General features: G+C 33.8%; 3 protein-coding genes across 4 annotated transcripts; 2 read left to right on the top strand and 1 right to left on the bottom strand.

Annotated features, from left to right (window-relative positions):
• The first annotated feature begins 45,408 nt into the window (after positions 1–45,408).
• Positions 45,409–46,775, top strand: PMCH (pro-melanin concentrating hormone). The gene is made up of 3 exons (XM_010990018.2): positions 45,409–45,699; positions 46,047–46,245; positions 46,532–46,775. Exons 1-3 carry the CDS (start codon positions 45,451–45,453, stop codon positions 46,579–46,581), a joined length of 498 nt encoding a protein of 165 aa, XP_010988320.1. The 5' UTR covers positions 45,409–45,450; the 3' UTR covers positions 46,582–46,775.
• Positions 46,776–46,839: 64 nt separating this feature from the next.
• PARPBP (PARP1 binding protein) lies at positions 46,840–99,804 on the bottom strand. Its single transcript, XM_064491656.1, has 11 exons — positions 99,747–99,804; positions 96,001–96,156; positions 87,173–87,406; positions 81,815–81,922; positions 76,393–76,563; positions 74,920–75,074; positions 64,999–65,182; positions 62,326–62,504; positions 60,416–60,497; positions 47,753–47,888; positions 46,840–47,285 (listed from the first exon to the last, which is right to left on the bottom strand). The coding sequence occupies exons 2-11, from the start codon at positions 96,151–96,153 to the stop codon at positions 46,948–46,950; spliced, it is 1,740 nt and encodes a 579-aa protein (XP_064347726.1). The 5' UTR covers positions 96,154–96,156; positions 99,747–99,804; the 3' UTR covers positions 46,840–46,947.
• Positions 99,805–99,908: 104 nt separating this feature from the next.
• NUP37 (nucleoporin 37) lies at positions 99,909–141,236 on the top strand. 2 transcript variants are annotated; one of them, XM_010990015.3, is made up of 10 exons: positions 99,909–99,971; positions 101,200–101,415; positions 109,869–109,993; positions 116,907–116,979; positions 119,660–119,754; positions 134,516–134,606; positions 137,653–137,834; positions 138,327–138,377; positions 140,379–140,472; positions 140,969–141,236. In XM_010990015.3, exons 2-10 carry the CDS (start codon positions 101,260–101,262, stop codon positions 141,080–141,082), a joined length of 981 nt encoding a protein of 326 aa, XP_010988317.3. In that variant the 5' UTR covers positions 99,909–99,971; positions 101,200–101,259; the 3' UTR covers positions 141,083–141,236. The 2 variants fall into 2 exon arrangements, with proteins under 2 accessions (XP_010988317.3, XP_064347725.1); XM_064491655.1 differs by having other exon boundaries at positions 99,913–99,971; positions 101,259–101,415.
• The last annotated feature ends 2,943 nt before the right edge of the window (positions 141,237–144,179 follow it).

Here is a 144,179-nt window from a genome sequence, read left to right as displayed (position 1 = left end):
AGCAGAACAAAAGGAAGAAATATATAAATCCATATTCATAGTTTGATATTAACACTCTTCTCATTTATAAATTGAAAGAAAAGCTGGTGATATTAGAAAAAGATTTGAACAACACTGTGACAAATTTTATTTTCCAAAAATGGCCTCAGCAATATTTACAGCCTCATATGTTCTTGCAGAACCTCATCACATACCCATCAAGAGGTGGAGCCTATTGCCTCTCTTTTTGAAAGCGTAGACAGCATTTGTGACTGCCACTACAAATAGAACATGGCAGAAGTAATAAATGGCAGAAATCAATGAAATAGAAAACAGTCAAACAATAGACAAAAGTCAATAAAAGCAGAAGCCAGTTCTTTGAAAAGTTAAAAAAAAAAAAAAAAACCTTGATAATATTTGCCAAGATTGATCAAAAAAGAAGAGGGAAAAAGAGGTTGGGGTGAAGGTTGGAGAAAGGGTACCTGGAATGAAAGTAGGCACATCACATACAAGTATTTAAAGAGAATAAGAGAATATTATTAACAAAGAAATGCCAATTAATTCAGCAACTTAGGGAAAATGGGCAAATTCCTTGAAAAATATTTTACCAGAACTGGCATAAGAAAATAGGGGAGAAACCCAGAATACCCATTTACCTCTAAAAGATACTGAATTTATAGTTAAAGCCCTTCACAAAAAAATAAAATGCAGGTCTGTATGAATTCATTTGGTAAATTCTACGAAATCTTTCAGGAAGAATAATAGCAATCTAACATAAGATCTTTCACAGCATAGAACGGAAGGAATACTCAGTTCATTGGTGAGACCAGCATAACCCTAATACCAAAACTAGACAAATCTCGCAAAACAAGAAAATTACAGACCCATATCCTTCACGAACATAGTCTCAAAACTCCTTTACAAAAATATTAGTATATCAAATCTTAACATATATATATAAATGATTGTTGAGCATTTAGCTAAGCTACTTTATGGTATTGCTGCCTTGGCATCCATTTTGTTTGGCCAACCTGCCTACAGGGGCCTTAGACTGACACTAGTCCCTTCATGTAAGGGCATGCCCTGGAAAACAGCCCACAGAGCCACAAGAAAGTTTAAGTTCCTCATATGATTTCCCCAGCAGCCCCTGTGATAACAGTTTCCTCTGCCTCCAGGGCCTTCCCCTGTGTTCCCCTTAGATAAGACGCTTGTGGAGCTTATCAAAACCCCACTCTTTTTGGTTTGAATTGACCACTGTGATCGTGGCTTGGGAATCCCAAAGCACTCCACCAATGCACCCTAATAAAGGCATATGCCCTAAGTCCTGCCTCATTCTCTGCCTGCAACCTGCCTTGACCTCCTCATGTGGTCCCTCCTTGCATGCCTTGTACCTCCTCCAGGACCTATAAGCAGTAAACCTCTCTATTCGAATTTCTCTTGTGGCCTTTTGTAGAACTGCATCTCACCATCCAGCACTCTTGTGCTCCACTTAACAAATGTTAACTTAACAAGGTCATAAGAAGGATGATACCTCATGACTAAGTGGGGTTTATCACAGGAATGTAAGGTTGGTTTAGCATTAAAAAATAAATCAATAAAATTCATTACATTACCAGAATAAAATAATTACCTCAATAATTTCCTCCATACAAGTAGAAAAGTATTTGACAAAATTAATATTTTTCTTGATAAAAACTCTCAACAAAATCATGATAGAGAGAAACTCTTTAAATTTTTTCCTTTTTTTCCTATATTTGCATAGTCTCCATATTTTAGCCTTTATACTCCTAAAGTCTATTCTCAACAGAGGAACAAAATTATCTTGTTAAAATACAATTAAAATTACTCTTTTGCCCAAAACACTCTGTGACTCCAAATTTTTCTTTTGCATTTTGCTTGAATTGGAAATATATTAACTTAGTTATGTACATCATATTCTCTAAAGCAAGCACTAAAGAAATACAGAGAAATATAGCAAGCCAACAATTAAAATAGATTACCAAAAAAAAAAAAAAAAGGTAGGAAAAGGAAAAAGGAATAAAATCTGAGGGAGCAAGCAAAAAATATAAAACAAACAAATAATATAAAGGAGACTTAAACGCAACCATCAACAGTTACATTAATGGAAAATGATCCACATGCCAATTAAAAAGACAGTGATTGTTAAGCGGAAAAATAAAAATATTTTTAATAGACCAACTACATGTTCTCTATTAAAAAAGCCACTTTAATAGTAAAACAGAAGCATTTTTACTATAATCAAGAAGAAGTAAAATATGCCTGCTAGCTCTATTATTAATTAACCATTGTTCTGGAAGTTTACCAGTGCAGTTAGGTAAGAAAGCCAATCAAAATGTACACATATCAGAAAAGAGGAAGAAAAACTAGTATTATTTGTAGATAGCATCATTTTCTAGGTATAAAACTCAAAAAAATAATTTGAAAAGCAACTAGGATTTATTAGATAGTAGTAGAGCAGTAATTACAAAATAAATAAACCTCAATATTTTCCTACATTCCAGCAATAATAAATTAGAAAATAAACTGCATTCCTAATAGCAAAACATATATCACCTAAGAGTTAAACTAATGAGAAATGTGCAGAATCTCTGTGAAGAAAACCACAATATTGTTATTGAAGAACATAAAAGAAAACTTGTCTAAATGGAGAACTGTATCATGTTACTGACTAAGAAGACTTAATATTATCAAGATGTCAATTCTTCCCAAATAAATAAATAAACTCAGTGCAATCCCAGTAGGTTCGAGGATTTATTTTTGGAAATGAAACAAATGATTCTCAAGTTCATCTGGAAGAATAATGTATGAAACCAAGTAGGAAATGTTGAAAATTATAGTAATAGGACTTTTTCCTGCTAGAAAATAAAATTTGTTAGTATATAAAATAATAATTAAAATAATCATGGTACTTCCATAAAAACAAGAAACAGTAGAAGAAAATTTGTAGTTTAGAACTGTATCTTCATAAGCATAAGATAAATTTGTTAATAGTGGCATTTTAAATCAGTGAGAAAAATTAATTTGTAAGTGGTGATGGAGTACTTGACTAATAATTGTGGGAGAAATAAGCTAGATTAATACTTCATACTCTATTCAAAACAAATTCCAGACTTATAAGAGATTTAAATAGAAAAAAATGATCTATATCACTGAAGAAATATATATGTGAATATATATATAATCTTGGATGTGGTAAAGAAAATGATACCCGAGGTATATGAGAAAATATTAAACTTGCCATGAAAATGTGTTTTTATTCCGTAAAATAGTACATTGACAATAAAACTAAAACATGCAAATGACTGAGAAAAAATATACCTTTAAGAAAAAAGCCCACATCAATCTTTAGAAAGTTGACAAATTGACAAAGGCACCAAAAGAAAACAAAAATCACTAACAGAACAATAATAGAAAAATTTCGAAAGATATAATCATTTGCCACCTAATAATTAAAAGTGCACCTTAAGGGGTATACCATGTTACAATATCAAATAGGAAAAGTTCTGTATTTGTATTAGTAAGGGTATAGGAAAATAGACTACACTGGTGCAAGAGTATAGATTTGTATGACTTTTTTTGAAAAACAGATTGGAATTTTTAAAATTCTGTAAATATACCACTTAAAGGAGCTAATCCTAACAAAACAATAATGGATTCCTCTAAATGGATATTCACAGTACCTGATTATAAAATGCCAGACCAAAAAATGGCTCTACTCAGTTTTTTCTAAGCAATCAGATCAATGAAACAATGAAAAAGAGAGAGAGAGGAATAACCTTTGGTAAAGCTAGGAGACCTGTAACTTTGAACTATAATGTTTGATAAAGAGCTACCAAAGGTAGGAAAAGTCACAGAGATGCAGGGAAATGCCTAGAGAGACATCTGTAGGGAAGACCTCAAACAAATCAGGCAGAGCACAATTATCAAAGCATGTGGCACAACATGAGGGGCAAAACCACAAGTCTTGTCTGGAACAAAGGGATCAGGATGCCTGGGTCTTTAGAGTAGGCTTCCCCAAACCCCATAGAATAGGCAGAGGAGGTGGGAATGAACAAGGAAACACACATTTTTGAGAGAAGCAATGTGTCATTGAGGAAGGGTAAAGGAAATAGATCTTGAATTATGAGCAGTCCAGAAACTCCTGATTTCTTTGCACTGGATAAAAATGAAGGTTAAAACAGTTCACACACACACACACAAACACACACAAACACACACACACACGCATGCACATACACCGCTGAACCATGAAGAACTTTGCTGTGAACCAAAGAAAGTTACTGCTTGCCTGGAGCACTGCTCCAGTCTCTTCCCTGAAGGAACCTCTGAAAAATAACTGGAAGAATTCACCTCATTCATAAAAGTAATAAGCAAAGGGAACCAGCCAAGTATCTATGCAAAGTTTTTTAAGGACAAGGAAGAAAAATATGGGAAAAGCAAGTGACAGGTGATGAACACACATCAGAAAAATATGGCCACTGCTCAGATAAAAATCATAACCACATATATGGTCATAAATATAAGGCACCTAATGAATCAAAGAGCTCAAAGCAGAGAACTGGAGGAGATGAAACACAAACTGGCAGAGTTAAGAAATAAATAGAAGAAAAAAAAAATCCATCCAAGAAATCAAGGCTACATTAAGCAGCACAAAGAGCCATCACTGAAATCACACTAAATGATAGAAGAGGATTGGGAAAAGCAAGCAAAGTGATAGATATGAATTACAGACAAAAACAAAATCAACACAAAATGAAAAGAAAAAAACAACTTAAGGACGTAATTTTGAAAAACTTAAGACTTACATTTATAACTTGAACTAGCAATTCATAATCTGTGCCCCCACCCTAAAAAAACCCTCATGCAATATGGCCTACACTAAAACATATCCCAGTGATAGCACTGGACTTCAAAGATAAAAAACAGAACAAAAAACTTTGGGCATGCAGGCAAAATGATTAAGTAACCTACATTCCTATTTGTTTCCTCTAAATTTCCTCTCAATTGTAACTGTATAACCACCCAGCTAGACACTGCATCTCCTAACTTTCTTTGCAGTTAGTTAGGGTGGCCTTATGAGTATGTTCTAGACAACTGGATATGCACTCAAGTGAAGTGTGAAAAGTCATCTGAAATGTAAAGAAAAGCTGCTTTCTCTGAATTTGTCACTTTTCCTCTTTTGTAAACTAGTATGTAGATGTGCCAATGTCCCACCTTTATTCTTGAGGGTAAGAATAACGCCCCCAGGGATGGTGGAGCAACAGGACAACATTGTTTGCTGGATGACTGGAGCAGCAGTTGCTCTGATAACTTAGACTAGCCAGATTGGTCGATGACAGAGATACAAAGTTCAACCCTATTTACATCATTGTTATCTTGTACTTTGTTGCAGTATCACATTCATTCCCATACCTAATAAAACAAAATTAGATTGGAATCATACTTCACAATAATATTCAATGCTGAAAGACTGAGATATGATACTTACTGTCTTAGTTTGGGCAGCCAGAACAGAATACTATATACTGTGTGGCTTATAAAGAATGGAAATTTATTTCTCACAGTTCTGAAGGCTGGCAGGTCCAAGATCCAGGTGCTGACAGATTGGGTGTCTGGTAAGGGCCTACTTCATGCTTCATAGTGACTCTGTATGACAGAACAGGTGAGGGAGCTCCCTGGGGACTCTCATTACAGCAGTAATCCCTTTCATGAGAGCTCCACCCTCATGCCATAATCAACTCCCCAAATCCCCACCTTCGAATACCATCACAGTAGGTTTCAACAGATGAATTTTAGAGTGACACAAACAAGAACCAATCAGAAAGTTATCACAGACAATAAAAGAATTTAATAAAATGTCTAGGTTCAAAATTAATATACAAAGTGTTCCACTTACAGCTTTGATAGACATTCTTATATCAAACCAAAACTTCTTACTTAAAGAAAAAGAAAGAACCTAGAAAAGTTGGATAAAATAAACACATTATTTATTTGACAACATGAGAAACTATAAAGGCAGCCAGGACTTGAGAGGTGAAGCTCTCCAAGAGCCAAGAAGTATATTGAGATAAGCCCAAGATTCTGCTCCACTCTTCCTCTGAATGCATTTGCTGATAGAGCCTAGCATCTGAGAATTGAGCAGAAAGGGGTAGCTATGAGGCTAGAAGAGGAACAGAACTTTCTGTAGCCTCATAGGACTGAAAGAAAAAACAAAAACAAAAAAAGGAAATTCAACCAAACAACTAAGACTTGAGAAGCCAAGATCTTCAGAAGGAATGGAAATGTGTTAAGATGAATCCAACATTCAGCAAAGTAATTAACCTCTAGGAGTCTGCTCATTTATAAATAACATGGAGCTGAGACAATAAGAAGCCAAGCAGAAAGCTCCAACCAGAATCCTGTACAGTTTGCTAGGGCTTCCATAACAAAGTACCTCAGACTGAGTGTCTGCAACAACAGAAATTTATTTTCTCATAATGCTGGAGTTTGGAACTCCATGATCAAAGTATTGGCAGAATTGGTTTCTTCTGAGGCCTCTTTGTCTTGTAGATGGCCATTTTCTGCCTGTGCCTTCACATGGTCTTCCCTCTTTGCATGGCTATATCCTAATCTCACCTTCTTATAAGGACACCTATCATATTGGATCAGGACTAAACTTAATGATCTCATTTTAACTTAACTACCTCTGTAAAGGCCTTATCTCCAAATATAGTCACATTCTGAGGTACTGGAGGTTAGGATCTCAACAAATGAATTTACGAAGGATGCAACGTAACCCATAGCACGTCCTAAGAAGAAGAGCAAAACTTTAGGCAGTTTACCAATGCTAGAGAGAAAAAACTGAAACTCAAACCCCATCAAAGAGAAGGAACTCCAGTAAACATGCCAGATATTTAGTTAGGTCCTCTGAAAGATTACATCTTAAGGCCAACTTGGAAGTGGATTAGCCTTCCTATACAATATAATCCATCTTTGAACCAGCTCAATCCTAGAGTGGATTGAAGCAAACTGCCTGTCAGAAGCAACTGCAAAACTTCTCTGGAGGAAGGGACAGTATTCAGACCTGCAAATTATTTCTAAAATTTTTCATGTGGAATTCTTATCATTCAACCAAAAATTACAAAATATAGCAGGAAACAGAAACAAATAGCTAAAACCAAGAGGAAAAGAAACAATAGAAATACCATTGATCCAGAATAACTATTCTAGATGCACTATACCAGATTTCAAAAGGGCCTCAAAGATATCAAATGTATCTTCAAGTTAAATTAACCATCTGTTGAAACATAGCCTAACAATCCTCAAAGAAGACAATAAAATAAAGACACTCAACAAAGTAAACCAGACAATGATAAGTTATTTAACAGAAAATTATAGGGCATGCCAAAGAACAGGAAAAATGTGACCCATAAACAAAAGAAAAATTGTTTAAAAAAACACACATTCAGAAATGACAGAGATGATGGAACTAGCAAACAAGAATGTTAAAATAGTTATTGTAATTGCATTTAAGTATTCAAAGCAAAACACATGCATAGTGAGAAAAGAAACTGTATGAGGTCTAGAGACAATTTCAAAGACAGGAGCAAGCTGGTAAATTGCAAAAAAAAAAAACGATGAAGAAAAGATCTTAAAAGCAACAGGAAGAAAAACATGATGAACAAAGGAACAAAAATAAAAATAACTGAAGATTTATTATCATAAACTATACAAACTAGAAGATAATGAAACATCTTTAAACTACTAAAAGAAAATAAACCTGCCAACACAGAACTCTACATTCAGTAAAAATATCCTTCAAAATAAAGACGAAATAAACATCTTATAATTAAAGACATATAAATGTTGAGAGAATTTATCACCAGAATATCAGTATTAAAAGATGTATTAAACCTTTTCAGAGAGAAGAAACATAATACTAGATGGAAAGTTGGAGCTACACAAAAAAAATGAAGAGTTCATAAACGAGAAAGATATGGATAAATGTAAAACGTCATCTCATTTAAAAAATTTCTTTAAAAGATAACTGTTTAAGGCAAAAATTATAATAAAGTATAGTAGAATTTGTAACATGTGGAAGTAAAGTGTTGATAACAGTAACATAAAAGAGTGCAGGTGAATGGAAGTATACGGTTGTTTCTTACATTATATGTGAAGTGGTATAACATTATTTGAAAGTAGAGTGTTATGAGTTAAAGATGCATGGTTAAACCTGGAGCAACCACTAAGGAAATAAATCAAAGTGATTTTGGTAATAAGCCTATAATGAAATTCCAAAAATACTCAATCCAAAAGAAGGTAGGAATGAGAAAAAAAAAAAGAACAAAGAGAATAGATGGAGCATGTAGAACACAAAAAGCAGGATGGTAGATTCAAATGCAGTAATTTCAGATATCACTCATATGTGGAATCTAAAAAAAAAAGCCAAATGAACTTATTTGCAGACTCACAGACATAGAAAATAAACTTACGGTTACCAGAGGGGAAGGGGGTGGGAAGGGATAAACTGGGAGTTCTAGATTTGCAGATACTAACTACTATATATAAAACAGATAAATAACAAGTTCATAATGTATAGCACAGGGAACTATGTTCAATATCTTGTAGTAACTTACGGTGAAAAGGAATATGAAGATGAATATATGCATGTTCATGTATGACTGAAGCACTGGGCTATACACTGGAAATTAATACAACATTGTAAACTGACTATACTTCAATACAAATATATATATATTTTAAAAAAACCAAATGCAATCATTTCAATATTACATTCGATATTAGTCGTCTAAACATCCCAGGTAAAGACAAAAATTCCCAGATTGAATAAAATGAAAATAGTTTAAACCTCACTCATAACTTTTTTAAAAATTACAAATTTGAGCTGTAATAAGAAGCAATTTTTAACTTTTTAGATTGGCAAAGAAAAAAAAAAAGATTGCTAATACTATCATCATGCAGGTACGGGAAACAACCACTCTCTTAAAATGTTAGTAGGCAAGTTAATTGGTACAATCTTATAAAGATCAACTAGCAACATTTATAAGGATTAGAGATGCATATAATATTTTACCTAGGAATGTTACTTAGAGACATTTATGCTACAGGTAGCCCCATTCATTCATGAAATTATACATATGCAAAATATTAATTGCAGAATTGTTTATAATAAAAAAAAATGATTGGAAGCAAGCTAAATGAACATCAAGAGGATAATGGCTAAACAGAAGTAAAATTTTGAACAAAATACAAATAGATCACTATATATAGCCATCAGCAACAATGAGACGGCTCTACTCAAGTAACTCCACAGAATGTCTCCCTAGTTAATATGTTCCTGACAAAACACCTATTGGGTTTTAATATGCAAACCTCATAGATGTGTGAATCTCCCAATACATTTTCTAGCCAATGTTTACATAGGAACATCTAGTATTTGCTTCAGAAAACACAAAATATTTTTACCAAAATGATGAGCAGGAGAAGCCTCCAGAACTGTGAGACAGTAAATTTTTGTTGTTTAAGTCACCCAGTTTGTGGTACTTTGTTACATCAGCCCTAGCAAACTAACATAGCAAGGGATTACAAGAAAGAGATGAGCTCAGAAAAGAGTTGCCCAATGTGCAAACAGAATTAAAAGTCCAGGAATCTGGGGACTTACAGGGTTAGAGAAAGCAATGGCTTTTATCCAGAATGGTAAAATATACAATTCAGCAACTAATGTTGGTTAAACTTGAGGCAAGGATCATATCAAGGGTATGGCCATCATATTAATTGTTAAATTTGCTGAATGGGTTAAGATGTCCCAGAGCAAGACTGTGACACCTGATCAATCCTTTCAATGATATGAAATGGCTTACAAAAAAAAAAAAAAAAAGAAAGAAAAAAGAGAGAGAGAGAGAGATTTAGAGCATGACCTGAAAAAGGGCTCCATCTGAAAAGTAGAGTGACAGCTCAAAGAATGCTGAGCTCTTCTCACACTCATAACCCAGACTCAAAAGACAGGCATCAAAACCTTCAATAAATTGGCTATTTGGTAAATAACAGCAACAAGAAAGAGGAGGGATGGTGTTTTTATATACAGCATAAGCTTCAAAGGAGATATTTTTATCCAAGTAGCTAAAATGATTATGAAATAAGTTCAGGAGGCAAGCTCTGTTTGTTTGCAGTTGCATACCCAGCACCTAACCTAGAACGCCTAGACTAGTAGCTGCTCAACAAATATTTGCTGATTCCAAGAATAAATAACAAAAACGAAGCCAGAAGAATAAAAGCCTTTTCTTTGCTTGCTCTTCCTGGTCACACAATGTGGAAGGAGGGGGAGAATGGGAAGCCCGCTTGAGAAGTATTCTGAAAAAGAAATAAATCTAGTGATAGTAAAAAGGTGGAGGAAACCTTTATTTGAAAAGTTTGTGTAAGAATATGTAGAGGTTCTTTGACCCTGACAATCATAGGCAATCTTGCCATTAATTTTCATCGCCTCTCTAGTTTACTTCTCCCAGAACTAGTCCAGATCTCTTGTGAAGCCCACAAACTTCCATAATCCCAACCCTTACTTTTCGGCAGAAGATGCTAATTCACTTTTGTTACTGAGAGGATTGAAATTATTCAGTGTAAGTGTTCTCATCGAATCCTGTTGTCATCTCAGCCCTTAAATTGTGAAGATTGGGACTCTCTAGTATCCATACCACAGATGAGGATATCGCTTCATTTTTAAGGCAGCATATCTGAGCTCGTACTTCTCTGCAAAGAGGATATTTTTGCTCCTTACATTCATGTAAAATGTATGTTCTTTTCTGAATTGAAAATTGGTGCTTTGGTTTTGTTACCCTGTGCCTTGCACCTCCCCATCCTCTGCTCCTTCAGACTAAGAATCCTTTCTCAAAATCTTTAAATATTTCCAGATACAGAAAATTCCCCTTTGAGGCCCTGGTTGTTAGATTAAAAGTATCTAAAGTCCATATGAACTACCACTACATATTGCATAGAAAAGGGAACAAAGGCACTAGAACTTAGTTAAAAGCATTCTGCAACTTGAGCCAAAGCTGGGAACAGCATTTTAAGGTTCTTAATCTTTCACCTACTTTGTTTGCAAACAGTCTTATTCACATTCACTTTCTTGATGTGCCCCTTTCTTAGGACATCTCTAATCACATCTCAGTTCTTCTAAAGCCATGAGAGTATTCCTAAAATAGCATTTTCTATAATGTCTTCATGCTAACTATGATATATTCCCCCAGATGTCACCTGATCACATCCACCTCATAGATAGCTAGGTGAAATGAATTTAAGCCTCCAATTCTAGTCTGCAGAAATCCAAAGTACTCCCCAAGATTTCTACAACTTTCCAAGAGTTATGTTCTAATGATCTCTTCTGCTCAGTCCTGCATTATGTCAATTTAGAAATAGAACTCAGTCTTTCTAATAATTCCCTTAGAAAAGCCTCTATTCTCATAAAATATGTTTTACTGAATATATAGGGACCACAGAGAAGGATCATAGCCTGCACCACAGAGCAAACATCTTAAAACTTCATATCAACCATTCCTCTTCTCCAGAGCCTTTTCTAGCAATCCCACAACTAGGGATTCCCCTGTTGGCCCTTAACATACTCAGCATGTAACTTCATATCTTTCCATAAATTACTCTCTATTCTTATTCTTCTCCCTCTCCAGAAAACTCAAACCTTGGAGGTTTCACTTTCCACTCCAAGGTATTTTTCTAGAGAAATACCGTATCTTCCATGAGATGAATTCTGACGCAAGCTGTGTAGATTAGAACCTGTGTTAATTTCTGGAGATAATTTAATAATTAATTCTACTTTTGTTTTCTTGTTTTTTGAATGAGGAAACTGAGGCTTGGATATCCTAAGTGCCTTGCTTACTTTAGCTCTTAGAACAGCATTTACATAAATCACCTGATTCAGAAACATTTTTTTTAATGCTAAATATGAGGTTGCACCTTTGATCTACTGAACCAGGATCTAGTGAACAAGCTTCCAAAATAATTTTTAGGCACACAAAATCACCTCCTTATAACTTAAGGATTAGGGCAAAACAAAAACAACACTAAAGCTGTTACAAATTTAATTAAATCCAAGCTGCCAGAACGACAGTTTGCTTTCATGCAGCACCTGAAAAGACTTTAGACAATTTTGACATAGAACAAAGTAAATACCAGTGTCATTTTGGCGGAAAGAACATCAGACTAGGAGTCAAGGCTAATGGTGTGACCTTGAGCAAGTTACTTAACATCTCTGAACCTCAGGCTCCTAGGGGAAAATACTGCCTTCCCTACTTAACTCCAAGGACTGTTTGAAGGATAAAATGAGATCATGTATGTGAAAACATTTGTGGGAGGAGGGGAAAATAAACAGCTCTCTACAACTGCTAGGTATTATTTCAAAGTCCTGCTTGGGCCTGGAAAATATCAATCTTCTGCATGTTACCAGCGTGCTAGTAAGGGAGCCTGTGGAGTTTTTCAAGAAGACTGCAAGATCCAAGTTAGGCAGCTCATTGCTCAGGCTGAGTAGCCAGAGAGGGGAATTCTTGATTCAGAGCAGCATCTGTTAGTGATTAAGGTTTTAGAGGCATGTGCCTGCACTGAAGGCAATGCTACAGAATTGGTCATAGCAGCAGTCCCAGTTGTAAAACAGATTCCACCCTTAAAGTGGATATGAAAGGTAAACATGAAAGCATTATTCTGCAATCACATGAAACAAAACGATGCTTGTTTAACATCCCCTACAGCCCACGCACAAGCGCGCACGAGGGAAAACAACAGGCAGAGGCTTATGTGAAAGAAAGAGATCCTCAAGCAGCGACCACCACCACCAAACTCAGAAGAGCTCAGCTGTACTCCGTTAATAGCACATTATATTTGCAGAATGGCCTCTTTGGCATTCACTCTCTATGTTCTTCCTTTAAAACTCAAGTTTATTCAAGTTGGATCCTCAGCAAAAAGAAAAAAAAAGAGGGGGAGAAACCTTATCCAAAATTCACCAAGAATTCTGTCTGTGTCAGAGATCTGACTGCAGTTAAAGTCAGCATGTTTATTGTAACTCAGAAGACACAACGGACTTAGAGCAAAAGACCAAAGAGCAGGGCCTGGTGTGAAGAGTGATCGCAGGATTTCTAGGTGCGCCAGATAAGTGAGAAGTTCTGAGGGCAGCTGTGGTGGAAGAAGGGTGGAGGTGGAATGAGATCCCTTGATTTCTATTAGTGTTATTTTGTGAAAGTGTGCATTTTCCATCTATAAAAGGGGATGTATATGTGTCCTCAAGTTGAACTTAAAAAGCCTGGAGAGGGGTCTCTTTAAAAATTCAAAGATAAAGTCAAGACGGGCAGCTTATGGTGGGTCAGAATTTACTGGTCAAGCTATAAATTTCAGTTGAAGTTACATGAATAAGAAATGGGACATCCCACACCAGGGGAGAGTCCTGGTTTTTATGGGGAACACCTAGAACATACCCAGAAAATCAGTGACTCAAATGACCTGGCTGGTTTAAGTTTAATCTTTCTGGAAGCACTTGAAGAGAAAGCAGGGAGAGCTGTACCTACGCCTAAAGCAAGTGACCAATTAGAAAACAGAATAAGAAGCAAAGGCTGACTGTATGATAGGTGGATCTAAGGATGATCTTAGCTCAAGAAAGCTGCTTCAGGAAAGCAGAGCCCTGGGCCTGTGGGCTACGGTCACCACAGCCAAAGAAGGAACAGAGGCCATGAATTATAGCCATTTCTCTTTGGTTAGAAGTTTGTTGGTTGGTGTGTCTGTTTGCTCATTTTCCATCAGAAAATAGTCACCTTGTAAACTAAATTTACCCATAAACCACTTAAATCCATTTTACAGAAACTGCTTTAGGTGATGAAACAGGCTAAAAAAAAAAAAAATGTGGGATGCAGCAGAAAGTTCATTTAACTAGGAATGAAAAGACCTGGGTTCTAGTCTGAGTTCTGCCAGTCACTGGCTGAGGTGGTATTTCAGGTGGGGCATTTAGCCTGTTTATATGTCTTCTGGAAGCCTGCAGTGGGGGGACAGTGGGAGGGGGTCGGGAGAGATGGAAAGATGATCTCCAAGTTTCCTTCCAGCAAAAATACTCTATGATTCCAGTTAGCATATAAAATAATTGAGAAAGTCTGGAAGACTATATACCACAACATTACTAGAATCTACCTCAGGAGAATGGGATTAGGGTAGGGGCATAGAGACAAAACAATTGGAGAACCCTTTCAGTGGGGAAAAAATGAAAAGGGAGAAGAGACTTTTAAGTGAAATATCAAACAAGAAAAATTCCAGTTAGCATATAAAACAATAGAGAAAGTCTGGAAGGCCATATATCAAAGCATTACTAGTAATCAGAGTCTAAGCACAAAGCAGAAGGAGTGAAGGGACTTGGAAGAGCCAAAAGTGTGATTATTTTATTTCTCCTCTCTCCTCTGCCCTTGTTTGAAAAGCCCATGGCAGAGCCACTGGAAGCCACACAATTCCTTCTAATTCCCCTTTGTCTTCTGGGGCCCAACCCTCAATGCCCAGTGATGGGGGAAGGAGACATGGGAGGGAGTTGCCCAGGGAACCTGCTCTGCAGTCTCCTTTGCAATACACCATTTGATTTTCTGGCACAATGTGAAGAAAACTGACTTGGTTCTTGCCCCACACTGGTAGTGCTACTTTCCGTGGAGATTTAGCATCATCACTGTAACTTCTTATATCATCCTGCCTCTCCTCTTTTTCACCATCAGCCTCAGGGTCTACAAGTCTGCCACCCAAGCTGTACAGAAGTCAAAAGAAGGCCATGCAATCAAGCTGTTTTCAGAAGTTTTCCATAATTATGAGAATGACCCCATCAACAGGGTCCTAAAACTCATCATGTATCTCTTTCTGGCAGAAGATCTGGCTGTCTTCCTGTAGCTCATGACCAATGTTGGTTCCAATGGAACTGTCCTTCTGATCTTTGATGAACTATAAATTTTTGGTGTTTCAATGAAGAAAGTACAAACCCTAGATTGATTACTGAGTTGTGTTATGAGGACCAGATAAAGTCAGTTATTGAAGGACCGAAACAACACTCTCTGGCATTCCAAAACAAACAAACAAATGAAACAGAATAAGCACATGGAAATTAAAAACTCAACAGTTACTAAATCACAATTGAAGGGTTATAACACTGCACTTGTATCATGAAGGAATGTGTCCAGTATTCACTTCCAAACTTTTTTAATCTGATGTTTTCTCACCTTCTTTCTCTTTACTCTCCATGGTGGAGCTTTTGCCTGAGCTTCAAAAGGCAAAGAATGAAGATAAACACAAAAATGAAAGATAAAACACACCTCTCTAACTCTTCAAATACCCAAGTATTGGTTTTAAACCAATTTTTCACCATAGTTTTGCCTTTATATGTAATTTAAGGAATTATGATTACCCTACAAAAAATTTTATTTGCGGGTAGGAGTGAAGTAATGGCCATTTAGTTAACTATTACATAATCCCTGGATTATTTTTACCCTCCTCTGACCTCATCTCTCTGGCTCACAATAGGAACAGCTACTCCTGTTATCCTCTCTCTTCTACCTCACTGGTCCAAATAACTTTCAATTCTATTAATAACTCACAGGTGATATTGATAATTCCTGAATCCTAAAATACCATCTGATAAATGAGACTGGAACCTGACAGTTGGCCCACTGAAGTGACCGCCACTCCCTTCCCGCTTCCACTTTGGAAGGGAAAAGCTCCATCATTTGGGAAGGTGGTTTCTGTTTCATTTCCTCTGGACATGAGTTCTGAGCCTGAGTATGAGAAAGGTGCTTCCTACCATCTTCCCCACCTACCTCAAGCTTAACAGACAAGGGTGTGCTTTGCTTAGGAAATTAAATGTCTGTAATTTCTATAAAAAATAATATTAGTGGTTGCCTCTGTGTAAATGGACATGCAAGCAGTTCACTGTAAGTTATTTGAGTGGATATATATTAATAAGTAATAATAGTCAGGTGATTCATATTTAGAAAAAAGCCTAAATATGATTAATAGGGAAAAATTTCTAGATGCTTTTCCCTGATTAAGGAAAAATACCTACAAAGTGAGATTTATGTTCTGCTACATTTTAAAACCACTTAAAATGGCTTCAACATTGTCCCCCTGATAAAAGGTCTTATATTTGGCCCAATTGTTGCCCCCTAGTCACCAAAACTCACTTGCCAGGATCATTGCCTCAGTCAATTTGTACTGTTAACTAAGTGATCTCCCCAAACATCAACACAGGTCTCTGATGTTTTTATGGAATGAAAAAAAAAATACCATAAAAAGATGCAGGAAAATGGTGGAATAAATCTAATAAAATAGGTAAATACGTTGCCAGTCTCTTTGAGCTGATGATGCTTTTATGCCTAGTTTGAAACTTCATTTACCTTTGAAGCCCAAGGGGTAAGACTAAATAAAAAAGAAAAGGTCAGCAATCTGGTCCACACTAACATTAATTCTGAATCCAAGATATCATATGTGGTTGATTAAAGGAGATGTAATATAAAGATATGAATCCCTAAGTTTATCATGTCTAGAACAACAATTAAATACATCTTCTGATAACACTAAAGGAAAAAATTTCATGAAGCCAATGTAGCTGAGCACTGTCCTTATCTAACTTTATTTTCCTTTTTGCAGGGTCACAGAACCCACAGAGGCAGAAACGAATGGGTTTTGTATAACCCTGGCCTTCTCTGAGAGCCTAATTATTTGTTCTCAGAAACTCAAACCACTTCACTATATCTAAGCAGGCCAGAAAGTTTGCAGGTAGAGCTGAGCCAAAGAGTCTGGTTTGGTTCTATGAGCCAAAACACGAGTCGACCCATTTGAGCTGACTAGACACATAGGCAAAAGAAAATACAAAAATTTATATATGTGTGTGTGTGTGTGTACATGTTGGTCTGTGTCATGTTTGTATGAATGGTCACTGGGGCTGACACGGAGTAATGACAGAGTATTTTCACTGGCTTGTCTTTTCCTTGGCTCATCTCGACTGCTGGAGGCAAAGCAGCAGTGCTAGATCCTGACTGCCTTTAATTTGCCTACCTCCTTTCTTGACAAGCAGGAATAGAAATTGCAGTACTCTTTGTTATTTCTGCAGCTGATAAAACTCTTTAAGAGGTGTCCCACCCCTACTATAAGCATCCTTCTTTTGAACCCAAATAGGCTTCCAAGATCCTGTGTAGTATTTGCAGTAAGAGAGAATGTTACTACTCATTTATTCAATAAATACTTGACTTTCCATTTACATTGAACTGTGCTAGGCACTGTGAAAATAAAATAAGCAAATTAAAAAAAAAAAAAACAGAAACAAAGAATAACTCAAAGTTTCAAAATCTAAATGTAGGATAAGAAAATGTTTGTTAATAGTGTAATATTCCCTTTTAAAAAGCACAATACAAATCTCTCTTTCAATATATATAGATGTAGATATAGGTCTAGGCATAGATACAAATATATAGATACAGATGAGAGCTATAGATAAATAGCTCTCCCTGCTACATAAGGGTATTTTTTCTGCATCCCATTTAGAAGTTTTTACACACGGAGGTCTGGCTCTGGACAAAATTGTGAAGTGGGTGGCCTTCACTTGCAGGGCTTCCCAACATTCCTGTAGCTAGCTTTTCTGTCCTTTCAGGGTCCATTTTGCTCATAATTACTCCTGGTTGCCAAGGGTCCTCTATTGTACCTCCTTATTCAACAGTACATTGTGGTCCTTGCAAATTCCCTTTCTTCCCATCTCTACTTTCCAAAGTGTGCAGCTCTCTGAGGATGGCTACTCAGATATACCAATTTTGCTAGATTAAGCATTTACTGGTTTTAAGCATTGGTCTTGGATTGAGTTAGACAACTGTGTGAAATCCTGGCTCAAATTCTTAACGGTATTGTGATCTTGAACAGTGTGCTTAACTTCATGTCCTAGTCTCCTTTTAGGTAAGATTGGATAGAGGGATGGGGGCTACATAGAAAGAATCGCTCAGGGCAGGGTCTGGGGGCTTAGGGCCAATGGAAACATATCTTTTGAGTGGCTTAGACTTTTCGATGCCCTCATTCAGGTCACACATATTTGAAGTTATTTTAAAGCTCCTACTCAAAACCTACAGACACAAATCTGGGATCAGAACTTTTATCACAGTTTAGACAAATTTATCCCTACATTAAACAAGCTTTTCAAAGGCTTTCATAATGAGCTGAAGTTTACAACCCACTCCACTCCCCCAAACTATCACTTTCCAGTCTTACTGCTTTCTTATGCTCTTCAAAGCTGGAAGTTTATTCAAAGCACCTATGACCATTTATCCTCAATATTCTAATTTCTGTCATTTGATGTGTTGAATAGGAAAAAAAATTGTACAAGCACAAAACAGGAAAGAACACCTTTTTTCTAGCAGAAACACAGCTATTTTTCAGATGAGTGACATTATAGAACAAGAATATTTTAGCAAGTACTCTGAATGACATAAATGCTGTACATTTGTTTATAAATCTAACTTTGCCAACTTTATGTTAAATTCAACAGAAAATCTAAAAATGATACACATCCAGAAGTTGGATATGATGTACATAACAAATGTAATACCCATAGAATGTGTTGTAAAGCATCATTCCTTTATAGGTCTTCAGTTTAGTCTGCAGCTTGATAACTTGTTTAGGCCAGCATGCCTGTCTGCTAAGAAGTATACTGATGATGTCGATGTGATTTTCTAATGATTTGAATACTAGTGCAACAGTTGACAATATGTTGCCACAACTGTATAACTTCATAAAAGATTTCGTCTGGAACTTGCCAAAAATTCAGTGTCTGTTTATAACAAGTCAACTATTTTCAGTGAATCCGTCCTTTTTACATCTCTTGCATAAACGGTATGCTATGATCTAAGTTAGTTAATGAGATAGACTAAAACATTTTATATACACTTGCCCAAAACAGGTGGATCAATTACTTTAGTCCCAAGACCTGAGTGTCACTAACTAACATTCACCAGCTCAGGCAGAATTTTGGAATAGCACATACCAGAAGTCAGTTACTCCAATCTGCAACCTGAGGCTGGAATTACACTCATCCTATGCTCAGCACTTCCCTCCACTGTACTACCCCTTTCATGTACTCATGTGGAGCATTGGTTTACATTCCAGGCTCTCCTATTAAACAATATACTTCCTTGAAGACAGACATTGTACCTTATTCATCCTGGTACATTTCTTTACCCTTTCCCTTCTTTCTCTCTACAATGCTTCATACCTGGTAGAAGCTTAAAATTTGTTAAATTAAATTGTTTATCTCCAACCTTCTACAAATTGATTGTACACTTGACCCTTGAACAATAGAGGTTAAGGGTGCCAACCTCCCATGCAGTCAAAAATCCACATGTAACTTTTGACTCCCCAAAACCTAAATACTAATAGCCTACTGTTGATCAGAAGTCTTATCAATAGCATAAATAGTTGATTAACAAATATTTTGTATGTTATATATTATATACTGTATTCTTACAGTAAAATAAGCTAGAATAAAGAAAATATTACTAAGAAAATTGCAAGGAAAATACATTTACAGTACTGTACTGTATTTATTGATGTCCATCTGTTAGTACCTACATCAATATTGTCTTATACAAAACACTGTAGATGTTACACATACTACTAACACTAGACATCAAAGGTAAAAATATAATGTGAAAAAGAAATTCATATTTATTTACAGGTATAACAGTTCATGTATTGATAATGAAGAAGCAGCAATATGATAACTTTATGGTAGTCTAGTGTAATCCATATGATTGCTTTATGGTATCCAAGTCTACACACTAATGAATGAATCATTATAAAATTTTTATGGCATACAGTATTGTAGTCTTATTCATAATATAGTTTTGGAAACATTTTATATTTTTTTAGAAACCATTTATCTGTGATGATAGGCTGATATGCAGTTTTTCCAGTTACGAGAGAGAGGCAAACTATATGGTAATGTAATTCCTTGAAAGCAAAATTATAAAACAGTAAGAAAACTAACACATTATTAATTTTATATTAAATATCACTCACCTTATGCCTATGTAAGGATAGAAAAGTATCTACACATATTTTGTGCATTCATGACATACTTAACTTTTTCTTAATTTTAAAAATATTTCTAAGCTATGAGGTTCATCTGCAAGTTTTTTCAAATTGTTGCAAATTTCCAAAAAATGTTCAATATATTTATTGAAAAAAATTGCATGTGTAAGTGGACTCACACAGTTCAAACCCGTGTTGTTCAAGGGTCAACTGTACTTCAAGAAAAAAAAAACACTCATTAATCTACACCAAGTTCTTGAAATTAAAAGTTTAGAAGGATTCATGGATTCAACAATGAATCTACCTTTAAGTTCATCCTGGTAGAATAGCCTTGGGTAGAAAAGAGAACATGCCACGTAGAACTACATAACTAATTCATCACAAACTGCTATCATTAATTCAAAGGATTTTTTTTTCTTGATATCCAGCTATTGGTGATTGGAAAAGCCCTCTAAAAGGACTGTAAATATAAAGCATTTTCCAAGATAATATGGGTTAAGGAATACTATTCAGAACATCCCCTAGGCCATCAGTCTTCCAAAGAGATAGCTATGCTCTCAAGAAACTGGAACAGTCTGCTCCCTGCTGGTAAGACTCAAGTCAATCACCTAAATTAGAGAAATACCCTAGAAATTGACACTGGGATTAAGGAACTGGAAGGGACCTGAGAAATCACATAATGATTCTAGTCAATACTCTCATTTTACAAATGAGGAATTCAAGTCCCAAACTAGTTATACAACTTGACCAGGTTCAGAAAACTTATCAGAGGCAGAAACATGGGGAACCCAGGGGGCTTGAATTCATAAAAATATTTTTATTGGGCTGAATTTTTAATCCTATTTGACCTGGACACAAATTGATAAAGTAATCTCCAGGATATTTTATATAGGGCAAAAATAATATACTCTGATGAGTTTGATATCACAGAATAACATTCAATCCAGAGTCAAATAAAAGGTTTGCATGTAAACCTATGCATGATAACAGGTATCAGTTCCAGGATTCAGTTCCTCAACTTGTGCTGATTCTGCCCTAAAATATGTCTCTCCAACTTCAACTATTACATACATACAGATTCCAAAATCTTTATTACTAGTCTTTACCTGTCTCTCTCCATCTCTTACAAAACTGAGCTCTGCATTTCCAACTGCTTATTAAAGAACATGCCATCACCTCAAAAGCAATTACCTAAAATAAAACAATTTTTTCTCCCCCTAACCCAACCTGAGCAATTTTCCAGATTTCTCATTTATAAGAATCCTTTGCAACCATTCTCTCTGACACTAAGGTTCCAAATCACACAGTAAAACCGAAAGATGACATCTTAAGTTGTCTGTTACTTCCCACATCAAATAATCTCACAGTTATATTGATTCCTCTTTTTTTCCAATGATGCTTTCTCTTTCCATTTCTCTTTCCACTACTATATGATGGACTTTTATCATATTTTTTAGGCAAGTAAAAAAGTTTTCTAATCAATTGTTCTGTTTTCAAACACTCCCTTTTCCATCTATTCTACCTATTACTATCACCATTATCTTCCTAAAATATTACTTCACCATTTCATTCTCCACTCAAAAAGTTGAAATAACTCCTTGGGATAAAACTCAGAGCCCTTGACTAGCCTTCCAAAATCTGGCTTCAACCTATCTTCCAAGGTATAAATCCCACTATTCTCCTATTTTAACTCTCTCCATATAAGCTGTGAATTTCAAGTCCCTGATGCCTCCTCACATCTGAAATATCCTGCTTACTCTTCTCCAAATCTGTATACTCTTCATAGGCCAACACAAACCTCATATCCGCCATGAATCCTTTGACCATCTCCATCTGGAAATGATTATTTGCTTGTTCAAAACTGACTGTCTCTGATACTTAGTAGGCATTTAACACTCAGATTTATTTCATTTCCTCAGCCATTTGTTTACTCCTTACATACAGGACTCTACAGAGTATTTATTGATTGCCTATTAATAGTTTTGATAAATATTTAGAACCAAAATTTTGAATCCTAAATTATTAAAGAATGTTATGCTCCTATAGTTCCACTGTTAACTGTAATCATTATGGCATTACTATTAGTTTGAAAAATAGTTCTACAGAATCTCCAAATTTTGAAAAGTTAACTAGATATATTTACATTCTAAGAAACAGACTTGCTTCCTGTAGTTCTAAAGTTCAAACATAAAGAAGAAAAGCAGTTAATTATTGATGTCATTAAAGCATATATTTAAATAATACTTTAACAGAAACACAAAAAAGAAACATTTCAAGTTATAACAAATATCACTAACCACAGTTCATCAGCTTGTGATTCATATCAGATTTCATGTGAATTAGTTCAAATTTCATAGTAACATGATTCCACGTAATAGCAGAAATAATCACTTAAAAGGATGGTGAATGCTTAATGTAATCCAACTAAAATGACTAATTAAATATATTCCCATTTAAGAGAACCACTCAGTTTGATAAGAATATGGATACTCTGGGGAATATTTATGCTATTTGCCAACTGGAACCTTCTCAGCTTAGTCACTTCTATTAATGGGGCAAATCCAAATCTCTACCTAAATAAGAAAATGCGTACTTTATTAGATTCTCAGTATCCCTGAGTACTCTAAGGCTCCAAATCTTTCTAAAATCCTTTGAGATTGTGTGCTTCAGAACCTCAGCAGGCCCTGTGATTCTTCGCTCCTCTAGGCTGTCTTCCACATCTGCAGAGCCTGAGGCTTGACCTCATTTTGCTCTGCAGTATTTGTTAAGTGAACAACTATAAACGAGGTAAGATTCTCTATTGAGTACGTTTAGAAATCAACTGAAGTTTTCTAAATTATTTCAGAGTGAATCCCTTTTTTCTATTTGTTTTTGCTCTAAGATGTTTTCATTGTTGATTATAGACTGATCCATAACATCTTTGAGGACAATTTTTTTTTTTCCTATGTTGTATACCCCTGCCTGAAATGTAGTCTCCTGTGCCAGATATAATGAAGCCACTCAGGGAACAGTCATTAAATTGAATTCTTATCCCTGGAACAAATAAATGGTATCCAAGGAGGATAGGGTCTAAATTATTGGGCTCTCTTTGAAGTGGAAAATTTGTTTCAGAAGTCAACTAGGTAAAGAACTACAGTTGTTCTCCTGGGATGACTTTTGAAATGAAAGCTGACCATGAGGGAGATCACTATGACAGGCTTTAACCCTGTTGGATTTAATCACCTATGAAAGATCTTTCCCTGTTGTGCACGTCAGGAGGCTTATAAATTGGATGCAGGCAACTCAATTGCTTTCAAAGTCAGCTCTCTCTGAAAGAATTGGAAAGAATGGTTTCATAATTCCTATAGTAAGAGGAGCTGCCACAGTAAAATAGCAGCAATTGGGGTTAGGTAGGCCCCCTTTCCCATGCAGATTCCCCAGTAAGTGTTTTTGTTTCTTGGTTTTGTTAAAATAAGATCCAAGTTATGGTTTCATAATTTCCCCGTCACTAGCCCTGAAATGAAGTTACTACAGCCCTTAAACTGGAATGACTCCACTAGCTGCATAGCAAACCTTTGTCCAAGATTCAAACCAAACTGAATGTTTGAGGGTTTGGGTTGTTTTGAGTTTTCTAAACTTCAAGCTTAAATTTTCATGAACCTTATTGCACTTCCTGATCTTTTCTGGGAGAGAGAGTGGAAAAACTGACCTCTTTGGTGCCAGTGTTAGAAGCAGCTCTCCAAAGTGTTTTAACTAACTGCATGGAGAGAAGATAGGCCTCGATAGGAATATAGTAAGATGGTCAACTCTGGAGCTAAGTTTTGAAAATTTTCTCAAGGCTTCTCTTACATTCTATTTTCCTAATACCTATCACTTGATCAAAACATTCAGTGGCAAAACTGGAATGCACTGTTTCTAAAAACCATAACATAACGAAAAAAGCAAGCCAGCAATTTTAGTTCAGAATTGAAATAAAATAGCTATTACCTATTCATAACAATCACAACTAAGTTATTAAACAAACATGGCAACATCTCAATGCCATTTTAGAAAAAGAACCGGATAGCAAAGAGAGGGGTACCTAGATTTTAGCCTTTGAACTTGGAAGGCTCATTAAAATCTACAGATCCCTGGGAATAGAGTAGAATTGTATGAGGAAAAGAAGTGCAAGGAGTAAAGGAAGTAGGGGAAATAAGACTTCAAGGCAGAGCCATTTGCTGTGGTCAAGACAATGTAAGCCATGGATCAGACATGCAGTCAAGAACTGTGTCATTCTCAATAACTGTACTTCAGTCTATTCCTTGGGTGGACACCAGCTCAGAGACTAACTCCATCAACGACAGCTTCAGAGTTCCATACTGATGGTCCATGTCAAGAGAGAGTTTCTAGGAAGACTGACCTCCCAAAATCAGGGATGAAAAGGGCAACTGTAACCACATCATCACTAGCACTGTCTCGTTTTTCATCACTGTGATGATAAGTTGCCCACACAGAAATTGATACTGTGGTTAAATACAAAGTCAAATGCATCTGAAGTTGCCATGAACTTTTGCTTAATAAACAATCATCATATTGACCCAGCCAGAGCCTCTCTCTTAGGAAATGTAAAGGGAGTCAATTGCCAGCAAGCCAAATTCAGAATGAGATGCTCCACAAGCCCTGCTTGTGAACATCCTTATCTTGGAAGCACTGGGACTCAGACCTCTTCACATCTCCCAACAGAATCCCCATAACCAAACATAACCTGGATATTTCTCTAAAAAGCTTAACTAGGGAAAGGCTGGTCAGATTCAGATTTTAATCTCCCTCCCATCACCAATATTGAGGAGATAAAACATTCTTTCATTCAAATCTTTGTTAATATTGTCTTGAGCAGTCATAGCTAACTACAAATATTCTCTGAAGAGGAGCATGTCTGAACAAAACTGACCATAAGAGCAATCATCAGGTGTGGGGAGTTCTAGGGTCATGACAAAAGAGAAACTGCTAGTCAAAGACAAAACAGGAATATTGACAATCAAGGAAGTAGATCAAATTATGCATCAGTTCAGGGGGAGAGCAGTCTTAATCTGGAGCTGTGAAATCAGCAAGAATCAGTAACAAGATGGCCAGGGATAAAAATAAACTATGTGAGTTACCAATTTTTTCTTGAAAAGCTATTCCTCCATTAAACCATATCCCCCACATAGGGGTGAGTTTTTTTGTTTACAGTTCATTATTTTTCTATAACAAAGTTTAATACAGAAAATTTACAATACAGAAAAGCACAAAGAAAAATAAATACATGTATTTTAATTACCTATAATCCTACTGCCCCAAAATTTTAACACTTAATACTTTAGTGTATAATCTTTGAGACATACACACACAAATAAATATATACTTGGTGTTTTTAAAAGTTATACTAAAGTAGTTTTTAAACTTTTTTCATTAAATAATATATTAAACACATTTTTTCATGTATATGAATACATATCTGCAACGTCATTCTTAGTGACAACAAAGTATAGCTGTAATATAATTTGTTTAGCCAATGCCCTATTTATGGTCATTTAAACAGTTTCTAATTTTTCAAAACATACTGTGTATGTATCTCTTCACGTATTTTCTGATGATTTCCTTAGAAAGGATTTCTAGATGTGAAATTACCTAGCAAAAGATACATATTTCAGTACAGATTTTCAAATTACCCCCCAGAAATGTTATATCAATATATACTTTCACTAGCAGCATATGAGAGTTCTTATTTATCCACATATTCACCAATCCGAGCTTACTAGTTAATCAATTATCCAATTATCCAAATATCATTGCCAATTTAATAGGAAAACTATAGGAACTTATTAGAGTTTAACTTGCATTTCTTTATTGGTAGGATGGCTTATTTATACAGTTTTGCTGTTATGCTACACAGGAATCAGATTTGAATACTTACAAGGTATGAATATATTCTCTAATTAGTATACCTTTGGGATTATACATAGGTCTTTTTCTGCCATAAGATTATTTCTACCATAAGATTATCTAACCATCTTCTTATGTTTTCTTCAAGTCCTTTTATATTTTGGTTTTTCCCAGTTTAAATATTTATTTATATCTGGACAGCATTTTCCTATAAGGACTAATAGACTTCTAACTTCACTTTTCCCCAGATGGTCAGGCCATTTTCTTAGCACCAGTCATTGAAGCAAATAACTTTTCATCATTGATTTGGTGTAGTCTTTAGTTTATACTAAATTCTAATAAATATCTGGGTATTTTTCTGAGCTTTCCATTAAATTCACTCATCTATCTATTTTTGACTCTGTAGGTACCATACTATTTTAATTATCATAGCTTTTAAATAATAAATTTTATTATCTGGAGGTAAGGCCCTACTCAGAACTCTTTTCTTCAAAATGCTTTTGGGTATCAGTTAAGATAATCATATCTAAGATACTGAGAAATAAAATATAACCTAAGACTTTTACATCTAGCAAAACTGATCTTCAATAAGAGGTACAAATGATTAATAAGATGCAAAAACTCAGGAAACATTGTTCCCATGAGTCCTTTTTGAGGAATCTATAAATGAATTAGCTTCATACGACCAAAGTAACTAGAGATACATCAACATAAGTCTAGTAATGAGCATGAAATACATAGTTATTTATAAAACTAATATTAAATGAGTGTTAAAAAGACAGAGACTGATAATGGTTATATGTTCAGGTAATGGTCAACTCTTGTACAATGCCCAAAAATGGAGTGAGCATATGCAAAAAAAATACACACCTTTTAAAAACTCTTCCCAATAATTACACTGGTAGTGGAAGTATTAGTAGTAAATATTTTGAAATTGTTATATATGTAATTTAAGATAAAATAAATAAATAAATAAATAAATAATTATGAGCTATTCCAATATGCTCTGTGACTTTAATGACTAGGATTTTTAGTGGGTAAAACAAAGGAGATATGGATTAACACAGAAGAGTTAAGTTAAAAATGCCTAGAGCTAAATTTGAACTGGAAGCATCAGTATGAACTCTAATTATTCAACATTCTGTTTTTATTTGGTCTGTCCACTGAAGAAGCTTGGAAAAAATGACCAACGCATTAGCAATGAGCATCTCTGCTACCCAGGTTGTGGTGCTGAAATTCCAATTCTCACTTCAAACTTCTTAAAGAAATGCCAAATTCCAGGTCCAGGGAAAGAACTATACAAAATGTACCTAGAACATTATGTCCTATCAGATAGCAAGGAAGCTATCAAAGACTCAGGAACCCATGTAAAAAGCATTCATTGACCAAAAATGGGACAATCTGAGTTCCAAATTGGATAATAATCTTAATGTATTGAAACACAGCAAATGTCTTAAATCCATGAATTCATATTGATGCCTCAAGAAAAGAAAGTAAATGAACATTTTTGTAGGATGAGAGGGAACCAATTCATTATTTTGAACGCAGTAAATAAAGAAAATAATCATTTATCCCACATTTCTTTTATACTGTACTACTGGGTAACAAAATATTAGATAAGGGGAAGCATCTCTTATAAAGTATTCTAAATAATAAACAAAAGAAATTATAAAATGAGAATATCACCATTTAAGCCCCAATTAATTAAGCATCAACACCTGATAATAACACAAATAATTATGTGCCTCTTGATTAAAAACAAACAAACAAAAAACCTCACGTATACTCTTGCCAAAGGGATCAAACATGAGCCTTACCAAGTGTCTGGATCCTACTACCAATTTTCATGAATAATTGGACAGCAAATAAGTATGTTGAATTTCAGCATGAGTACATAATCAGCAAAATTCTGTCTCTGGGAAACTCTAGACGTCAAATACCTTAGGTTGATCAACAGATAACTGTAAGAAAAAGAAAAAGATAGAGAGGAAACCTGTATATTAAGAGACTTAAAAGACACATCAAGTTTTTAAAAAATAATCCAGAGTAAATTATGTTGTATAGGTGTGTACACTTGAATATTCAAAGTATATAGAAATTCAAAAAACTAGTTACTGTAAAAATAGTAGTAGTGGTTATTTTTAGGGGGTCACTGGGGGTTTGAGATTGAAACTGGACACAAAGGGGCTTGTGAGATGTATGGAAAAGTTCTATTTCTTTGCCTGAGTGGTAGTTATTTTATTTATAACTCAGTAAGCTATACATTTGTGTGGGATTTTTTTCCTGTATTTGTGTATTATTTTACAATAAAATGGCAAAAAACCCCACTAAATATTTGTTATTTGCATATATTTTACTGGTCCAAATATGAATTGCCTTTTTAAAATAAGTACTTAGTAAATGTTGCTGTTGAATTTTAAAATGAGGAAGCTGAACTATACAAGAAATAACTCCAGTTTACATGATGATTTTCTTCATCAAATGGTATTAATCATTAATGCTAGTGTAACGTTATCCTAGATTAATAAGGAAACCACACCATAGACTTCTACTAAAGAAAGAGAAGTCAATATGATTTGTTTCAATCAGACTTATTGAGTGCTTACTATGTGCTTGATTTTTCTTTCCTGAATGAATGATACTTCAGGTCACAGGGAATATTTGACTAGCTATAGTCAAACAAAACTGACTAAAAATACTTCATTATCTGAACCAGTTTTCCCTTTATAAAAGTAGAAAGTGTATTTTCTCGCTTTCCGTATAGCTGCATTTAAGTCACATTCATGAAAGGTGACTCATCAGCAACTTCACTCTTAAAATAGCAGAGCTTTTCCACCTGCCTTCCTTTCACCAACAATAATAGTTGCTAGGCAGTGGGCAGGACTGTAAGCTACCAACACAGTATCCATATTCTTAATGTTCCCTACTGACAGACTTTTAACAGTATTTGGGGTTCCAACTGCATCTAGCTAAAAACTACTTTCTGGCTTCCCTTGCAATAAGGAGTGATTGTGTGAGAGGGAGCCAGACCACCTTGTGGGGCTTTCAACTCACATGTGTGTGCCCTTTACCTTTCCCTACTTCTACCTCCTTCCAGCCAGGAATACAGAAATGATGACTGGAATTGCAACAACTACTATGGGGGCCTGGGGAAGGAATCCAGTACTAAGCATAGATAAGAAGAATGAGGTAACCTAGTTTCTGGTGACATTGTGGAGCCACAATACTGGCCCTGTTCTGATTATTCCCAGACTCCTCTCTGCATAGGAAAACTAAATCCCCCAATGTATTTAAATGCCTCCTTCTATTGTGAATCTCTGTTACTCAGCTAACTATTAACCAATGTGATGATCCCTCTGATTATTATGGGTATCAACAGTGTCCGTGTCCAACAACAAAAAGTATGCACAGATCTACCGCTTTAGAGAAGTCCAAGTGAAGCCGCAAAAACTACAACAAAACAATCCTCAGAGGTGTTAATTACACCTCATATTCCTTCCCATATTAAAGAAGAAGTACTAAGACTGAACAGCATAAGCAAGACTTGACGATTTGAAGGGGAAAATGAAATTTAAATAATTAACAATGATAAAGTGCCAATCTTCATGGTTTATCTTCTAGAACTTTCTATCAAATGTCATTGGCAACATCAGCAACAGCATCAAAAGCATTTATTAGGCATCTGTATAACTGCAAATTATACAGAGTTAAGTAGTGTTTGAATGAATCTGACAGCATGATCTCTGCCTCCTGGGTAACATTCATATATGCACACATCACAACATATGAAGAGCTTCAAAGACACAATGAATGACTGCCATTAACAAGAAAAACATACTTTTGGCAACTTCCAGGACACATCATTTCTTTCCATCATTGGCAAGACCTTGGCTGGAATTCTTTTGGATCAGTTAGTGCTCAGTGATGGCAACTGTGTACTCCCAGAATAACTGTGGCTTTAAACCACAGGGCAACTGACATAATGTTAGCTCTATGTCAGAAATAAGAAAAATACAGAAAACAGCCTGAATATTACTAAATTTCTTGACTGCACTGCACTGAAAATTTTGATGATGTCTGTAGTCCTCAACTATAAATTTCTATGTAGTTTTTTGTGACTGCAATTTGTCAGGATCTAAGAACCTAGTGGGACTGTGCACATTAGTTAATTAATCAGCAGCCATTTAAACAGCTGCTATACACCCAGCACTATGCAGATTATAGTTATTTATGATTGTCTACTTAATGACTATCTCTTCCATTAGAATATAAACTTCATTTGGAAGGGCCTGAGGCTATTTTGTCCACTACTGAATTCCCAGTGCATAGCACAGTGCCTGGCATATATAAGATACACAATAATATGTTGTTGAATAAATAAATGTACAAGGTAATTACAAGTCACAATATTTAATTTCCCTACTAGGGAGACAAAACATAAAATAATATCTTATTATCTAGATTAATCCTCACAGTTCCCACTGTCCAGAGCATGTGTCCAACAGAACTTTTTGCCATGATGAAAATGTTCTATAACTAAACTGTACAAATATGATAGCCACTAGCCATATGTGGCAACCGAGCACTTGAAATGTGGCTAGTGCAACCACACTACATTACCCTGCCTTCATCTTATGCCACATAGCCTCATTTATTTTTTATTGAAATTTCAACTAAGAATTTCGGGAGACTGAAGTACAGAATGGGGAATTCTAATTTATGCCCTTCCAATAAAAAATATCCCTTTTCCCCACTAGTACTGCTCCCAAACTATACACAACTGAATGAAATCCAAGAAAGATGGTTAATAGGTTGTGTGCCTGGGAATTCCACTCTATCAAGTTGTGATTAAAGAAAGGGTAGAAGAGAGTTTAGCCATCTTTAACTATATAGAGAACTAACAGCATTTCAAATACAAAATATTAAAAGTTAAGATTACAAAATCAAACATTTAGAATACAAATAAATCCATGGAAATAATATCTCCATAATAATGTCAGATAGGTAGGCTATATCCCAACTCAAGCAGTGTTGGATGGCTACTGGGACTGTCTGTCACACTGTAGAGCATTTATTCAATTATTCAGTACACACTACTGAGTGCTTACTATGTGTCAAGCACTATTTAAAGCACTAGGGATATAGCAAAGAACAAACTGATAAAATTCCTGTCCTCATGGGATTTACATTTTGGTGGATAGAGACAGCTAATCAACAAAGAAATAAGTAAAATATATAGCATGTCGTGTTTTATGAAGTTCTATGGAGAAAAAGAAAGCACGGAAAAGGGGCAGGATGTAAAGGGGAAGGGCTGGGTAGGGAAGACCTGACTGAAAAGATAACATTTGAGACAAAATTTGGAGATCAAGGAGCAAGCCATCAGATACCTGAGAGAAGAGAGTTTCAGGTATGGAAAGAGCAAGTTCAAGGATTTCCATGTTACAGGAACAGCAAATAGGTTAATGTGCCTGGAGGTGAGTGAGCAGATTTAGGAGTGCAGAAGAAGAGATCAGAAAGTCAGAGAGGGCACTGAATCAAGGAACAGCTTGGAAGCCAATATAAAGACGTTGAATATAATTCTAAGAATAATGGGAAACCTTTGGAGGGTTTTAAATAGACAAGTGAAGTGATCTGACTTGCATTTTCAAAGATCTATTTTGGATGCAATACTGAAGAGACTGTTGAGGGCTAAGGTAGGGTACAGAATGGAACAAAGCTGACAAAATTCCCTGACCTCACCTTACATTCTAAGGATCAGAAGTAAGTTCTTCTCAATCTTACAAAAGACTTTTCTTAATTCAGTTATTTAGCTGTACAATATATACAACTTGTTAAAAGTTGATGTCATGGATACTTGCAACAACAGTAGATAAGCTTGTGCTTCTGATGAAAATTTGTTAAGTATATTCTGCATTGAGCAAGATAATAGGAAGAGGCTGGCTAACTGGTTCTACATACTTAAACGTCTAAAGAGTGGGTGGGTGTTTCCATAATCTGAGCCAGCCAATCCATGTTTCATAAAAAGGTCTTGACTACCAAACAATTATATTACCAAAACAAGGTCAACTTAAAACAAGGTTATAAAGATTCATGATTTCTACTCTGATTTACATTACCCAGAAACCTCTGGTTTTCCTGTTAATATTAATAGCCAACAGAAATCTCACAGCAAGTATTTTAAAATAACAGCAGCAGCAGCAACAGAGAGGCCATACATGAACTGGTTAAGAGAACAGACTCCTGACAGTGTCTGAGCTTGACTCTCACCTCTACCACTTTCTAGATGTGTGATCTTGAGCAAATGTTAGGACTGTTATCAGGATTAAATTAGCTAAGATATGAAATGTGCTTGGGACAAAGCCTGGCACATTGGAAATGCTCAGTAGGCATTGCTTTACAAATGTGATGAGATTTATTGAACACTTACTTTGTTCCAGAAACTATTATGTCCTTACATATCAATTCTTACAACAACATTTTGAAGTAGGTAGTATTGTTATCTGCATTTTGCAGGACAGGAACTAGGCAGAGAGGTTAAGTAACATTGTCACATGCATACAATAAATGGTAAAACTGAGATTCAAAGCTAGACACTCTTGGCTCCACAGCACAGGATCTTAAACTATGCTATTCTGCCTCCCACGTGCTAGAGTTGATCACTTCTATGCCTGTGGTAGGCCAAAATACGGCCCCCTAAATGTATCCATGTCAAATCTCTGTAACCTGTGAACGATACCTATTTGGGAAAAAAACATGTTTGCAGAAGTAACTAAATTAAGGATCTTGAGATCTAGATTATCTAGATTATCCTGGTGGGCTCTAAATGTTATCACATGAATAAGAGAGGGGCAGAGGGATATTAGGGACAGACACACAGAGGACAGATACAGAGGAGAAGACCACATCAGAGCCTTTGGGGGGAGTGTGTCCCTGCCTACAACTTGATTTCAGTCTTCTGGCCTCCAGAACTGTGAGAAGCAAATTTCTCTTGCTTCAAGCTGTCAAGTTGATGGTAATTTGTTACAGCAGCCCTAGGAAATTAATACAATATCCTATCATATTCTAGAATCTATCATATCTTGTACTGGTCTGTTCTCTTAACAGAACAATTATTCATACATTTATCTCTTATTTATTGAAAATCTACTATGTGCCAGACTCTGTTCTTGATACTGGGAGTGAAAAAAACAAAGTCCCTACTTCAGGGACACTGGAGGAAATGGACAATAAACATGTAAGCAGATATTTTTAGAAAATAATAAGCACAGTGAAGAAAATAAAGAGTGAAATGGAATAGGGGATAACTGGGAAGAGAGGTGGTTTAGGCAGTGGGGTCAGGAAGCACTCTCAGAAATTAAGACATTAAGAACCTCATGAGTGGCAGATGCCCACACAAATAACAGAAGGAAGATGCTCCTGATAGAGAGATCAGCAAGGCAAAGATCTTGAGCCAAAAATTATTTTGACATATAAGACAAACATAAACAAGGCCAATAAGTCTGGAGAGTGATGAAAGAGGTAGAGAATGTTAGAAATAAACTTAGCAAGGAAGGCATGGGCCAGGCCATGTAGGGTATTTGCATCAGTTATCTACTGTGATAATAATGCTGTGTAATACACACAACGCTTCATCCTTATAGCTTGTGCTTCTAGGGTCAATTGGGAGTCTGCTAGGCAGCACTGATGACCTCAGCTGGACTTGCTCTAATGTCTGGTGTTTGAATGGATGTCTGCTAAGGATGGCTTCAGCTGTGGCAACTGGGTTTCTGCTCCTTGTGGCCCTGTCTCCAGCAGGTTAGCAGGTGAATGTTCTTATGGTGATGGCAGAGGTTCAAGAGGGAATATTCAATGTGCAAGACTGTTCCATTGATTAAAGCAAGTCACTTGCCTGAGGTCAGAGTCAAGCAGTAGGCAGGTCACCCTGCCCAAGGTAGGAAGATAAAATTAAAAATTACATGGATGGATATAGGAAACAATGAACCACTGAAGCTATCAATGCAAGCTTCTGCAGATATGTAGGGCCTTGATAAACTAACGAATATAAGAAGCAATTATTTCTTAAATAGGATGATAATGTATTACAAATGTTGTAGGAGTTAAGAAAAAGAGAAGGGTCTGGAAGAATATTTTAGATTTAGATGGGTAGAGGAACAAGATGAGAAATTTTAAGGGCATAAGAGAATAAAATGAACAAATTTGTAAAAGCAGAAAGGAGTATCTAAATAGAAAAGACTGGCATGTATATCAACATCAAGATGCTTCTATCTGATCCATTCTCTATCACAAACAGAAGATAATGAAGTCAAACAAATGAATCTCATATTCATCCTACATAATAGAAACCACTGAATTTCAAAACGTTGTGAGAGTCTAGAGTTCTCATTGTAATAATCAGGAATGCCTGAGGGCTTGAGACAGTCATAAGAGTATAAACATTAAGATTCCTAACAAATGCGACAATGAAGATTCAATGCAGATTCACCAAAATGGTGAAGAAGCCTGAAATTATGAATCAATGTGTACAATACAATCATCCTTTTTGGTAACCCGATGTTGAAAGCTATCACCAGATTGTTATTTTGGAAGCATGCAATCATATGACTCCAAAACTGCCAAGAATCAAAACAATATCCAAGAGTCATCTTTGCAAGACAGTTGAAAAATCTGGCCAGAAACATAATCTGAAGCATGTTCATGTAACTCTTGATGTTACTTATATCTTGATTTGTGACATAAAGGTTTTAAGGCAATTCTCAAGATATTATCCTAAGCTCTAAAAATTGGTAATATATAATTGACTAGAACTGGCTATTCATTTGGTTCTTTAAAAAATTTTATTCTGTTTATATGATACTAATGGCAACATATCATCTAGTTATGAGACTCAGGGAAACAGCGAGTTCATTAGCCTTCATAGACAGAGATGAATTCACATTTTTACACAATTAACTAAAATGAAGAAACTGTATGCAAGGCAGGCCCATAATTCAAATACATATTGCAGCAATGTAAGTATTCATATTGATTAACTCACAGTTAGCAGCTGCAACACTGGAACAACACTTGAGGATACCAATGATCCTACTCACCTGATCTCATATTCACTAGGCTAATTCCAGCAAAGCATCACTAACTCTCCCCACATCTCCTACCTGCTATTCCACAAGTCACTGCATTGAGCATAGTGTGAAGAAACCCTACCCACGCCCACTGTCTGAACAAAACTGAAGAGCCTTATGGCCTCCACAATTCAGCTGGGCCTCACATTAGTGAACAATCTCTAAGTATTCCCCATAAGCCTGGGTTCTGGAAGCCTTGAATATCTTCTCTGAACCTTCAAGTTAAAGACAGACTCAAAATGATTCTTCCCAGAAAGAATGGAGACAACTCAGCAATAAGATTCAAACTCTCTCAGAAGTGTAACCTTCTAATTCCACGGCCAAATTTTGTCCTAAATGTCCACCAGGAACTATCCTTTCCTGCCAACTACAGAAACACCACACACACTCTGAGGGGGAGGAGAATGGGGAGAGGGATGGGAAGGGGGAGAACTCCCTTCTAAGGAAATACCAGGACTAACTCTCTTGCCGTACAAGCCCACCCCCCATATACCCTGTTGTCCTTGTTCTCCACCCAGATGTGAGCCAATCTACTCATCTATCTCCCCAACACTCTCATCTCCGAACAGCTCTGTGCTTCCTCTCTCCTCCCTCTCCGATCTTTGTACAATGACTTCTGGGTAATAAACACCCTTATAGCCTTCTCCATTTCATTGATCTTTTTACCACCACACATACTTAAATGTTGGGAACAGGAATAAATGTTTTTATTTCACACTGTCAATAGCATGTAAAACTTTCTGTTATTTCAATCCCACAAATTTAGCAATGCCACTTCTTTCTCTTCATTATGACCATGCTATAATATCTTCCATCTTTATGTAGAAATCTTCCCTTGGCATCACACCCTTTTCTGTCCACTGTCCAATTATTCTGCGTTCCTCAGTGTAAATCGTTGGCATATTGTTTTCATTCACCATCTCTGTTTATTCTCTTCCTATTCTTTCTCAAATCCTCTCCTATTGGGGTTCAGTCTCTACCAGCATCATTGAGACTTCAAGGTCACCAGTTACTACCACATGCCCAAATCAAAGATGAATTCTCCGTTCTCGTCTTTCTCAGCCAGTAGTATTTGGCACAGCTGATCACTGTGCTTTCCTTCATTTATTGAGGCAATCATGTTTTTTCCTCCTTTATTCATTTAATGAATTTGACTTTTTGAAAGTTAAACCACTTTACATTGCTGAAATAAAATTCACCTGGTCATGAAATATGATCTTTTTCATATAACTGGATTATGTTTGATAATATTTTGTTTAGGATTTTTGTATCTATGCTCATGAGAAAGACTGGCCTATAATTTTCCCTTTTTGTAATACCCTTGTCAGGTTTTGGTACGAAGTTTATGCTAGACTCATAAAGAGCTGGTAAATGTATCAAGATTCAGAGAAGCAGAACTACACACACATATATGCAGATATAAATATATTTATACAATTTGTTGTAGGGATTTGATCTTGTGCAATGGTAGAAGCTAATTAAGCAGTCTCCATAAGATTGTTCATCTGACGCTGGAGTCCACAGGGCCTCAGGCAGTTGAGAAGGAAAGATGGATGTAAAGTAGGGAAGAACAAGCATAATCTGGAATCCACAAGCAAGTTGAAACCAAGGACAAACTCCTATCAGGTCTTGCTGCATATGACAAAGATGGTATGTAAAGTGTCTTTATGACAGAACAACACACACACACACACACACACCCCCAGGAGACAGAGAAATGGAATGTGCATTCAGGGGAATTGCAGTCTGCCCCAAACTAACCAGGTGAGCTGACAGATAAGTAATACCGTTATGTGAGCTATAAAATGGTCGCTGCTTCACTTCTGTCTTCCAAATCTCACATAAGAATGTCTCTCATGGCCCACTCCAACTAGAAACATAAAGAGAAAGAAATTTTGGAAAATGGAATTCAGTCTAGCCAGGTTGATGCATTAGAAAGCTAACACAGAAACTGTTTCTACTTATCCTATTTTCTGATAGCGTTTTTGTAAGATTGGTATTATCATTTGGAATAATTTACCAGTAAAGCCATTTAAGCCTAGAGTTTTCTTTGTGACAAAGGGTTGTAATTTATAGATTCAATTTCTTTAATAGATATAGAAATATTTAAATTTTCTATTTCTTCTTGTGCCAGTCTTATGTCTTTTTGCCTACAGCATTTGTCTAGTTCAGGGGTCAGCAAACTATGGCCCTCAGCCTGTCTGTATTTGTAAATAGTTTTACTGGGACACAGGTATACCCAATCATCACATACTGTGTACAGCTGATTTTGTGCTGCAATGGAAGAACTGAATAGATGTGATTGCATGGTGGTCCACAAAACCTAAAATATTTACCATCTGGCTCTTTACAGAAGTTTGCCAATTCTTGATACAGCTCATCTAAATTGTCAAATTTCTTCACAAAAAGTTGTTCATAATATTCATTTACTATCTTTTTAATGTCTATAAGATCTGCAGCAGTGTTCCCTCTTTACATAACTGATGTTAGTAACTTGTGTTTGTCTTTTCTTTCTTGATCAGTCTTGCTACAAGTCATTAATTTATTAATCTTTATCTTTGTTCTTTCACTAATTACTTAAGATGTAAGCTTAAATCATTGATTTTTAAAATCTTTATTTTCTAAAATATGTGTTTTAGAGCTATACATTTCCCTGTAAGTGCCACATTAACTGAATCCAAGTTATGCAGTATTTTCATTATCTTCAGTTCAAAATATCTTATCTCTATTGCGATTGTCTTCTTGAACCACACAATATTCAAAAGTACATTGCTTAGTATTAACACTTACAGTCTTAGCTATTTTTCTGTTATTAATTTTGTTTAATTCCAGCATAATAAGAGAATATACTCTATTATTTCAAACATGAAGTTTGTTGAGACACAGAATAGCCATAGTTTTGAAAATGAAACAAGTTGAGTCATTTACACTCTTCAACATTACTGTAAAACTATAGTAACCAAGATAATGTGGTACTGAGATAAGAAGCAACAATTAGATCAATGAACAATTTAGATGGCCCTAAAATCGGTCTATACTTTTGGTCATCTAATTTTTGATAAAGGCACCAAAGGAACACAATGGGGGAAAGAGAATCTTTTCAACAAATCATGCCTAAACATCATGTTATCCATATGAAAAAAGGAACGTAAGCCCTAACTCACATTCATACCATACACAAAAACTAATTTTACGTGAATCATAGACTTAAATGTAAAAGTTAAAACCATAAAGCCTTAAGAGAAAGTACAGGGCCCTCTGAGAGCAAGCTTGTCAACATCTTGTGATCTTTCTTTAGATGCTATCTTGTTCACACTGTTTGTTTGCAAGATTACTGAAGGGGAAGCTAGGGAAGAGATCTGGTCATCTGTTAATTACTTATTCTACTTCTTTGGAAGAAGAATGGAAAGAACCAATGAGATAGGAAGGAAGGAGGCAGGGCACAGCCATTCAAAGAATGACACAGCAATTAACACCAAGATGGCAGAAGATTCAACTCCCAGCAGGCCTTGAGGCCCAAGATGGTGGGAGATTTGATTTCCAGTAGACCTTGAGCTTCATTATACATTCATTGTAATATATTAGCATGATAAATGACACTCCTACAGGCACCATGACAGTTTCAAGGCTAATTATAAAAGGTCAAAAAGTGGGCAGTGGCCCAATTCCTGGGAATCCCAGCCTCTTCCCTTAAAGTAGTAGAAATAATCCTCCCACTTGTTAGCATATGAAGTTATTAAGCCCATAAAAACTAACAACCCCCACACCTTGTGGATGCTTTCCCTTCTGAGTAAGATGGCTCACATTCTGTCTATGGAGTGTGTAACTACTTTTACTTTAAACTAAGCACCCAATCCCCATACCTCATGGCCTTTCTCTTATCTTCTGAAACAGCCTGCACTCTATAGAGTATGTAACTCTCTGAATAAACCTAACTTTACTCAACTGTAGCTTGCTCTTGATTTCTTTCCTGCATGAAGCCAAGTGGGGCACGTCCCAGGGGCTCAACTGAAACCTGGGACATGGCCATTCTCACCCCACATTCATTTTCCTATATCACCAACATGTAAGGCAAGGTATTCTGTGATCAAAAAATCTGAAAAGTGTGCTAGAGCTAGAGATCAGTAGAGCACGGGGGTGCCTACTTTAAGATTAGTGACAAGACAAAAGGGACCTCCTGCAGAGAGCTCTCTATCAAAGAGCTCCTTCCTGCCAAAAGCTGCTTACAGAAACAGTGATGTCCTCAGAGCAAAAGGTAAGGGTGAGAAGTAGAGGTGGGTAAGTGGTGGCAATTCACTAGGAAGAGGCAAGAGGTAACTTTCTAGGGTGATGGCAATGTCTTATCTTGAAAGAAGTGTGGGTTACATAGGTATATGCATATGTCAAAAGTTAGCAAATGTACACTTATGATTTGTACATTTCATTTTTTGTAAATTTTATCTTAAAAGAAAAAATTCTAAATAGTAAATTCTAGTTAACACGATATGCATGTTGAAGTATTTAGTGAAAAACATACTAATATGTGTAATATATTTTGAAATGCATTAAAAGAATAAGATGATTAACGGAGGGATAGAAAGATGAATAGATAATAAAACAAGTGTAGTAATATATTAATGGTAAAATCTAGGTGGAAGTATTTAAGTTATCCACTGTATAAATTTTAGAAGGAATTCTAAGTTTTCTTTTATCTTTTGATAATATAAGTGAGCAATCTTGGCCAATTAAAATTAGCCAATAAGAAATTCAGGGTTCTCAGTAAAACAATGACCAATCCCTAATCTTACTTGCATTGAATTTACTGGCATCAAATGGCAAAGATATGTTAATTGAAGGAAAGAAAATTTCAACAAAGTCATTTATAAACCTATGATGTTAGTAAGTAGTTCTTCAGAAAATGAAGATAGCATTTGGTATAAACTTTTTGCCTTTCCAAGGTTTTCTGAGGCACCCAAGCCCATCTGGCAATAGTTTTTTCTTCAAAGTTCCTTTCTACCACTTGGGGACACTTAATTTTCAGCATCAATGGAAAAGAAATCTACTATGCTCCATTGCACATCAGAGTAACCAAACTTGAAAAAAAATTATCATTAAAAAAAATTGGCAACTAACTCCATAATTAAATGGTTATGGGCTCATAATGTTCAGAGACTACGACAATTTTAGCAAAATAAAGGAAAACATTAACTAACTTTTCTAAACTGTCAAAATGGTTTGGATTTGGTCCCAATTTGGGTGAGGATTGGCCAAACCAATTCATCTGGTAGAAATTTAAAAGAAAATCCATAATTATTAATATTTATACTTCCAGAACAAGAGCTAAGGAAAAAAGGTTACCACTAACAAGGACTTTTGTAGATTAACTCCAAAGCAGGTTAATACCCTGAGAAACAAACCTGGGCATAGTTAACAACATTAAAAAAATAAAGAAGCTCTAAAAGCAGTGAAGTCAGATGACTTCAGAGTCTTTTATTTATAAATATACTCTCAGGAAATATATGGCTAATTAGATTTAAATAGTCCCCAAGAGAATTAGCAGCTAACTTTGCCCATCTCTGATCAAATACACTTAAAAGAAATTAGAATGTTAAACAGCACCATTTAAGATTTTGAAATACAGACCCATGAGTTTAAAAGGAAGTAATTTAATATACAGTACATACACAGTTTGTGCAAATGGATTCAAATTCCCTTGCAGAGAGAATTTTCCACTAAAAAATGAATTGAGACATCCATTTCCAGCAATATGGCAGACTACTTGCACAGAAAACACCACTCAGTAAAAAAATTCCTTAAAAATGCTAGATGAAAAATCTTTTATAAAGTATGGCTGGACTGGCGGTAAACTCGGGAAAACCATAGAAGGCCAGAAAAGAGAAAGTGCAATATTTCATAGCAGTTAGCAAGAATTAGAGGCTGCATTCACGCTGAGAGATTCTGTGGATTCCTGGTGGCCTAATACCTGGTTTTAATGGCCCACATATGCTGGAACAGAAGACAAAGCTTAGGACCTATGTAAGTGAGAGATCAGACCAGAAACTCCCAAGTAAAGCTGGGAACCCCCATAAAGTACTCTGAAAAAAATGCAGCTAGTAGAAGAAAACATGCCTGTGTTGGGAGTGGCTCTGAGCAGAAGAGGCGGGGGGGGGGGATATATATATATTATCCTGATAATTCCTAATGAGAAAAGAATACTAATTTAGTTTGGTATTTGCACTGATTCTGTGGCCTGAAAAGCCTCAAGAAGAAATTTTGGTTTAAAGTGGCCCTCTATTGGTAGTACTCCAGGTGCCTGGCACAAGAAAACACAGGAATTTCAAAAATTCCTTTGGATACAATTTAATAAATATATGTGCAAAATGAAAATTTGCTAAATACATGAAGAAGATACTATAAGCCAGGAACAACAGAAATAACAAACTGCGGATCAGACAGGCAAAGACAGCAGATACTGAAACAACTAGATACAAATATAAAATAAATGTTTAACATATTTAAAACAATAGAAGAGATTGAAAATATGAATAAAAAAATAGAAAACCATAATCTAAAAAGGAACCAACTAGAACTTATAAAAATAAAAAATATAAGAAGTTAAATTAAAAGCTCAATACATAGGTTAAACAGCAGATTAGATACAAGTAAAAGTACACTGGTGAACTGGAAAACAACTCCAAAGAAATTATTTAAAGTGTAGCACAGAGAAAGAGAAAATAGAAAAGAGAGGTCATAAGATATGGTGGAAAGAGTGAGCAGGAGGTCCAATACATATTTACTGGGAATTCCATAAGGAGAAACAGACAACAGGAGAGAGGCACTATCCAAAGAAATAGTAACTAACACTTTTCCAGAATTCATGAAAAACATCAACCCTCAGATTCAAAAATCTGAGCCAAGATAAATTATAAGAAATCCATTTCCAGACACATCATGTGAAACTGCACAACATGGAAGCCAAAGAGAAGATTTTACAAACAGCCAGATAGAATACAGAGATTATCTATAAAGGAATCATGATTAAAACCAATAGCTGAATTTTCTGTAGTAACAATAAAAATCAAAAGAAATTGAAATAATGATCAAGTACTAAGAGAAAATAATTGTCTACTGAGTAATTTTATAGTCACTGAAACTATTTTTCAAGAATAGCAGAAAACATTTAATTAAAACAAAACTTAGTTCATACTAACAGACTCTCACTAAGCATCTAACTTAGTATACCTCAGAAAGATGTATTTCAGAAAGAAGATAAATGGTTGTCAAAGAAAGATCTCGGATATAAAAGGGAATGGTGAGAACAAAAATAGCAAACTTGTAGGTAAATCTAAACATTAGTTAACTGTACAAAATAATCCCTAATTTGTTTCATTGAAAAATCAAGATAGAACTTAACTCTTTGAAAATAATAGCATACAAATTAGGAATAGTAGTGCCTGAAGTTAAGGATTCTAATGTCTTTACATTATTTAGGAGAAGGACAGAAATACTGATTAAATGTAAATAACTGAAGATGATATTAAAATGTCTAGTATACCCTTTAAAAAAATGAAAAATAGACTAAACTTAAATCAGAAGGCAAGAAGGTGGGAGGAAACATATAAGAACAAATAAAAATCACAAAAGAAGAAAGTAGTACTGAACATTAGTAATTCAGTAAACAGAAAAATGTAAATGGACAAAACTCTCCAAGTAAAAGACAAGGATTGTCAGAATAAAAATTCCAAATTCAGCTGTACATTATTTACAACAGACACATGTAAAACATATAGGTGATAAAAGAAAAGTGATAGTAATAGACACATCATTAAAGCTAGAGAGGGTCATGATACATGGTTTGGTTTATAAGGAAGATGTAACAACTTCCAAGTTGAATGTCCTAATAATGTAAGCTCAAAATAAATAAATAAATCAAAAACTAAAAACTACAAATAGAATTAGATAAGCCCATTACCATAGTAAAAGACTTGCAAATATTTCCCTAAGTAATTGATGGTTTATGCAGACAAAAAACTCAGTAAGACATCTGTTATCTCCATGTCCAGCATTTACTGGAGGTTTTTATTCATTGGAGGTTTTAGTCGGTGTGTATGCACCCACTGACAGACAGACAGACACAAACACACGTGTATAAGACTTGTAAGGAGGAAATAAAATATCATTATTTTATTATTTATATCAACATAGAAAATCACAAAGAATTAATACATTCATAAACTATTGGAATTAAAAGAGTCTAACAAGATTTTTGTATATAAGAGCACTAAACAAAAGCCAATTGCATGCGTACAAACCAGCAATGTTAGAAAAGGTAAATGTTTAAGAGATACCATTTATAGTAACTAAAAATAAGGAGGTTAATTGTAATTAAATTAGAAACAATTAAATTCCTGCAACAAATGAAATGTAAGATTTTTATGGAAAAAACAAAATGTCATTAAGAGATTACAGAAGATCTAAATAAATAAGGAAAAGTACCATGTTTATGAATAAGAAAATAAATTATCTTAAGGGTGTCAATTCCCCTCCAAAATTAACCTATAGAACCAAAGTAATTCCCTTCAAAATCCCATCAAAGTTTCTCACAGAACTTGAAAGGCTGATTTTAAGATTTACCTGGAAAATAAATGGACAAAAATAGCCAAGGAACTGCTGTAGGAAAAAAAAAAAAACTGGTGGGTGAATACGGGGCTGAGAAACCTGACCTACTAGATACCAAAAATTATTTTGAAGTTATAATAATTAAGACTATAGATTTGGCATTAAGATCCTGGAGTTAAGGATTAACTGAAATCCTTAAGGGAAATAGCTCAAAAAGAGACCCACACATATAGAAACCTAATGTACTGCAGAGATGCTACTACAAATTAGTGGGGACAGAATAAGTTATTCAAGAAATATACAAGGACATTTGGAAAAAGTAAAAACGGATCTCTTATATACAAAATTCTAGATGAATTAAAAATTGAAATTTGAAAGTCAAAATATTTAAACTTTTAGAATATATAGAAATATATTAATGATCTCAAGGCTGGGAAGGATTTCTAAATAACATTAAAAATACTACCCATAAAAAGAAAAAAATTTAAACATTAAAATTAAGGAGTTTGGTTCACCAAAAGACACAATAAAGGGGTCCAAAAGACAAGACGTATATGTGAGAAAAAATATTTAAAACACATATAACTAACAAAGAATTAATCTCCAGCATATATAAAGAACTCCCATGAATCAATAAGAAAAAAGCAAACCCAGCAGAAGAATAGGCAAATTTTTCTTTCAAAAGCAATTTACATAAAAGGAAAGATAAACAACTCATAAGCATATGAAAGAACATTCAACCTCTTTGGTAATTAAAGAAACACAAATTAAAAGGACAATAAGATAACTATGAAATGGAGCAATAAGAACTCTCATAACCCTGCAAGAGGGAGGTTAAATTGGTTACTATTATTCTGTAACCATTTTGGCATCATAAAGCTAAATATGCACATATTTCCATGACCCAGCAATTCCATAACTGGAAATAAACCCTAGAAAAACTATGGCACATAGATACTAGACAGTATATACAAGAATGCATTCTCTTATTAAAATCAGAAATTAAAATTAGAAATTAACTCTGGGATGTTTAATTAAAAATCATACAACATACTCATTCAAAATTAATATTTACGGAGCACATAACTATTCTCTTCATGGACTTCTTACTCATTAATTGCTAAATTCATTAATAAGTATCAGTAATATCCTTTTGTGAATAAAGAGATAAAACACACCTGACAGGTCAATTTTATATATAGCATGAATGACTTTTTGTTCATACTAACAGGCATATATACTTTAAACATCATAGACTCTATCAAGCACTTACAGAAAAAAAAATCCTTTCTGAAGATTGTATCAATTTAATCAGGATTAAAAGTATTTAAACTTTTATCCTTATTATCCTGAGTGAAAGAAAAAACTTTAGTTTTAATATTTTACTTAATCAGAAAATATACAGAGGGAAACAGAATGTGGAGAGCCTGATTTCCTGTGGTCTTCCTTAATAACAATCTCTTTCAAGAGACCATAATCTCTTCAACACAAAGCATTCTACCAAGGATCTTAATGAGATTCTGAGAAAATTCACACTAGAAATAAACATGCCACTAAACCCAAAACAAAATAGGTATTAGCAGCTATACAAAAAGTTAGCTTCTATCTGATGAGTCATTTCTAAAATGATGAAAGTCTACGTCTTTCAAGTGCTTTCTATTCAAACTGGAAAATATATAAAGGTAGGAATCATTTACAAAGCAGGTTGACTGAGAAATTTTACTTCATTTTATACATCCTTGTTTTACTCTATGCAAACATCAAACTAAGAATGGCAAAAATGAGTTTCTCTTCCTACATACTAATACTAACTTTTTCTTTGCTTTCTCAAGGCGTCTTACTTTCAGCATCCAAGTCAATAAGTAATTTAGAAGATGACATGGTATTTAAAGCGTTGAGGCTAGGGAAAGCCTTTCAGAAGGAAGATACTGCAGAAAAATCGGTGGTTGTTCCTTCCCTGGAGCAATATAAAAATGATGAGAGCAGTTTTATGAATGATGAGGAGAACAAAGATTCAAAGGTAAGTGGCAATGTGATCTGTCCTTTATTTCAATGGAATTTGAATGATTTTTATGAATCCTTTGAAAGTAAAGTCAATACTTTTTATAAGCAGAACTATGTGAAAATAGCCACAATATGCATTAGAACAATTAATGAAATTTCATACATACCAGGTTGTTCTTTTGTCCTAAAAAACACCTCTTTATCAAAAGGGTTTTTTCCTGAAAACCTTGTATCTAAGGTATTTTTAAAGACTCAAAACAGTGCAGAGCATCTTTGAATTGATCAATAAGAATATTATACAATTGTATGATAGTTCCATTCCCAATAAAACAGCTAAAACACAAATCAACCTTTTCTTTACAGACCACAGGTTCCAAACATAATTTCTTAAATCATGGTCTGCCACTGAATCTGGCTATAAAACCTTATCTTGCACTAAAAGGATCTGTAGCTTTTCCAGCTGAGAATGAAGTTCAAAATACTGAATCAACACAAGAAAAGAGAGAAATTGGGGATGAAGAAAACTCAGCTAAATTTCCTATAGGAAGGAGAGATTTTGACAGTGAGTAGTCTTTTTAAAATTCAATTCTTGTATCTTAATACCATAAAACAGAACTCTGTGTTTAACTGAATTTGGGTCCAATCATAACAAAATCAAACAAGACCATGGTTCAGTTTACACCTGATATTAAGTGACCTCTGCCAAAAATATGAGATTAAAAAGTAATTAATTAGTTATTATAATTTTGATTTACTCAGAATTAGCTATACTAGATCCATTCTTCTATTTCTAATCAATTTTGTGTGATAATGGTAGTTTAAACAATTTTAATTTTTTTTCCCTTCAGTGCTCAGGTGTATGCTGGGAAGAGTCTATCGACCTTGTTGGCAAGTCTGATGATACTTGTTGGTCCACATCACCTTTTCAGAAGAAAAAAAAAATCATTTAATTGCCTGTGGGGGAAAAGCCATTAATGTTACTATGACTTGTATTATTTTAAATGTTTGTTTTAAAAGAAAGTGGTATTAAGATATATCAGTAACCTATATGATATGCTTTATCTGTGCATTAAACTTTGTGAATATTCTGCATAATTATGACTTACTAGTATTTTTTAAACAATGCCTAACATACTAACCTTACATACACTGCAGTCCAAAATAATAAAACACCATAATTTACGCCTTGATCTCTTAAAAATAAAGTAGATGCCTTTTGAATGGTTTTATACATGCATAAATCTAAAGCACATAAAAGACAAATTCATAGTCTAAAAAACTGAGTTAACTTTGTCTGGCCAGTAATCAATTTGTCCTTGGTGGTACACTTGTTGCTTTTTGCTACTCTGACTAGTTTGCCATCCAATTTACTTAGCAAATCTTTTGATGTCTTAGGTATCTTAACATTTTTATGTTGAAGTGGTTCATTTCCATTATCACAGAGAATATTTTCATCATCCAGATCCACCTGTTTCCTTTTTGAGTTTTTATTTCCAGTCTGACTACTTGATTTTCTTGCTACTTCATTTTTACTTTTGTCCAGATGAACATTTCCAGAACTTGCTCCAATTGTTGGTCTTCCAACAGATGAATCTGCACCTTCTGTTATGCAAGATGAAAAGAGGAAAAAAATTATATAATACTTAATACTATTACACATGAGAATTTTACAAAAAACTTTTTAAATAGCTAAAGAATATTCAAAAATTTATGATTTACAATCAAACAATGCTATAAGTTACATGATTAACAAATATAGCTGTATTACTATCACATTTCTTCTCATTTTACCATATCACTTTTTATCCCTACAAAAAATAGAATGCATTTCCTTAAATGCTACAAGTCATTTCTTAAATATACTTACTTAAATCAAATTGTGTCCTATTCCTGTATATAAATTTGTAATTAGATTTAACTTCTTAAAAAAAGTCAGGTCTTCAAAAATATAAACCTTTACATTTCACATTTCATATTTTGTAAAAAAAAAATCTATTTTTTCTTAAGTTAAAATCAATTAGTACACTAAAATTAAATTGTTTTTAAATTGTTCAAATAAGGTCAACTACCAGAAAGGTCATTTTCCATGTGAAGAACACACAAAGCCTTTGATGCTGTATTAACATTATTCCATTTATCCTTGCTTATCATGCAGTCATCTTTGTAAGTACAAGCAAACTGAGATCTAATTAACATTTGCTTCACCTGGTAACAGCAAGAAAGAAGAAAATATGCGATTTAGTCTTCATTTTGATTTATTTTTTCACTTAGATAGCAATATACTCTATAGTAATCAAGGTATCATAAAAAATTCCCTTAAAAATTCCATTATTTCTTGGGAACTTTAAACCCTTGATGTTTCATAGCTTGCAAACTCATTCACTGCTACAACTAGCATTTTTGTCCTGTTCAGTAATACCAGCTTTATGTGTAATTTTGAAAATTTTTGTAACAATTTAGAAAAAACAATTTTGGACTCTTGAGAGGTCTTTGTTACACACTCCTGTGTCTGATCTGCTTTAGAATGTCGATTTTATTATAAATTTAATAGCAATATATATGATATACATAATGTTTATGTATTTCCTTAAAAAAAGTATACATATCCTATGTATCCCTAAAAAACAAAATACAAGTTCTTCATCCTAAAAACAAATTACAAAGCATAACTCTTTTAGGGCAAAAAATAGCATATGAAATTCAAAAAATGAGAGAAATTAAGGAAAGGAGAAATGCAAAGATGAAAAAGAGAAATAAGAGAGGGTAAAGAAAAATAGGAAACTAACAAAACCTGAAAGATAAAACACAATGGTGAATGAAAAGCATTATTTCTTGATTAAAAATTTGAATCTTTAGAAAAAAATGAAATATGATCCAAATATATAATTGTAGGAAGATTTGACCAGGTGATTTAATAGTTGAATATTCAAAGTATACTCTTGTATTTATCTTCAAACATCAGAAATAGGAGAGAACTAGAAAGCTAAATTTAATTCTTAATCACTGAAAAGGATGCCAAGAAAGTACTTTTGGAAATGTATCCTGTAAATATAAAACCAGTGGCTGTTTTAGGGACAGAAATTAATTTCCAAACAAAGTAATCTACACAGATAATACAAATTTCAACAATTACAGTTTGCCCTGTAATGCCATTCAGTTATAATATATTTTGCCAAATAATTAGAAACCACCTCAAATCCTTTTCAGAAATAGAAAGTTTAAATTTCAAATACATGATTAAATAAAGAGGATCTCAATAATTCAAAAAATTTCATGCTTCAAAGTATAACTGCGTTATGCTGAATAACACAAACTATGTATTGATACAGTTCACAAAGACTAAAACAGCATGACTTTATATTATATATTCAGTAATTATATATTGTTATATATCCAGAAAGAAAACTGCATTAACCCACTCATATGTTTGCAAAGATAACAGCAGTAAAATCCACTGACTACAGTTTAGAAGAAGTTAGAGTAGTCTCCAGAGCAGCTGCTTCATAAAAGCAAGTTTTCTCAGGATGACAAGTTCTGTGTCTTTCTGAGTAACTCCCAGAGCACTAAAAATCATGTTTACTTTGAAGATTTAGACAATTAGAATTTATCTTCCATTTAAGCACAAAAATACATAAAATTGAAAAAAAAAGTGAAAATATAAAATATCAAAAACTGTTATTTTAAAAAGTGAAACAGAGTAGGCTCTAAATAATGGATGGATCGACAACCCAATATCCTCATGAATCCACAGGAGTGCAACCACTGTTATATAGTTTCCACCAAAGATGCCCTAAAATATAACTGAAGGTTTTAACTAGTCCTTCCTGGACTTTATTAACTCCATAAGTAGAGAAGTAAAGCAATTGATAAAGCTATTAAAATAAATTTTGTTAATAAAATTATATTACATCATATCATTACTATAGTAACATTATTCAAAAACCTTTATTTCTATCTACAAAACCAGTGCTGTTCACTTTTTTTTACACAAGGTTTCTTTTATTTTACCAGAGTTTTCCCTTATAGAGAATTATAAACTTATTGCTTATAAAGAGTTATGAAGAATATAGTAAGACCATGAAGGAAAATGGATGCTAAATAGCTGGTGAGAATCACTCCTGTACTATCCAGATGGTGATGGCACCGCACCCACAGGTGGCTTGGGGAACTTCAGCCTCCCACTACAAAACCATCAGTACCACCCATAAAACACCCTAAATAAAAATATAATAATTATATTATTTAGTACAGACAATTGATGTTTTCTCAATCTCATGCTTCACATGAATAAAAATTTCTTTAGAAAGTTGTTATTTTTGTTGATTTTAAACATACATCTAAGTAAAAACCTTTCTTTGCTATGTAAATACAGTCGCAAAATAAGTTCAATAGCTCTCCTGACAGCTAGATTTCCTCTCTTCAGGCCCCTTCTCCAACAAAGAGAAACTCTCTAGCCCTTTGTGATAGTAGGGCAGTTACAGAAAACCAGAGTTACAAGACAATGGATTCTTAAAATACTGAAAATAAGTTCTTATGTGAAAGGAAAATAGTTAACCACTTTATTTACCATGAAAAATATTATTTATAAACATATCAAAACATGAGAGAAAACCACAATGTTCTACAGTAATCTTGGAATACTATGTCCAAAACAAATAACTAAGAGTAATCATACTGAGGGTGTTTTTCTCTTTTTATGAAATATTATGTGTGGATTTTTCCCTGTCCTGTATAAAAATCTTTTTTTTAAAATCAATTACCACTTATTAAGTTCCAACTGTGTGACAGACACACAGTATACTAAAGAGATTACTAGGATAGCTTCTATAATCACAAAGATATTCTACTTATAAATTTTGCTGTTGATACACAGCTGAAAGAAATAATAAATAAATTGGATAATAGAAACAAGATTAAAAAAATCTCAGAAGGCTAGAACCATAAGTAGAAAATAATAAGATGAAAATGAATGAGGATAAACAAAGCCCTGTATTTAAGTTCAAAATATCAATTACAGATGTACAGGATGAGAAGAACCTGACTTAAAACAACATATGAAAAAGACCTAGAGATTGTAATTACTCATGAATGTGACTGGAGCCAACAATGTGATGTCCAGCTAAGAAATCAGCACAAAAAGACAATATGATATGATGGAAAAGGCATTAGATTTGCAGTCAAAAGATCTGGCTTCCAATACTGGCCCTTTCACTTCAGTTGATCTTGGGTAAACCTCTAAACATGTCACTTATCCACACATAAATGCAAATACTCACCTTACAGAATTGTAAGGATTAAATGAAGTTAAAAATATGAAAGCTATAAAAACTCTAGACATATATATAGATACTATACAGTTATTAATGTAGTAACTTATAAAGACAGTATTCCTGTAAAGTAAGAAATCTGTTGAATTAGATTTCTCAGGACCAGGCCAACTCTAAAATGATTCTAGGAATGAAGCTCAAAAAATGAACTTATAATTAGCTTCTTCACTTTAGTTATTAAAACAATACAAGTTACACTGGCTTGTATTTATAACTTAAAAGAGATTGCTTCTCCTTTGTTCATAAAAGTTGAATTTTTCTGCACAAGATTAGTGGCTACATAGAATTGAGATTACTTCCTGCTGCAAATCTTCCAAATCTCTCTGTGTATTTGATTTGGAATCACAAATAAGCAAAACAATTCCCTCTTGAAAGTGCTTTTGAAGTACTAAACAACTACGAATAATGTCCAGATTCATACATGGCTGTTAAAATCATTTTAAGTTCAAGTCACATGAGAGAAAAGGATTCAAAAGTTTTCCTTTGTAGAGTGATTTCCCCCCTTTGGAAAGATTTCTATCCACAGTAAAATTGCAATGAACTTCAAATTTGCCAAGAATTGGAAAAGTCACAAGCTCTTTTTAAATTGAAATTATTAGTAGGTTCCCAGTTTGAGGAAAATAGTACTTCACATAAGAAAGCTTGACTCCAGTTAAATTAAGAAAAAAGAGTCAAAATATTGAAAAGTTGCAGAAACTCTCAGTTAGCTTAATATTAATAAGAAAATGAAAGTTCTAAGCGCCCAGTGTACCAATAAATTTTATCAAAAGGTTTGAAAAAAGGAAACTACTCTCAACGTGGCTATTACATATGTAACTAAAAGTAAATATTCAAAGTTTATCTTTTCATTCTTACACTAACATATTTTTCAAAAGAACAGACATTTGCTATCCTTGAATTGAATATGAATTTATAAATATATCAAATGATCTATTTCTTCATCACCGAAATTCTATTTATTTTGCTAAATAGCAGGAAGATTAATATTTTCCACCTAGGTAGTAGCATTATCTTTTTATTACTCTTTATTATAATTACTATGCCTTTATTTACTCTTTGGAAACAGCATAAATTTTGAAGTCTTACACCTGAAAACAATCCTTGCTCTGTTATTTACTAGCTATATGGTCTGAAAAACAATGCCTTCTAAAGTTCAGCAAGGATTAATTAGAATGGGGGATATAAAATGTCTAGTATAACACTTGACACTTACAAGGTATGCAATAAATCTCAAATTCATTACTTCAGCAAAAACGAGTTCAAATTTTAGTTGAGACTAATACAAACATCCTATTTTCATTCTATTGAAAAATGTTGCTCATTCTCTTAAAATCTTTGCTTAATGTCACATTTTCAAAGAGACTTCTACTGATTATTCTCTTTAAAGCAAAAAACACACAAAGGAACACACTCTCCTTCCCACACTCCCCCTCCCCAGCTTTATTTCCCACCATAGCACTGATACACCATATAATATACCGTATAATTCACTTGTTTGTTTTGTTTATTGTCTGTCTCTCCCAACTAAAAGATAAGCTCCATGAACAAAACTTTAGTTTGCCAACTGATGGTCTGCTCTGGCCCTCCTGTGACCCTCCTCTCCCCACAGGACATTGGATATGCCTAGTAGGAGCTTATGACCCCACCCCCCTTTTAGATCCTGTTCCAAGTACCTGGGACCCCAGAATTCCCTGCTCAAACTGCCCTAGGCACTGGGCCAGTGCTGGCCTCTTCCTCTAGGAAGGGCTGACTGTTTATGACAAAGATGATAGGGAGTCGGGTATGTACATTTCTTGGTGGAGTATCCCTAAGAGTATGGAACAGAAACAGGATTGAAGGGACATGGGAGTAGGCAACAGGTTTCCATTTATATTCTTGCATCTTAGTCCCATTAATATTGGGGGAAGATTTGTCCATAAGGGCAGGGGGTCTTGTCTGTTTTGTTTACTGATATACCTACAGTGTCAAGGACAGAGCTTGGTATCCAGGACGCATTTAATAATGTTTGTTGAATGAATTAATTAGTTAAGTAAAATTATAATAGACTCTAAACAGGTGTATATAAGCAGAAGGTATGAGGGAACAGAAATCATAAGTAAACAAAAGCTTTGAGGTAGAAAAAGATGTACAGAATAGATTCTATTCTTTAATAGAGCGTAAAGAAACCATATGATACAGAAATGAGAGAAGTAGACTGGTAAAGAACAGCTAAACCACCCTAAGGACAAAAGCTCTGAAATAGAAAAACATGTACATAGTAAACTCTACTCTGTTCAATAGAGTAAGGAAATCATTTGGTACAGAAACAAGAGAGAGGTTATGCACTGAGAGAAAAGTTAAATCATATTTAAGTATAGAAAACCACATAGCTGAAGTCCTTAAGTCCCATTATATCCACCATTCCTTTCAAGCTCTTAACTATTCCCCCTTTCCCAGGTTCTCTTGCACATATCCGTACAATAAGCCCTACAAAAAATAACTATTCCTTAAAACCACATGTGGCTTTAACCTTGCCCTACATTACTTGTTCATATAGTTTGTACAACTACCCAATGTACAGTCTCTTGATACTAGTAAGGCAATCTAATACTTTCATCAGGTTGTTTGTTCAGTCTGAAATGCTCTCTTCCATTCTCACTGCCTATATGAGTCTTATTTATTCTAATCTCTCATAGTCAGAGTGCCATTTCCTCTACTCTATTGTGAGTTTCTAGTTACTGAAACAGTTTAATATGTTAGCCATGTGTAGTTAATTAATTAAAATTAAATAAAATTAAAACTCGAGTTCCTCAGATGCAGTAGCCACATTTCAAGTGCTCAAAAGTACATATGCCTAATACCTACAGTACTGGAAAGCACAAATACAGAATATTTCCACAGAAAGTTCTATTGGAGCGCACTGTTCTAGAACAAAGCTTTACAATCTGTCCTGTGGCACATACATGAAGGGCAGATGGATTTTCAAAGGACTCTGAGACATTTTTAGTCTGCTGGGTACATAATACTGGAATTCATATACAACTTTATATTAGTGAAGGAAACCATTCATCTGTTCCCCATGTCTTTTAACTACTACCTGATGTGAAAGGACCAATTAAGCTTTGGAAAAATTTATAATCATTATATCTTCAAATACTTTTTCTAGCCTATTTTCTCCTCTCATTCCAGGAATCCAATTAGGCATATGGTAGACACTGTCTGTGTCCTACTCATCTCTTTCACTTTTTTATTCTTTATTCTCTCTTTGCTTTAGTTTGGAGATTTTTCTAATGACCAACTTCATGTCCACTTATGATACCTAATGCTATGTCTGGTCAATTATTAAATTCATCTAATAAATTCTTAATTTTAGATAATGTTTTTACATCTAGATAATGTCCTGGAATGCCTGCTTGGTTCTATTTTAAATTTTTGATTCTTTGTTGGAATTTCCCAATTTTTTATCCATTTTGCCTAACTTTTCCTTTAATTACTTTTATACACTGAAAAAAAATTTAATTCCTTATCAGCTGATTCTAGGTCATTTGTGAGTCTGCCTCCATTGTTAGTTTTTTCTCTTGATTAAAGGACAAATCTTCCTGTTTTATCTTATGTCCATTATATTTTAGTTTCAGGCTAGATATTGTGTATAAAGGAGCTACAGAGTTTCTACATGAAATTTGCTATCAAGAAGAGTTTCCCTTGTCTCTGTTAGGCAGACACAGTGAAAGGCTGATAACCTCAATGCAGTCAGGGACTGAGCTGAGTCAAAGCTGGACTGCAGTTGTAACTCATATTTGACTACTGGTTCTTACCTCTTCTTCGAGAATGTCCCTCCCAAGCTTTCAACAGGGAGACTTGTGCATCTCTATTGCCTCTTGACCTGAAAGTCTGGGGGATTCAGTCTGTCTTTTCAAATTGTGCTTTCTGGCTTCTCAACCCACTTTATTTCCAAATGTGGCAAATATGTTGAGAAGCAGACAGCCATCTGTTTGAGGCAGGTCCCACTGCTCAAGTGGAGCCTTGTCTTCTGAGTTACTGCAAGACCAGAGGTGATTTTAGTCTACTGAATTGAGGCTCCTTAGTCTTCCCCACTCAGCTCCAAAATTCAGCATAAGTGCCCTAGGTAAAAATAACTCTGCATTCAGGGCCGCCACAGTTTCCAAATTGTTGCCAGCCCCTCAAGACACTAAAATATTTGTTATTTCCTCTTTCCCTCAGAGAAGCTCCTTTACATGGGCCAACATCAATCCATGGCTCATACCACACAGGAACTATGTTCAATATCTTGTAATACCTTTAATGGAAAAAAATATGAAAATGAATATATGTGTATATGCAAGACTGGATGTTGTACTGTACATCAGAGATTGACACATTATAATTGACTATACTTCAATTAAACAAACAAAGCAAGCTAACATTATAAGTAAAAAAAAAAAAAAAAATCCATAGCTCATAGCCAAAAATGGAAAAACAATCCCAGGAAAGAAAATTCTGTTAGATTGTTCACCTCAGAAAAATTTCACCCTCTCCAGATTTTTAGTTTATTTAAACTGCTTTCTTAGGTCTTTAAAATATATTTCCCCAACTTATCTGCCTTTTGTTATTGTAGCAGAAACGGTATTCACCATGATCTATTACATCTTAGTTAGAAACAGAAACCTCCAGGTCCGTGAGTGATTTCTTAATTCCATTTCCTCCTTATTTTAGAGCATTTTATTTCTTCCTCAGTTACATTTTGAAGGCTGCATATTTTGTTATCCCTTATTTTTCTGCAGCCTGAGAAATAGTGGAGGCAGAAGTAATGTTCAATTGAGGAGACAGGCAATTTCTGGGGTCTGCACTTTCTTCTAAGAGTTTACTATATATTACATGCAGTATAAAAAGGCTCATTCTCTCCACTTAGAAACTGTATTTCATTCAAATGGAAGGGGATCATTTGGATAGTTTCCACAATTCAATATGTAGAACTAGAACCTTCACTGTGTCAATGTGTAAATCCCAGAGTTCATTTTCCACATTTTATTCATATTACTATGCAGTTGCCACTTCTACTATTTCTCTAAAATGAAAGGAGGAGGGAAAAAAAAAGAACACATACACTTACTAGTTTTTCAGCTTTGGAAATATTAGTGATAATTCTCAGTACTCTGTCAACTCACTAGCACAGCAGGTGGGGACTGGGGTTGGATTAACTTGCTATATCATGTTATGCCTTTTCTCTCTGAAATCTTCAGTTTCCTTCCTTGGCCATCATGTTTTGAAGTTTATTATATCCAATTACATTATTTTTGTGTTGTTTGCTCTTGGTGAACATTTTTACACTAGTTTTTATTATTTTATACTCATTTAAGTATCGGGGGAAATTCTACGAGTTGAACTCAATCCACCATTTTTTAAAAATTTTATTTTATTCAGTTATAGTCAGTTTACAATGTTGTGCCAATTTCCAGTGTAGGGCATAATTTTTCAGTTATACATGAACATACGTATATTCATTGTCACATTCTTTTTCACTGTGAGCTACCACAAGATATTGTATATATTTCCCTGTGCTATACTGTATAATCTTGTTTATCTATTCTGTATATGCCTGTCAGTATCTACAAATTCCAAACTCCCAGTCTGTCCCTTCCCACCCCCCTCCTCCCTGGCAACCACATGTTTGTATTCTATGTCTGTGAGTCTGTTTCTGTTTTATGCTTATGTTCATTTGTCTTTTTCTTTTCTTTTCTTTTCGATTCCATGTATGAGCGATCTCATATAGTACTTTTCTTTCTCTTTCTGGCTTCCTTCACTTAGAATGACATTCTCCAGGGACATCCATGTTGCTGCAAATGGTATCATGTTGTCGTTTTTATGGCTGAATAGTATTCCACTGTATAAATATACCACCTCTTCTTTATCCAGTCATCTGTCGATGGACATTTAGGTTGTTTCCGTGTCTTGGCTATTGTAAATAGTGCTGCTATGAACATTGGGGTGCAGGTGTCATCCTGAAGTAGGGTTCCTTCTGGATATATGCCCAGGAGTGGGATTCCTGGGTCATATGGTAAGTCTATTCCTAGTCCTTTGAGGAATCTCCATACTGTTTTCCACAATGGCTGCACCAAACTGCATTCCCACAAGCAGTGTAGGAGGGTTCCCTTTTTGCCATAGCCTCTCCAGCATTTATCATCTGAATCCACCATTTTAATTTGGCTATATTCAGTTTACTAATACCCTAAAGGTTAAACTTGGATATTGAATTTTCTAGCACTATGACCATTAGACTGCCTGGCTGCTTATAAAAGAGTTAGACCCAGCCTTTTTTTCATACTGCCTATTTCCACTGTCCTGACTATGCCATGTTTTAAAGATCTACTATTTTTCAGATCCACTCACTTAAGTTATTAAGTCAGTTAACACTGATGATTATCTTGACATATATACAATATGAAGGAAAACACTAGACTCAGAATAAGGAAAAGGGATGTATATACAACTTTTCAGTTGTGTCTGATACGCAAAATACTTCTAAATCAAGCTGGAAGGAATAAAACTAATTATTTTAGAAGAATATAAGAAGGCAAATTTCTACTTGAAAAATCTTTTAATAAAAAAGTATGAAGGTACTTTTATAAAACGCTTGGAAACTGGGGGTATAGTGGAGAGAAAACATTCTCTAAATGTTCCTATCAAAACTATGAAGGTTCAGGAAGAACCTTCTGATTTTGGCAGAAAATTTATTTGACCATCATAGAAAGTTTCCTAAAAGGCTACAGTAGAAAATAAAACTTGAAGACTTAAAATGAGTTAATGAAAACTTTCTAAAGTTGTGTCATAGGATTTTGTGACCAGAGTAGTGCCTATTTCTATTTATGAACGAGGAAAAGAAAATCTCAGAAAAGTTCATTTGCTCCATATAATAATGACATGGATATTTCACAATCAAGTATCATCTACAATCAAAATTCTAAGTTCTCTAGTATTATCTACCTTTGCCTTTCCTAGACAGTATTTCAAGTATAGATCATATATTCTTTCCATGACTGAAAAAGAATTAAATGCCAAAACAGAAAAAGTATCAGGATTATAAAGTAATAAGCTGCTAAATTACTTTTACATAGTTACTTAGTAGTAAATATTAACATTTTTTGTTATTCTAGCAAGTACTCTACCTGGCTATGATTCAGCTGTATACCTGGCTAAACCAATTATTTTCACACAACTTTCATAAAGAGTACTGTACTATAAAATATAATCATAAACACCAATTCCTTTCTTTCTCTATTGCCATTAAGTTTCAGAGCTATGTAGACTAAGCCAACTTTACTATTAAGTAAAGGAAGCAATGTAATTATAATCTCATTAGTATTCAATCATGGCTTTTCACACTGGCATAAAACATTTCATGGTAGTTATGACATCTTGGATACAGTACTTTCTCAAGGAGTTTGGTCTCCTCATCTGTAAATGAAACTGAATCAGACAATCTCTCTTCTACTTCCCAAAACTTTCCACATTTGTCCACAGATTTTATAGTAATTAGTTGACTCTTCCCAATGTCTAAAAAAACCCTTCACATTCTTCAGATTTTTTTCATTTTGATTTACTTAGTCCTAATAAAATATCCCAATGATCTTTAAATAAAAATATAAAAGCTTGTAAGTATCCATAGCAGGAAAAAAAATTAAATAATTTATGTTACATTTCTGTTTCTAATCAAGTCCAAAGGATAGATATTTTTTAAAAACTCTAATAACTCAACTACAAGTACTTATGTTAATACAATAAAGAATTGAAAATGTCCATCAATAGATGACTGGATAAAGAAGTTGTGGTATATTATATATACAATGAATACTACTCAGCCATAAAAAATAATGCCATTTGCAGCAACATGGATGGACCTGCAGACTGTCATCCTAAGTAAGCCAGAAAGAGAAAGAAAAATACCATATGATATCACTTATATGTGTAATCTAAAAAAAAAAAAGATAAATGAACTTATTTACAAAACAGAAATAGACACACAGACATAGAAAACAAACTTATGGTTACCAGCGGGGAAAGGGGATGGGAAGGGATAAATTGGGAATTTGAGATTTGCAGATACTAACTAATATATAAAAAATAGATAAACAACAAGTTCATAATGTATAGCACAGGGAACTATATTCAATATCTTGTAGTAACTTATGGTGAAAACGAATATGAAAATGCATATACATATGTTCATGTATGACTGAAGCATGATGCTGTACACCAGAAATTAACACAACATTGTAAACTGACCATACTTCAATAAATATATATATATATATATATATATATCTAAATAAAAATAAAAAATAAAGAATTGACAAGTTTTTTTCACAGAAAAATTATATAAAACTCAGTGGTGTATTCCATAGATATTAATTACTAACAGCTACTAATAACCTATAGAAAGATAAAACTTACTAATCTAAATAAACTAAATAGACTGTGGGTGTATAGATGAAGCAGATAACTAAAAGCTTTGCTAGTTGGGACTAAGTTTCTAACTGTGAATATAAAAAGTATACAAACTAGAGTTCTCAAAGTTGTATTAAGATGAATAGTTATTTGATAATTTAAGGATAACTGAATGAATTCCCAACCATAGAAATAGTGTTTGGCACATAGCAAATACTCAATAAATCTATGTTGAATAAATGAATGAGTTAAGATCAAGTGTCTTTTTTGGAGGGTGGGTGTGGAGGGAGGTAATTACGTTTACTTACATATTTACTTTTTTTTAATGGAGGTACTGGGGATTGAACCCATGACCTTGTGCATGCTAAGCGTGTGCTCTACCACTTCAAGCTATACCCTCCCTCTGATCAAGCGTCTTTTTGAAAAATAAGACCAAGAAAATTTTAAATGCTTGATAAACATGTTACTGACTTCTTACAGGCACAAAAGTTTCAACTAAGGACTGGAATACTCAGTTCAAACCAAATGAAAATATAAATAGCTCTAGTCAATAAAAAATGTGAAAGGTTCTTATCTCAATGTACAATCAATATTCTGCCATTATATCTTCAGACAGGAACAAAGTTGAAATTACATAGTCTCTCAAGATTCAATTTAAGGTATTAGAAATGTAAATGAGAAAATCATGCCTTATTTATTTCCCCCCTTATTCACTGAACAGATATTTACTGAACGCTAACCACAGCAGGTGCTTATTCTTTTTCTTCTTTAGGTCCAGGGGATTGAACAAGCCAGAGAAAGATTAGCCAATATCGTATTAAAAGGAAAGTTTCTGTATGTCAACTGCCATAACTTATTTTCCATTTAATTCCTATTGTTCCATGCACAATGTATATTTATAATATCTAGCTCAGCTTTATATATTTATTTCTTCTAAAAGTAAAACAATTTTTATCATTTTCATAATAGTACATTAAATTGTACCTTAATTTTTTTCTCTTGCATTGACTTATGGATGCGTTCTCTTAGGGGTTTCACCGGTGAATTATTCACTTGTGTGGGAGATCTATGCCCAAAAAAAGCAAAAATTTATAAACCAAAGTAGCTTTTGTCTCTCCCCTACCCAAAAGCAGTTATAAAATAAAAAATATTCTAAACAACCGAAGCTAGTTATTTATAATACTATGTAAGAGTGTCAGTATTCCTATACTGAAAGTTCTAAATATTAATAATTTGCTTAATTAATTAGTTCAATCACTAAATATTGAGCTTCTACTATATATAAGGCATTCTATAAGATATTGTGAAGGATAGAAAGTTCATTCATTCATTGGCCCTTAAATTCAGGCATCTTGATCTAAGTAAGTGAAATATGATATCTACATAAATAAAATTCAAAATAAAAAAGGACAGGTGCCATAGCAGGGGAATTCAAAAGAGAAAAACATAGTTTAGAAATAGGAGGGTCAGAGAAGGCATAATAGAGGAGACACTGGTGGTTTTGAAGCCAGACAAACCTGGATTCCTCAATATATTCCTTTTTGGCTTAATAGAGCCAGAGTCATAACCCCTTCAACTCAAAAGACCATTATATAAGAATAAAGGATAGTCTATTCTAAAGACTAGTTTATAACCCTACAGTGACTTACATTCATACACTATATTGTCCTTAATCTTATCATTTCAATGCAGACCATTAAAAATTTACTTTACCATGGACAAGTACTTGTCTGCACAATGCTAAGGTAAATATAAACAATTGAAATATGTTTGGCCACATGATTGAACACAGAAAAAATACCTCTTTAAAATGGATGTGAGAATTAATTTTGTTTAGAAAGTCCTATAAAGACAAAATAACTTTCTTGAAAAAAAACAATTCAATCTGAGAGAAAATTTATATCATTTATATTTCTACCTAAAGAAAACTTTGTTGAACAGAAGGTAAAAGGAGGAAAATACGAAGGTTCATTTTCTTTATAGTCTTTCTGGGATTCCAACACAGGGTATAAATAAATCATTGATAAAATAAATTTTCATTATAAAGGAATTAGAGGACAATACTGAATGATAACGCATTATAAAGTTTCTCTTTAAAGAGAAGAAAAAAGATGGTGAGGCACAGGGGAGAGAGTGCATAAAGAAATGATGGATGGATATGAACAATTTTAGACTAAAATCAGATCTCTAAAAAGTAGCTCAAGCAGAAAATAGAAAAGATCAAACAGAATGATTTTGTAAAAAACCCTCCACAATGTACTAAATACAATTTAAAATTTTTAACTGTTCTATAAATGAATGCTTATTAACTAAATGTATCACCAATTGATGTTAAAACTGGATAGTATCAATAACTTGCACAGAATACCAACAATAATTTCAATGTAAGTTTAGTGTACATGCTCTCTGCTATTCTCAGGCAGAACAGCACAATCCTTGGAGCAGAGACCTTAGGCTGTGGAGAAAGACATCTTTGCTACTTGCTAACTTAGACAGATTACTTAATTTCTCTCAAGTATTTAATTTTTCACATAGGAAATGGGGATACTACTAAAAGAGATTGTTATGAAGGAAAGAATTTAGCAAAGTTCTTGACACAAGTATTTAAGCAAATAAATATATTTCCAAGGCAAAAACACAAGAACAAAAAAAACCAAAAACAAACAAACAAAAAACCAGTCTTACACTCACAAAATACTGTCTTTTTATACATAACTCTCTCACATTCAAATGTTCAATTTCCCTTTAACTAACTTTGTTTTTTCTCTTCATATAATCTCCAAGTTTCGTACCATAGCATGTATTTCTTTTATAACCAATGAGGTGTTTTTTCAAAAATTTCCTTTTTAGAGTGTAGATAACTTTCACATATATATAACTTTCACATTTCTTACCTAAAAAGTGTAAGAATAGAAGTTCCATTATGATGAATTGTATTTTCATCGTCATACAAAAGCTCTGCTTTGTTTTTGGTGGGAGCACTGGCTGCTTCTTCATCCAAAAGAACTAATAAAGTTTTCACAGTATCTCTGCCACAGTATGCTGTGCCATGGTTTATGGCATGAGATTTTGGCTAGAACAAGAAATAATTTCAAGTAAATGAATAATCACCCAAGCTGGGTCAAGAAGCCACTCTTTTCCATTTCATGTGCTATTGGTTCTCCTTCCTTCTCTATTAAATTATAAAAAAATCAGCCATAAGAAGTGGCATGTGAATATTTCTCCCTCAAGTCATCCTAAAATCAATCTCATGAACTTTCAGAAGCACAAAAGAATACAGAAAATAGTACCATCAAAAGCAGACATTAGGTTCTGGTCAAAATAACATTAGGCTTTAAGTCAGAAAATTTAGCTACAGTCTATGTGACTTCAGCACCATGACTTAACCTCTCTGAGTATTTTTTCTCTCTTATATCAGAAGCAGGGTTCTGATGATCTGAATACCAACTCCACAGAGGGCTGTAAAGATCTACTCAAATGTAAAAACAAAAAACTAGTTGGGGGGGGGTGGGAAGGGACAGATTGGGATTTCAAAATGTAGAATAGATAAACAAAATTATACTGCATAGTACAGGGAAATGTATACAAGATCCTGTGGTATCTCACAGCGAAAAAAAATGTGACAATGAATATATGTATGTTCATGTATAACTGAAAAATTGTGCTCTATGCTGGAATTTGATACAACATTGTAAAATGACTATAACTCAATAAAAAAAATGTAAAAAACAAAACAAAACAAAAAAAACTAGTTGGCATTCATTCATTCAGTAATCATTCACAAGTACATACTAAGTCAGGCACTGTGTTTGAAGCTAAGGGTACAAAGGTAAAAGCCAATGCCCCAAGGAACCCATCATCTCTTTGATAAAATACTTAAGTAACCAGTAATTGCACTATAGAGTGCTGAGTGCTATTTTTAAGAGAATGTATACATTATGCAGTGGAAGCACACCAAAGGTCATTATCAAATTACCCTGGGATCAATGATGGCTTCACAGAGGAGAAACACAGGAATAAGAGAGAGCATGGTGTCATTATATTATATGATAATATAAAATTACATATAGATACACATAAGCACAAACTCTGAAGGCATTTCTGGCTAGGTTTGATACCGACTTACCAGTTGTGTGTGCTGTGTAACTCTGGGAAAGTTGCTTAACCTCACTGTGCTATAGTTAAATCACTGGTAAAAAAAGGGTAATGATATCACTTAACCCATAGGGTTGTTGGACATTGTGCTTAAATATCAGAGTTGCCCTGTCTGGGATATCTGTTATAGTTGTACCACTTTCCTCAGCTTTCATCAACATGGTCTTGGTCTCCTTTCTCTACTTCGCTGACTCAGGCTACACTGGAATTTTAACAAATTGCATATCACAATCTGGTGCTTAACATATATTTTTCATTAGTACCAAAGAAGTCTATACTGTTTAATACTAACTTCATTGAGAATTATTGCATCATATTTTTCAAACATTTCTGATTTGGTTGAAAACATAAAATTAAGAACCTGGTGTCTGCATCTTTATTTCCTGTGACAGGAAATGGGAGAGATTGGTGATCTTAATTATCTTTGTTGTGATGGTTCCTGATTTATACTTATAGTAAAACTTGGTTGTCATCTGAGCTAAAGTAGTCATAGGAAGTTTTAACATACATGAAATACTTGGGGCAACAAGCCAGAATCTTCCCATGTCCTGCCTTCAAATTAAAATAAAAACATGCATTGTTATAGAAAATAGCTTAAAATGGTTCCCAAGGGCTGTGGATAAATAAATGAATAATAAAAATTAAACAAGTCTTTCCTTATACACTATCACAATTACACCTAATGAAAAGGGGATTTTTGTTACCCAAATAATTAAATTGTGATAAATGGACTATTAAAACACATACTCCAAAATTCTGTTCTAGAACTAAAAACATGGTAGTCAATTTTATCTAGAATACTATAATTATAACATAGTATAATGTTTGACTATCTATGTAAAAAAAAAAAAGGTAAATTTTCTCAAATATATAGTTGGAAGATTTCTAAGTAGAGGAGAAATTGCTAACATTTGCAGTAGACTGGCAATGGAGGTAGAAAATAAGAGCTCATGTAAATAGAAAAATCTTATTAAAGAAAAATAAACTGCTGAATAGAAACCATTTCTGTTGCTGTTCTATGAAGTGCCTAGTAATTGGGTCATAAACAGGTTCTCATCTCATATCTGAGTAAATGGGAAAATAATTGTTTTATAAGAATAATTATTGAAAAACATGACAAAATTCCCTAATATCCATCAAGAATTATAAATTTCTAGTGCCACAAGGGATAATGAAGATTATCGAATGCACTACTTTAACAAACACAGACAATTTGGCCCAAAAATGTTATGATTTACCCAAGGTGAACATAATCCTATATAATCCTATTAAAAACTTTAATTTTCAACAACATCTTCTAAAAAAGGAAACACATTCTTCTGACTTAAGCAGCAATAGTAAATTATTTCTACAGCAAATAGAAGAGACAATGTTTTGTATAGAAGGATAATGAAAAATAAAAAACTAATTACCCGTGCAGGACTGATGTCAGTGGTACTAACAGCTATATCTCCTTGTTGAGAATTGATAATATGTTTAATCCTCAAATCCAAATCTTGAGCAACTTCCTCTACTGCCTTATAAAAAGGATCCCTGCTGTTCTGACCTTTAATCAGCTGCATCTTTATCACTGAGAGTATTCGACCCCCTGCAATGCTGAAAATAGAAATAAGATCACTTTTATAATAGTATTAGAAATGACAATGTTTATAAGCTTGAAAATATAATTCTCAGAGTTAATCAACACTTTTCAAAGAATATGGCTTTGATCTTCTAAATCAAATAGTAATACATTTAAGAAAAGGATGAGAACCATTTGAAACAAAATTAAAAAGTTTTTCTAAAAGCAAGCTATTAATCATAACACAATAAAGGTGTTAAAAAAATAAATAAATAAAAGCAAGTTATTTCAATAAGGTAAGTTATGTCTTCCTTAATTTGAAAGCTAAAGGCAAATAATTCAGTTATACATGATATATGATAAAAGATTCAGATGCAGTTATATACATGCAATATACTTAAAATATACACCTTTAGGTACAAAATAACACAAACAACTACCTTTCACTGAATACCTAAAACCCTACATAACTTAATCTTAAAACCAATTCAATAAGTACTATCACCCTTAAATTATATGTAAGAAAATTGAGTCTCAAAAAGTTTAAATAGCTTGTCCAAGAGCATACAGTGGGCTAGGAAGGAGGTGATGAGGAAGGAGATTGACCTGAAATACGTGATATTGTATTCTAATATGAGAAAGGTTATTATATGAAAAGGAAACCAAACTATTTAATACTGACCTAAAGCAAACCAGAGACTGGACAAACTATGGCCAATAGACAAGTATTTTAATAAAAACTTGAAATCAATTCTTTCTTTGTACTAAGTCTGAACTTGAATGAATTTGGGTTGCAGTTCCTGCTCTAGAAGGCTGACCTAAAACCAATGTAAGAAATATATAGAATGGAGGATTTTGATCCAAGGAAGATATTAGAGCTGTCTAACAATAAAAGAGGGCTCCTTTTTGAAATTAGGAGATTGCCATCCCTAGAGGTATCCCTGGAAAGGCTGCATAGTACCTAAGGAAGTGGTGTGGTCAGGCTGTGGAGTCAGACTGCCTGCGCACACATCACAGCTCCCCCACTTTCCATCTTGAGTATGCTATTTAACCTCTCTGTGACTTTTATAGTAGCATAAAGGAAATTATGAATAGTTTTCATCCTCACTGCCTTATTGCCAGGCTTCATGTTTTATAGAAGAAGCCAGGTTCCCTAATAACACTGGAAATATGACTGTTCACATTTACATAACTTGTCCAAATAGTGAAGGAAAGTTAGATGAAAACTGCAGAGAGACAATGTATGATTGTGCAATTGACCAATATCTTCCAAATTTGCCTGATCATCAGAGTCATATTCAGCATTTGCTTAAAATATCAACTCCAGATCCCATTCTATTAAATCACAATCTCCAGAGAAGGGTACTGAATAGTTACATTCGTTTTAAATGTTCCACAGGTGATTCTTATGACTAGACAAGCTTGAGAAACATTTCATGAAAAAATTAGTTCCTAGAGAAAGGAACCATATTTCACTAATCTTCATAGTAACAGTTTATACTTGACACACAGAAGAAATAATTGATATGTTTGTTGAATAAAGGACCACCATCACATGCGACAATCAGAAGTTTTTACTTATAAGACAAAAGATTTATACTTTACTATTATTCATATTATTATTGCTTGCAATATAAAAAAGCACTTACAGAGTTTCAACTTACACTATGGCAGACTAAGTTACTCTGGGGAAACATTCCACTGAGCTTGGCAGGAATAGGGGGAAATCTCTAAGTACCACCCGATCCCTCCCCTAAAAAGTGACAAACAAAAGTTGGAGTGGAAAGTTGGAAGCTCTGAGTGGTAAGCAAGGAGGATGAATGGGATTTTCCTGAGGACAAAAATCTCTAATAGCACTGTGATCAGGATACAAAGCCCTGAGTGGGAAAGAGATTCACAATGATTCTGAACCTTCCAAAGGGGAAGAAGCTAGTATGGCTTTTATTGGATTTGTCCTATGCATTTTATATTTCTGAAGCTTTCTGAAAAACATTTTCTATTTGGTTACAGTGTAAAGACAGAATTACTTTTTTTCCCCAATCGATCTGTGACCAGCAACACTGTTAAACCCTACCATCAATTTTAATAATTTGCCTTTAGATTCTTGGCGTTTTCTACACATATAATCATATTATTATCAAACAGAGTTTTATTTCTTCCTTCCTAATTGTTATATCTCCTATTTATTTTTCTTGCCTTACTACACTGAACTGGACATCCAATATTACGCTGAAAAGAAATAAGAGCAGAAACTCTTGTCTAGTTCTAAATCTTAAATGATTAAAACATTTCACCACTAAGTAGGTTTTCATAGGAACCTTTTATCAAGTTAAAGCCCTTATTCTCAGTTCACTTTACACTGAAAGGATAGTAGCGCTGTAGGGTGACTATGTTGTCCCAACAGACACCTCACATTGGGCAGTCTCTGGGCTTTGTCCCCTGCCCCTTCAGACTTCAGTGGCTATAAGAACAGACCCTTGAAATCACCAAATTTAGCAAGTACTCTCAAAATAAAAGCTTCCCTTCTTGACTTCTCTCTCTGGCTTTCTTCCTTCCCCTACTTTTTGGCCTGTATTTTCATTACATTCACCTCCTCATTAATGCATTTAAGAAGTATTTTAAAAATATGTTATCCACTAATATTAATTATTTTCAATGGAAGGGTCAATCAAAGGACCTATTCTGCCATACATCTGTAACCAGAACTCTGAACAGACCCTAAGAAATATTTTATATAAATAGGCACTCCCTTTTCCAACTGGTTTTTTTTTTCTTAATTTTCAATTAAAAGTACAGAAAGTAATTGGATGAAATGTAGCCAAAAGGAAAACATAGTTAACACTATGTGCTTTTTCTGGGAAGTAATCTCTAATGGGAGAGTTTTGGAAAAGAGTCAAAAGGATAATCAAATATGAAAAAGCGTCATAATGTCAGTTACAAGAACCAAAAAAAAAGAAAAAGAAAGCTTTCAATAATATTAGGTAAAAGTCATCTTTGCACTCTTTTCTCATTCCTTCTACAAAAACAAATATTCTAAATTTTAAACATATAATCCCCTGAATGAATTCTATTTAGGAAAAATTTATAAGATTTATCTTTCAGATACTTGCCAAGCTTAGCATTTTGACCTTTAACAAAATATGGCAAACACCAGTGCTATATGACTAGTCTATTGCTATACATTCACTATAAGAGCCAACCATCAGCTCTTCAAATATCTGCTCAGCAACAAAGTGGCATAATTCAAATTCTTGCCTCTAGAGCCTAGAAACTCCTGAATTTTTAACCTGAATGATGCCAAGACATTTGTGCTAGGCACTAGAAATACAAAATGAATAAAGTATTTCTTTTTAAGAGGTCACAATTGATCACTTGTGATATACAAATGACACTGAACGAGATACTAATGACACAGAGGGAATTTAAGTGGGGAGGTAGGGAAGAAGAGGGTATTCAGGAAAGCATCCCAGAAGATACATTATGACTACTCTGGATAAACATTAATAGAAGAATTTATGTGAGAAAGAGGTAAACTGACGCTCCTAACTACTAAATGCATCACATTAAAGCCCTAGGGCAGAAAAAGAAAAATGAAGCTAGTGAGGAGAAACACAATTAAATCCCCAAGCCTGTATCAAAACATAATGACTGAAAGAATAATAAGCAATAATGTAAATAATTGGTAATATTTTAATGTAATCATTGACTATCTTTACTATATAGAATAATTTGGCTTTTGCCTACCATCTTTAAGAATTTGATAACTATTTGCTAAAATAAATTACATCTTTAAAAATTAAATGTAACTAAAGGTGCTACAAGAAATACATTGAAAACACTTCTGAAATTTTTTATGAGAAAAATGTAACATTAGAATTCTGGACTGGATAATTTCAACCAGATTTAACATTCTATAAATGTGTAATATTTAGCTCAATAAATATAAGTCAGGTGTGCACTAAAAAGTTGTGTAGTAAACTGGAAATACAGGGTTTTAAACGTCTGAACAACAAGGAGCTAATTTATGTATTCTGAAACCTCTAATTTAAGATGTTTTTCAGGTGAAAGTATAGTATTTTATGGTGGCACCTACTGGCAAAGTGTAGAAATGCAGCCAAATAATAGCTAAGATGGCATGATGAAAAGCTGGCAGTGGGGAGGTATGATTTTAATTCCTTCCCTGTCTGTCTATCCCCTATCCTTCCCTGGACTCAAAGATTAGTGATTCCCTACCACCCTATTATAAGACTTACACTTAGCTCCAGAAGTTACATACATTTTTATTTCTGAGTTTTAATGTTGAGAGAGACAGAGGCCACACTGAGATACAAGTAGGAGGTAGAGAGTACAGAATTTGTACATAATACTGAGGTTTCTGGAGTTTTACCCTGTACCTAATATGGAATCATTGAAGAGTTTTCATTATTGGAAGTAACATCTGCTGTTTTAGAAAGACCACTGGCAGCAGTGAGGACAACAAGATGGGGCAACTCAAGATTGGAGGCAAAATGAGTAACTCAGAGATAAGTAAAAAGCTCTAGGCAAGAAAGGATCAAAGTCTGAAAACAGACTTTCTATAAAGAATCGAAAAAGGTAGTAGCTGTAGGAATAGAGATGAGAAGAATATAAAAAGTGTTGAGTAAGAAGAACCGATGGATCTTGGTGACTGAAGGGATAGAGAAAGGGGGGAAAAGAAGTTTAAGATATGTTCCACATTTCTGCTTGGGTGGTTGGAGGGAGAATGGCTTCATCAAGCTGGGTTCTTTAGGAGGATAAGCAGGGAAAGATGAAGATTTAGTTTGGGAGATGCTAAGTTTGAGTTTCCTTTGAGGTAACAACTTATAGGTAGTTAAAAGATATATTTTTAAAATTCAGGAAAGGGTTTGAATTTCACCGAATTAAGGATTTAGAATTTGCATATATGCTGTCAGAGAGGTAGATGGAAAATAAGAAAATGAGGGAGATTTCAGGGTACTCAGAGTAGGGAATAATAAGTTATGGGGAAAAGACTTCTAAGAGAGAAAATGATCAAATTTGAGGACTCAAAAGAGACCAGAGACTACTGCCAACTAGAAGATCATAAATTGATCTTTGGCAGTATAGCTTCAGTGGAGTGGAAAATTGAATGAATGTGAGTCAGTTAAATACAGACAAAGAAGTAAATACTGAGTGCCTACTCTGTGCCAGAAACTGTGCTAGGGCTAGGCAATATTAGTGAAGAATACCAAGAAAGCCCTCACAGAGTTAACAGCCTCATGAGAAATTGATATTAAATAATTACAAATTGGGAAGTAGAATAAAAGACAGCATTTTTTCAAGAATTTCAACTATAAAAGGAAGAAGGAACTGACAAAAACAGAGAAGATGATTTGCTGTTTTTTCTTATAATCTTTATAGACTGAGGCTAAAGGACTAGTAGAAATTGAAATTATATAACAAAACAAATAACCAATGAAACGTTGTCCCAGTAGGTTACCCACATTATATCACTATTGGAAATATCCTCCCTTCTCCTTCATTTCACCTCCATTCTCCATGTCTGGGTAACTCCTTCAAGTTCATCCTTCAAGATTAAGCTCAACTCTAACAACCATCCAGGTGAACACTCCTGACACTCTTATCCTTGGCTCCCATAAACTAGGTCAATTGTCCTTTCCTCTGTACATCCTTCTATTATTGCATAAGTAGGATATATCTTTTTGGTTTTTAATAACTTTCCTTTTTAAAATCATGAAATGAATATATACTTAATATATGTAAAACTCCCCATAAAGAAGAAAATAAAGACTGCTCAGATGGACTATTTAGACACCCATTTGCACAGCCCACTATTTAAACTCCCACTTCTTCAGTATCTTCCCTAGAAAATAGAGTAATTACTTATCACGATCAAATAGGATATTCAAAGCAACTGGCTGCTAAGTTGAAGAATTGAAGTCTATTTTCTCACCCTGGATGCCTCTAAAATGTATGTCTGTCCTGTAATACAGAAGTGTACGTACAAATACACTTCTACCTGGCTGACAACTTAGACTAACCAGAAATTCCTCCAAAAAGAAGTATCATTATAACAAATTACATTGGACTGAATACATGCATTTATATCTGCTCCCTCATAAAGCCCCACTAAAATGATAAAAAGGCAAGGGTTTAAAATCATAAAGAAAAAGAGAATGGGAGAGGAGACAATAGCCAATGAGAGCAGGGACATATCATGAAAGTACAGAAAGATAAAAAGCAGATGGGCAAGTGATAAACTGACTACCCAGAACAGAGAAAGCTATAACCTAAGCAAATGCTAAAAGAAACACCAATAAGAAGCAACCTCAGAAACTCTCAGAAATTGAAGGCAATCCTGTAGGCTAGAAGGTGAAGGTGGGGTTGCAAATAAGAAAGGTGGTTGACAGTCTATATAAAAAACACAGAGACCTCTACATCTCCTCTCTTATTCTTAGCAGTCAGGCTAGTGCACTTCTCTCACCTCAGCATGGAAAGCAGGATTACTCTGAAGAAACTAAGCCAGAGAGGCCCCAGACCTAGAGGCACCAGGGACTGAAAACAGAGGGACTGAATAAAAGTCTACATGTTGAACGGTGAGACTCAGCATCAACTTACCGTCCTCAAATCCCAGAATACTGCTAGCCAGACTTACAGTTTTCAGAAAGAGACTAAAGGATGCCTCTGTGGAAATTGTTGGGCAAGTCCCAAAGAAAAGACCTGTAGTTACTCACATTTGGAGAATCCCCAACAAAAGCACCAACTGGCTACCGTAGTATAATGAAGTCCATTGTACAGAGCTGCGAATCAGCTTTATAGGGCCTCATTGTTAAATACTAAGGAACAGCCAGAATCACCATACATTTTAGGAACACCTCTAACATGACAAAGGGCAAAAACAAAAAGAAAAATACTCAAATTAGGTGAAACAAAGACCATCCAATAAGCAGATAAAAATAATCTTAGAAAGTAAATAATCTTAGAGAGATAAATGAAACATGACATAAGATCATATACAATCAAATGTGAGAATAAAGATGTTTACCTACCATTTACTTTTTCTCAGAAAACTACTTGAGCAATATAAGGGGTTTAACCAACTAAAAATGGAATCATGAGATCCAGGAAACAAGGCAGAGGCAAAGAAAATTCACAAGGTACAGAAGCTTCATGGTTGCCATTCTGAAACAGGCATAGTAGGCAAAAGTACAGATTGAATGAGGAAGATAGACAACTCTCCAGAAGGAATGCCTTCAAAGGCAAAAAACCAGAACTGACAGATGACCTAATAAAAACAAGAAATTGTATAGTTTTGTTGACAACTTTGATAAAGAATTGATGATAAATATATAGGAAGCAAAGCAAAAGAAAAAAGTAGATAATCAATAACTCTAGAAAAAAAACAAAGCGTTGTACAAGAAAGAAAGTCTAATCACAGTATATAATATAGCTAAACAACAAGGTCCTACTGTACAGCACAGGGAACTATATTTAATATCTTATAATAAACTATAATGGAAAAGAATCTGAAAAAGAATATATATATGTATACATACATATAACTGAATAACTCTGCAGTATACCAGAAACATAACATTGCAAATCAATGATACATCAGTTAAAAAAAAAGATGCTCCATATCACTAACTATTAGAGAAATGCAAATCAAAACCACAATGAGACATCACCTCACATCTGTCAGAATGGCTATCGTCAAAAATACCACAAATAACAAATGTTGGAGAAGACAGGAAAAAAAGGGAATTCTTGTACACTGTTGGTGGAAATGTAAATTGGTGCAGTCACTATGGAAAACAGTATGGAGGTTCCTTTAAAAACTAAAAATAGAACTACCATTTGACTCAGAAATTCCACTCTTGGGTATCCATCTGGAAAAATAAAAACACTGATTTGAAAAGACACGTATGTTCCATTGTTTATAGCAGCATTGTTTAAAACAGCCAAGACATGGGAACAATCTACCCAACAACAGATGATTGGATTAAGATGTGAGGTCTATATATATATAAAATAATGGAATATAATAATATAATGGAATATTACTCAGGGATAAAAAATGAAATAATGCCATTTGCAGCAATATGGATGGACATAGAGAATATTATGAAGTTATTAGTGAAGTAAGTCAGAAAGAGAAAGACAAACACTATGATATCACTTATATGTGGAATCTAAAAAATAATACAAATGAATGTATATACAAAACAGAAACAGATTCAGATACAGAAAACTTATGGTTACCAAAAACAGGGAAGGGACAAATTAGGGGTATGGGGTTAACAGATACAAACTACTATATGTAAAATAGATAAGCAACAAGGATTTACTGTATAGCACAGGGAGTTATACCCAATATCTTATAATAAACTATAACAAAATATGTGCAAAAACACCAAACCACTATGCTGTACACCTGAAACTAACACAATATTGTACATCAACTATACTGCAATAAAAATGAAATTTAGCTGCATAAAAATTTAGCTACATAAAAATTTCTTTTAAGTAAGATATAGAAACAAATACAAAAAAATTAAAAGTTAACTCCTTTGAGTTTTTACTGTCAGTGTGTAGTACTATTTGACTTTAACAAAATATACCTAGACTGCTTTGCTAAAAATAAAATATTTTTAAAAATTAATTATCTGCTATCTCAGAAGATATGGCCAGGTAATATATTAATTGGAAGTTCATAAGAAGTCACTGATACTGACTGTAAGTCATATTCAAACCCTCTTTCAAATTCACTTTGTTTTAATCTATATCTATATATGAAGATAGATGGAAACAATTCAGAATAAAATCCTGAAAAAAATTCTTCCTGGAATCTCAAAGTGGAAAGAAGTTTTATAGAGTGACACATAGTGACTAACAGAATGGGTCCCAGGGTCAGAATTGAATTCAGATCTCAACTCTGCTACTTAATATCAATGTGACTAAGGTAAGTTACTTAGTCCCAATGCTTCAGTTTCTTCCACCCTAAATTGGGTTATCTATCTAGCACATATAATGTAAGGTTGTTGTAATGATCAGATATAATCCCCATATAGAGCTTAGTATAATGTTGGACATGTAGTAAGTGTTTGATAAATGCCAACTATTTTTATTAGTACTATGCTATGGCATACCAGCCAAATTGACAGTAATCTACCGTGTTTGGCTAGCATATACAACCCACTTTTGCGCCCCACAAACTAATCTAAAAATAACTCACCAACCAATATATTATAAATGAGAGTCTATCATATTTTAAAAAAATCTCTTATTTTCAATATCATTTAAAAAGGAATTCCAGATGAATCAAAGATTTACACATAAGAAAATGAAAAAAAAAACTAGTAGAAAACAGAATATAGAATTCATCACATTTTTATCAATTTCCTTACTCATTCTTGATATGGGTTTCCTTTATTGCTAAATTGAAAGTTTAAAAAAATTATTCAGTCATTTCCAATCCTCAAAAACCTATTTCTTCTGGAAAAAAGATGAATGGTAATCCCTCTTCTCTAGCCAAATTTAATCTAAACATGCCATTTGACCTTGGCAAAAATTTTAGGATCACAGATAGGCAGAAATTTAGGTTGGGGGAGGTCATGTTATCATAATTTATTCACATAGATGTCTGTTTCTTCTCCCTAGTTAGGTCTGATGCTTGGTCATTTCAATAACTCTTATATGCAAATCTACCTCTATTTCTGTGAAGTTTTAAAGACAGATTAGTAACACCCATTTGTAATTTATGAAAAGTCATTACCTTGGATTTGGTATTTCTCCAAGAATCTCATCTAATTTGTCAATGAAATTAATAAAATGAGACAATCCTTTTATATGTGTCCTTAAAGGATCAGATGGTGATGGTGCATATCCTTTCCCTCCAAGCTCTAATGTTCTAATAAATGATGTGGCCACCTGTGAATTAAAACAAATAATTTAGTCATGTTTAATGATTTAACAAGTTAAAACTACATATTTTATGAAGCTAGGTACATTTACATATTTCTAGGTACACAGGTAAAGTGAAGCACTTTTTAGACTCATACCATACTTTCATTCAGAAGTAAATAATCAAAAAAACAGGTGCTATGGAGAATTCATGCCAGTAAGGGTGATGGCAATGCAGGTGGAGACTGAGGAGCCAACTTACGGACAAATTAAGGGCATAAGAATATGTTCATAAGAGTATATCACTGTCTATAAAGAATTAGTTGGTAAATATATTCTTAAACATAGATTGACTATTAGCTATTGGAATTGTTACATGGAACAAAGGGATTTTTCAGTGTCAATCATGTTGATTTATTTAAGGTTGGGCAATTAATTTAACTTTTCCAAACCTTAGCTTCTTTATTTGTAAAATAAAGATTTAGACTAGATAATTACTAAGTCCCAGGTAGCTTTTCCCATGTAGCTTTCTCTTTTTTTGGAGCGAGGTGTGGGGAGGGAGGTCATTAGGTTTATTTGTTTTTTAATAGAGGTACTGGGGATTGAATCCAGGGCCTCCTACATGCTAAGCATGTGCTCTACCACTGAGCTATACACCCCTCTCCATGTAGCTTTCACATCTTAGAATTAATTATTTGATCACGTGTAGTTCAAAACACCTTGTCTTTACAGTAATAAAAATACATTTATACGTAAGACTATCTCCATCAAAGATAAAATGTTCTAAAGCTGTATTTTTCAAAGTATATCCTAAGAAAGAAAAAAAAATCTATATAAAATTTCAATAATCTGGGGAAAGTTTCATGGTTAAATAACTTAGGAAACAAAAGATTAAATAACAAGGTTAACTTAAGCAGATTTCTTTATGGCAGGACTTCTCAGAGTTTTTGACATATAAACATGTATTATGTATATCCAATAAGGGTATATACAATTTCTAACTTTTTGCCCTTGGAAACATTTACTCAAAGAGGAACTTTTGGAAACGTTTATTTAAAGAGGAACTTTTGCCTCTGGAAATATTTATTCAAGGAGAATTTAACAGGGCTAGCACTCTACAGAACATATGTTGGAAAACACCACTTTAGAGAAGTTCTCCCTTATCAACTTTGAAGGATATGGTAAAAAATAAAAATACTATGGGTCCTCAAATATAGAGGCAGAACACATATTTGCAATTTAGAGTTTGTTGTTTTATCACAGTTACAAGAACTCTATATTAGGGTACATGGCTCTACTGTTCAAAGAGTTTTTAAAAAGTCTTAAAAATGTAACATGTCCATACCAAAAAGATAGACATCTGTTTCTCTCGAGCAGCATGTTTCAAAGCAGTGAAGGCTTCTCTTCCAAGTCCTCTATCAGGAATATTGAGAATATGAGCCAGAGCCAAGTCATTCTTTGAATTCACCAGCAAGTTTAAGTAGGAGTAGATAATTTTCTTTGCTAGTAACCGCACCTGTATAATAAAATATTATTTTCTTTATTGAAGATGTTCTAAATACAAAGATCATCTCTTTTTTATATGCAGTAAAAATATTTATGACTATTCAATAACAATATCTTACTCAGCTCTTTGGGAGCAGAGAATTGCCACATAAACCAAAAGTTGGAGTTAAACAATTAACATTTCCTTGCTCATGAAACCAAGTTGCCACCTATGATACTCTATGAACAAATAACAACCTATCATAATAGTTGGAAGATGTCTCTTAGAAAATATGTAAAAGATACAGTCCAAATTATTAAGGAAGTCTTGAGTTTTCATACATCTTAAGAGAACTTTTAAAGACAACATGCTTTTGGATTACTTTAATTTCATGTGGAAAAAAAATTCTTGAAATATGGGAGGCAGTCAGGGTCAATTTAAAAAACCTCAATGGACAGGAAAATGTAACCTTAAATACGGACTCAAAATACAATTTAAGTGAAATTTATTAAAAGAAAGAGTTTAAATATTAACTATGAAACTTTTCTTTCTTATATATTAAAGAGAGTAAATGTGACCTTTGCAGGGAGGCTCTCTGATTTTCCAAAATAAAGTAGTGTCAGCTGAAAAAAAATGCACAATGTGAGAGTTGTGAGTTAAGTGTTATTTGGGTCAAAATAAAAACTATAGCTGGGAAGAAAGCCTCTCAGATAGCTCTGAGGCACTGCTTCGAAGAGGTAGGGTGGGAGGTCAGTATTACATGTGATTTTAGTAAAGTGGGATATGTGCACGCCAGCACACATTTTGGCAGAAGGTTGCTGCTAGTCACGAGGAGCAGATGTCTCCGTTAATGTTTTTAGTGCTTTCCGAGATATGAGAAGATACAAGAAACTGCGCTCATAAAATCTCTTGAAAATATCTAACTCTGTGAAGGCCTGTTCTGTCAGTTTTTCCCAGAGAACAGAGTGCCTCATTTCTGATCTCCACCCTGAACTCCATGGAGGGTGGGTTGAAGGTCAGTGACTGCAGTGGTTCGTGATTTCATTCATATAGAACCAAATGGCAAGTATCAACTTTTTCTTGGCAGTGGCAATTCACATATTCCCTTTCTTATCACCCTGTTATAACTGCATATCTGCCAGTTATAATTCTCTGCACAAGTCTTAATACTTTCTGATACTTTGTTTATTTTCTTAATCTTTCTACTATTTTATGTGTTCTGTGAGAGCAAATGATGTATCCTTAGAGCCTAAAAGAATGACTGGCATTATAGCAGGTAATCAATACATTTTTGTTAACAGGTTCTCAATCAGTTTTCGTTCAATGACAAATGAAAGAAAAATTAATATATGCCCTTTTAGATATTTCAAAATTGAAACTACTGATAAAAACTTATCTGGGACCAAATAAGTACTTATATATTTTTATCATATTGCCTTAAAAACAGAAGTACTAGGATACAACTAAATTAAAATTATCTTTAAGATTTGTCCTAAATCTTATAAAATAAGGTATAACACAGTTTTCTGCTCATATTTCAAGTGTCTTTTTATCTTTACTTTCACAGTAAATCACAATACTTAATGAATCTATAATACAAAGGTTTCCATTTTAACTTCACAGTGCAACAGTCTGTCTAAAAACATATGAATTTCTTCTTTATCCCTTTGAAATTCGGGAAGGGTAACACAATTTGCCAAAAATCAAAGCAGAGAAAAGTGACATTCACAATGGAATCAGAAACTTCTTTACATTTTCTATATTTAATCTCATGCAATCTCTGTTTTCACTGTATTTCTGCTGTTCAAAAATAATGAGAGTTTATCAATATGTGTATGTCTAATTCTTATTACGTACAAAATCTGGACTTAAACTCCCATATCTACAACTTGCTCTTTAAGGCTAGCAAATTCTATTCTTCTGATCTGCGATTCTAGACAAACATCAGGGAAAAACATCTTGGAGTCCTCACAGTTAGAGTGTTTCTTTTAACTCATGGCTACAATTGGAAATCTATCCCTATCATTATGGTCAGATAACATGGCAGTTATGGTTTCCCTGCTCTTGTATTTGCAAGTGGGTTTTAAAGAGGCTCTCTGGAAAAGCATTCCACATAAATATAGTTATGATGTCCAGAAGCAAGGGCCTAAATAGAAAAATCCACAAAATTGAAGCTTTTACCAAGATACCAAAAATAAAGATATTGTTCTGTTTATTTGTTTAATAAACTGATTCTATACATACCACAAAGTATTTGCAATGTTTGTTCAGAAGTTGAACAATTTTATTTAAGCTTTCTGATAATTTCAAGTTAATAATTACTGAAATGCAGATATTCCATCTCAATTTGAAGAAAGTCAGTTTTTCTATATTGAGAAGATTAATGATTTATACAGGTATTTTTTTGCTTTCTTGGTCAACACATAAATTCTTAGCTATAATGAATCAAAAAAAGTTGGATTAGAACTAATATATCCGTAGAATTTTTTATTTAACTGATTATTTTCTTTCAGGGCCTTTATTCTATTTCCCCTTCATTACCTTAGAATTTCTAAAGCAGTAGTTTAGTACCTTAGGGAAAATTAAATGAAGTAAAATTTAAAAAATAAGGAAACAAAAATATCGTTTCTCTAATTCATTCCGTTCATCTACTTGAGGAACTGGTGTGGCATTAGTAAGCACATTTGGTGATCAAAATATATTTTTGCAAGACTGCTGCCCCAAAAGTCACTCTGGAATTTTAATAGAAATATACTGCCTTCCAAAAATGCTTTGTAAAAAGAAAAATTAGAAGTCTGAAAGTAATTGAAAAATGGTTGACAGGATGGCTATTACTTTAATAGTCCTCATAAAATTTAACCCATCAGTTAAATGGTAGATAAAATTCTCTTAGAAAATATAATCCAAGAAGGCAAAAGATAAATAGTAGAGGATTAATGCAAAGAAACTCATTGTTTTTCAAATGAGAAAACTATAAGCTTACAATGAAGACCCTTCAGTTTCTATATACTATAATCTTCTTTCATGGATATCCCTTTAAGATAGTATTTTATATCTATAAGCCAAGACTCTAAAAGCTTAGGCCATTTTACGTGTACCAAATTAGTTCATTCTTCTTAAATAAAAGGCACAATAACAATTGTTTCCTCCTTGTAGAGCCTAGAAGACAGATCAAAGAGAAGTGATTTATAAGTGATCTTGATGTATGAATGTACTCCTTTAAGCACCACTGAGAAAAAACAATTTGGTAAACACTTTGTCAAGGTAGGATGAAAAAACAAGGGGAGTGAATGCAAAAAAATTAATTTCTAGCAGGAGAAAATAGTTACAAATCACTACAAGAAAACTATGCCTGGGCAGGAAACAATTGAAGGTGGGCTTAGAATATTTTCTTGCACCAGAAAAGAGGGACGTGCTCAAAAGTCTAATAGGGCATATAAAAAAAACACAGAAGCCAGCTTGAAGGGGACCCCTATATTTTAGCATCAAAGATTTATGACTAATTGATTTTAAAACTTTGAATAAATAAAAATCCGTAAGTACACAGTAACATATACACATATAAAAAAGAAAAATAGAATAAAATTATCTAATTTGCTTCCTATAGTACAAGTAACTATTACACCAACTACTAAACTGGTAATTAAAGAGAAAGAATTACATAGTGACCCTACCATTTTTAGAGAACTGTACTTCATACCAGTTGATAAGATACAGCTCTTCTTTACTGAGAAGGAACATGTAAAGGCATGACAGAGTTAAAAGACTCACCATTCTGCAAACTCTAAAGAAAAACTGACTCAGACAAGGATCATCAATGCATGCATAAAACCATTTGGTGAAAGGTTGGAAAACAGGGTATTAACAGTGTCAGAGTATCACAGATCTCTTCTGACAGCAAAAGGAAAACTACATCTTTATACTGGAGAGACCCGGCAATTGAGGAGAACTTGGGTTTGTGTCTTCTGATGTGACACAAAATGAAACAGTCAGCATCAGTGTGAAGTATTTGTTAGGAAATGTTAAACCTCAATCTAAACAAGCTTTTAGATGTAACTTCCATTTTATCGTAAATAGAGGAACAAGTTAAATAATACCAGTAGGAACTCATCAGATGACAAGAAGGAAAAAAAAAAGACTTGTGGGGAATACTTCTAGATTAAAAGAATCTAAAGAGACATAAAACCCATTATGGGGACAAATGGAGAGATCTGAATAGGGAAGATAGCGAATGATACTAGGGAATATTTAAGTTTTCTTATACATGATATAATGACATTGCAGTTATGCCCTTACTCTCAGGAAATGATATGCTGAAGAATCTTAGGGATTAAATGTCATGATGTCAGCAACTTAACTTTCAAATAGGACAAAAATCACTTCTAGGCCTTGTGGCTGAGATCAAGTGGAGTACCAAATAGGACAGAAAAAATATTAGATTTTTCTAATATATAGAAGATATAAAGCACATTATTAAGCCTAGGAAGTAGGTAGATAGCTATTTATTTTGGAGCAGTGATAAAATATATTTTTAAAAGTGCTACCTGCATAGCATGGGACTTATGGGAGAATCTGCCTTAGCAACGTTTCCTGAAAAATGAGGGTGATTCATCAAGCGTGGTAACTTATTGGAGCATTTGGATTTGGAAGTTAGCATATTCTAGACCTTTTATATACCACATTTTTAGATATCATTTTTCTAATAATCTTAAACTTTCATCTTATCAATGGTAGTTTTATTAAGAAACTTTCATAAACACAAATTCCATGATTAGTGAAGGATTATTACAACTAATTAGGTACCTAGCATAATGTTCAGCAGAAGGTAAATTATATTAGAATAAATCTGTACTACTTTTCTTGTGGTTTGTTTGCACAACAAATCCTGTTGTTAGAACTTGAGATGCATTAGTTATTCTACTCCAGAGTGCAGAACAGATTTTTCTGTTGTACGTATCTTTCTAAAAATCAACCATTTAAAATGCTAACTGTGAAGTTTACCAAATAGAAAACCTGTACCTTCAAGTACTTTTCTGATACCTGGAATGATAACCTATTTTTGCACAGCGCCTGTTACCATGGCCAAAACCATGAATAAACTGATTATTATCATGTGCCTGCCAGTTTTCAATGTATTACTCCTTGTAAACATAGTTTTATTTAAACAAATTAAAAAATTTTAAAAAGAGAAAAAAAAAACAGCAACTGTAATGTACAATCAATTCATAGTGATTTGAAGAGGATCATATCCTGTTTTAATTTACTCATAATTTATCCATACCTTTTCATTATCCTGGTTGTGTTTACTCATTGGTGATGTTGGTACACAGAAATCAGTTTCATCATCTACTGCATATTGTCTGCCACACAGAAAATCCCGTAGTTGACTCTGTAAGTAATATAGGATAACAAAATATTATGCCAACTGTAAAAAAGTATTTCACACTTAGCTTTAGTTAGTGCCTCTGACGTTCCAGTGTACAGCGTATTACGTGACCTCTGTCAGCAGTGCATAATACACATAGAATTAAACTTCCTATCAATCTCTTTCCAGTACACATGAATTCAGTTTTACACATTTAGAGTTAAGAGATAATGTTGGAAATTTCATCTGAGCCTTTTATTTTTATGGAAGAAAATTAAAGACAAAGAAGTCTTACCTAATGCCCACAATAAATGCTTCATTTTGTCATATATATATACGTAAATCTATTGTTCTAAGTGGCATAATATTTCAAATAAAATGAGATTTCATGAAAAAATAATTTATAGAGATATTTGCTTTCAGCCTGCCATACTACTCAACATTTCCATATTATTTCATTTATTTTAAGGGATCTAAGATCATATAGGTATGTATAAACACACACACACACATATGCACACACATACACCATCCTGATAAGTAAATCTGAGAAAAAGATACAAACTGAATTAACAGCCCAAGAGATAATGCAAAGTTACAACTGAAGTAAGTCATCAGTATATACTTCTTAAAAAGAAATAGTGTTTGCCACAATTCTATTGATGTGATAAGCTAGTACTCATAAAGAGTTAATCATGAGAGGAAAAGAAAGCAAAACTAGAAAGCCTAGGATTTTGTTGTTCATAACATATATAATTTTTCAATCTCAAAATTCAAGATCACCAAAAAAAGAATTCACTATTCAACAAATTTTGAATAAAGGTAGTCCTCACATTTGCAGTTCTTATGTTTTCAGAAGAGATGTTAAAAGCAAAGATTTATTTTTCCATAAACACAAATGTTATTTTTTTAAATGAGAGAATATTAACTTCTGGTTAAAAACCATTTTCATATTTAATTACATGTAAAATGCATTATTCTAGATCAGTTCAGTGGGTCTCCAAGTATGGTCCAAGGACTCCTGAGGTCCTTAAGACCCATTTAGGGAATCTGGGAAGTCCTCCCTTTTCCAACTATATATCAATGTGACCCGAATTTTCTTGATATACTTCAGTCAAAACAACATATCAAACAGAAGCATACATGAGAATCCAGCTATTTTCTATCACATATGACACTAAAGGCATTTGTAAAAATGTAAAATAATGTCACTATTCTCATAATTTTTTTTATTTTTAGAAAATTAAGTTATTCTTTGTTATTTCTATTAAAATGTAATACATTTATTATCAATATTTTAATAAGTGATAAACATACACATTTCTCAATTTTATTTAATATGGCAAATATCAATAGATATAACTCACATGAACAAAATCTCCTTTTAGTCCTAAATAATTTTTAAGAGTGTAAGGAGGTTTCCAGACCTAAAAATTGGACAAGCACCTCATTTAATATAGCAGAAAATTTTCTGAGGTAAGCATAAAAATCGCAATACATTTGCTGTGACATACTATTAATTTTAGATTTGTACCTTTACTGATTTGACACGTTGCTATTCATTGTATTTTTATCCTCTTATTAATTTGGAAGATGTACTATTTTTTCCCACTATGTTCCACTAGTGGTTACCTTCACTTTCCCTGTTTTCAATCAGACTCATATTTCTCTATTCTTATTTAAAAGTGATAACACTTGCTACTTACCCCTAACAAACTACAAAGTTTAGCAGTTCTGATTCTAAACTAGTATCAGAATCTCCCTTAGTATAAGCCTTCCATTTTAGCACACATATTCCCAGTCCATCCTTATCATTTTAACTATACATATACTCTCCAAGTTTTAATGCACACTACCATCTTCCCCTAGATAGATATCTGTTCAAGTTTATCTGTTTAATTATTATTGTCTTTGGAAAGGTAAATGCTTCACAAGAGGTATGATGATGACATTCTGTAAATTTTTCCATGTCCTCACAAATCCTTGCTTTAATTTGGCTGATAGATGATATCTTGGTTGAGGATGAGATTCTTAGGTCCCTGTCCTCTTCTTTCAGGACATGCTATTTAATGTTCTGTTCTTTTTAAATAACTTGTTCTTTCTGCAGGAAATTAATTTTATCTTTATCCTTAAGAGTTCAGGAATTTTACCAGGATATGTCTAGGTATGTCTTTTCTCATCAATTCAGCATGAAACTTCATAAACACTCTTAACCAGGAGACTCAGGAAAATACTTATTATAACAAATGTAGTTGTAACATATTTATTTAATCATGGCCTCTTTAGCATCTATTCTTTTTTCTCCTTCTGGGACTCCTATCATTTATATGTTAAATCCCCTAGATCTAGATGTAACCTCCAAGTTTCTTAACTTTTCCTTCATTACTTCTTTTTTTTTTCTATGCTTTAAATATTTATTGTACTTGACTTTCAGCTTACTAATTTGAGTTCGAATTCATCTGTTACATTGGGAAATTTTTTCTTTCTTCTTTAAGACCTAGAAAGTCTTTTGTAGGTGTATCCTTAAAAATCCTTGAGTACTTCCTATTTTTATGGATTTCAGTTCTTATCATTCCCCTCTAGCAGCTCTACTTTGTTGGGCATGTGTGTTCTCAGCTGACTCGTCTTTCTCTGGCTATTGGGACTCCTTAGGTTGTTGTTGCTTCTCTTCATTGGCTCCTTGGGGCTGAGTCGACTGCTGAGGTACATTAAGTGATGATAGTTCCACAAGTAATAGAAGATAAAATAGTCTCCACTCCTTATGGAGAAGCAGTGGAGAAAGAAACAAGCAGCCAGTCACCTGCTTAGGCTGAGGAAAAGTCTTCTTGTGGTCTCTCAAGCCTCACCAACAGTAACACCATCAATTCAGCTGCTTCCTGGCTTCTTGAGAGTCAGGAAACCCTCACACACTCACAAGGCATTTGTTGACCTTCCCCAGAAAGTCCCCAGACCTCTAGGGCTGCTAAGCTCTTCTCAGGATCTACCATTTCTGCTTCTTAGCCCAGGTCTCTGATTTGTCCTCCAGATAATCACTCAGTTCATGAGAAAGCAATCTTCACACTAATTCTCCCCACTTAGACTCCAGTTAGAATCCAAGGCCTTCTATGCCCCCAGATGTCCATGGCCCCTGCATCCACATTCTCAGGAGAGCACTTAGAAAAGTAGGAAATAAAGGGGAAAGGGGCATTGTTAAAATTACCATGTTCCCAAAACTTCCCTGTGTTATCTTTATCTTGATTTCTCATAATTCTTGCCTTATTTAGGCTACAACAAATTAGAAATAAAAAATCTTTATCAGGATAATGAAATTTCAGGACCCTGAAACTCAGATATGTTTAGAACCATCTGATATGCATCTTTAAAGATTTTTTTAGCATAAATTAGGGTTATACTTAGTGCATTTTTGAGAAATCGAAATCCATCTAGGGATATTTTCTGGCTCACTTTTTCCTCATTGGAAATTTCCTTTGAATATCATAAGTATCAGAGATCAAGTTGTTAGTATTCTAAGGTTTAAATGCAGAAAATCTACTTCATATACTACCATCTCAGCAGCTCATTCATTCCTGATGTTATGCAGAGGAGACATTGATATTTGGAGACAGAATTCCTTCAAATTTAGGCCCTTATGTACATCACACTATAAGTTGATTCACTTAAATAAGAGACTTATTAGAGGACTTAGAGGCAAAATATAAAATGAAAACAAAGACCTCAGGCAGATAATACACTCACTGGCTTATCAGCACTTGTTTGTTGTTTCTACAACCTACTACTTATGTTTTATTAAGCTCTCTAAATTAACTTTGTGAAAAGTAGTTAAAAATCATCTCTACAAGAAAGCAAATAAAATATAACTAGGGAAGAATAAAAAAAAACTGTCTTCACTCACAAGTATCCTTATCATAGTATGAGTGTACATGTGTGGGTATGCATTTACACATGTGTGCATGTGTTTCGATCAAGTTAGAACAGGGCAAAGGTTTCCATGACGCCTCAATGAGGCAAAGACAACAAATCGCCAGCCAATATCCATTTTCCCCTTCTTCCTTCGTATCAGAGCTTTCTTTTTTCTTCTGGCATGTTACTACCCAGAATAAAGACTATATTCCCTATCCTTGCTAGCATCTTAGTGTGGCCATGTGACTAAATTTTGGTTAATGAGGTGGAAGCAAAAGTGCTATATCTCTTTAAAAGGAAAGGAGAGTGCTGTGCTCTTACTACTTCCTGCTGAAAGGAATGCTGATATAATGTCTGGAGCTCTAACAGCTATCTTAGACCACAAATGATCTTGAGAGTAGAGGTCAAGAACTAAGATGGGAGAGCAAAATGACAGAAAAATCCTAGGTATCTGATAACTGCAAAGCTATCATATCAGTCCTAGATCCTTACCTTTAGATATCATTTATAAAATAATGAAATAAACTTCCATTTTCTTACACAATTGTTATTGTGGAGGTTTCTATTATAAGCAGCCAAAATACTATTCCCAAGTATAGACAGAAATATTTATAGAATATTTTAATACCTTAGGAAATACAGTAAACATTTTCTTCTAATTATGGCTACAATTATTTTTTTATTACCACTATTTAATTACCACTTTAGTGGCACTTGGTAAATGTTAAGATAACGAAAAATATTTTCAACACTTTAAAACAAACTAGATACGTTCAAATATATTCTGAAACAGTCAACTATAATGTAGACAAAACTTCAAGGAATGCTATTCCATTAATTTTAAAGTTTATACTCCATTAAAAAAAAAGGCAATGAAAATGTCTGCAAAAAAGGTATAGTGTTATTACCTCATGTATATTGCATTCAAACTATCCTCACAAAATAATACCCCATCTTAGTAAAATAATATTATTACTCCAAAGAAAGAGTCAGAGCAATCATTTATATAACATACACAAAATTAAAAGATGCACATTAAACCAAGAAAGTAAAATAAAAAACAATCCTGGACATAATTCAAAAAGAAATTATGCATTTGGGACTGATTTCTTTGTTAAATCTTTTTTTGATCTAATAAGTAGCTGTCCTTATATTTCAACCAAATAATAATACAAATTCAACAAAATTTACCACCGAAATATTTCTTTCAAGTAATGACTAGCTTTCAGGTAGCTAAATTTTCCATTTTTAACATGATCCAAAAAGCAAAAGCCTTATCAAGTTACTATAAATGTTGATATCATAGTTTAAAATAAAAATAATTCCAGCCGAATTTTAATTTGATTAAGATAGAATTGTTTAAAAAATACTTACAGGAGCTATATTGGCATAATTTTCATAATTAGAAGTCAAAATGCCACATTTTTTATAAACATCGATCAGATCTAACATGTTACTATTCTTCAAGAAATCATCATAAATCCTCCTAATGTCCTCATAATGGTCAATCACTTCCATATTTTCAACTGGTAAGTTCAATTTCTCATGTAACAAATATTTCCAGGTCAATAAGACATCGCTGAGAGAGACTGTAAATTCTCCACTGTGCTGAAAGAGAGAATACCACAAATAAGATAAAGTTGGGTGCAAGATATTCATTAACTTATAATCAAGATGGAAAGTACAAATTGAATTGTCATAGAAAAGTCTACATTGAACTCCTGTGGGTTATAAAAGAACATCCAAGTAATTTTAAAACCAGATATAAAAGAAAAAGATTTTGATGATTTTATAAAATATGAACAACTGTGACAAGTTTGCACATGACAAAATTAGCAAATATATAGTCATCTTTCCTGAAGTTCATTAAATTTCTCCTACCCAAAGTGGGGTAGGAGCTATACATAAGTGCTACTGATTGGCGAAGCATTTGATTCTGTTAATATTGTTCCTTTCAGTTCTTTTTGCTAATGTATTTTTAATCTCTTATTTAAAACTGTCAATGCCATATTGAACTACTATATACCAAATTATTCCAAGTGTTAACTCTTAAAGCATGATCATAAAAATTTTTAAAAATTATGTTTCATTTCATTACTATTCCTAGGAAAGCAAAATATCAGTGCTAAAATTTGGGGTCTGAGAAGAATTTTGAACTTCCCTGCTCATTAACACACTAAACTATAACAAGTGCTAAAAAGCCACAGTCAGGTTTCTTTCTATAAGTTGTTAGATGTTACTAATAAGGCAAAATTGTTCTTTTTTTCGTCTTCTTCAACTTCTACATGATAAATTATCCCAGTTGGACACGTTGAAGACTTTTTAATTGACTGTATTTTATTCCATTTAATATTCCAGACATTAATAATGGTGCGCTCCAAAACATGCCAGACCTAATTCAGTGAAAAAATTCTAACTACTCTTTCCAATGCAGCATGAGTAACAAATATTTTTAAGTATCCATACATGGTTTTGAGAAATGTATTTTGTTGTCTTCATTCACAGTTAAGGCCTATTAATATGTTAGTAGTTTCTGCTAATACCAATGTCTTTCCATCAATAGCATTTAAAAATGGGTGGGTATTCAAATAGTACTATAATTCACTGGAACTAAATTGTAACATCATCTTTAGCCAATGATGAATAATAGAAAGAAATCAAACAGAGCCAAATAATATATTATTTATACTACATATCTGACTCTCAAATCTATATTTTTATATCTTTTATAAAAAGTCAGTCACATTTTCTAGTTATTATCCAAATTTAAGACAAGGTGTCTTTACACCGCCGTAAAATATTTAACTATTCATCTATATAGTGGCAGCCAAGAAAATTATCTTTATTGTCCTTAGAGTAGGTGCCTGTTACAGCATAATTAAGAAAACTAATTATATTTCATGAAACAAGTTCCACGAACAACAACAAAAAATCAGTAACTATCAAATGTTGGATCCATAAGCCAAATGTAAGACAGACTTGCAATTTCTCAGCATTGCATCAAAATTGTATACTTTACTTCCAAATCCCACAAAGGTTATATACCATAAAATCTCCAAATGGTATTCAAGTCAAATAAATTCAGTTATTTAGAGTTTCAAAACTAAATTGTTTTCTCTCAAAAATTCCTAAAAACTATTTTGGCATATAACATTGTGTTAAAAATAAATTAAGATTTTTACCTAATGTAAATGTACAAATCTCATTCTATTGACTATAACTAGTTAAAGTAAAACTATGCATGTTCTTGATCTTGTGAGAAAAGGTTTTGACTAGATTAACAGTGTTTATACTGGGATTGTAAAAACATTTTAAATCCAAATAAAAATGCACTCCAGATATCAGTTTTCATGATCAGGTGCCCACCATGACAGCATATTCTATTATTCAAACCAGTAACAACTGATTGAGAGAATCTGTGGTCAAATCAGAAAATGTTTTGCTAGGAAAACATGCCAGCTGGCTAATATCTGAAGGAAGTTCAAAATGTTCAATGCTTTAGTTCTCTGATGGCTATAAGAAGGATTCTATCTCACAGAATAAAATGAGAAAAAGTGAGAGTTACACATTTTCAGAGCACTCGTACTTTGTATATTTTACTGAAGTTATTTTTATAATTACTCAAAATTTTAAATAAATTTTACATTTTTAACTAATGAGAATTTTTACTGTTAGCAAAAGAGAAAAGATAACTGGTTTACTTAAGAGCGTTAATTGTCTGTGTGTGGGTAAGATACTGAAAGCCCTCTAAGTCAGCTTCCTTGGTTATGAAGTGAGATTGTACAGATTAAATAACACCTGATAAATGGTAGATAATAAAAAATGTCAATTTCCTTTCTTATTGAAAATAAAATAATTGTTAGTTTGTTGGGGGAGGGGTGGTAGATAAATGTAATACAATTTTAAAAACTGTTTCTTCTTATTTGTTATGTCACTGTTGGGTCTTTTTCAAATCAACCACAGGTGCTGTGATTGCTGTCCATGAAGTTATAAAATTAATACCTTTGTTTCATCCAATGGAACATTTGTAATGTTCTTAAAGCTATTTAAGGTGAGAAATAGCTTTAGTAATGTAATTGCCAGACAGATTAAAACTATGAAGCCAATTCCAAAGAAAGAGAAGGCTAAAATTTTATTTGCAATGTAGTAATAGAGTTATACGTATTTTCCATATAATGAAGTCAGTAATCCTCAATGAATCTATAATAGATTTACTCTTTAGCAGCATAAAACTGCTAGAGAGGTGTCATATAATTTAAGCTAAAATATCTTCCCCCTCAGAAAACATGCCAAAAACCTAAAACTCAAAGGTTATTTTAATGTATCATTTATTTTTCCCCACTAAAGCAGTTAAGAAAACAAACATACCAATAGACAGAATACAAACTCTACCAGGTATTCAAAGGTTTTATCGTAGTCAAATTCAGTTGTAAGGACTATACTTTAGGGACTTATGTTCTCAAACTTCAGAGAATTAAAAGTCTAAATAAAGCTTAAACAGGGTGGAAAGTATAGGTGAGGGATACACATAACCAATTCCACATTTTTACTATCTGATACTTTCAAATGCATCTGCAGGCATGTGTATGATGTTTCATATTGCTGAGGGACTTGGAAGTCTGAGCACAGATGGGATGCCTGAGCTAACTCTGTATATGGAGAGTTAAAGTAAAACTGAACCACAACCCACCATCTCCACTGCACACATGCACACACATACGTGAACTGAGAAAAGTTCAGTTCCAATTCACCTCTCCTTTCCTCTTCCACCCAGAGTCTCAATTCTCATACTGAATTAAGTGAATTAACAAGTAGGAAGAGACCCTTAGTGAATGCTACGTAGACAAATCCTGAAGAAAAAGTGACTTGGATTGAATTATTTCAATATGTCAAATTTTTTACAACGAGAACTAAATTTTCTGCAGGGTATATTTCATTTTGCTTGTGGATGTATTTATTTTTTAATTATTCATAAACAAACAATAGGAAGTGCTTTGAACATGGTCTGTTTGATACCAGAACAATAGCCCTCAATCACTATATAATAATGATTCTTAATTTCTTCACTTTCTCTCTCTCTTTATTTTCCAGTGCATGGCCACCAAGGTTTAACCTTCAGCTAGCCCACTCCATTTATACAATATTCTTAGACTCTATTACTTACCTTAGTACCATTTCTTCAGATTACTAAAGAAGGACAGATTTGCTTTAAAAAATGCTGAGGCAGTAAAATTGGCAAAACTTGGAAATGAATTTCAAAGGGGAGCAAAGGAAAGTGATTCTGTGATGACTCGGGTGTCTAGCTCCAGTGACTAAGTGAATAATGGAAGGTAAGGTAGGTAAGTTGATGGAGCAAACAATATGGTCTACTTTTAAAAACTGATGTGAAGACAGTAATGGGACATCAAGGTAAAATATCCAGTGTCAGCGGACGGGTCTGGCATATAAATACTGATGAAACAACGTAAGGGAAGCATATCCAGTGAAAGTGGGTAAAATGGCGCACACTGGAAGACACTAACAAATTGTATAACAAAGAGAGTATCTAAAATACATATAGAACTCTTTTAAAGAGTAAGAAAGAGACAAAAACAAGTCAACAGTAAAATAATCATAGGATATGAATAGACAGTTTAAGAAAAGGATACCTAAATGATCAGATAAGAATTTTAAAGTGCTTAAATGCTCTAGTTACCAGAAGAATTAAAGTGAAATACCACTTTTTCTCCATTCTAATAGTTTGATAACATCTAATATGGAGAGAGATAAGAAAATGATACTCTCCTACACAGTCGACATAAATGTCAATTCTAACAGCCAAGCTGAAGAGCAGTATGGAAGTATCAAGTCAAATTACAGATGTATCTACTATATGACCCATTGAGTATGGGGGCCTAGAGAACATCTCATTTAGTGCACAGACATCTCGTTTCAGGGCCCAACTGCTTGTAATACAAAAAAAACTTCAATAAAACTCCAAGGTCCATCAAAGAATAAAATCTACCAGTTATACAAAGGTTGACTGTTAAAAATGAATAAATCTGATCAAGTCTTCTGTCTATCAGTACCTGAAGAAGTCCTGAAAACAATGTTGGATGATAAAAACTAGATGCAGAAAGAACGTATACCATCTCCTATAATTTTAAAATAGCACATTAACAGGGCAATTTGCCCAACTGGATAAACAGAGAAACTCCTCCTGGTATAAAATATCTAAAATTATGGGAGGAAATAGGAAAACTTTTTTAAAGCATGACTGGATTGTCCATAAGAGAAGGGAAGTTACAAATGATCGAAAGCGATGAAAAAATGACAAAGGGGTAAGCGAATGGCAGGGTCTGTGCTTCCTTGGTGTCTACCATTCCCTGGCACTTAAGAACCTGTTTTTTATGAACTCTGAGCACATAATTTAGGAGACAAAATTGACCAAAAGAAGATGGGAAGCTGGATCAGAGACCCTCCCTGCCCACTATGCCATATAAAGCTAAAAGCCCCTAAAGGTGAACACTCTTAGTGTGTCCACTAGTAAAAAAAAATCTGCCTAGCAGAGGGTGATGGTAGAAACACTTGCTGGTGAAGAGATTTCTGAATAGTCTCAGCATTGTGCTTACCTCTCTGGGTAATCTTCTCTTAAATTTTTGCCTAATAATTAGTTTCTGCTGAGGTAAGGGACACTAGTCATCCACCTCAGCAGAAAATTGGAGGTTTATCCCCTGGACAGGGTAAAATAGTCCATGAATTGAAGAGTGCAGTTAAGAAAAAGAGTATCCAAATGAAAACCATAGGAGTCACTTGACAGTTTACTGAATTTTGACACTCCTTTCAGGCATCAACACATTGGCAGTTCAACTTTACACCATTCACGCAGGAAGAAAGACGACTTCTAAAGAAACTATTCCAAAATGGATATCTATAGATATCAACATCAAATGTTCCCCAACCAAATGACCCAGTACGATCAGGTTGCCAAGCCCTAACCCTGCACACAGAACTTCCAATAAGCATTTGGGTACTCCACTTAAATATAGGCGAATGGTCAAAGATCACCATGAAGGAAATCTCTAATTGGAAGAAAGGAAATCCTTCCCAAATAAAACTAACAAAAACAAGGAACTTAGAGGAAAAAGATTATGCAAGAAGAAAACCTCAACAAAATATTATTAATAGTCTCAAAGGGGAAAATATTAGATGCTGGAAGCAAGAGCAGCATGATATTTTTAAAAGATAGAGAACAAAAAAGAGCTCAGGTAAAAAAGAGGATGACAGCAGAAAATCCAATAATTATTTCACTATTAAACTAAAAAAATACTAAATATTGGTTGAAAGAAAAGTAAAACAAGGTGAATCTATAAATAAACTGATACATCCACACAATGGAATATCATTCACTGCTAAAAAGAAATGAGCTATCAATCCATGAAAAGATATAGATGAACCTTAAATGCATATTACTAAATAAAAGAAGCCAATAAGAAAAGGCTATATACTATATTCCAACTACATGGCATTCTGAAAAAGGCAAAACTATGGTGACAGTAAAAATATCAGTGGTTGCCAGGGGTTGGGCAGAGGGAAGGATGAATAGGTGGAGTACAGAGGATTTTTAGGGGCAGTGAAAACATTCTATACAATACTATAATGGTGGATATATGTTATTACACATTTGTCAAAACCCACAGAATATACAATACCAAGAGGTAAAGACTCAGGATGTCTGCTACTTTCTATCAAATGGTTCAAACAGAATAATAATGGTAATATGCATATATGTATATGTGTATTTGTACAATATATACATGTATATACTTATATTTTATATACACTTATAAAATACTAAAAGAATAATGCTGCAAATGTGGCAAAATGTTAATAACTGATGAGTATAAGTGAAGGGCATACAGGAGTTCAGCATATTATTCTTGTCATTTTTCTAGAGGTTTAACATTTTTTCAAAATAAAAAGTCAAAATTGCTACTTCCTTTTTTTTTTAACATACCTATGTGAGACTGATTTTTAACAATTATTATAATTAAAAACAAGGAACAAATGGGACTTGTAACCACCACCGCCACTGCCTTTCAGCTACAATGGCCCATCTGCATTTTCTCAAACTCTATCCGCAGCCTCTGGCCAATCCGCAGTCTCCTGCCACAGGACCTCTGCATATGCTATTCCTCCATCTTCATCCTGTCCCTCAACTCTTTTGACTAATTTTAAGCCCTCTCTTACCTTTAAGGATTAGCTTTCTCTCTCTCACCAGATCAACTCCCTGGTGTCATAGCATCAAATACCTCTTCTTCTCACACCAATAATTTTACATTTATTTGTATTACCCTCTATATAATGTCTGTCTCGCCTACTAGGCAATAAGTGTCACAAAGGGAAGAGCCATGTCAAGCTTTGTTCATCATTTTAACCCCAACACTTATCACAATGCTAGGCACATAGCTGAAGCTGAACAAAAGAAAAAAAGAAATCTGTGGAAAGGAGGTAGAGAGGGAAGAAATTAACATTTATATAAATAGCTGAACAATTGTATTAGCCTCCTTGCTGTTCCTTAAACATGCCAGGCATATTTGTACTTCAAGGCCCTTGCATCTGCCATTCCTTTTGCCTGGTAGTCCCCTCCCACAAAAAATCCCATGACTTCTCCTTTCCTCCCCTCTTGCAAATCTTTGTTCAAATGGCTACTTCTTGATAAGGCCAACCCTATTTCAAATTGCAAGAACTCCTCCACCCCAAACTCTGTACACTCGTTAGTTGCATCTCTGCTTTATTTTTTTCCCTGCAGCACTTATTATTATCTAAAATACTAAATATCTTATTTATTAGAGTATTATCTGTCTCTCCTCATTAGAAGGTTAATTCCATAAAGCAGGGATTTCCTTCAGTGCTGTATTTCTAATGTTTAGAATAATGTCTAGCACATAGTAAAAATTCAATAAATATGTTTGAAATAACTGCCTACCTAAGATAGAATTTTGTCAAAGTTTTTCTATGTTCAAAATTTATCCTAATACACATTATTTTAAATATGCAAAACAACCAACTATCCATGCATAAGAAAAACTTTCTTTTACATTAAGATTATATAATTCCTAATTTTAAAGTCTTAAATCATTCTTCCTTTTTCAAAATGATGGTCCTATTCACTATTTTTTCTTCAATGGCTTTATGTGCCAACATGAGAAATGTTCAAATCTGTCAATGTCTAATTTGGGGGGGGGAGGGGTGTTTACTGGTATATGCAGTTTAAAAGTCTGGTAATTGACATATGGGATTAAAATAATTCATTAGAATGTCATTTCACTACCTAGCCCAACAAACCCACCGAAACTATTCCAACCCTCAAAAGTAGTTTTCTCTTACCATCTCAAACCATCTCTTTACCATCTTCAAAACATCAAGATTTTAATCTCCCTGGATGCTTCTTCGGAACTAACTTTCTTCTTCTTATATCTTCTCTTTAAATCCTCCCATGCAAAGACTTCCCTCCTTTAAGACTAGCATGTAAAATCCAAGAAGCCTTTCCTTACCACGCCAGCCTACACTCACACTTGTCTCATCTGAACACGTCTAATCCTTTAGGTAGAGCTTATTCCAAACATTAATTTGGCCCAAGCTAAATATGTAAGAATCACTTCAGATTAAAAAAAGGTTAAATGGTTAAAAAAGGACAATTTCCAGAGTCTCAGTGCAGATTAGGAGAATCAGGTTCTGAGACTGGGGCTGAGGAGCCAGGATTTTTTAAAAGCCCTCCTGAATGATTCTGATTTGCAGGTTGGCTTAGGAATAATTATACCATACAGTCTGAAATTAGTCATATAATACTTGGATTATATTTTAATAAACATTATTTATGTATGCCTTCTAGAATCTTATTTAGAGAAGTCTTATAAAATAATTTTCAACCATAATAATCATAATAGTTGCATGTTTACCTTAAGATTTTAAATTAAACATTAAATGTGCATGTCCTACGTTAAATTATACATATAAAGGCCTTATTTTGAAACAAATTATTTCAAATTCAATTGTAATATTTTGACACAGATATCCAGAGGCATTTGTGAAAACAGCATATTGCTATTATCATAGGAGGGTGTATATTGCAAAGAAATTAATGTAATTAAGCTTATTCAAATGGGCAAAAACCAAAATACACTTTAAAAAAAAAGTTAACCTAAATACAGTCTACTAACCTGTTTGTTGTTCTCTGCCATGGAAAGCTGCAATGCCAAGAGCATGGAGTCTGCACCACACACAGTAGTCCTCTCAGAGTTACAAAGAGTATGCCAATTCCTTCTGAACTCTCTAATCATATCCATAACAGACTTCTGGTTAAGCACAGCCATCCTCTTAAAGCAGGACAGAATACAATGTTAAAAAGACTTATTTTAATTGGAAATTGATATTTAACATATGTAAGGAAGCAGGGTTTGAGAAAAATAAGTAGTGAACAAGAAGTCATTTCATATTTACTAAGACTGCTTTTAATTAAATTTAGGAAAACAGAATAGAATTTCTGCCCAATCATACTTTCCTCTCCTTTATTTTTAAGCCAAATCTTTTGAAATAGCAAAATCTAACCTTCAATGTGAAAATTCATACAAAACAGATAAACACAAATTTTGCAAACTTGTAATAACAGACACAAATATAGCTAATTAAAGCTGTATTTTAAAAATATTTATTTTGAGATAGATAGCAATATCTGCGGTAGATTGAAAAAAAAAAAAAAAGTCAGTTTCCTCCCATCCCTATATTTTTCCAAAAAGGATGGTCTATTTTCCACCCCTTTGAATCTGGGTCAGCCATGTGACTTGATTTGACCAATAGAATGTGGCAAAAATGCCATCATGGGAGTTCCAAGCTTAGAGCTTCTAGAAGGCCAGTGCAGAAAAGAGTTAATACAGCAAGCCTGACTACTATCCTTCGAAATGCACACTTACAGGGTTGACCCTTGATTGGCATCTGGGAACTCAGATTTCAGGAGGGTTTCCAGTAAGAATGTCTCACTGTGCCTAAACTATTTGTACAAACAATGTAGTTTACTCTGAATACACTCTTTCCTTTTGAATCTGGAGTTTGGGGACATAGAGGATACCTACATGTTCAGCCACCAGTAAAAACCCTGGGCGCGGAATCTGTAAAGAGCTTCCCTGACAGACAACATTTCATATGTGTTGTCATAATTTGTTGCTGGAAGAATCAAGCACATCCTGTGAGACTCCACTAAGAAGAGACTTACGGAAGCTTGTGCCTGATCTCCCCTGGACTTCTCCCCATGTACCTTCTTCCTTTGCTGATTTTGCTTGGTATCTTCTTGCTATAATAAATTATAGCCATGAGTACAACTATATGCTGAGTCCTCTTAGCAAATTACCCAACCTCAGGTGGTCTTGGGGGCCTTCACACAAGGCCTTGTAATTTTAGCTCTTACTCTCTTGCTTCTCTCAGAATGATGTATGAAGAGGTCCAAGTTAGCCCGCTGGAGAGGCCATATGGAGGAGAACCAAGGCACTCCAGCTGACAACCAGTACCAACCCACAGACATGTGAATGAGGCCATCTTAGATTATCTAGCTCCAATCAACCTGCCAGATGAAATACAACAACATAAGTGATCCTAGGCAAGACCAGCAGAACCACCTAGCTGAGTCCAGTTTAAACTGCTGATCCACAGATTCATAAATAAACAAAATGATTATTGTTTTAAAGCCACTTAATTTTGGAGTGGTTTGTTACACAGCAATAGACAACCAGTATAATAACAAGCTAATATTTAGAAGCTTTCCTGGTACCAGACACTTTTCAAACGCTTGGTATTTATTACCTTATTCAATCTTCACAAGAGTTTATGAAGAAAGTCTATTATCCTCATTTTACATCTGAAGAAAAGTATGCCATGTGTCATTCAGCTAGCAAATGACCAAATAGACCTAAGTCCAAGATGCCTAACTCCAAAAGCTATGCTCTTCAATCACTACATTACATAAGTTCTCCTGACAGACAAAAGCCTTTCAAAATAATTGGATGTAGTTTCAATGTTTATATATCCAAATCGATATGAGGCAGCCAATTCCTTTCTCTGAGTTTATAGACATGATTACTAAAGTTTTTTCCCCTACTTTCTGTTAAGTACCCTAGTCTCCAACATATTCATGTGCCATTATCTTATTTTGGGTATTTTACTTTACACATCCCATTTACTTACTCCTGTAATATTTTTTTCCTTTTTTTTTAATGTGTTATAAACAGAATTCCAGTTGTTTACCAGGTATCTTGGGTTTGTATGATCAAAAAAAATGGGCATTTGCCATTTACAAAAAAATAATTTATAGACATAATCAGTGGTGCAATTTAAAAGTACAGGAAGAAGACTATAAGTTAAAATATCTACAAAAAATACAAATCCTACTAAACAGCTAAAAGTTATATTTATCTTCAAAGTATCACCCTCATCACTTAAAAGAAAAAAAAAGTGACAAAGTAAAGCTTCAGTGATATGATCAGTTTGCCTGAAATAAATCTTTTGTAGTAAACTATTTACTGGTATTTTTTAAAGATACTATGACTGTTCTGAATCCTGGCTCCACCACTTACAAGCTGTGAGAGCTTCCCTAAGTTATGTCACCTCTCCCTGCATCAGCTTGCTTGTACTGAAAATGAAATAATAGTCCTATCCCACAGGGTTTTTTAAAAAGTAAATGACATAAATATAAGTTAAGCTTTTAGAACAACGCCTTGTATATATAAAATTCAGCAGTCATCCAGATGTCAGCCCACTTTTTGGAAAGGGTCAAATGGTAATCATTTGAGGCATACAGGCCATACACTCTGTTTCAACTACTCAATTTGACCTTGCAGTGTGAAAATAGCCACAGACAATACATAAACAAATAAGCGTAGTTGTGCTTCAGCAAAACTTTACAGAAAAGGAAATCTGACTTTCATATAATTTTCATATGTCACAAAATATTATTCTTCTTTTGATTTTTTTTTTCCCAACCATCCAAACATGTAAAATCCGTGCTTAGCTCAGGAACTGGCTACACAAAGACAGGAAGTGCCGCCAGTTTGCCAACCCTGGTCTAGTCTCAACTCTTCCAGTAGCTGGCTGGCTGTGTGAGCCCAGGCAACAAGCTTTACACCTGACTGCCTAGGTAGAGGTTTAACACCTTGCAGCCAGTTATGAGAAGTCAATGAAACAATGAAAATGCAAGCATTCTGAACGTCAGGCTGCACTATACAAAAACAGAAGTAGACGGCGGCAGCGATAATAAAACACTTGTTTTTGAAAAACTGGATTCCAGGCTGCACTGTAGCAAAAATTGTAAGATGGGAAAATGTCACTGGGGAGGCAGTAAAATGGTTAAAATAACTACAGACCAGGGTCTACATCCAGGGTCCCCATTTATTGGTTATGTCCTTCAGTATTTAAAATACCTGATGAACATAAATTTCTTCATCTGTAAAACGGGGAAGATATCTCCTATTTCATAAACTTACCAGACGTTACTGAGACAAGTAAATAATCCCCTTAGTGCCGGGCACTTAGTAGATGCTCCAAAAACATGTCAGTCGTTACTGCTCATTGTCAGAAAGCAGGTCCTGAAACAGTTCCTTGGGAGGATATAATACGGAGAGGTCGAGAGCTGCGGGATTGGAATCTATATACGTCTCGGGACTGGAACCCTGGCTTCTTGCTTAACTAATGACTCTAAGTAGGGCTCTGTGGGCCTTCGGCTTCCAGTCTTCAGATGACCCCTCAGGAACTTCCAGCTCCAACCAGCACTGGGTCCTATGAACTCTGTTCAACACCCTCAGTCCAAAACAGGCTCCAAAGCAAAGACACTGCACAAATACGGCGCTTTGCTGTCACCGAAAAACCTTCACAGCGTTCCAATTAAAGTGCGACAGGCGCGCGAGGAAGAGGCGACACTCACCTGGCTCGGGGAAGACCCGGTAGTTGCGGCCTTGTCTGAAGAAAGGTCCAGCCAGGCTGCAGTGCAGCAGCTGTTCGAGTGGTCGCGGGTTTATGTTTTAAATCTCGCGGGAGAGCCCGGGAGCCAATCGCCGCTCCCGCCCTCTGACCCGGAAGCAGAGCCGGCGCGCGCACCGCCCCGCAAGTAGCCACCATCTCCTCTCTGGCGGCTTCCAGGCGTCCTCTGGTGCGTATCGCGCGTGAGCCCGAGGGGGAGCTCCGCTATGCTGCTGGCTGCCCCGCACCCCCCCATCCCTGGGAGTTCCTCCTCTCCCCCAACCATTTCCACCCCTGTCCCCGCTGACCTCGGGTTCGGGGAGGTGATAGCAGGGTCTTGCGGGACTTGCCTCGCACTGGGAGAGGCGTCCGGGCTCTTTGCAGGGTCTTCTCTTATTTCCTCCCTCCTTTGCTCTAGTAATTTTAAAGGGGCAAGTCCAGCCCACCGTGTACAGTGAGACCCTGAGAATGTAATTAGACTGGGCACTACTTTAATGAGCAATTAGGGACCGAGTTTCCTGATATAAGATCTTTTGCATTTCCCACACCGATATCGTATTGCTTATCACCCTTAACAAATGTCCAGTCTTTGATGCCTACTCATAAGGTTACTAGTTTATAGACTTTCCGAAGTGGAACATTTCATATGATTCTGAGCAAATATTCATCAGGTGTTTGATGTGTTTGTTATGGAGCCCAGCTGTTTTCAGGACAACTCCTGCCGTCCAGTTAAAAAGAAAACAAAAACAAAAACAAAAACCTCTTTAAAATCCATAAGCCTCATCTGGGAGTGCTACTTCCAGACTGCACTCCAGGCCATGAAAGGTTGAAGTTTCGTGCCTGGTTTTATGAATATTATTTTTATATTACATTCTGGCACTCCTTTTTCCAGACTGTATATTTTGTATCTACTTAGAACTATAGCACTTTTCACATTGAATCATAAATAACCCTGGATGGTGAGCTCCTTCAGGAGTCTGGTTTTCTATTTTCTAGCACTGGTGTCCAACATGTAGTAGTCTTTCTGGCTCCTCATATGAGCTTGGCAAGCTAATGTCTCAGTTTCTTCCTCTGTAAAATGGGGCCCATAGGTTATATCTCCCACTTAGGTTTATGCAAGTATTAGGTGTGATAATATCGGTAAAATACCTAACATGATGCCAGCAAATAGTGCTCCATAAATGTTAACTTATTAATTTTTATGAATGTATTATTAATGTGATTACATCTTTAAGTACTTGCTATATCTTTTAAACAAAATTTTTTGGTAACTTACTCTGCAAGTATCACTCAAAAAGTAAGTACTGTTTTTTTTTTTTTGACCTTCCTGTTGCCACATCCTTATTTTGATTCATTTGTTGGAAATAGCTAACATTTTGACAGGTTTTATCTAACTGTGTCTGTGCTGTAATCCACAGTTTCGTGACCTTGACCAATAGAAGTCTATTTTTACAACTGCACAAGTTTTACCATACAGGATGAAGCAAGATGCCACAAGAAATGCTGCCTACACTGTGGATTGTGAAGATTATGTGCATGTGGTACAATTTAATCCCTTTGAGAGTGGGGATTCAGGAAACCTAATTGCATATGGTGGCAATAATTTTGTGGTCATTGGCACATGTACTTTTCAGGTTAGTATAGAAAACTGCAGTGAATTACAGTGAAGATATTTCACTAATAAGAAAACTTACACAAACTTTGGTAAAGTTTGGCTAAACTTTGAAAGTATATTGAATTTGAATGTTAAAAAAGTGATATGAAGAACTGCAGGGAAACACATTCCCAGTGATAACAGATGCCTGAGATTTGTGCAAACATTAAATAGGTAGTTAAAAAGAAAAATACAGTTGACCTTTGAACAATATGGGTTTAAACTTCGTGATCCACTTATACACAGGTGTTTTTTTCCAATAGAAAGTACTAGGCTACACTGTTGGTGGGAATGTAATTTGGTGCAGCCACTATGGAAAACAGTATGGAGATTCCTTACAAAACTAAAATTATGGTTACCATATGATCCAGCAATCCCACTCCTTGGCATCTATCTGGAGTAAACTAATTTGAAAAGATACATGCACCCCACTGTTAACAGGCGCACTATTTACAATAGCCAAGACATGGAAACAACCTAAATGTTCATCAGCAGATGATTGGAAAAAGAAGTTGTGGTATATATATACAATGAAACACTACTCAATCATTAAAAAAAAAGGATTAACAAATGCCATTTGCAGCAACATGAGTGGATCTAGAGATTATCATACTAAGTGAAATAAGTCAGAGAAAGAGAAATATCATGTATCACTTGTACATGGAATCTAAAAAATGATACAAATGAACTTACTTACAAAACAGAGACAGACTCACAGACATAGAAGACAAACTTATAGTTATCAAAGCAGAAAAGGCAGAGGGAAGGATAACAGGAGTTTGGGATTAACAGATATAAAATACTATATGAAAAATAGGTAACAAGGTCCTACTATATAGCACAGAACTATATTCAATATCTTATAATAACTTATAGTGAAAAAGAATATGAAAAGGATTATATATATGTATAACTGAATCACTATGCTGTACACCAGAAACTAACACAACATTGTAAATCAGCTATACTTCAATAAAAAAAAATTTCCAATCCAGGTGTAACTGAAATTCTGCAGTTCCTCATCTGTGAATTTAACCAACAGCAGATCATATGGTCCTTAGTCCTGTAGTATGTATATATTGAGAAAAATCTATGTATAGGTGAATCCACACAGTTCAAACCCATGTTGTTCAAGGATCAACCATACTTAACACGGTTTTGTGAGAATGTTGTGAGTTGGTACATATACAGTTCCAAGAAGGAATCTGACACGTTTAATACATATGTATGTTTTAGCCGTCATTGGATTTGGTCGTTGGTGACACTCAGGCACAGCCTCATATTTAATCACCAAAGTAAGATTGCTTTGTGGTAAGCATGCTCTGTTTTCTCACCAGAAAGCTAATTCTACATGTAAGAGAGACTTTGAGCAATGAGAGGTCACCTCAAGAATCTCTGGTTAATCTTTGGTTATCAGAATATTATTCATGGAAGAGTATTTCTCAAATTAAGGTTAATCAGTGGGGTAATTTGGCAGTGACCAATTTTCAAAGATTTAAAATAACTTTATCGTCAAAAGTGATAATTATAAACATTGTAAATATTATTTCCTCTTTTACTCAGGAGGCAGTTAAGTATCTTACAGTATTTTGACATTGTAGATGCAGTTTAACACTTTACAGTGCAATAAATGTGTTAGGTTATACACAGACTGTGTGCATATTTACCCTAAGGAGGAAGTACAAATTAAAAACTTCATTTTATTGATGTCTGAGTAGAATACAAGAGCTGTTACATTATCCCACATGTCTCTTAAGGTTGGGGTAGGAGTTTCTAGCTTTTAGACTAAATATGACCCTCAGCCAGATTTTAGCTGGACTACCAGGTTAGAATCATAAAAAGTCACATGGTTAAGAGAAATTATACAACGGTCTTGAAAAAAACTGAAGGGAAAACATTTTTCTAATGCTGGCTACTAAAGGATAAAGCAGTCCCCTGGAGGTGAAGTTGATATTTTACTTCATTACTTTTTAAATTAATAGTCGTGAGCATAGAATTGTATTCAAAAGTACTGAAAAAATATCCTTCATCTCTCATTTATGTCAGCTAAGAAATGTTGAGGGAGAAAGTCAAGAAGGGAGAAAAAATCAGGAAAAAAGAAAGGCAGAGGTGATGGGTGGCAGAGAAAATGGGAGCAAAGAGGGGAAAATGACAAAAATGAGAAAAAAAGAACTAGCAAAAAATATTGGTATTTCTCTGTTAAGATTTGTGGTCATATGCTTGTCCCTGTTGATCCTCAGTCCTGTGAGATTGGCAGTGTAGCTCTTACCCCCTAATTATCTAAGGAAAGAATTGGATTTTTATTAATTTAGCAAGGAATGAACATAAATTATATTTATACCAGGTACTGGAGTTACAGTTAAACAACTGTCCCTGTCTTCATGGAGTTTCCATTCTACTTCAAAGAAGTTCAGGGATTTATCTGACTAGTAACTGAAAAAACAATATCTAGACCCCATTTTCAAACCCCTGTTCTTTTCCTTCTATGCTGCTATTCAGGTAGGTTGAAACCAGAGTACAAACAGTTCTGGAAGAGAATCGAGTTTCAGTAATTTGCCCTTGGGGATTCAGATTTCTTCTTTTGAGTTATTTTTTTTTTTATCTAATTAAGCACTATTAAATGTTGTTCCTATTCTTTCATGCTAGGACCTTCAAGTCTATAGCACTCAACTTCTTACCCTGAGAGAAAACTACGTAAATGTGAATTGAATTGAAAGATTTCCACATTCCTATCAGAAAGGCAATCCTCATTCTAAGACTGTTAGGAAAACACTGCTGATACAGTGAATTTTAATTTCAACAAAGCATTTTTTAGAATTTCATGGTATTCTTTTCAATATCATGTTGGAAATTTAAGCCAAATGATAGTACTATTGATTGGTGTCATGTATTTGTGGAATACTCATTAAATGCAGATAGGTGCTGGGAACTGATGATACATACTTTAAAAAAGCAAGGACGCTGCCTTCAAGGAAATGTAAGGCCTTTATATGCTTTAAATATAAAGCAATGCAATAAGATAACTGCTGTAAAAGCCCTGCATGTGAAGGAATGAAGCGTGAAAGGAACCATGGAAGTTTCTAAGTCTATTCAAAGGGCCATTGATAATGAATTGCAGCCTCAACTGGGACTTGGATAAGAACACTTAACTTAGGCAAGCACATTGAATTTATATAGGACGTGAAGCCGAGAAGGATATCTAATTCTGTGCGTGACAGACTTCATTTAATAGATTTTTATTGAGCATCTGTTGTATGCCAGACTCCAAATATCATTTAATAGATTAGATTAATGGGCCAAAAGTTGAAAAAGTAAAATTAAAGATGAATATGAAGTCTTAAAATGCTAGACTGCTAGAAGGCAGAGTCATGACTTAGAGTTTCAGTCACCTGGATGTTCACCATGAAGCAGTGTAATGATTAAACTGCCAAAGGAAGTTAATTCAATTCTGTCCAGTAGAAATGCAGTGTGAGGCACAAATATAAATTTAAATGTTGTAGTACCCACATTTTAAAAAGTAAAAAGCAGGTGAGATTAATTTTAATAATATATTTTTTACCCAGCACATCCAAAATTTTTATGTGTAACCGATATAAAAATTATTGAGATACTTTATATTCTTTATATACTAAGTCTTTGAAATCTGGTGTAGATTTTTCACTTTATAAAGTGTACATATTTCAGCTTGAGCTAGCCACATTTCAAGTGCTTACTAGCCCCATGTGGCTAGTAACCACTATGCTGGACAGCACAGCTCTGTATTCTCCTCTGTCAATTGACAATAATGTTTAATGTTTACTCAGTTCTTAGCAGTATATTATGATTCAAAGGAGGTAATGTATTTGAAGACAAGTTTCAGAGTGATAATAAAGTATTTTAAACTGTCAAGTGAAAGAAGGATTTGATTCAGAATGGTAAATATTTCTTGTGTTGTTTGTCAATTCTGTTTGAGTGGAGTTGTTGCTTATAATGCTTTAAGACTGATGCTTGAAATTGCTTCTTTGAATGTGTTCACCTAGGGGAGATCAGCTATGGCCAGATATTTGCCATCAATCAGTGAGTTAGACTTAGTCTGTATGGTTCCAGAGAGCAGAATTTGGAGCAATCAGTAGAATTTACACAGCTTTTGGTTTAATGTTAAGGAGAACTCTTCTAATAATTAGAACTCCCCCCCAAAATTGTATAAGCTCCCCCAAGAAGTAGGTAGTTCCCTGTCACTGGAAAATGTTCATAGAAAGATTGTGCAGACTCTTTTTTACAATGTTCTGCTAGAGATTTAAGCATTAGTTGAAAGAATTAAACTTGGTAAACTTTGCAATTTCATCCAGCTAAAATTCTGCATTTGGCCTTAAGTGGGTGTGGTGGGAGGGCCTGCCAATTTCAAATCCTTAGAATAGCCCTTTCATCAACCTGGCCTTGCCCCAACCTCAAATATGCTGGAGCCTTGTATAATGATTTGTATTATAGCAAGTTTTCCATAGTGTCTTAATTTCCTGCCTATACAATACTGCATACACCCCAAACTAAACACAAAATTGCATTCATCTCTGCCTATACCCGCCCCCCCCCCCCCCCACACACACACCCTGGCCTTTTAGTTGGCTCAATGGCAAACATTGCTGCCAGGAAAAAAGTTTTCACTGGTAATACATAAAGCCCAGGCTGTACAGTCCCTGGGATTTCTTTAGCCCCACGACCACCCAATGACTCCGTATACACTTTGGACAACAAATTATAGGACCTAATTGTCAATACTGTTGTTACAGTAGCAAAATAATGTTTGTTTTGATGGTAAAAACTTCATTTTTAGGAGATAGATTTGTCAAGTGTGGAAAAATAAATGTAACCTAAACTATGAAGTCAGCTATGATTAGTCTTCTAACACTTTAAAATTACTTAGTGGTTGCTCTTTGGCATATCTGGCTGTTAGCTATACCGTTATTATACAGACAAATTATGAGGTAATAAATTTTGACAGTGTTTTTCTTTCCTTGATAAATGCATTTGTGTTTCCTTTTTTCTGCTAACTCTGAGTTCAGCTGGAATTTAAAGTTATTTTCCAGGAGTATCTGAATTATGTAGAGAAAGATATATGTAATATATTTGTGAAATGCTTTGCTGGGATTCTAAAGGCTATCTTGGAAAATTAACACATCCACTAGGATTCAATTAAACTACATATTACAAAACTTTGCATTTAGATTCAGGATGAATGAAATTCTTAGACCAGTCCTTCAGATAATTCCTATCTGTATAGACATATGTATTCTATTAAATATCAATTTTAATCTGCTCTGGATATTTTCACTGATATTTTATAGTATTATAAACTTTTGTAAAGGATAACTATTGTCACTTAACACAGAAGATTCCTCCGGCAAATTTGTCATGAAAAATTTTGCTGTAGTCTCTAGGCTCATTTACGGTTTTGATTTAAATAGCAAAACGATGATTGATTTATTTTAAAATTATATTTTAAGCTTTAAAATGTTTTAAACTATGTACTATGCGTATAAGATGTAAAGAATAATAATAGTAGATCCACGTATACCTACTACCTAGCTTAAAAGGAATATTAGCAATTCCTTTGAAGCCTACTGGGTGTTCTTTCCTTACTGCCTCTTCTGTCTGAAATTCTGTTTTTCTTCATTGAGTTATCATATGTGTAGGTGTTGCAAATCACTTCAAAGTTCATTTATCTTCATTGTAGTATGGTGTTTTATAATATGAATATACTACAATTACTCTATTTATATATTGGATGTTTGGGTTAATTTTAGTTCTTTACTATTGAAAACATTGCCAGTATTCGTATTCTTAAGGCTTCTGTTTGTATTTTATTACCTCCTTTCACCTTTTTCCTTCCTTATATTTTGGAAGTTTTACATGCTATTTCTCTTTTTTAATGTTTACCGAATACATTTTAATATGCATACTTAATTAGAGTTAAAATTAACACCTTTAACTTCTTTATGAACAAAGCAAGGACCTTTGACACTTGAATTGTTATCATCCCCTCCAGACTTACTATTGTTGTATTTTATTTCTCTATTTTTCTTTTTATTGAAACTCACAAATTCATTGTTGCTTTATGTGGCTAGTATTTGTTTAGATTTACCCACATGTTTGCCTTTGATTTTTTACTTGCTGTTCCTTACATTCAAGCCAGCTTTTTTGGGGTCATTTTTCTTTAACTAAAAGCACATCCTTTACTACAAGAAAAATAAACTTCTTCTGTAAAGGACTAGATAGTAAATATTTTCAGATTTGCCAGCCATTTAAGGTGTCTGTTGCAAATTCTTTGTTTTTTACAACTCTTTAAAAATATAAAAATGATTCTCAGTTTGTGGACCATCCCAAACCAGGCCATAGACCAGATTTGGCCCTTTAGCCATGGTTTGCCAGCCCCTGCTTTAGGAGATCCTTTAGTGAGCCTTTATTAATGCCAGCCCTTGGTTTTTGTTTTTATGAAAATACTTTTAATACAGCTTCATTCCTGAGAAATAGTTTTGTTGTGTCTACAATTTTACAGTTTTTCCTGTAATTTTGAAGATATTCCACTGTCTTTCTGCATTCATTTCTGCTAAGAAATTGATGATTGTTCTAATTATTATTCTTTGATAGGAAACCTATCTTTTCTTTCTGACTCCTGTTGTTAAGACAACTACCCCTGCCCCTCTCCCCTTTGCTCCCTCTCTTCTCCTTACTCCCCCCCTCTCCAAATATATGTGTGTGTACTTATATGTACATGCACATGTATGTATATATCATGACAGTTTGTGTGTTCTGAAGTTTTATGATGTTGTGTCTAGCTGCAGATTGCATTTTATTTAAGCTGCTTGGGATTTATTTGTCTTTCTAAATATGCATATTGGTGCCTGTTCTCAAGTGTGAAGAGCCCTTTGCCCTTATCTCTTCCGATATTGTCTCTTTCCCCATTCCCTTTATTCACTTCTTTTACAACCCAAATTGAATATATGGTGAAACTTCTCACTGAATCCCTCTTAATATTTCTTTTTGTCTTCTCTTTGCTACTTTCTTAGTAATTTTTTCAAATCTGTCTTCCCACTCCTCTAAGGATTGATTTTTTTTCTCATTATGATATTTTCACCTAAAAGTTTTGTTTGGCTCTTTTTAAAATTTACCTGGTCATTTTTGGTAATCTCTTCTTGGTTACTCATGTTTTTTGATTACCTCTTCTAGATCCTGAAAAATACATCTTTTTCGGTATCTTTTTTTTTTTTTAATCTAATGTCAAATGCAGGTTTGATTCTTCTGTTTGTGTTTGTGGTACTTTATTTTCATATGTAGTAGTGCGTCTATATAAGATCATATTTGATTGAACTATATCTGTGAGAACTTTATGAGACCTGGGTAGAGGAGTTCATCCAAAGAATTTGCCTTTGTCTGTCAAGTACTTGTAGTCACTATCAACATAAGAACATTTTGAAATAAATTGTCATTTTCTGGAGCAAATAGTTAATGTGAATTCAAGCCCAAAACTCATGTTAAGACCAACCAGTGGTTGAGATTTCTCATAAATGACTTTTTCTCTTTCTTGGCCTTCACCCGTGGTAGACAGTTTACATGGCACTTTTGGTTTGTTTGTTTTTTTCGCTACTTCCCCTTTAAAGGTCCAGGATCTATACCTCGGTGCTCAGTTGCTTCTCTGGATTTGGATTTTGCTTTAGTTTTGTAGTCAGAAAGCTTTTCAGGTTATCATCTATATTGCCAGAGATGACTTGACTTTTAAAAATTCATTTTTTTCCCTCATCTTCCCATGAGGATAAACTGAAATTATTCTAGTAGTACTGAGCCAAGTAAATAAGCCAACTTTATTAAATATCTTACCCAGAATCAAATATCCAAAAGACCAATCATTGTTTGCATATTCATAATTCATAGAGTGTAATAGATGAACAATTTGTAGCATCTCCCACATGAACGCTGCCATGTATAATACTGTGTGAAAACCATTGGTACTCATAATGACTTTGAAGCATTATAAGGTACAGAGTATCTTGTATATATCAAAACTTTATATTCGGTGTATATTTTTTATATTGTCAGTTGATTAACCATGTATGGTAATTCATTTACCTAAAATGTTGTGATTAGAGCATTCCATTTTCATTGTGTTTGCTGTGAAATGTATTTACTATTAGGGATAAAATCTCTTCTAAGTAAGGTAAAGTCTAACTTGTTTATCCTTTGTTTTCTGGTTGCTTTAGAAAGTTATTTAGTGAGGCTTAGACAGCTTTGGATATTTTTGTTACTGTTCAACAAACCAGTTACATCTCAGCGTATAATGTGCTTTTGAACTTCTCAAAAGAATATGTGTGGCCCCCTGATAAATTCTTCATTATAATGAAGTACAGAGTTTTATATTGTTTGTTCTCATAACTTATTAAAGTATTTACTATGTATGCTTAGGAGGAAGAAGCAGACATTGAAGGAATTCAGTATAAAACACTGCGAACATTTCACCATGGAGTTAGAGTTGATGGCATAGCTTGGAGCCCAGAGACTAGACTTGATTCATTGCCTCCAGTAATCAAGTAAGTTTAAAATTATTAAATGCAGCATTTGTTAATGTCCTTTGTGTTCATAGAGATTTTTTTCTTCTATTTCCATTCCCCAACCCCAGGTATTAGGTATTTTAACATTTGCTGTTATTTCATAATTTAGGCATATTGTCTGAATTTGTGATTTAAATATACATCCATAACAGTGATGCCTTGAGCATGTGTTTGAGCCTAACTACAAAGCTCCTTCTGTGAGATTCATATGAATCATTTGAAGTCTTCATAGATTCTTCACTGAATTTACCACTTACTGAAAGTACTACTCTGTTAAAATAGCTAAATACCCCATACATAGACCAAGGTCACATTTTCGTGTTTAACAATACATGAAAATGTAATCCTAATCCTTGGGCTTCAGTGTTTGTGAAAGCATTTGAAAAGAATGCTTTTTGAGAAAAATCTTATCACTCTTGCTGAGGCCTTCTTCACAAAGGCAATAATATGTCAGATTATTTAAGGTTTGTTATGAAGCACTAATCTTACTTCCACAAATGTCAAAGCTAAAATATATGTCTTCTTTTAGTAAACAGTATTTAGCAACCATAATTTAGCTCTTACTGAGCTAATCTGATTTTTTTAAATTAAGGGATAATTTACATACAGTAAAATTCTCAACTCTTAAAGGTGCAGTTTGATCAGTGTTGACAAAATACACATACTTGTGTAACCTACATGCTGGTAATAACGTAGCATTTCTGTCACCCCCAAAAATTATTTGTGCCCCTTCCCAGTTAATCCCTGCACCCCATCTCCTGCCGAAGCAACTATTGATCCAGTTTCTATTACCAGAAATTAGTTTTGCCTATTCTAAAACTTAATTTAAATAGAATCATACAGAATATATTTTTTGTGTCTGGCTTAATGTTTTTGAAATCTGTCCATGTTGTGTGTTCTCCCATAAATGGATACTGGGGAAGTTTCCAGTTTTTAGCTATGACTAAAGCTGCTTTTAGTGGATATATGATTTCTTTTCTCTTAGGAGTAGAATTGCTGAATCAGAGGGTAAATATATGTTTTCAAAAATACCAGTTTATACTGGTTCTACCGTTTTATATTCCCACCAATACTCTAAGGATATTCAACTTGTTCACCAACTTTCCAGTATTTATTGTTGTCAGTCTTTTAAATTTTAGCCATTCTGGTTAGTACCACAATGACATTTCCCTGATGACTAATGATGTTGAACATTTTCTCATGTGCTTTCTGGCTGCTGTCTAAGGAATCTTTCCCTATAACAAGATTGTGAAGGTGTTCTATATTTTTTCTAGATGGTTTTACAAGTTTTTAGCTAACTGAATTTTGTATAATCAGTACAACAGCTTTTGTCAACACATGTAGGTTATTATCAACAGCCAGTGTGCTGTTCATTTCCTTTTATATTAAAAGGAAGTGTTCACAGAATCTGGAGCTAAACAAGAGTCACTCAGTTTCTTTGCATTCTCTAGCAGATTTTGAAAGCTGTAGAAACTCTTCCTGTTTTTTTGCTTTGGGCCTATTTTCCTATCCTCCATTTAGTGAATTTGCTGTATTGTTTCATCTTTTTTATTGTTGTTGCTTTTTGATAACCTGCCTCAAATCCTTTTGGAACTATGTATATATAAATAATAAATTCAAAACATTAATCAGCCATCAATTTTAAAGACAGCACTTTTAGAGCAAACTGACAGCATAATTTGTTGTTTTCAAATGAGTTACATATTTTCATTATAAAAATAGTACACACTCTGTGAAACTTAGGATATAGAGATATGTTTTTAAAATGCCATCTATATACCCAATTCATAAATAATTTTACACAATTGCAATGTAACTATATATGTAAGTTTTTATGCTTATTTTACTTATTTTTTTTTCACGGTATTCCAAAGTAAATGTTTTTTTTTTCATCACTGAATTGTGGCCTATGAAAATGACTGAGGTATAACTTTATATCTCTCTTACTATCATTAACTTTTGTCTTATAGTTGGAAAGAAATTCTTCCTAATGTTTTATCTTTAGCATTTATTTGCCTTAAGTTCTGTTCTCTCCCAATCTCTCTCTCTCTCTTTCCCCCTCTCTCTCCCCCTCCCTTCCTCCCTCTCTGCCTCTCTCTCCCCTGCTTCTCTTTCCCTCTCATCCTCTGCCTTTCTACTTTTTTCCCATCCTGACTTGCTTTTCTTTCTCATTTGCTGGAGAGTAAACTGTTCACTTTACTTCATTTCTCTGAGGCTTTCTAGTTTAATTAAAGGATGACTTAAATATCCTTAATATGTATAAGCGAAAGCAGTAAAGATTTGGAGAAAAGCTGAACAACAGATGGTTGGCTATAAACTTTGTGGATTTTTTTTTAATCCTAACATTCTTTCATTAATTATCTTTTTAAATGTATTCTTTGACTGATGTAACTCCTTTGTTCTCTGATGCTTCTACGGAACTTGACCTCATTATACTAGTAATACCTTCTTTACAAACCTTTTGCTTGGAGTATTTTTTTTAAAACCTTCTAGAATAGCCTTTATCAGTTTTAGAGATGATATTTTGAACAGAGATTTTTAAATGATTTCTTTAGGACATAACTATGAGGAACTCTCCTTTGGGAGACCCTCATATTAGTAATACTATTCTAGCAAATTTTTTCTAGAGTTTCTTCTGAGTGGGGAAATAATGGATACCCCAAACAATAATGAGACAAATTCAAAGGAATAGAATTAGGTAAAATAAGCCTTGTTTCTTAGTTTTTCATATCTTTTATTTGTGTGTATGAAATATAGCATACATGTCCCAAAAGCCAATAGGATATATATGTGCAGTTTAACATGATTGTAAAACACATACCCATGTAATTAATGATCACCCAGCTCAAGAAACAGAACATTGCCAATACCGGCGATTGTCCATGTGCCTCTCCTTAATCAGTCTTCCCTTTTACCCTTAAAGATAATCATTCTTGTGATTATTATGACAATTATTTCCTTACTTTTCTTTATAGTTGTATCAGCTATTTATGCATCCCTAAACAATACAGTTTACTTTTGCCTACTTATGAGCTTTCTTACAAATGGAATAATAATATTATTTTTTGGCCTTTTTTTTGTTCACTTGACATTATGTATGTGAGTTTCTTCCATGTTTCTAGTTACTGATCTCTATACTATATAGTATTCCATTGTCAACATACTACAATTTATTTATTCTGTACTTCCAGTTTGGAGCTATTATGAATATTGCTGCTTTGAACATCCCTTTACATGTATCATATTATGTGTTCACATTTCCATAAATATATATATTTAGGAGTAGATGAATGCCAAACCATTTTGCAAAATGGTTATATCCTTAACATACCCAAAACATACTTTTCCCATAGCAGCTAGCACACATCTCTTCAGTGTTTATTAGTCCTTCTTATTCTCTTCCCCTCTTTCTTTCCTTGTCTCTTCTATCTAACAGAGGTGTGAAGAATGGATGGGATGATGGACTGAGAAAACTGAACTAAAGGAAGGCTGACTAGCCTAGATTGGGGATATTGGACCAAATTAGACAAGTCCTTGATATCAAAGCTTGGGCATTAGTGACTTGTGATACCATGTGTGTGCCAAAGGCAGCACAAGAGAGTTTTTGGTTTTTAAGAAATGTGTGTTGCTATCAGAACCATAGTTAAATTATTAAGTGGACCTGGTTGGGTTCAGCCCTCTTTTTTCCTTCTACCTATAATGTACCAAGTGATAGAATCTGTTTTTATAATCCATTGTTAATTAAATATAAGTATTGATTAAATTAAATTGAAGAAGCTAGGAATACACATTTGCATTTTGAAAGAGAATTGATAAAGTACTTGCATTTATGAACTGAACACTTATGAAAGGACATGAGAAGTAAACTAATTCAGTTTATAAAAGAGGAAACTGAGACCTAGAACAATTGAGTGCCATACTCAAGTCACATAGCTAGGAAGTGGTAATGGCAAGACTAGGCTGAGCTGGTTAGTCAAATGAAACCAAGAAGGCAAAAGACTTGTACACTAAGAACTGCAAAACATTGCTGAAAGAAATTAAAGGAGACAAATAAATGTAAAAACAGCCCATAAAGACTTAATTATATTAAAATGTCCATTTTACCCAAAGCAATCTACAGATTCAGTGCAATCCCTATCAAAATCCCAATGATATTTTTTACAGAAATTAGAAAAAGCATCCTAAAATTCATATGGAACTTCAGAGGACCCCCACATAGCAAAACAAATAAACAAACGAAAGCAGCAACAACAACAACAACAAAAAAACTTAAGAAAAACAAAGCTAAAGGCCTCACCCTTCCTGATTTCAAAACATATTACAAAGCTAGAATAATCAAAACAATATGGTACTGGTCTAAAGACAGATGTATACACCAATGGAACAGAATAAGGACCCTAGAAACAAATCCTCACATGAATGGACAAAAAATCTTTGACAGGTGTCAAGGCTAGATAATGGGGAAAGGACAAATGGTGTTGGGAAAACTGGATATCCATATTCAAAAGAATGAAGTTGGAGCCTTACCTTACACCATATACAAAAATTAACTCAAAATGGATTAAAGACTTAACTATAAGGCCTGAAACTATAGAACTCCTAGAAAAAAGCATAGGGGAAAAGCTTCATGACATTGGTCTTGGCAGTGATTTCATAGATATGACACCAAAAGTAAAAGTAGACGAGTGGAATACATCAAAGTAAAAAGCTGCACAGCAAAGGAAACAATCAACAGTGATAATGGCAACTTGACGAAAGGGGAGAAAATATTTGTAAATTGTATCTGATAAAGAGTTAATTTCCAACATATTTAAGGGACTCCTATGATTCAATAGCAGAAAAAACCCAAGTAGTCCGATTAAAAAATAGACAAAGAACTTGAATATACATTTCTCCAAAAAAAGATATACAGATGTCCAACAAGCATATGAAAAGATACTCAATATTACTAATCATTAGGAAAATGCAAGTCAAAACCATAATGAGATACCACCCGTACAGTTAGGATGCTTACTATCAAAATAAATAAATAATAAGTGTTGATGAAGGTATGAAGCACTGATTGTAGAAATGTAAAATGTTGCAGACACTATGGAAACAGTATGATAGTATCTCAAAAAAATTAAAGATAGAATTACATATGACCTGCTAATTCTGGGTATATACTCAAAAGAATTGAAAGCAGGGTCTCCGCTATTTGCACACCCATGTTAATTGCAGCATTATTCTCAGTGGCCAGGAAGTGGAAGCAACCCTAATTATCCATCAACAGATGAATACATACAGAAAATATGGCATATGTATGCAACGTAATCAGCCCTCAAAAAGAGGAAATTCCAGGGGAGCGTATAGCTCAAGTGGTAGAGTGCATGCTTAGCATGCCCGAGGTCCAGGGTTCAATCCCATTACCTCCATTATAAATAAATAAAAACCTAATCCCCCCCCCCAAAAAAAGTAACTTCTGTCATCTGCTACAGCATGGATGAACCTTGAGGACATATGCTAGTGAAGTAAGCCAGTCACAAAAAGACAAATACTGCATGATTCTACTTTATATAAGTATCTTAAATAGTCAGATTCTTGGAAACAAAATAAAACAGTGGTTACTAGGGAGCAGGGCAAGGGGGAAGGAGGAGCTGTTCAATGGATATAGAGTTTCAGTTTTACAAGATAGAAAAGTTCTAGAGATCTACTGCACAACAGTGTGCATAAACACTACTGTAGTGTATGTACTTAAAAATGGTTATGATAAATTTTATATGACATGTTTTTGACCATGAGATTTTCTTTTTACAATTTAACATAGTAATCACAAGAAAAATTGTAAAAATACAGAGAAAAAGAAATTAAATTAGTGCTTAGTAAAAAAAAAAAAAAAGAATCATACAAGATTAAAATTTGTTTCCTATTTATAAACTATATGATGAAACTACTAAAATGAAAAACTACAGAGCTGCCTCTAAATTACTTAGTGTTATTTCTAGGAAATGTGGATATTTAGAGAGGCTTCCCTCCCCAGTTACTCACACAGACACACACACATATATATATATATACACACACACACACACACATACATATATATATACATACACACACACCATCTCATCCACCTGGGTTGTGTGTCTTTCCCTCTAAACTTAAGGAGAGGAGATTGGAAAATTTGAGCTCTCGTTATGAATATTTCACAATAGCATAATCCCAGTTGTGAGGAGAAAAACTACAGTTGACCCCTGATAATGCAGTGGGGGGTTAATCTAAGTATAAATTATAAACAGCCCTCCCTGTCCGAGGTTCCTTCGCATCTGAGGATTCAACCAACCACGTACTATGTAGCACTGTAGTATTTACTACTGAAAAATATCCACATATAAGTGGATCCGTGAAGTGCAAACCTACGTTGTTCAAGGGACAGTTGTACTTTATTTCACTACAACTTTTAATTTCACCTCTGAGAAAGCCTTGGACAAAAGAGGAAGTTAATTTTTATTTCTTCCTCGGCCATAATCTGACGTGCTGAGAATTTAAAACTTTTAGGGTTAAAGGCAAGCTGGTTAAAAAATAGTTGTTTATTGCTTAGATTTTATGTTTTAATGTAACATATATTGATGTACTTCTAACAATGCCTTAAATACATTTTTATTATTGAAGAGACAGATCCAGAATATATTAATGTTGTATGTTTTCCCCAAAAATGTAAGTGCCTCCTACTTTCAGTAATGATTGTGTAACGTTTTTAATAACAGAGCTGCAACGTCTCCCTTCTGCCCTTCAAAAAGCATGATTATAAGTTTATGAAAATGGCTTTGGCAATTAGAGGGGGGATTTGATGGGAGGGGTAGAATCTTTACTTACATAAGCCCAAAATGGGTTTGTTTTCATTTTCTTGCAGATTTTGTACTTCTGCTGCTGATGTGAAAATTAGATTATTTACTTCAGATCTTCAAGATAAAAATGAATACAAGGTATGTTGACAAGTATAATTTGTAGATCTTAGTTTATTTTAAAACATGTTTATTTTTGCTTTTTTAATCAGATTTATCCCAGTTTAGGATGATTTTGTTATCTTTAAAATACGTAGTTTAGGATTTCATTTACTCTATTTTAGGCTATAGTAAGTAACTAGGTTCATAGTGAGGACTGCAAATTATAAATCTGATATCACTTACTAAATTAAAATATTAGGTAGGCACAGCAAATGAGGGAGAATTAGAAATTCAGTATAACAGACATGAACACACATAGAGTAAGAGTTGAGCTTCAAGAGGACAAACTCAGTGCAGCATAGTGCAAGGTAGATTACAAAGTGGCTTAAAAGCACAGACACAGGAGCCAAACTACCTGGGTTTAAAGCCCAGCTCTACCATTTTAGTAACAGTGTAATCTTGGTCAAGTTCCTGATCTCTTTGTGCTCATTTCCTTACCTGTAAGATGGGGATAATCATAGCATCTACCTCATAGGATTATGAACATTGACTGAGCTAATTCATGTAAGACACTTAGAACAGTGCTTTGTACTTAGTAAGTCCTATATATGTGTTTTTTCTATTAGTATAATAAATAGCCCTGTAAAATAAGTCAGAGAAAGACAAATACTGTATGATCTCATTTACATGTGGGAACTCATAGAAACAACAGAATAGAATGGTGGTTGTCAAGGCCTAGGGAGTGTGGGAAATGTGGAGATGGTGGTCAAAGGATACAAATTACAGTTATAAGATGAATAAGTTCAAGGAATCTAATGTACATCATGATGAGTATAGTTAAAAATCCTTTCTTTTACTTGAAAGTTTCAAAGAGCTAATATTCTTACCATAAAACAAAACTGATAACTACGTAAGGTGATGGAGGTATGAACTAACCCTATTGTGGAAATCATTTCACTAATCCTGTTATGGTAATCATTTCACAATATATATGTGTATCAAATCATCATGTACGCTTTAAACTTACACAGTGTTATATGTCAATAATATCTCAATAAACTGGGGGGAAATTAAATAAATAGCTCTCAGTTTGCATTGAAATTGAATCATGTTTTGTATAAGAACAGTATTGCCTTATTGATTTTCCAGTAAATCAAAAACATGAATAATGTTATAAAAGAAGGATAAACAATAACCTTTCTGTTCATTTAGAGAATAGTAAAAGTTACACTCTAAACTGTATGCAGTGGGCTATCTACAATTTTACCATAATCCAGTGTACTATATATATTAGTTAATTTAAAGCTGTACCAGTGAATAGCAAAGTGTACAAATGGTACATAAAATTTTGACCCATCAAAAATTAATAGTTATATTTGCAACAACAGGGATAGACCTTGAGATTATCATGCTAAGTGAAGTTAAGTCAAACAGAAAGACAAATATGATATGTGGAATCTACAAAAATGATACAAGTGAACTTCTTTACAAAACAGAAATAGACTGGCAGACATAGAAAACAAACTTATGGTTACCAAAGAGAAAGTGGGAGAGGGATAAATTAAGAGTTTGGGATTAATGTATATAAAATAGATAACTGACAAGGTTCTATTGTATAGCACAGGGAACTGTATTCAATATCTTGTAATAACCTATAATGGAAAAGTACCTGAAAATTAATAGATTTATATATATATATATATAAAGATAACTGAATCACTTTACTGTACACCTGAAACTAACAACATTGTAAATCAACTATACTTCAGTTAAAAAAATGTTAATAGTTGTTAACTATTATTATTCCTAGTTATAATTGGCATTAAATATTAAATGTTAATTTAGTTTGGCTTGTAGGCTTGTGACATAAGCTCTGAAGAATGATTTGGAGGACTTGAGTTTGTTTGAATCAAATCCTTTTTTTACCTGATGATTTATTTCTAAGTTGTAAGTAGTACCAAATAGAACCACTTTATTAATCTTAGACCTGAGATCAAATTTGAGTGTTTGGAAGGAAAGTAGGAAGCAAGAGTTATATTCCATTAAAATATTTAAATACCTGATCTCTGACAGGTCTGTTTAGGATTTCAGTTATAAAGATTTAGATTAATTGAAACTTGCCTGCTCACAAAGTCCTTTATCTTACAATTTCCTATTTGTTCCTTCTATGGCCAGAAGAGGATTTCTAGGTTGTTGTGATAATGGGCTTATAATACTAGCTGTCTCCAGTGCTGGCAGTTACATTGAGCAAGTAAATAAAGACAGTGGCCAGTGAGTTCTATCCTATGTGTTTATTAGGTAGCAGCCAGTGTACAGAGTAGCATGTATGAGGTAAAGAGTCAAGTGGAACTCCTGTCTCAGTGCCCCTAGAAAGTTCTTCTTGCTCTCACTTTTATTTAAGCTTTATGTAATAAGTGAGAAATGAGGTGATATGAGGACAGGTACAGTAAAAAAAAAAAAAAGTGTGTGTGTTTTTGTAAGACATGCACACTAGAAAAGAAAGATCAAGCTAACAGCAGTGTGTTGAATGATCAGCTTCTTTCCAAGATAAACCTTCCAGAAAAGTGGGTGTATAAATCATGCTTTAAAAATAGCAGATTGCTAAAGAAATATTTATAGAAAAGAGAAGCATGCAATGAAAGCAATGAAGTAAAAATATTAGGTAGGGATATTGTAGATTATTTTCCTGTGTTCTTAATAACTTTTCCTCTTATGTCAGGTTTTAGAGGGCCATTCAGATTTCATTAATGATTTGGTATTTGATCCCAAAGAAGGCCAAGAAATTGCAAGTGTGAGTGATGATCATACCTGCAGGTATGTTGCTTATGTTATAACCCGATTTTTGAATTTTCATCTTATTTTAATGAGAATTACATTTTTTAAATTACAGAAAATACAGCTTCTATATATATTCTACAAAATGTTATAAAAGAAGCATACTTTTTTTAAAACTTATGTATGGCACGAACATGAGTTTCAAAACCAGTGAGTTGAGTTCTCATCCCAGTTAATAGAAACTTCCCTTGCTGATTCTTGGGTGCCTCTCTGCCTATTATTTTGGATTTGTGCATTTATGAAATTTCAGTATATATTAGGCCAAACACTGGACATGATGAGTAGGATAATAAAAGGCAACTGCCTTATTGTGAAGTTATTTCACAGATCCTGTCTGATAAGTTAGTGTTAAATGATGAACTGAGAATATCATTTGCTAAAGCAAGACTCATGGAAAATTTAATGTTTTAACAAATTCTAAAGTCTATATAAAGTTTTTCTTTAGATATAATACATTTCTATATCACATTCTTCCATCTCACCCCCTAGTTTGGAATGGATGAGGTAACTATAACATTTTAAATGGTAACTAAAGCTGGAGAATATCACAAGTAAAGAACAAGATGAAGAACAAAAGTAGGAGGTGGAAATAAACTAAGGAGTCTGGAGTGACTCAGTCATTAGAGGAGTGCCAGTTGCTTCATTTGTTTTAAAGGTACTGTGAGAAAAAAAAATTGCTCTGCTATTTTGCATACTTCCAATGTTTGATAAAGCTGTAACAAAATTATGACCAAATCATTAGTATAAGTACTTGTATACATATAAAAGTACTAAATGTGTGTCCTTTCACATTGGAAGTAAAGCCACTAGCTTCTTTTTAAATTTTAATCTTAATAGCTCAATTTTTTAAAGTTACACAGTCATAAGCCATTACTCTTTATGTGCTGCCTGTTAAAATTTTCACATCAAGGACATGAAAGATTTACATGATATTAAGATTCCAGGGCCCCAAGTGTTATAAAACTAAGTTTGTATAGAGACTGAACAGTATATGGGACCATTTTTAATGTAAAACTTAAATTAGATCACTAGAAAGAAAGAATGACATTTTAGTTCTCTAACACATGGAGTTTCCTAATCACAAGCATTTGGAATAATGAAATCTGAGAATGTGGAAAATGAGTGTCTTTGCAAGCCAAGGAATAGCCTCTGAATAGTGAACAACAGCCAGAGAGACCTGGGATTACATTCAGAGGTCTGATTTTTTTCTTTTTTCTTATAGTAGTGGGAATTTTTGTAGAATATTAAAATTGTCCTAAAAATTTTGGGTGTTGACAGAGGGTTGCCAGCTTTCTATTTTTTCAAGTGATAAGAATTTTTAAAAGGTCTACTGCCTTCTATTGTTACCATCATTTTATAAAAGAAAGAACATTATTACTCTAAAAAGGAGAGAGGACTTAACTTTAAAGCAAGTCCTTTAATTTAAATAAATTTAACTTTTTGAAACTTGCTCGTAATTGTCTTACTTTGATAGGCTGTGGTTGATGGTGTTATTGTTCAGTAAATACATACTCCCCCTTCCCCCCTCCTGTGGAAGGAAGAGATTTTCTTACTCTGTTGAGATTAGCCATGTGACTTATTTAAGCCATTGCAATGTTAGCAGGTGTAACTTAAGCAGACACTTTAAATATTTCAACTGATCTGTCTTGTCCTACTATCCTCTGTCTTCTGCTATAAGATGAGCATGTCCTAGATAGCTACTGGCCCCAGAATGAGAAACACATGAAGCAGGTATGGACCCTTCTGGCGTTATGAAATAGAGCTTCCCACAGACCTATATGCAAGAAACTTGTTATGTTTGTAAGCCTCTGAGATTTTTGAGATTGATAACTTCATTGTAGCAATAGCTGGGGAGCTAAATTTAGAATTTATCAGCTTAGTTTGCCAACTAGAAGTAAAGGACAAATTTGATTGGCTTTTAAAGTCAAAACTCTTGAGGTAAAAGCTTAACAATTTAGATAAGATTAAAAAAAAGATGTAAGTAAATCAAGAAGTTTAAGGGAGAGTAGTAACATCCACTCTCACAGTAACAAAGGAGAAAAGGACTTCTGAGGGGACAGACTACAATAGAGAAATGTTTCAATACAACCGTCTTCATTAACTCAAAGTATAGAATTGCCAAGTTACAAATAAAGACACTGGCAAAATGGCAAGTGTGCGATTTGGGCAGAGAAAATAGCCATATATACTCCAGGAATCATTTCTATCACTCTTCTGAAGTAATGCCTACCATAGACTGGGTCTGCATGTTGGTGGTGAAGGTACATTAATGAAATCCTTGTCCAGTCATACTTAAAGCCTGTGTCATCTTGGGAGTAGTATTACATATAGTGACACAATGCTTTAAAAAGACATGCTAAATAGAATAACTAGACTGAAGGTCAATAAAGAAGTATAAGATATTAATAACATTTTAAACTAACTATATGTAGCAGGCGTTTGAAACATTCCAGACACTCCCAGCATAAGAATACACATTCTTCTCAAGTGCACATGAAACAGTCTCCAGAATAAGCCATGTGTTAGGCCTCAACAAACCTAAAAAAATGTTTAAAGATTGAAAATATACAAAGTATCTTTTTTGACCACAGTAGAATGAACTAGAAATCAGTAACAGGAAAACTGGAAAATCTATAATTATATGGAAATTAAACATCATATTCTGATTAAATAGCCAATGGGTCAAGAATGAAATCTCCAGGGAAATTAGAAAATACTTTACTATTTGTGAAAATGAAAATACAGCATACAAGATTTATGGGATGCAATAAAAGCAATGCTCAGGGAAATTTATAGCTATAGACACCTACATTTAAAAAAGAAGAAAGAACTCAAATCAGTAACCTAAGTTGACACCTTAAGAAGCTAAAAAAAAAAAAGGGAAACCCAAAGCTAGCAGAAGTAAGGAAATAATACAGATCAGAGCAGAGATAAACAAAACAGGGACTAGAAAACAATAGAATCAATGACACCAAAGACTAAGTGACATGAACAAATTCCTAGAAACACGAAACTGCCAAAACTCAAGAAAAAATAGAACATCTGAATAGACCTGTGTAACAAATTAGGAAGTTAAATCAGTAATCAAAATTTCCCAACAAAGAAAACCCAGGAAAAGATGCTTCACTGGTAAATTCTACCAAACATTTAAAGAATTAATACCAATCTCCCAAATACTTCCAGAAAATAGAATAGGAGGGAACACTTTCTAACACATTCTGTGAGGCCAGCGTCCTGATACCAAAGCCAGACAATGATGTCAGTAGAAAAGAAAACTATAGGCCAATATTTCTTACAAATATAAATGAAGAATTCTCAACATCTAGCCAATACAAGAAAACTCTTAGAAGACAGCAGGGGTAAATCTTTGACCTTGGATCTGGCAATGGTTTTTTAAACCAAAAGCACATTTATTAAAAATAAATAAATAAATTGTACTTCATCAGAATTTAAAACTTTTGGACACTAGAGGACACAGTCAACAGACTGAAAAGACAACTCACATGTATTCCATTACATATATGTGCTGCATCTTCTTAATCCATTCATCTATTGATGTGCATTTAGGATGCTTCCGTATCTTGGCAATTAGAAAGAATGTTGCTGTCAATAGTGGGGCGTATGTATCTTTTTGAATTAATTCTTATTTTGTGGTTGGTTTTATTCCTTTGATAACTACGTAAGTTTAAAAAGCTAAAGCTCTAAACATTCTTAGAAACAATAGTACATATATGTAAATTTAAATACGTACAGTATATTGTATATATGTATTTACATGCAATAAATTGTATATGTGCAGTCAAATTGTAACACTTCTACCTAATAAAACAAAAATGAAAAAAAAAAAAGACAACTCACAAAATGGGAGAAAATATTTGCAAATTACATATCTGATCAGGGCCTCATCCAAGATACATAAGGAAATCTTATAAATCAAAATAAAAAGACAAACACAACCCAGTTAAAAAAATGGACAAAGGACAGCAGTTCTCCAGAGAATATAAGCAAATGATTTAAATGATGAGTAAAGTAAATTTATAAAATAAGTGAATAAAAAGTTTTAAATACTAAGCTTTATTATGAAGTCCTACAACATGAAACAGTGCTACAATATAGATTCTTAACATTTTGTACTATAAAGAGCAGAAAAATGTTTCTCTCTAGTTCTGCCACCTCAAAAAAAAGTATCATAAATAAATTCAGTGTTTTGATCTGTGCATATTTTCTGATGTTTGACTTCAGCATTTTCAAGAGAGACACAATATTATAATCAACTAAGAGATTTGTGGCCTTAGGGACATCAATTCAAAACAGTCTATCCCCTGAACAGATGCATAAAGTTTACGTATTTTATTGAAAATTGCCAAATTCTGAGTCAGACATAATGAAGATAGTTCTCACTTGTACTAGTGTGTCAGTGTATCCATTAAAAAGTTGTCGCTTGTTTATCTCTTGATACAGAGAACAAATAAGTTTATAGAGAATAAATTTAATATATAAACTAGTTCATTCAGTCAGCAAATATCAAGTGTCTACTATGTGCCAAGCACTGCTAGGTACCTGATAACCACTGATACATTTTTAAACCTGTGAATAATCATTTCAGAACCATTTCAAGCTTCTCTAAGACTGACAAAGTTATTTTATTACCTGTAAATGTATTGCAGTATTAATAAGTGAAAATTACTAAATATTTTGACTGTTTTACTGTATGCTAACCATCACTCTAAGTGCCTTACCTATGTAAATGTATTCAATTTTTACAACAACTCTGAGGTAGATACTAATTCTACCCTCATATTACAAGATGAGGATACAAGATGTAGAGAAGCTAATAAATTGTGGGAAAAGACTTAGCTGTTAAGGAGAGGCATAGGAATATTAAACAGTCTGGCTCTAATACCTGCACTCACTCAATTTTTTTTCCTGAGTGACAATTTTCAGATTCATCCTGAAAAGATAGTATTTGTATCTAAGAATATTTTAAGTGTTTCTTACTTCTTTACATTCTGTAATATAAGTTCACTAATTCAAACTATGAACTTAGGTGCTACTTGTAATATGAAATGTTATTATAGAAGATGATAGATTAAATTTTATCTAATATTCCATCTAGTTTTAATATTCTGTAATCTGTACAAGTTTATAAGAAAATTGAGTTCTCATGTAAGTCAGCAGTTCTTTATCAATCCCAATACCTCATTTTTTAAACATTTTCTAACATATTATAGAGTATATAGAGTAATATACTATAGAGTCTTAAACTCATAGAAAACATAACCTATCAAAATACATAATTATAAAAAATTATATAGTATCTTAATTGTACTATGCATTTCTATTAAAAAAATGTTACAGAATAGCAGTACAGTGTGTATATGCTCAGATACAACTACATTAGAAGATGCAGTGCAGTGAGTCCCTGTCACTCTTTACAATGAATAAATTTGAGTATCACAAAAATAAGATAAAAACAAGATAAAAGGCAGAAGCAAGGCTGCCAAGTTGCACAGTTGCAGGAATATGGCTTGCAGAGTGCAATGTAAATAGTGCCATCTGGAGTTCTGCAGTATCATAGCCTTGAGCAAAACTAGTTTCTTGGATAAAAACTCAAGTCGGTAGTAATGAAAAAATCTATTATGGGAAATGAAAAATGGAAATAATGTCAATCAAAATAAAAATAACATGACAAGACAAATTACAGGATGTCAAGTTAAAAAAATAAGGAAGGATAAATAATAATTTACTGTTATGTCATAGAATAGAGTACTACAAGGATTGCAAAAATCGTATCTCCTGTCTTGAAATGGCCCCACCTTTTGAGGTATTTCTAAGTTTTACTGTAACATCCAAAAGTCAGGTAGAATGTCTAGCATCTCTGATTCTCATTCATTAAATGCATGTAGCATCCCAATAATTAAGATAATCAAAAATGTCCCCTAAGGTGTTGGAACAACCCCCTGTTGAAAATCATTGATTTAGATAATAATAAGTGAGCAGGCACTGTTCTAAGTGTTTTATATGAATTAATTCACTTAATCCTCAAAAACCTTATATGATAGTTTCTTTTATTCAAGAAGTTTTAACTTTTTTATATTATTGAAAAAGCAGATGTTCATATTACCTGTATATTCTGATCAAAATCAGGCATTATATAGGGTTTAACAAAATTGATAGAATTTTATCTAGAATCATGTCTACAGAAGTTATCTGCTTGTGAAGAATTTATGATTTATGAAAGATACCTTTGCTAAAACACTCTAGTACCAGTTCTTGAAATGAAGATGTCATGTTCCCTCTTCATATGTCATTAGCCCAGTTTTCAGGTGAGGTACAAGAGTAAGGAGAAACAGAATTTTGTAGATGATGAGGGAAACTATCCTAGAGTAGACTGCTCTGGCCTTTTCATTAATAAGGTATTTTGCAGGGCCAGCCATGCTTTACTACCTTAGAGTTATCTCAGCAGTAGAATAGTGCCCTTGTGATAGGTATTCAGTGAATGCGTGGGTGAAGGAATGAATGCAACCCTGTCACCATGTCTTTATAAAAAAGACATCATTACCAAACAAAGCATCTGATGGGACATATGTTTAAGAAAAGAAATTCCCAAGTAAGTCATAGGATTGCTAACCATTCAGTCTCATGTTCTATAGCATTTCTTGAGGGGGGTGGTGAGGTGGGCGGGAGATGTAATTAGATTTATTTATTTTAGTGGAAGTACTGGGGATTGAATCAAGGACCTTGTGCATGCTAAGCATGAGCTCTACCACTGAGTTGTACCCTTCCCCCTTACATCATTTCTTTTGTGGTCCCTCATCATGTCCACCATATATAGATACACACATATACATACATATACATATTCACACACACACATGTGTGTGTGAGAATGTGGATATGCACAGGAAATTTATAAATATTAATATTTCAAATTATGACCCAGCATTATCCAAAGAAGGTTAAAATTATTTGAGAGATAAATAAGTGCATATTTATTTAGAATTATTATCCCCTACTTCCAAAAGAAGGTAAAAATGGTATTTAAGTATTTAATGGGTTAAGCTTATTTTAAAAACTCACTAATGCAGAACATCTCATTCCCAGTGAGCGCCAAATAACAGATGTTCTTGTATATTAAAAACAGTACCGTTCTGTAAGAACAAGTCAGATCAACAAGTATTTATTAAACACGTTTAGTATAGCCAACGTTTAGTACTTTGGGGGATACAAAAGAAATAGAAGACCCAGTACTCACTGTAACTACAAAGGATGTCAGAACTAAATCCCTTTCCTCCTCCTCCTCCCCAATAATCTTTTAAAATATTAGATAAAATTTATGGTGAAAGAAAATTGGCTTCTAGAAACCAAGGAATTCTTAGTTTAAGACTGAAATAATAGAGGCATGTAATGTGCCATTCACTGTGTCTATAAAACATGGGATGTTAGTAGTTGTCCATGTTCTAGGTGCCATCATTTTTAAAAAGAATAGGAGAAAGGGTGAGAAATAAAAAAGAATGATTTGTTTTTTTTAGGAATATAACAAGATTACTTGAAAAGGGAATAATAAATTACCTAAGATACTCACAAAGACAATAGTACCGTTTTTTGGAAAATTTAACAAGAGAAAAAGAATGTTTATCAAATCTTCTGTATATCTTGTTATATCTGTATATTCTATTAGCTAAGTTCTTTCATCTCCATTTAGGAGCAGTTAAACTATGCCTAAATAATTGCAGGTACAAAGTGAAATCAGAAGAATATATATTATTCATTATAATGTTATGGTTAATTCCAGAAATAAAATTTTCTACTTGTCTTCTAAAATTCCCTCTAATTGTTGGTAACATCTTGAATCAAGATCAATTATTGCATAGTTATAGTAATAGCTTTAAAAACAATCAGATAAAAGAGACAATTTGTGTTGAGTTTACCTCTGGTGAATGAAGCATAGGGATTTGTTGTCTTTATAAGAACCATTCAAAAACTAGTAAAGCCTTTTGATCACATTTGCAAATCTTTTCTAATTTAAGGCAATGAAATCGTGTGTTAATAAAAGATTATAACAGAGTAAAAGTTACAAAGTGATGAAAGAATTTTCTGAAATTTTATATGATCATGTACTGTTAATATCACTCTCTAGTATTCAACTCTTTGTTCTCTCTCATGTGCCCTTGTAGATGAAATATAAAACCAGTACTTCATAAAGTGTATTACCCTATCAGTGACTACAGTAATTTAAGCTTGCTTTATGTAGCCATTGTGTGGTTGTACTAAGTGAATTGTATAAATGAGAATCTTAAACATTTTTCAGGTTTATTTTGAAAGTCCATTTATGTAACTGATAATGAGTACCTTTCCTCATTTATAACATATATTCAAAATTAGTTTGCAAAGTGTATCAATATTTTTCTTGGAGATAATGAAAGGTTAGTATCTCCTGGGTAATATTACTGGTGTTTATGTTAAGGTTTATGTTAGTTAAAGGAAAAGTCCTTTTGCTCTGAATTCCTTGAAGCTGAAATAATTACATATGATCTGTTTGAAAACTACCATGTGGTATTTCTTTACAGTTGAGAGTTTAATTTTGAGGTTTATTTTTAAATGTGACAATTTCTCACAATTCCTAACCTTCAAAAATCTGTATATCTATGTCTATATTTAATGTCAGTTCTACTCTAGGGTGGCCTCAGGTAGTTTCTCCCCTCTGATGATAAAGTTGTAGTGTCTGCTGCATTCGTTCATAATTCTAAGAGAACAAAATGAAGGAATAACATGTAAGCTTATATAAGATTTTTTTTTTAACCCGTCCAAGGCTTCATGAAGATGTACAATAGTAGATGTTTCTTGTATGGTGTTGTGGGTTCATTAGTGTTGTTTGAAACAGGCCACTTCCTCTCCCCTCCAAAAAACATACTGCTTTTGATTATCAGATGTCTTATATATATCCCATGCTAGCTAAGTTGTTTCTGTATTACTTCTGTTCATGTATATTTGAGAGTCTTCAAGATCCATAGTTAAGACAGAGTGTTCTTCCCCCCAACCCTACCCCAATTAAAATCACAAAATAAGTGATCTATTTAAAAATAATCCTTGTGGGAAATAGAAAGAAGAGGACTGAGAGCCTTCTGAAGGTAGGCAAATGAAACATTCCTTAGGAAATCAATCTCCATTGAGGAGCAATTAAACTAAATCTAAATAAATCTTTTTGACTCATTTTTAATTATTGAAGGGTAAAATAATAAGCATATGCAATTATCCTTTATTTCATCCTCATAATTCTTACTCTCAAGTCAGTAAAATTTCAGGTAATCCATTCCATTTATTATGTATACTACTTGATTAGTAGTATCAAGTTTGTTTTTTTTAAAGCAGAATTAGTCTAATCTTATTTCTGAATATATTTGAAACACTGATACATAGTTAAAGTACCCTTTCAATATTCTTATTTTATGTTCTTATGCCATTTCATTGCCTCCATTGTTATGGTTTTTGCCTAGGTATCAAAGTTCTTGACAGTCTAAGCCTCAAGCTGACTTATTTATTAATTTATGAGTTTATTTATTCACCACTCTAATCTACCATATCCCTGTCAAGATTTGTCCACCTGATTCCTAGATATGCACTTTTAATTATATAGTTCCCCACCTCTGACCTCCTTTTGCACTTAAAACCAGATATTTTAATACTAAAGTATTTTATAATTTGTTTCACTTTTTTCCTGTTTCTTTAGTTTTCCCCTTTTTTGAATCATCCATAGCATGATGAATAACTTAGTGACTGATTATTAGGAGATAAGAGAATAAATCTTCATTTTGCTGTTACAGACTCAGTGAAAAACATGTTTCTTGTCTAAGAATGTTGGAGGTTCCTTTCCTGCACCTAGTAACATTGTAAAGTGCTGTCTCATCTTTATAACTACATCTTGATGTTACTTTTGTTCTTGTTTTCGTATTTAGTTAATCCATACAGTGGTTCATGTGATTCAGTCATGTCTTTTAGAAAGACTGGTATGAATTTTTTGCTTTTACCAGTTACTGAGGGCCAAATGGATACAGATGTGTCATTTAATGTCATCCATTCCTTCTTTTGTCTGTGTTGTCAAAAACATTTGGTAGCAGAAGTTTCCTTCTATAATGAACTCCTTAACAAACAGTGAGCTGCCGCTTAAAAATGGAGAACAAACAAATGAAAAAAACAAAGTATTGCCCAGGAAATTTCCTTTTGAATTTTCAGAGGGAACATCTCTACTAATTGTCAATAACATTTAAATACCATATGGTTGAGAATACTTAATGTTCTGCTGAAAAGCACTCAGCCTGAAATGAGACAGTAATTTTAACAATAAACTACCAAAAGTAAGGTAAATGTAATTCATGATCTTAGATCTGAATATCTCTTCACCTATACATTTTACAGCTAAATCTGAAAGTTCTGCCTAAGATCACATTGTTGGGATGGGTGGGAATGTCTGTTATAGTTGTCGAATTGGGTTAAAACTATCATTTTATTTATTTGAAGAAGGTTGCTATCTATACTCCAGTGCCCTTTGATTCAGTCTGTACTATTGGCTTCTTAATATGTCAGCAAATTAACTTTACCTTGAAAGCTTTTGTTTGAAATTTCCCTTGCAGACATTTAAGTTGATACACATTTTATATAGCTCCTGATTTTGGTCAAGGTAGTTTAACTTGATAATATTATAATTTTATACTGTTATGAAGTGTCTGCTATATTAACATGTGTTTATGTGTATTAAGAAGACTATAAACCCTTATACCTTTTCTCTTTCTATGATATACTATTTTCCTGAAAAGTATGCTTCTATGGTTCTAATTAACTTTTAGGTAATTTTAGTTATTATAAACAAATCTATTAGCAATAAATTTGGAAATACTAAAATATGAATTTATGATTTTTTTCCTATTATTGAATAAACTCTCTTATCTGACATGGTCTAAATCTGTAGTTCCTTAGTTAACCAAAAAGTTGGTAAACTAAGGAAATTATTTAAAAGGAATGTCTCTCTACCTTATTTTAATATACAACATGTGTGAAAGTTTACCAATTTGCGATTTGCCAATCTTTTGATACTAAACCAAGCTTTCTGTTCTTCTTAACTTTTATGTCCATTGATTAGCACTGGACCTCTTATTTTTACATGAACCACAATCATAATACAGTGTCTACTTTGAAAACAACATTTGCTAAGTAGTCTTAATTCAAACATATTTAGGTTTTTATTATTTTTATTGCTTAATCTTTTGTAACTGTCACACATGCCTAATTTAAGAGCTTTTTTTAAAATTTAGAATCTTACCTTGAATTAGTTGCCATCAGCTTAGTTTAATTGAAACAGCTTCCATATTCATGTTCTGTCAATTTATATAATACTCATTATATAATTACACTAATAAGCATAGGTTTACATCACTTACAAGCAGTGATTCACTGAGCAAAAAACCCATATTCCCTCTTGGTAAGCCTACAACAAATGCACGTGAGCCTGTTAGAAAATAGTATTTCTCTTTGTTCTTGTCAAATCTGCAGAGAAAAAAGGAAGTGTCAGAAGGAAATCAATAAAGAGAGTTTTTCTATACATTGTGTTCACAACATTTTAAAATTGATGCAGATTTATTCATGTATAGATAAATGAAAATAAAATAAAATGCAAGAAAAAAGAGTGATTTGAGAAATCAACCTGACAAATAAGGCCAACTGAAAAGTTGTTCCTTTTGCCATTCAGACAAGTGGTTAAGATTGTTCTTGTCAGAAAATTTGTCAGAGAACATTTAGGCTTTTTCAGTTGGTGATTAAAAAGAAATACAAAAGAAAAAAATACATAAATAAGGTATAGCCAGTCTGGAAACCTATTTGAAATACCTGCTAACGTTGAACATATTTGTAAGCTATGATCCAGCAATTTCATGCCTAGCAGTTACCCAACAGGTGGGTTAGTGGTTAGGAGTGTGTTGGGCTTGCGTAAAGCAGAGAATGGGTGTACGAATGTCTATATTCACTAAAAGACATGTACAAGAAGGTTTATAGCAGTATTACTGGTAGTGACAACCTAAATGTCTGACAGCAGTAGAATGGATAAATACATTGCAGTGTATTTAATTAATGGAATACTATAAACATAATGAGAATTAACAAAGTGCAACATTGAACAATGTTGGTAACTCTCATAAGATTTAATGATAAATGAAAGATGCCAAACCAAGAAGACATACTCCATATGATTCTGTTTTTATGGTATTCAAAACAGTCTGTGGTGTTAGAAGTCAGGATAGTGGGTACCTTTTGTGAGAAGGCAAGGAAATATGACTGGAAGAAGCTGGAGTTCTGGAAGTACTATCTTAATTTGGGTGCTGTTTTCTCTTTGTGCTGTATGCTTAAGATTTGTGGATTTTTGTTATATATGGTGTATTGCAAAAAATGTATCAGAAAAGGAAAAAATGTGACGTTATCTGATGGTAGGTAATTAGGTTTATTTATTTAGTTAGTTTTTAGAAGAGGTACTGGGTGATTGAACCTAGGACCTCGTGCATGCTAAGCACATGCTCTACCACTGAGCTATATCCTCCCCCCTATGATGTTATGTGATGGAACTAATACTAACTAGTAGTAAAGGCACAAGAAAATTAGTTGAGCTTCACAAAAGGATTTGAGAAGTGCTTAACTATGGAATCTATCAAAAAGGGAAATAAGACTTAACAACTTAAAGTGAACCATCTATAGCTAATTTAGTTGTGATAACTCATTTTTGCCCAATTTGTTGTATTATGCGTATTTAATAATTGGATTATGCAGCCACTGAGAATGTTTAATTAGCATATAATTATAAATCATGAATCATTTTATCCTAGTTCTGTAAAGTAATCTGGATTAACCCTCATTTTTAAATCAGGTGGGGTTCTTTTTTGTTATTGTTGGTTTTCATGAAGTATCAGATTCTGTTCAGGATAAAATACTGTTTAAAAATTAGATTAAAATTTGGTTCATTGGACAGGAATACACTTCATTGACCTATTTTTATGTTATATCTATGTTTTCTACCTCTTTGTTTTTCTCCATTTAAAAGAAAAAACATGAAAATATTCTGGTATGTATTTATTCAGTATAATGGCAAATAAAAATCAAATACATATTAGAGTAAGATCAGAAGAATGAAGCCTTTGAACCATTCTCTCATGGGATTCTCTAAATTTGCAAGACAAATTTCTACTATTTCAGTAGTGGTAAAATACATGCTAGCCCAGCACTATTATGCAAAAGGCAATAGAGAAGAAAGAAATATTCAGTTGCTATAATTAATAATCTTATTTATTGTGGGAAGTGAAACACAATTGAGTAAGCCCCTGGTAAATGTAATGTCCCCTCTTCAATTAAATTGTAATTGTCTCCCTGTAGAGTAAATATAGATGAAAAGTGTTGATTGGGCAAGAGAAAAGAGTATATTCTAAATTATTTAATCAATTAGATAATTATTTTGAGAAACATACTAGTTTATATGTAACTATAATATTTCAAGATTGGAGACCCTATAATTTCTACAAAAAAGAAAATCCTGAATGATGTGGCTAGGCACAGAATAGTAATGGCATTGTCCAATTAATATGTCTACTTTCTTTGAAATAAAATTTTGCCTAAACTTTAAAGACATATTCCCTAAATTTGTTGAAATTGTTTTACTGTCCCTAATGAGATTTGAACTATAAAATCTATAAGAAAAAGTTCAGTGCATTCTAAAGCATGTGTTCTGTCCTTAAGGATCAGATTCTGTGGTCACTTTACCAGCCACCATCACTTTCTATCTCCTGAGGTGCTAATTCTGCTACACTCTGAATCAGTGAGAAAAAACAATGGCTAAGTGTGAGGAATGAGCTGGAAAACTTAACAGTCTTGGTGGCAGATAGGACTTCTCACAACATAGTGCCATTACTGAGATTTCTGATCTTGATCTCCACTCTGGGGTTAGGGAAAAACTTAAGAGGGAAAGCCACATCATTGAGTATCTCGGTCGTCGTTACTATGGATTTCTAAGTATTGAAGAGAGGGAGAGTAGGAGGAACCAGATTCGTGTTCCTTCAACCCTTCAGTCCTTTAATGTGATAGCAATCAATCAAGGGCACTTTGGGGAAAGAATTGGGGAAGTAAACCAGATCAGAAAAGGTAAAAAGTATGAAGTAGCCCCTGGCACAGGAACCCAAAGGCAGAAGGAATAAGCCACTGTGGGAAATTCTATCTCCCTAAATTCGCATCACTTCATACTAGTTTCTTCATATCCTATTTTTAAAATAAGAGCACTAGGGTGGAGTGGAGAAGGGGTGTGTATGTTTTAAGCATCCCTGGTAGAAATTATTGTTAGTTGAAATGACTGAAGTAAGTAGGAATGCAACCTGATTAGTGACCTAGAAACTTCAAGATTGTGCCCACAAAATTGAAGAGTTTGTGAATAATTTAATTTGGTTACTGTGTTACAGCATTGCTAAACTAGATTAATTACAAAATGTATGTGACTTTTTCCATGATTGAATATGGTAAAACTTAAATTCTTCATACTATTACATTTTCTAAAATAATTATAATTATGCTATAATTTTCCTTAAGGTATACTTTGAATACAGATGTCTGCATTATAATCTCTAGTTGGTAGCTTTGAATAAATTTATAGAAATTTTATTTTTTTAGTAGTGATATATCAAAACTATTTAACATTATACTCCTATTCTTTTATTAGGATCTGGAACTTGGAAGGAATACAGACAGCTCATTTTGTTCTTCATTCCCCTGGAATGAGTGTGTGCTGGCATCCTGAGGAAACTTTTAAGGTTGTTATTCATAACTTAGATTTTTTTAATCAAGCTGAAAAGATATATACATGTGTAATACTAGTACACATAGAGGAGAAAAATCAATGACTTTTTCCATCCCAGAAACTCTTAATTGGCACAAATGCATTTGGATTAATCTAGAACCATAAAAGTTCTTTGTAATTAAGTTTTTATTTGACAACCATCATCTATAAATGACATTTATTTAGAGTACACTTTTCATGACCTTTGATAGATTACAATCCAAAAACTAATGCCCAGACTATCTAGTAAGCAGTATTCTTTTTTTTTTCAAAGTTAAAACCATGCTTGTGAGCCATAGTGTGTAAACAAAGCATCAGTGGCATAAGGACAATTTGACCTAGCTGCAGGGGTATTGAACTCCTGTTTAGAGTAAAGCTTTTCTAAAATTCTAAAAATACACTATGAGTTATTATCAATTGGTCTTAAATAATTCCATCGAGAAGATAGGAACCATTCAATAAGAATTCTCTCATTTCCCAGTGTCTTCTTTTGGGTATCACTCTATTTTGTCTCCCTAGAATCTTAAGAAGTTACCATTTTCATCTTTTTAAAGTTAGTCCTTTAGCTTTCTAGAGCTCATGCCAGTTACTTAGGCATTCTGCTTTTCATAGCCCTCTAATGTCTTCATACTTCTTCTCCATTGACTCTTTCCTCTCCTCATACTTGCACAAAAAGATAAGCTTGATTAATCACAGCAAACACTTACATGGTATTTATATATGCTTGGTCCATTGTCAGCCTTTTGTATACTTTAGCTCATTTAATCCTCATGACAACCTTACAGGATGGGTGCTGTGATGAGCTCATTTTACAGATAAGGAAACCAAAGCTCAGAGAAGTTAAGTAACTTGCCTAAGTTCGTACAGCAACTAACTGGAAAAATTGACATTTAAACCCAGGCAGTCTGCTCCAAAGTTCTTGGACTTAACCATTGTATTCTTCTGTTTCCCCTTTTAATGTTAATCTATCCTCACGTCTTTATTTCTGAATGTTTGAACCCATCACTTACAACTTTTCATTTGGGTCCATCTCTCCTCATCCCTTGATGTAACTCTGTAGTCTTATTCAATCTCCTACTCTTTCAGAAGTCATGAGTGATATTTTTTAACAAATTCAGTGGCTTTCTTCCATTCTTAGCCTTAAGGCAGCCTTTACACTGTTGATCACTTCTGCCTTGAAACCCTGCTTACTTGGTCTTTAAAGCTGCATTATTCTAGTCCTCTTGAGCAACTATGCATGTATATTCCCTATTTCTCTCCTCTGTCAACTCTTCTTTCACCATGTATTTGTAAATAGTTATAAGGGATAGTTCTTACCTATACTGTACCCTTTATTATAATAGAGGATAAAAGAATGAATGAAGTCCTTGTCCTTGAGTTACACACTGACTTGTAAGTAAGAAAAGCATATAAATACAGTAACACAGATTTTAAGTGTTGGAATAAAAAATCTAGTTAAGTATAATGATGACATAAAGAAAGATTAAACAGATCTGCTCACAGCCTTCAAAGAAGAGGCAGTCTGGAGCTAAAATGCCCCAGACTACATACGTGTGTTCTCTGAGCCCTAGGTTTCCATGAAATCTTGTTTCAGTCCTATTCGATCTTTCATCAGTAGAATTATACTCTGTGTGCATAAGTGAAATTTTCTAATTCATATTACATATATAGGGATTATTTCCATCTATAAACATTTCTGAATCCAGGTCCTAAATTTTATTTTATGTATAGATTTCTCCCCTGTAGCAGTGAGTCTTTTTGAAGCATAATCAAGGAAACTACCAAAATGTTAATATCACCATGTATAAATATAATAGGCTAATTTTTAAGGACTGTGACCTAGATGTGAAATGAAAATGTTTATTATAACCTCTACCTCAAAATTTATATCTTAATATTTAAATTGTGGTTATTTCAGATCCCTTTCCCTTACACTCTTTAAGTTAATTTTTTTATTCTCTATACCATTAAAATTTCACTCTACTCCATTTCCTTTTTCTAATTTTTTTCCTGACTTCAGAATTTTTGGAAGTCCTTACTTTAAATTATGTCAACTCAAAATCCTGAAATCACCTTAGATATCTTTCTTTCATATATGCAGAATTATCCAGGTATTTTAAGTTTTTCTTCACTGTCACTAGAATACATTCCTCTTGGTCATTAATGTGTATTCTTCACCTTTGTATCCTCACAAGTAATTCTTGCTAAGCCTTAGCTTATTTCTAAAGTCATTGGTTCTTCAGTCTGATTCTTCTTGCCAACTTTACTTACACTGACCTTAAAATATCAGTTTCATTGTGTCACTACTAAACTCAAAAACCTTAAACTACAGAAAGGCAACACAGAGGAGTGGATAAAAGTATGGATTCTTGAGTTAACTGCCTGGAGTCAAATCCCAGTTCCACTACTTACTAGCTATATGATCTCTGGCAAGTTATAAAAGCTCTCTCAGTCACTGCCTTCACTTCCTCATCTTGTATAATGGAGGCTCATGAAGATTAAACAAGTGAACACTTATGAAAGTCCTTAAGAGAAAACCTGTACATAATAAGCATTCAGTCAATTTTAGCCGCTTATCATTGTTGACACTGCTATTTCCCATGTTCTAAATAATTCCTCCTTCTGCATCCCACCCTTTAATTTCTTTTAGGATCAGTGGTTCAATATTCACTTATTTAGTGTTTGCAGCAACTCTGCAGTACCTAACTACTGTGGATAACTCAACAGTGTGTGTGTGTGTAATGAACCTTTGGCGTGATCTCCCTGGTGATCATACATAATCACTTAAAATTGGACTCAATTTTTTTAAGTCTTTCTTTTACCAGTTTTCTGTGACACTTTTTAATATTCGATACAGAGTTTTACCTAGATTTCTCTTATTTCCTTTGCATTTGATCTCCCATTTGTAGTATATGCAGATGTTTACATTTTACTGTATGTATGACATTGAATCTCTGCCTACTTCTCAAATTTAGCTAGTAAATTAGGTGGTTGAATTTTTCTGTATTTTTGTCTTACAGCTGATGGTTGCAGAGAAGAATGGAACAATTCGGTTTTATGATCTTTTGGCTCAACAGGCTATTTTATCTCTTGAATCAGAACAGATGCCATTAATGTCCGCACACTGGTGCTTAAAAAACACCTTCAAAGTTGGAGCTGTTGCAGGGAATGATTGGTTAATTTGGGATATTACTCGGTCCAGGTACTTTCTTAGTGTATTTATCTGTTGCTTACGAAAATGTCAGTCACTGTTGCCAAATGATCCACTGAGCCATTGTTGTATACCTGTGCCTCACTGTAAAGCAAAAACAAGTCTCCTTTCCTGTAGAAGAGCCAGAGCTATGGGTTTCTACATAACAGAGATAGGTTCACAGATTTACTTTGAGAGTAACACAGAAAGAATAATGCAGAGGAGATCTTTGATCTGAGCAGTGTTTACTTATGTTTAAAAAAAAGAAGAAGAAGAACACTGACCCTGTTGAATGATGGTGTTCTGTAATGGTTCTAAATTATGTTTATGTCTTTATCATATTTCATCTATTTTAAGTCAGTGCTTATATGGAATTTTGTCACAGTTTAATAAGTACATTGGGCATTGTGTCCTTTAAAGAGAAAATGCCTTTTATACCTTAATTTAAGTTCCTCTACTTGAGACCAACAAATAATTCATAAAATGCAAAATACTATCTTTTAGTTACCCTCAAGATAAGAGACCTGTCCACATAGATCGAGCCTGCTTATTCAGGTAATATACCATTTTTGCTGAGGTTCTAATTTGAATTTTTGAGTTTGGTTATTTTGTTCATGCTGTGCCAACATCTAGAATACTTTCCCAAAACTCTCCTTTGCACTATTTTTTTTTCTTTTTTTTTTTTTCTGATTGTTTTTATAAATGGTTGCTTTATTTTCCTGTCTTCGCTTTTGTCTTTTGGTCCGGGCAAGTGATTTGTTTTCCAGTGTATTCTTTGAAAAATATTGTAAAACACAGAACATGTTGCTGCCTTACCAATACCACCTGAACAATTTGGAGCATATGCTTCCTTGTTTCTTGTTCTGATAAAGATGTAAGATGTAGGTGGAGCCATGTTTATGCATATGAACTTCCTTGTTCTTTAAATGAGAACACGCTAGATACTATTTATCTGCAACTTTTTTTTCCACTTAAAAAATATATTTGTTTACCTTGTTCTTTTTAATTCACTTCTACATATTGTTGCGTTGTATAATGTAATCATTAGGGTGCTTTCAGCAGCAGGAAAATTCACTAACAGAGACTAAAACCAGTAGAACATTTATTATATGCTATATTCCTATAATAACAAATAAATAAATAATAAATTTAAATATCTCAATAAAATTGTAGAACTTGGGGCCACTATTATTTTATGTACTCCTAAGAAAAAAATATATTCAATTAAATGTAAGAATGCCATAGATCATAAGATGCATCCTGACTTCAAAGATTTGAGCAAAGATTCATTTTGAAATCAATGAACTGTTACTTATGAACTGGAGGAGGCAGTCTCAGGATTGGTTTAGTAGCTCATCGGTGTCATTAAGAGTTCAGACCTTTCTAGGCAGGGAGGGATAAATTGGGGGTTGGGGATTAACAGACATAAATTACTATATATAAAATAGATAAACAACAAGGACCTACTGTATAGCACAAGGAACTATACTCAGTTTCTTGTAATAACATGTAATGGAAAAGAATCTAAAAAGAAAAAATTTGTATGTATATGTATAACTGAATCACTTTGCTGTACACCTGAAACTAACATTATAAATCAACTACACTTCAATTAAAAATTTAAAGGAAAAGAAGAAGAGTTCAGACCTTTCCGTCTGCCATCCTCAATGGCAAGGCTTTGGGCTTATTGCTTCACAGTCACAAGATGACTACCAGAGTTGCAGGCACCATAGCCTCATACCACATTGTCCAAAGTAAGAGGGAAAGAAGGAGCACTCCTCTTTTATTGGGGTTTGGGGATTGCTGTCTTTGCCTTATACTGCTGTGTCTCATCCTTTGGAGTCAGACACACTGTGCCAGAACATAGTTGGGGTTCACTTAACACAGAAAAGGGGCAGAATGGCTGTTGGGCAAACAATAATGTCTGCCACACATTAAAATATTAACTAGACTTTAGCCATCTTTCTTTTTTTTTTTCATCAAGGAATCCTTTTTCTTTTTCCTTATAGCTCCCCTGCTGCACTTCTCATAGTGCTGGGCTTCTCCCTGGAGCTCCATTAATACTTGCTGATGCATTAATTCATTGTATTCCAACATCTAGGATGCCTTGAAACTTAAATATTTAAATATCTATATATTCTAGGTGTTGGCATCATTCCAAGGAGTTTAAACTCATGCATTTATTATTAATTTTAAGACAATAAGAACATTAAATGTGATTTTTTTTTAATGTTTTTTACTGTGAAATAAGTTCTGTCTGTCTGATTCCTTGTTTTTATCTCCTACCATACTGTCAACCCTTTGGTTATAAGAAAAGAACTGCTTGTGTAACTTTGAAACATAACAGAGTGGCACATGATAAGCACTTAATAATATTCACAGGTGAGAAAATATTCATAGCTAACTTCCCTGGAATTTCCAGTCAGATTATAAAGCCATGTTATCAAATTTAAGGTTATAAAATTATTCTTGTGCAAAAAGAAATAACCTATTTTTAAAAACGTTGTAGTTATCTGTAGGATACTGTACTGATTTTCATCCCTTGTCTTTTCTTAGATGGTCTACAATTAGTGAAAACTTGTTTGCAACCACTGGTTATCCTGGCAAAATGGCAAGCCAGTTTCAAATTCATCATTTAGGACACCCTCAGGTAACGTGGAAGTGTTTGGTGGCATATGTGTTTTTAAATTGGTTTTCTACTTTTACACTTATAGCCCCCAGATTTGTAATGTGTAACTAAAATCATTTATGAACATCTGTTACCTGCTTAAATTGGAAAGAGATGGCATTTTTTTCATGTTTAAATCATAATGGAAAAAGACTTTTTGCCAATAATTGTGTAAGAAGCATTTTATTTCTTCTATTTCCTCCTTCATTTAAATATAATAATTTTGCTTGCTTAGTTGATTTAGACTTCAAAAATATTTGAGTCTGGGCTGCACCAATTATTCATAGATTATTTTTATCCTTCATTCTAGCCAGCTGCAAATAATGTGTATTTCACCTATGAGGGAGCACATTTTTTAGTTCTAATTCAACTATAAAGAAAGACATTTTATCAATGCATTTCTTATTTTTGAAGGTAGTTTTTATTTATTACTGTTGGTGAGGTATTGAGCTTCTTTAATTCTTCACGTATTTTATAGCCCATCCTCATTGGTACTGTAGCTGTTGGATCTGGACTTTCCTGGCATAGAACTCTCCCACTGTGTGCAATTGGAGGAGACCACAAGCTATTGTTTTGGGTGACTGAAATTTAAACTAAACTTTTTGTGTACCTTAGATCCATAAAACTGTATTTTTAGTACATGTTTTGGAGAATTCCTTATTTTTATATCAAATATAGACTGTAAGCTCTAGAAATGTTCCAGTTATTGCTTTTGTTAAATAAAATATTGATGGTTAGAAAAATTATTTTCCTACTGTTCTGATATATTATCTATATATATGTGTGTGTATATATATATTTATATATGTATTTCTAATCATCTTTTAAGACTACGATTGACTCAGCAGCTCTAGAAAACATGGAAGGAAACATGTGTTTGATTTTATCACAGGATTTTTCCAAAGTGCATCCTATCTTCTAGACCTTAAATGCACGCTGTTTTCCTAATTCTCAAGGAAACAAACATTTACAAAAGGAAAAATAAGTCTTCTCCTTTCAGTGTTATTCTGGAAGGGATTGAATGTATATGTGTAGGTATATGCAATCTGTATGTGTAGGGGTCTTATTACATCTTCCTCAGTAATTATAAAGCATTATTATTCAATTTCATATAAGAAATGATTTTCCATTTCCTTAAAATGTGACTGATTATGTTACTTGACCCTATTTACTATATGCAAATTCCTTTTTACTGGATGTCTCAACAATTTCAGAACATTTGGTTTATGGGATAAAGCTTACCTTATGAAATGACTTATAATTTAAAACCTTTAAAAGCCTCTGCCTTTTATAAATCTTCACCATTCTTATCAAACTTAAATGATTTTGAGATGGCACCTAGTGGCAATAGAACTGTATTTACCCTCTCAAAGATCACTGAAATAAACATTTTGTAAGGCAGCCGTAACATGTTTTTGTGACACATCATGATCTAATCAGAAGAATACAGGGTTAAATAGATTTCTACAAAGTCTGTATTCCTGTGAGTTAATGCCCTCTCTGAAGCTGCATTTCCTCCTGTAAAGTGGAGATAGGAATCACTGTCTCATGGAGTTGCTGTGAGGATTAAGTAAAGCTGAATGAAAATACCTGTCTCACACAGTTCAGGGATTTGTAGTTATTATTAATTTACTTCAGAGATGGATAGTTCTTGTTTTTGAGGATTTGGAAATTTCTTTTTAATTAATGTCAGTAAATATTTTTTACTCAAGCTTTCTGTTCATATCTTAGGTAAGTATCTTAATGGAATCACAGTTAACTTTAAGAAATAGGGAATTGTTACAGGTAGTTTTTTAAAATTTAGTAAGATTTTTTAAGTATGTAGATGTTTGGTATAAACTATTACAAGCTTTAAAGTACAGATGAAAAATTGTGTAGTATAGCAGTTTCCAATTTAATTATTTAATACAGTGAAATATAATTACCAAATAATACAAGTAGTTTCTTTTAACTCTTCATAAGCAGATTCTGAACTTAAGGCAAAGGTCAGGGAGTTTTAACATGGTTCCCTTTAACAGTCCCTGATGGGACAGAGAACCCTAGTAGCATCAAGATAGGCCAAAGAATTTGTAAGAATTTGTCATTTCAGGATGCATTTCCAAAATGACAGATTGGGCCAGTGTATTTGAAAATTGTCTTATACTTAGAAAAGTTAACTTAAGAATTGAGTGGGCTTAGGAATGAAGATTGGAGAAGTGAGTGTGTTGGAGCTTGGGTATTTCAGTATCTAGAAAATGGATCCTCTGGAACAAGGGCTTACCCATATATAAAAGTTACCTGATGAAATCACCCAATGGGGCTACTATCAGTTAGGGGACACAGCAAGGGAAAAAAACTCATGGTGGTCCTCTAAATAAAATTATGTCAAAGAAAGGCAAGAAATGTTACCCTCAGAAAATGGTGGTTACATTTATAAATTAAAGACTCTGAGATAAGACATTCTCAAGAAATGAGAAGGATGTCTTTACCTTTTAGTTTTAGGAGTGGTATACATTTTATACCGAATAAGCATTGAGAATTCTAAACTTCTGTTTCTTTAGATCTCACAGACAAGCTATGTGACCATTTTCCAACTTGCTTGTTAAACTTTAGTGTCGTCAATTCCTTTAAATGGTATAATGATACTCTTTTTCCTTAGTAAACTTTGTTCTTGGTAAACGATGTTTAAATGAGACTAATAAAGGAGGAAATGCTTAAGGGGGAATTAATTATTGGTCATCACTTGTAGTTCCTGATAAATAACAGGAGATCTGATTGTGTGTGTGTATCCCCTAGTTTTAGTTTTTCCATGTTTGTTTATAAATGTGCCTAAGAGGTTTTTCGTCTGTTGAAATAAGTTTTCCTTGGGATTGCTTCACTTACGAACATTGTAGAAAGAAAAAAAAGTTGCACTTATGTTCTAAAACTTGTATTATTTAGGACTGTTGAAGCAAAAGTCAGGATATCACAAATCTGCAAGATGTCAGAACTAAATCCTACTCTTTCAAAATGATGGGATCGTGTAAGTCTCATTTTATTTTTATGATTTGGCTTGTATGTTGTGAATATTTCAATATCTTTCTCATGCCAAAAACACAAAATCACACACCCATGCACTCCAGTTTGTTTCTTACTTCGGTAATTTGTGACTACATATTGACACTGACCTAGAAATGTTCCTGTTGCTGTTTTAAATCTCATGTCAGTGGAGAAGAAATTGAAATCTGGTTTGCACATTTGTGTCTGGTTTTTTGTAATTGTCCAAAATCTGACATTATCCCAGAAATGCTGATTGGGAAGTTATGAGACAGTATTATGCCCAAAACTAATTTCTGAAGAGAGAAAAAGTATTTGCTCCAAATTATTCCCCATGTTTTTCTGTAGCTCAAAAAGTTAAACTCAGTTTAACCCAACTTAAGACCATACCAGTAATACCCTTAGTTCTAAGCCTAAGTAAAATTTTGAAAGTGAAAATGACCATTGTGATGGTCCATTTCCACATATTCCTGATGAGAGCTTGTTCAACTTCTCAGAAGCAGCATTCTGTTCCAGTATATCTTTATCAAACTGTTCGTGTACTCAACAACAGGGACAGGAGAGAACACTCTGTTTCTTTAATCTAACACCTTGCTGATTCAAAAACATTTAACAGGCATTGAGAAAGAATTTCAAAACAGCTAACATTCGTTTCTAATTATACATTTAAAGAT

Source organism: Camelus dromedarius, chromosome 11 (assembly GCF_036321535.1).
Source record: "Camelus dromedarius isolate mCamDro1 chromosome 11, mCamDro1.pat, whole genome shotgun sequence".
Lineage (NCBI taxonomy): Eukaryota > Metazoa > Chordata > Mammalia > Artiodactyla > Camelidae > Camelus > Camelus dromedarius.
This window is presented reverse-complemented; position numbering and strand designations above follow the sequence as displayed.

Excerpts from the sequence above, each read along its gene's own strand:
- PMCH (XM_010990018.2), top strand. The coding sequence starts at position 45,451 with ATGGCAAAAATGAGTTTCTCTTCCTACATACTAATACTAACTTTTTCT. Across the intron at positions 45,700-46,046 it reads AGGAGAACAAAGATTCAAAG|ACCACAGGTTCCAAACATAA; the intron begins GTAAGTGGCAAT and ends TTTTCTTTACAG. Across the intron at positions 46,246-46,531 it reads AGGAAGGAGAGATTTTGACA|TGCTCAGGTGTATGCTGGGA; the intron begins GTGAGTAGTCTT and ends TTTTCCCTTCAG.
- PARPBP (XM_064491656.1), bottom strand. The coding sequence starts at position 96,153 with ATGGCTGTGCTTAACCAGAAGTCTGTTATGGATATGATTAGAGAGTTC. Across the intron at positions 87,407-96,000 it reads TGGCAGAGAACAACAAACAG|CACAGTGGAGAATTTACAGT; the intron begins GTTAGTAGACTG and ends TCTCTCTTTCAG. Across the intron at positions 65,183-74,919 it reads GGAGAAATACCAAATCCAAG|CATTGCAGGGGGTCGAATAC; the intron begins GTAATGACTTTT and ends TTCTATTTTCAG.
- NUP37 (XM_010990015.3), top strand. The coding sequence starts at position 101,260 with ATGAAGCAAGATGCCACAAGAAATGCTGCCTACACTGTGGATTGTGAA. Across the intron at positions 119,755-134,515 it reads AGTGATGATCATACCTGCAG|GATCTGGAACTTGGAAGGAA; the intron begins GTATGTTGCTTA and ends TTCTTTTATTAG. Across the intron at positions 137,835-138,326 it reads TGGGATATTACTCGGTCCAG|TTACCCTCAAGATAAGAGAC; the intron begins GTACTTTCTTAG and ends ACTATCTTTTAG.